The 144,179-nt window shown below is 41.7% G+C and overlaps 1 long non-coding RNA gene across 1 annotated transcript; it reads left to right on the top strand.

The window, feature by feature from the left end:
• Nucleotides 1–11,348: 11,348 nt before the first annotated feature.
• Nucleotides 11,349–117,704, top strand: LOC135982899 (uncharacterized). Its single transcript, XR_010600378.1, has 5 exons — nucleotides 11,349–11,724; nucleotides 23,144–23,249; nucleotides 72,635–72,734; nucleotides 80,361–80,456; nucleotides 113,341–117,704. It is a non-coding gene; the product is annotated as an uncharacterized LOC135982899 (long non-coding RNA).
• Nucleotides 117,705–144,179: the final 26,475 nt, after the last annotated feature.

Consider the following 144,179-nt stretch of genomic DNA (forward strand, 5'->3'; position numbering starts at 1 on the left):
ACCATCATCAAGAGAGAAGGAGGATGGTCTGATGGCTAAGGTATTGGGCTCGGATGCAGAAGAGAGAGATTCTGTTCCCTGCTCTGCAAGACATTTATTCTGAGATTTCAAAAATTGGGATGCTGATAATACTTCTGTAGTGCACAGGAGTGTTAGGAGGATGATTGCATTTGTGGGATACTTACATATTTGTGAGCTGCAATGGTGGGAAATTTAAAAAAAAAAAAAAACAAACCCAAGGTCAAGTGTAGGCAAAACTGTAGGTAAAAGCAAAGAGTAGCAAAAGGAAAATTCTCTCTGACTGAGCTACAGTTGGACGAACCCTCGACAATAGAATATAAACTGAGTCAGAGAACCAAAGATAAAAATACCGACCCAAATCTGTATTTAGCTAACAATGCATTCTCTTCCCTGGACAAAGCTATAGGCTGTTGAGAAGTAAATAACTTTAGTCTTGGTTCAAGTCTAAACAAACACAGTTTGCACATCTTTTCCTATGATTTTTCTCAGATTCTTTCAATAGGTATAGGATTAATTAATTCTTAAAACAGATGTCCTCAAAGCTTGTGAAGTGGCCCTGAATCCACTTGCAAGCTACATCTATCTATCTATCACAACCAGTCAGTGTGATGATTTCTTAGCAGTTTGGCATACCCATGACCTTCCTACCAGTGAGATTGCTTGGTCTGGTGCTCCCCCACATGGATGCATGAGAAATTTCAACCCAGTTGTAATTCTGAAAGGAGTTTATTTTGAGAAATATAAAAGATTAGAGCCTAATCCACACATCCCTTTGAATATGGAGTTTACACAGAAGAATATTTCAGCCCAGAGACTAGTTCTGTCAGCTTCTTCTACAATTCAGCAGGAAAATTACAAATCAGCAGTCTACAGACCACAGAATGTCCCCAACATATGTTCTATTTCAAAAGGAATTATCTTTTAAAAAAACCCATCCAATATTGATTTAAAAATTGCCAGTGATGGAGAATCCACCACGACCCTTGATAAATTGTTCCAGTGGTTAATTGCCATCTCCGTTAAAAATCTACACCTTATTCCTATGTTGCAATTATAACTATTTTTACATTTATATGTAGTCTTGGAAGGATTTGATTTTTTAATTGGTAAATGCTGTTAAACATAATTTCACAACAAACAGATATTTCCATTGATAGTTACTGAAATTTACAGAGAGGCAAAGTAAGAAAAATGCTGTTTATGAACTTATTATACTTGGTTTAAGAATATTAACTTGGTATATTTTGACATGTAGTGGTGACAATTTATGTTTTAATGGTTATAAAGCTTTAATTTTTTGAATCTCAACATCTACTCTCATTAAATAATGGCACTACCCCCTCTATTGTCTGATCCCACCTCATAATTTCCGGCAACTCTGAACATTTAAATAGATAAAAATCAGAAAAAAGTTTAAACATAACCATTGATATTATCCATCTAAATTATAAAAATTTAATAACAATTTAATTCTTCCAAGCCAATTTATATGGCATCCTACATTCCAAGGGAGCTTAAAGTACCTTTAAGCACCACATATGCCAACATGGCAGAAGCACCTTGCTTGCTACTGAAATGCAGCCACCTCTGGGGCAGGTCACAGCAGCTGCTTAAGAATGCACAGCAACACTGCGATAGAGTTTAGGAAAGGAAGTGATGAATAACATAATAAGTTTAAATACAAGGAATTTAAAAGGAGATAGAAAATATTTAGCCAACTTGGAATTTTGGCAGGACCCAGGAGTTAAAACCATTAACACTTGTGAGATCAAGGAAAGGTCTTTGTTTTTTAGCTTGTTTGTTTAGGGATCACAAGTAAACAAGTTCTCTGTTTTATATCAGCTATGGAAGACTTCTATCATTCACTGTAAGTAGACAAAACCAATAGGTGGTGAGACAACTCACCTGATGAGTTAGTTAGTTTGTTTTTTCAGTGGCTTGCTGAAAACTAGAAGATACATGACAAAACATTTCATAAGCAACTACAAAGTCCATCAGTCAGCATGTGCGATTGCGAATGAAACCCAGTTCTGCCTGTAATTACAAACTGCACATTAATACCCTGGACTTGAAGCTCTGGGAACATTATCGTTGCATCTAGTTGACCATCAGCTCTTGCGAGTCCTTCACTTTATTTGGCTCCCAGATGAGCCAAGAACATAGACATATAGGAATATTTTCCAAGGTAGCATCACACAATATTCATTGCTCAGTTTTGGGGCTCAGATAATTCTTTGTCTCCATAGTTATTAGAGCAGGGGTGGGCAAACTTTTTGGCCCAAGGGCCACATCTGGGTGGGGAAATTGCATGCAGGGCCATGAATGTAGGGTTGGGCAGGGGGGCTGGGGTGCAGGAAGGGGCTCAGGCCAAGGGGTTGGGGCAAAGGAGGAGTATGGGGTGTACAAGGGGGCTCAGGGCAGGGGGTGGTGGTGCGGGCTCTGGCCCGGCACCACTTACCTGGAGCAGAGGGCTCCATGCGCTGCCCTCGCCTGTGGGTACCTCCCCCGAAGCTCCCATTGGCTGCGGTTCCCTGTTCCCGGCCAATGGGAGCTGTGGGGGGTGGAGCCTGCAGACGAGGGCGGTGCACAGAACCTTCTGCCCTTCCCCAGGGGCTGCAGGGATGTGGTGCCGACCGCTTCTGGGAGCAGCGCAGGCCATAGTTTGCCTGCCCCTGTATTAGAGAGACAAGGTGGGTGAGGTTATATCTTTTATTGGACCAACTTCTGTTGGTCACCAACCTTGTCTCTGTAATATCTCTAATATCTAATACTGTATCCTGGGACCAACATGGCAACATCAATACTGCATATATCCATAGTTATTGATAGATGTAAGGAATAATTCAGAATCTCTCTTCTCTAACTATTTGGGGATTGTTATATTGCACTTGCTGGCAGTTAATACATCTGCTAGAGCTTAAGGAGTACATCACAGTGTTTAAATTATCTTTTCAAAATACTGTTTAAATAGAATGTTATTATCCTTAGGAGCAGTGAGTCAGCTTTAGACAAACTATACAGTTACTTATAGCATCCTTAAATCAACACCTCTTACTTTCCTGCAGTAAGCTTCCTTCCTATAAAATTTGACAACATACAAGACAGATAATAACTGTACACGTTAAGGTGACCTGACAGTCCCTTAAATTACATTGTGTAAGTGGAAAATGGAGACTGACATCTTAAATATTTCTTTCCCTTTGAAAACGCAGGCTTTGTAAGCAGCTTAGAAAATATGGATAGAATAACTGAATGTGGGCAGGAGAAATTATAAAAGCAGGTGCTGAATGTCACTGGGATTTCTATATGCAGGGAAGCGAAACATCAGAACTTAATGTTGTTGGCTAAAGAATATAAACCACAATGCACAAGAGCATTGCAGTACAATGAAAAGAGAGTTAATTTAAATGATGGATTTCAGCTGTTATTTATAATAGTTAAAGGAGGAAACCGGTTGTAAGTTGCTTTTCATTGTGGCTAAAGATGCTGCAACAGACAAGATCCACTTAGGAATTTAATGGTGGTATCTGTGTTGCCTGTGAACTCACAGCAACACTGAGGACAGAGTGCAGATTGTCTTGCTTTTCTAACAGCACAGGATCCTGTCACTTGAGCTCAAGGGAGAATCTCCATTAGTTTTCAGCAGTATAAAGCTTCTGACACACAGCTGATCAGTTAGAGGACAATAGTACTCCGCCATCCCCACTAGCCAATAGATTACATCTATATAGATGCAGTTTCTTAAGTTCTTGCAGTTTCAGGATCGTGTGGCGTTCACAAGAGTTCAGTTCCATTTTCACATCAGTGTAACAAATCCATGGACTATCTAGAACTTTTCCATGGTCACTTTGCTGCACAAACCCTGGGCAAATGGGGCTGCAGATTGGCAGCAAATTCTCTCCTGCTGCTGCTAAAAGCTCAGACCCCTTCGTCCTGTGCTTAAGGAGAATCCCTATGACACACAGCTGAACAATTCTGAATCTAGAGGGCAGTAGCAGAGGACACAAAGCTCACAAACTATATGCAATAGGAGCAAGAACAATGCTTTTGGAATCTGGAACTCACTCAGTTTACCAATCGGGTGTACAAAGGCGGCTTGAGGTTTAGTTCTAAAACTAGGCAGGCGCTCCCACTGATGAAGTGGGCATGGAGATATTTCAGAACCAGTTTTCCACTCCCCAGTATCCTGAGGTTTACTAGAATTTTCTTTTGGCAAGGCTGGTAGTAAGCGCGCTACGCCACCTTTAATTTAATTTACAAGTATGAAAATAAAAACAAGAGTTAGGGCGGTTCACGGAAGTTCATAAATCCATCCTCCTTCCTGCGACTTTTCACGATCAAGCCCTGAGTTACAACAAGGCCTGCTAATGGCATTGCCAAGTGCTATAACTTCTGAGATTTATACGGATAGGTTTCCTAAGAGGGCCACCTCTTTCCTCATAAAAAGCTGCACATCAGCTTTGAGATGCCAGCCAAGAGACCACCTGCCTTATTCTGATTTATTATTTGAGTCATCTGTTGCCATTGAATTCCACCCAGAATAAAATCCGTTTATTATTTATATTGCAAAGGTATAGGGATCGCTTTCAAGTGTCCATTCTGAGAAGGTTGGCATTGGGGAAGGGAGGCAATGTATGCGGAGCCTCCTTATCAAGGTACAAGATACAAAAGAGAGGGACCGTCTGTGATGCCACCTTAGAGGGAGAAAATTCAGAAGCTGATGCATTATTTATAGCCAAGAAGTTGCTTAGGATTCTAATCTTTGTGGATGGAATAATAAAAAGCCAGGGATGTACCAGATTTACAGCAAATCACTGCTAGTATTCTCAATATAAAGAGTTCTTAGAAAGTAGTGAAAAATTTAGTGTATATATTTTTGGTAATATTAAAGTCAGTTTCTATGTTTTGAGTTCCACAAGTTGCAACAGGTTCATACTACTCACACAACTAAAAGCAAAACGAGGCCGAAACCACCATCTCTTACTCGGATTTGTTCTAAAATCATGCAGAAGTACAAATTGTGCCCAAGTCTGATCCAAACCATAACATGACTTAGGTTCAAACAACCTGGAGCCAAATTTAATTGAAAGGTTCACGAACCTTGGCCAACTGGGCCGGAGTGTTTGTGCAAGTGAATCGCTTGTGGTTTTAATGTGAACATTTTGCACCGCGCCAACCCATTTATTTATTTATTTTTATGACTCAAGCCTCTCCTTTTGGGGTATATTGTAAAAATAGACCTTGATAGAGACTCAGAGATTATTGTAACTGGAGATAGGCATGGGATTCAGGGCTTTATAAAGCAGAAGACTCTGGTTGGGTCTGTTGGGTAAAGGTAGTATAGAATGGAAAAGGAAGGCCTCTGAAGGGTTAACTTGATATGAGCTAATGAATTTTAGAGAGGATACTTCATGTAACATATTCACATTTTATTTCAATAAACAATCATGAATAGTCAAGAACAGAATGACAAACACAACATACTGGAGAGACTCTGACATTTCAGACTCTACCTTTACTTGTGAGTTTCTCCTTTCATATTACTTGTCTATCCTTGTTATATATTTAAAAAAAAATCCACAACCCACAAAGCAAAAAACCCACAGCCAGTATAATAATCCAAACAAACAACATTCAGACATATTTCACATTGACAAGGAAGATGGCAGGCTACCTACTGGGTGAGCAAATGAGGATCAGCTCCTACAGATGTACCTTTCGAGACTTCCGCAAATGAACTTTCCACATATCTCACTAGGCTGAAATCTCTTTCCCAATCACATTATTAGTTTACCCTCTGGCTCTAACACTTCCTATTTATTTTTTTCTAATAAAATAAATTTATGTTTTATTGAGTTGAGTTTTAGAACATTTTTCATCACCTCTGCTTAAATTATTTACCGGATATTCTTCCTCATCATCTGCAGGGAGTTGTAGAATTTTAGATTCTAATAAATAAAGAGTTCATTATTTATTACATATAATTTGCCCATTCTTCATAAAGCTGAGATTGGCTAAGGCATTAGTCATACTTAACATACAAACTTGGGCAGATGCATCATTTATGCAAAAGAATATTTTCTCCTACCACTATGATTAGTTAACCTTGCTAGAAGTAGTGTACATCAGATTATAAAATCCGTTGATATGAAAGATGGTTTTTAATATGTTCTTGTTAAGGGAATGACACATGAAATGGCATGTCACTAATCAAAGTGCTCTAATGGGATGGAGTTCAGGCTGTCTAGGGTGTCAAAGTGAATAGACTTGTGGTATGCTTTGTGGTTATTGCTGTATTATAATGTTATACCAAATGACAGCTTGTGCTGTGATCAGTGTTCGGGCCGGATACAAAAACCCATTTGCAGTGGATGGAAAGATTCTCTTTAATTTCAGTGAGGTTTGGCTCAGACCCTAAGCTCTTAAATAAATTAAGCAGGATCAGACTAGGTCAATACTTGAATCAAAGACCTTTAAAGGAGTGTTTAAATGAAAAAGGAAGTGCTCTGTGTACACTAGATGGTATTCTTTCCTCTGATTCAGTACTAGATCTATAACCTTGCAAGGTGTTAAGGAGCACTATGTTTCCGAAGACAACATCCTTCAGGTGATGCATCATCCTTGAAAGATTTATTGATACTGTATATTAGTTGGAGTTTGGCCGGGGCATTGACTCAGGTGATTATCTTCTGCCTACCAAAACTGTCTTCTCCACTTCTACAGCAAAGACAAACCTGTGGCTGGCCCATGCCAGCTGACTTGGGCTTGCGGGGCTCAGGCTGTGGGGCTGCTTCAATGTAGTGTAGACTGCAACCTGAGCTTTGGGACCCTCCCACTTCAGAGGGTCCTACAGCTCGGGTTCAAGCCCAAGCCTGGAAGTCTACACCACAATTAAATAGCCCCACAGCCCAAGCCCAACAAGCCTGCGTTAGCTGGCCCAGGCCGGCTACGGGTGTCTAGTTGCTGTGTAGGCCTATCCTGTGTGGGAAAGGGGACTATTCTTCACTTCCTGTCCCAAACGAATGTGTAATCTTGTTGTGCTCTGCTAAATAGTTGCTGGATTTCACTTGAGAAGTGGCTGCATATCAGTGCATTAATCGCCATTATCAGGCTAGCACCTTTTAGCTGGGCCTAAATTAATTACTCTTCTGTTTACTTTTGTTATTTCAGATGCAACTTCAGCAGAGACATCTGGCAGGTGCCAGCGGGTTATTTTTGCCTGAAATCTAGTGAAACTCTAACCACATTCTTCACTACCTATTCCCCATATAAATCGAACTTCCACGGGTACTGTATATTTTCTGGAGCAATCTTTTACATTAGACTTCATTAAAATTTTGTTGAGTTACTAAATATGTACTCCCTGGGCAAACAGTTTGCCTTAGAACTGCTACTACGGGCAGAAAAGAAAGAATAAAGGGTGGAGGTTCTCACTTTGCTATGGGAATATGATTGATACATGGCACCAGCTATGCCCCCTGATGTATTCCCTCTGCCTATATAACCAGCTAGTCTGGCTTGCAAGTTATTCAGATCAGACTCTCACTAGTATTTAACATTCAAGTAACACCAAGTTTATCTGCTGTAGCTCATTTGTAAATTATTAATGTTTCAAGATTCAATATTTGTTCTTTGCCTTCCCACACCATGAAGAATGCTCTCCTAGGAAAAAGTCTTTTTATGTCACGTGGTGGAAAAGACCAAACCCCCCCCCCCCAAAAAAAAAACAAACCAGACCCCTTTTCCCATGCCCCAGAATTTGTAGGATATCCATTTCTAGGTGTTTGTTACTGACCTTTCATTCCTTCTCCTGAATGTTCCTTTCCCAGCAACAGATGAGATACCATTTATTTTTAGCATTTTGCTTGTTTTAACTGAGCCCTAAAGCAAGTGTCCTGCATTTAAGCTCTGTGACTACCTTGGAGGCTAAGAAGTTAGGCTCAGAGCTCTCTGCACAAGCCTTTTCATGAGTGAGTGAGTAAATAAGTAAGTGTGTGTTGGGTAGCGAGAGAGTAACAATAAATGTCCTTGGCAAAGTGCAATTGAGGAAGACTACTCCTGGTCCTTAGCAGTAGTTGTATCATACTGCTGCTATTCTGCACTTCTATAGCACCTCCCTCTAGGAATCTGAAATGTTAACTGACATCCCTGTGAATTAGTTATTATCTTGTTTTACAAGAGGGAAAACAACAACAACGAGGGGAAGTGACTTGACTCATATCACAAAGTGACTCACTGAGGAAGCCTGAAGGCCTGACTTCTGGTCCAGAAGTCTAACTGCTAGGCAACACTCCTTCCCACTAACAAGCGGAAAATGACAACTCGTGGGAACTGGAAAAGGATGCATTTTCTGTGCATAAATGGAATGTTGTGGTAAAGTTCCCTCAAGTCACAAGTTCCCTACAGCTTGTGGGTATTCAGACCCAGGCTTTGTGTTCAGACTAACGTCAAGGTAAAATAAAATTCTTCCTGAACTAAACAAGAACCTTGAGTTGCTCTTGTTAATTTGAACAGGACACCCAGAAATGATTTTGGGTAACAAGTCTGTCTGCCATCATGGTAGTGTCCTGAGACTCAGTTTTTAGTTGGGAAAGCAGTTTGCACATGGTGACAGTTCTTTAGTCTGAAACACTGACCCCCTGTGGAGCTTCCACAAGTCAGCTGTCAAACACACACTTGTGCAAATGGAAAATAAAGTTCAATTAACTTTCATTTTAAATTCTCACTCAACTCTTCACTTCCTGCTTTGCCCTCTCAGATTCCGGTTTGTTTGTATGGGGATGATACACATGCTAGTAGCTATTTAGACACTCGGCTAGGCCTACCCTAACAAACCTGTATTTTCCCCTTGCTCCTTCCTGATGAAAAACGTTGCTTTCATGATTAGCGCCCTTTTGAAACCCAGCTGTGAATCTGTCTGATCTCTCACTTATTATGACTGAGCTATCCAGATTCATTCAGGTTTTGGCTTTAACGCAAAGGTACCAAATAGGAAACATTAATTTGCATCACATTTAGAACACCCCACTGTGCATGGTCCTATTAAATATTTGGAAAGTGTTGTTCTTGTTAAGATATTAAGATATGAAAATAGAAGAAATGTTCTCTTCTGCTTTATGCCATCCATGGAAGGCCTAGGGCAAGGCAGGGCTGTGCTAAGGGAAGAGGTTGTGATAACTAAGAGTCTACATTTTACAAACACTTCACATGAAACAAAAAACCTTTCCCAGTATTTGGTATTATATTTCTAACATATCTGGCTTACAATAACTAAGACTAAAGCAGCAAAAACAGGTCAAACTCTTTACTATACACTATTATGAGTACTAAACAGGAAAGCTTTCCCCAGAAAGAAAAGTGTGCACATGAATTCCTTCTTCATTCACAGGAGTCCTTTTATTCTTCCCTAAAGTGACTCAACAGGGATCACCTGTGCTGATCAGCTACAAGCCTGCACTTCCACTTTCACCTATGCTAAACAGGGTGTCTTTTAGCCATTCCACCTTAAAATATCCAGTGAAGTTCTACCCACCTTTTATTTTTTATTCAGTTTTGAGCATGACTGTATTCCATTTTAACAATAAAGGGAACAAAACCTCTGGGTTAGAGGGACTGGCTAGTAACCGAGGCTAGAGTCATAAGGGGGTTTTAGTGTAACTTTTCTACTTTACATAGATACTTAAATAGTCACTGGGCCAGAGAATGTGTGAGATTGACCTTATAGCTTGGTGGTTAGGAAGGGTGACCAGACAGCAAGTGTGAAAAATTGGGACACCTTTTGTTTGTAGGGGCAGGGAAGAGTATAGTTGCATATACAGTATAAGACAAAGTCCCTAGTATTGGGACCTTCCCAATAATATTGAGATGTTTGGTCACCCTATGACTAGAGCACTCACATGAAAAGTGGAAGGTTTGGATGCCTGCCCAAGTAATGGTTAATGAATTGTACATAGTGGGGCAGCTTCAACAGGAGAGACTGAGAAATACCCCTCCAGAACACCTTATAGCCCAGTGGTTAGGGAACTTGCATAGGAAATAGGAGGCCTGGTCCCACCTCCATTGGGTCAGAGAGGAAAGAGAGCATCTGAGAATGACTTTGTAGTCTAAAAGTTTGAGCACCCATCTGGGGGCTGGGAGACCCAGGGTCCAGCCCCATGGCTCTTTCATTACGTAGCCACAGAGGAACACTTTCAACAGGAGAAACTGTGGGAGTCTCGCATGAGACTATCCCAGAGCTCAGTGGTTAACATACTCTGCTGAAATTCTTTCTCGCCACCAGTGAAAGGGAGGAATTGAAGCTGGATCTCCTAACACTGCAGGTAAGGGATCCAACCATTGGCTTTAAAGCTATAAGATAGGCTCCTCCTCCAGTTGTTTTGTATGGAGTGAGGCGGGACCTAACTCATTCCCCTAAAAAGTGGCTTAGGCACCAAGGCCACCTGACTCCAGGAGATGAGCTTCCATTGGTGGCTGGCTAAGCACAACTAGGTGTCTCCCTGCAGTCAGCCTATCTGTAAGAGAGGGATAGGACTTAGCAACCACCCCTATAGCTGGTGTCTCCCATTGGCTAGCTTAGGTATCTTGCATTGTTAGGCATCTATCTTTCCCTATTCATCATACAGAGAGCCTCGTCCTGGAACATGGCTCTGTGGATAGCACTGTTGTTCCTGTGATTTTCTAGGTACCTAGAAGGTAGGTGTTGTGACACGCAGCATTGTAATGCCTAAGTCCCCTTTGTGAATGTCAGGAAAGCCTAAATGTTAGACTTGGGGAATAAAATGGCAGTGAGGTGTCTAAGTCCTGCCTGTGAATCTAGCCCTGAGTCACCTTTTTCAGTCTGTTATAGTAATAATATTTCCCGCTCCAGTTCTCTTTTATCTATGTAGCCTGTTCCGTTCTATGTCAGAATGGTGCTTTGGAGACCTAACCAGCTCTTTGTGGCACATTAGTCAGCACACAAAAGCTTTTTCCTCTTTAATGGCTTTTAATAATTAATCTAATGGAGACGTTTTGATTGGATTCCTCACTCAGAGGGTTAATTAGGTATTTCTAAATAAGTTACAAAATTGGGTTTTTTGGACTCAGTTTTTTTTTTCTCTTTACCCCAACTATAATACTCAGTTCTCTGGAAAGCTCTTGTTTGAGAATTGACTAGAGGTAATTATTCCAGACAATTAAGAGCACTAAGCAAAGTAATTTAATTTTCTTTCCCTCCCATCCCTTCTCCCCCCCTCCAAGAAATGTGAAAGTCTATGTACCACACTATCAATAAAACCCCCCTTTTAAAAGGTTAAGTTGGTGAAGTATTCTATTAAATTAGGAGTGCCGAGAATCAAGTGAAATCCAGTAAAGATATCTAGCAGAGTAATGAAGTCACCCAGTGAATGAATGGCTCTTTGTTCCAAAAGCTTCCTTGTATTCTGCATACTTAACAAGGAGAGAAGCAGAGACAGCAAGTACAAAGACATAAACCCACTGAGCCAAATTCATCCTGTTGAAATCAGTGTTGCTATAATAGGGTTGTGCTTGGCTACCGCTAAGCAGGTGCACAAGATGTAAACTCAGCAGGACTAAATTCAACTCCATTCAAGTCATTGGGGCTGCACCTGTGACATATTTGGCTAACGTTGTTTAACAAGGAAGCCTGCATGTGCCTGGAGAAAAGAAAAAGCATGAAACCAGTTGGAGCTTTGAGATATTAAAGTAAGAGACTATGATTTATGTTTTGATAGCTGATTCCTAGTTTCCCTAACATCCTTTTGGGGGGTAGCAAAGGGGTAGAGCATTAACAGAAATATCTGTAGTTTATACATAGCAATGGGCCAGGCTCAGAAGTTCTGTGTGGTTCAGGAATTTACCTTATCTGCTAGAAACCCTTGGGTCTGATCAAACAGGATTTGAAATTCTAAGAGAACAATGTGGCTTGCAGCATTTCAGTATTTTTGCTGCCAGTCCTTGCCAGACTCAGGGAGCCAGTAGGAAATGAAAAATAAAGTGGGTTGAACCTTCTTTTTGACCCTCACATCATTCTTGGGCTGGCTCTTATTTTGTCAGGATCCAGGGTTCTTGCCCTCTAGCAATAGACCGGGGCTCAAGCAAACAAAGCTCCAAACTTCTTCAGGGCCCTCAGGTTTGACCCATTGTAACAGAGAAAGGACACTCTTGGAGTTTAAAACTAGATTGCAATCCAGGCCTCAACTTTCCTAGTGTTCAAGGGTGTTTTGGGAATTAAGGGCCAGATTTTTAAAAGCATCTAACGGCCAAGTGGTATTTTCAAATGGGAGTTAGGCACCGACCTGTGTTTAAATACTTTTTAAGATTCAAGCCTCTGATTCAATGCCCCTTTTGTGTGTAAGACCTGCAAAGAGTGGCAGGCAACTCCCCAGCTCATTGTAGCTCCCACCCACTCAGACAGGGATAATCTAGTAGAGCTTTTTGCCTAGAAAATAGTAGGGCTCAAGTTTCAGGTGCCCTTCGCGCGCACACAGCCAACTATTGGGACAGCTTCAGTGAATATCCACTAGTGATAGAGAACTTGAGTATCTCCTGGGTCTTTATGCTCACATTTCATACCACAAACCATTTTGTGGGACAGACTAAGGAAATGCCATATGAGACAGTCTGGGAAATATGTAGTATTTAGGAGTTCCCATGGTTTTCTACCAGAACTCCTTCAAGCCAGTACAGCTATTCCTTTACTCTGAAACTGTGAATTACACCATAGGAAGTGTCTTTTACTGATCTAATCTTTGCTACCTCAAGGAAGCCCAGGAGGTTAGTGTTGTTTTGCTCAGTGTGGTTGAGCAATTCTGTTCATTCATTCATTCATTCTCTATGGTATAAATTAAGGTGGATTAACTCTCTAGATAGTTTTTTGTTGAAAAAGGATAACCTAAGAGAATAAACAGAACATAAATGTCCACTGCTAATTTGAAAGCTTCTGGACTTTTTATCTTTGTAGAGTTTTAGTGCTAGTTGGGAAATATTTGCAGGTTTTTCCCCAGTAAAAAACAAATGTTCACGAAAACAAATTTTGCTTTGTTTGCTTGTTTTGGTCAAAATTTTTCTTTTACATTTGTCAGGTATTTATCAAAAAAAGTTTGTTTTGTTTTAGGTTTTCATTTTTTTTTAATGAAAACCTGAAAAAAATGATGAAAATAGATAGGTCCTGTGGAGATTTCCATTTTGACCGAAAAGCCATTTGTCACTGAAAAGTGTATTTGATAGAAAATTCTGACCAGCACCAGGAAAGTAGAACCTCCTGCTCACACTCAGTTTTGGTAAGAGGGTTTTCCCAGCCCCAAACCCATGGTGACCATTTTGGGTCCAATTCAGATGCAAAGCTTAAAGGGACTTTTTTTTTTTTTTTTTTTTTTTTGCCAGATTTGGTTCCTGTGTGGTTCAAGATGGCAGTAATCTCACAATGACCCAGCTTCCACTTTTCAAGGAGATTCTGGACTTCTGGTCCAAATCTCCCATGTTGTCCCCACCTCTAGTCAATCAACATTCCCACTTTCTCCTGTTTGTTGGTTTCTCACAGAATTTCCTCTGTGCCTTCTTCTGTTTGGCTCTCTGGCTAACTAGACTTCTCTCAACACACCTACAAGGCTTCTGCCCTATCTACTTTTTTCATCCCTGCTTTGCTGCCTATAACAATTCTAGTTGATTTGTATAAAACAACAGTTTTTACTGTTCTCTTTCCCTGACCTCTGTCTACGTGTCTGAGTTCTTAAACTGTGAGGTCCTCAGACTAGTGACCATACCTTCTCGTATGTCTGGAAAGTACTTAGCATGTTATGGCCCTACTGCAAACAAGTAGTAAATAGCAATAATAAAGCTGAAGCAGCTTTCAAGATTTGGATGTCACTCAATTCCATGCCCTTGCCTGGATTAAGCCTTGAGCCCAAACCTAATCCATATCTGGATCAAAGCTCTGTGACCCGGTTAGAGAGCAGTCTGAACCAAAACACTAGCTCGTGTTGGGAAAATGTGGATTCAGATTAGAACCTTTTATATTAGTCCCTTTTCTATGTATAAAAGCAAATGGAGCCACAGAAGCAGCAGAGCAAACCATGCTGCTGAGAGAGACAAATCTTACACGATTACAAAAAGTCTTGGCTGAACTCACTATGCAATGAGTAGACAGTAAAAATGAGAGGGATTTGTCATAGCTGGACCTTCAGAATGCCACAAAGCACATTAAAAATCTTTAATTATTTGAGCTCAGAAAGGGGACAGGCTCACAGCTCGCACATTAGTTTTAAAACAAACTGCTTTGGCTTTGCTTTTGAGAGTCTATTGGAAGCCACTGTGGTTTTAGGGAACATTTATAATCTGATGCATGTCGTGTTCCTCCAGAGGAGCAATAGATCTTGGACAGTTGTAAATGTGGTTTCCCGAGGGAGGGTAGGCCAAGCAAAGACAAAATGATCTTGGAACACTTTCCCACCTCAAGGCTTGCAGAGCAGCCTACAGGTGGGTGGCAAGCTACTAATGCAGAAATCAGATCCATATTCCACAACTGGTGAGAGCACTGGAAAAGCCAATACTGGGAGGCAACATGCTGTGCTATTCATTTCACCCAGTTGACTAGCAGGAGTCTTGGATTGCATTCCCAGCCCTCCTTGTTACGGTTGAGGGACTTCCAAGAGCCTCAGTTTCCCCATCTGCAAAACGGGTGTGTGTGTGTGTGATTGTCCCTAATCATCTTCGTATGCACTTGGGCATGATTCAAAACACACTGAAGTCAAAGGAAAGACTCCAACTGACTTCAGTGGGTTTTGGATCCAGCTGTCTGAGACTTCTGAATTGTAACTGCTCAGAGATATTACTTATGTAACCCTTCTGCCCATCTAAGTTGGCAGCAACAAGGGCCGGGTTCTGTATCTAGGGGTTCTGTTTCAACAACGCAATGCAAAACCGGCTCGAGCCCCCACCCAGTGACCTGGGACAATTACATCCCATCCCCTGGGTGCCTCTAAGAGGCAATACTTCCCCTCTTGCAAGCACGGAGTCTGAGTATAGCAGAAATGTTTAATAACATGAGGTAAACAACATCAGCATTAAATTGGAAAAACACCACAAACAGGATTCATAACACAAACCATGAGCAAAAAAACCCACCCCAGCAAATTGGGCCGTGTCCTTTCCCTTTGGTTCTTGAATCCAGCAACCCAAAAATCATCCAGAGTCCCCAAAGTCCAACACCCCCAAAGTCTCTTGGGTTCAGCAACCACGCAAAGTCCCAAAAGTCCAACAACCCCCAAAGTCTCTGTCCCTGGTCAGTGCAGCCGCAGAGTAAAAGGGGGGCACGCAGGGTGGTAAGGGGCACCTTACGTGATCCAAGGCCGGCTGGCCATCTCTCCGTGGGGTTCCGCCGCAACCTTCACCACGAGGCAGTCCACTTCCTGCCGTCCCACGAACCGCTCCGCTCTACAAGCTGCTCCACTCCACTCACCGACCTGTGAGCCGCTCCAGCCATCCCTGCAAACAGCTCTGCTCACTGTTCCTTGGGCCGCTCCAACTGGCCCTGCAAGGCTCCGCGCCACTCGCTGCTCCTCCAGTCGTCCCCGCAAATTGCTCCGCCAGCTGCTTAGCAATATAGCTTCAGGTTCCCCCACTAGTTAACACAGCACTTTATAACTTTAACTCTTTTGTGATTTCTTTTGTGATTTCAATTCTCAGTGATTTCAACTCAGAGTAGGGGAGCCCCAGTGCTGGTGCACCATTAACCCACAGTGAATTCAGCTCAGCAGCCTGTAACTAGACTCCTAATGGAATCAAAGTTAGCTCTGACATTCAACAGTGGAGAGAGAGAGAGAAGGTGGTACAAGTGGTGTTTCAAGCCCTCAGAGGGGGGGGCATACTCTCAGGTACAAATACCTATCCCCATCCTCTCTCAATTCACTGGGTTTTGTAACCCATGCCCCCTTGTCAAGCAAGTGCTACTTAGGTAATGGTGAAGGACTCACTCAGTCCTTCTGTCATACAACAGTTCCACTGGCCTTGATTCACAGAATCAGGGTAACAAAACTTTATTCTTTCTGCCCCAATAACAGAGAAACTGGGGATCCCACACCAGCCGAAGTAACCACTTTCAGTTGCTGATGTTTCATGCCAGGCGAGTGGGTGTGCCTATGCAAACAAGATCAGCCCCTGGAGTTCTCTTCCACACTCGACATAATTCACCACCAGATGTCAGGGTAGAGCTCATCCTCACTCTACTTACACTTATTGTTGAAATTTTGTTTCCTTAGTCTGATTTATGCTCATTACTCCTGTAAAAAGAAGCAAATCTAAAAACCTCTAAGTAGCACTGCATGTATTATTCACAGGACACATGACCCAGACAGTGTACACTAAACACAATCCATTAAATAGTCTACCTCTCAGTTAAACATAGCACAATGTTTAGAAATGGTGGAGTTCACTTTCCACAACAACTAATACACCCTCCCTTCAATGTTCACAGTTTTGGCCATATAATAACTTCCTATGTCTCTTTGAAAATTTTCCCCATATGTTCATTATTCTTTTTCCTTTGCAAAGGTGGCTCATCTCTCCCTCTCTCTCTCTAGCAAACTGTCAGTGTTAGGCTTGAAACCAGTGCAGAGGAGAATAAACCTAGATCTACTATCTGAATTAGAAAGAGTAGATACGGAGATGTTAGAACTTAATCTTTACAACGCTCCCTCCCATGAGAAAAGATTGTGGGATCAGGCCCTTGAGTAATAGAATGTTTGTCTGCACTAGAGTTTTTTAACTCGGGTTAACAGATTAGCCTTCAGTCAAGTGGCAAGACATTTGTTCATGCTGGTCTGGGCATTCAACAAACATTTGTTCCAGGGCTCAAACATTCATGGTTTACCTCAGGGTTGAAACTGGAGGGGAGCCTCTCCATTCCTTTGGCATAGGGTTCTGATGGTACAATGATTTTATTGGGAGCTATTTGAAATAGTTGCTAGAACCTAACAGATGCGAGTTATGACTTTTCATATATTTTTTCCCAATTAGCCTTTCTATTGATGTTTGAATTAAGAAGTGCTGTGCCATACGTAACTGCATCCACACAGTCTAGTCTGCAATATTAGACTGTGTGCACTGCATAAAAATTCCGCTAGATGGCGGCTAAAACAAATTTTGTTTCCATTTTATAATAAACTTTTAGATATAAGGCCGCACATTTGGTTAGAAGGAAAAACCCTTAAAAGCTACTGCTTTTTCTTCTACTACCAAAGCTCAAAGTGATGTGGATCAGACTGGAGCACCATTTCAATATTTCTTAGGGGCCTGATAAATTTCTGCACAATATACACTTTGAGAAAACATAGTTGTAGCCCCAATAATTACTCATATAAGTAGCCTTACTCACACAAGTGGTCTTTATTTTTGCAAGTGATCTCTTTGTGATTAATACGAGTACTTGTATGAATAGAGATTGAAGGATCAGGTCTAAATTTTATAACCATTGGAAAAGTAACCTTCTGAGCCACTACAATGGCTAATTCTACTGCACACGGTGAACATGAGGTAACAGCCCTCAGAACACACTTCCTTCATTCATCTCAGCTGTGATGCCTGTTGATCCTGAAGCCTACTGAGAACAGTTTGAGTCAGTTTTGTTAACAACTTACTGCAATTATGCTTATCTCTTGTGCTCAGGTCAAAACGTAGCAAAATTTAAAAGGCATTGGACATTTATATGGCTAACAAGAATAACCAGAGTTATAATAGTTAATGCTAACAATTTTTGGAAGAGATATTCAGACTCTTTCTTCAGGCCGTAAGTCAGTCTCTGACTGCTAGGAACAAGGAGTTTTCTTTTTCCTTCTTCTGAATTATCTGATGCTGGCGATTGTTAGAGACCATGGGTCTGATCCAGTGTGGTACGTCCTATGTTCTTGTGCATGGAGTATCGTAGATGTCAGAGAAAAAGAAGACACATTAGGTCAAATCTAATCTATACATAGGCCAGTTCTGGAGTGCTCCCAACATTATATTCTGCAGTGTTTTGTCCAGTCCACTTTTAAATGGCTCATGGTACAAAGCTCCCAACACATCCCTTGGGAGACTACTACAGAGTCTCATAGTTCTTATTGACTCTGCCTTCCTTGATTGTTCCAACCTAAACTTCAGTTTCTTACTTTTACCCTGTGACTCCCAGTTATATCCCATCACCCAAAATGAGTCACAGAGAAGCGGGGGGAGGAAAGAGAGAAGTAGCCATGGGAGGAGAAGGAAGTAGAGGTTGGGTGAAGAGAGGGTGTTGAAGCAGAGGTGCCCTCAAAGCAGGGGCCTGGTAATGGAGACCCGCCACCTTCTCTTCACGTTGACCCCCTAACACATTTCATTGACCGTAGCCAACTCATTTAGAACAAGCCCTGCCAAATTGCCAAGCTAAAAACAAATAGCAGCACCTTTAAGCAGTGCTGTATCATTTGTCATTCTATGCACCCTGTTTGCTTCCAGCTTTTTCAATGTCAATGAGCAGCAAATGAGGCAAGAGGGGCACATTGGCTACACTGCCCATCAGCATGTATCCGCTGTTCGCTGTGGTTGTATGGCTTTCCTCTGCCAGGGCTTCTGATGCTGCTTTCTGTGTTTTAAAGAGAAGGAATCCACAGGAGTTTTGTAATATCCATAAGTAGTAGCATGCATAATTATTGTTAATTAATTCTGATTTGTATTACGGTAGCACCTAGAGGCCCTAATTAGAACCCCGTAGTATTAGGTGCTGTACAGAGATCAAATAATAATAATAATAATACCTAGTTCTTTTCATTCATAGATCTCAAAGCACTTTTAAAAGGAGATAAATGTTGTTATCCTTATTTTGCAAGTAGGGAAACAGTCTCTAAGAAGTAAAATGACTTGCCCAAGGTCACCCAGCAGGCCTGTGCCAGAGCCAGGAATAGATTCCAGGTCTCCCAACTCGCAGTACAGTGCCTGGGTCACACTGTCTCAATACAGAGACAGTCCCTGCACTGAAAAGTTTACAATCGTGGGCCCTGATCCTGGAATAAGCTCTTCGTGGGCAGGCCCTTGTTCCCACACAGAGCCCGAGTGAATACAGCAGAGTCTGGGCAGGTGTAGCGGTGAGTTCTGTCTTCACGGAGTAAGTTGGGGTTTAAGCTAGTAATCAGATGCAATGGGTGCATGAAATAAATAGGTGCAGGTGGGGAGAGGTGGAGGTAGTAGAAATATGAGCGTATTTTCACACACATTAGTTATCTGAACAATGTAACTCACCACCTGTCTAGCTTCTGTCAATTGGCAGCATTCTGTAGGCACGCTGGCAGAAGGAAGTCTTAAGGAGGGATTTGAATGAGGCTGAATTAGTGGCTGTGTGGATTTCTTCCAGGGAGTTTGTGCAACTCATCAAGTCAGGTACTGCTCAATGTGTGTAAGGGTGGCAAAACTGAGCCTTAATTAATTATTTGTGTTTTCTTTTTTTATTGTGGTGTTTGGTGAGCCTTCTTGGCAGCAAGGGATCTCATCTCTTTGATCCAGAAGTGGTAATTTATTGGTCAATTATTCATCCAGGCACCATCAGTCACACTGGAAAGGGGCATTGTGATCTCATCAGTCTAAGTAAAAGTGACATGGAAGGATTTTATCAAGTGAAAGGGGAGCTGATGGATGGCGATCTTTACTAAGTCAGGGAAATATTGATTCAAGCCAATATATTATCTCCTCCATTAATATTGCGCCGGCTATAGCACGTAGAGACGCTGCAGTATTGTTAGTGTTTTTTACATGATGAAGAATTGCCTTTCTGTGCAGCACCATTTCAATAAGGAGTGATGCACTGGGACATTAACTGGTTTCTTATGGACATGTTAGTATGCTCTCCCTCTCATGGTAATAAGAAACAGGCAAAATTAACAATTATATTCCTAACTTTTCCAAGAGAGAAATGGAATGAGATTGCTTCTCCTATAAAGAGAAACCCTACAATGCAGGATAAAGGTATATATGTATTTTTTTGAGACATACAGTAGTATTCTCTCATGGGCAGATCTTATCAGAAGGGGACACACTGATTCCATCTGAGTTTGCAAAAACAACATCAACACATGGTATTTTAAGATATCACAAGAACAAGATGCTGGAGGAGATGTAGTATGTCACCTTGTGTTAATTCTGCATTATAAATGGATCCCACTGAGTAAAGGAACTGTTTGCACGAGTAATATCAGCAGATACTGATGGTATAATCAACAGCATAGCTTCTTTAAATACACAGGAGAAGCAGCACTGGCATTCCTAATAGTGGAAGTGCTCATTCATAGAGGTGATGGGTAAGTTAATCTAATTCAGAGGTTCCCCCTTCTCTGAACTAAGTCCCAATGCCTAACCAAACTGGAGTCTGCAATGGACACTGGATAAAAGATTTCAGTGGTGTTTGGATCAGGTGCTATCTGAACTTGTGGGATGCACAAATCTCACAGGAACAGGATCTCTTCTGATATTTTGGACCCTCCGCTTCTGGTCCTGGGAGGACCCCAGAAGTGCAGAGAAAACAATGATGGAAAAATGATGATGGGGTGGCAGCAACTGCAACCTAGAGCTATTGGAGTGGCTGCGTTTTATAAATGTGAGACAGTCAAAAAAATTCTACATTTTCCAAAAATCATACAAGGTTCTGGTTTCATTTTGGAGACCATTCAGTGGTTACAGAAAGCCATTTATTTAATCCAAAATAGTTCATCTACCACTAAATTGTTTTATAGTACTATCATTTCACTTCTAAGGCTTCCATCACCATAATAGCTATCTCCATCTGTCTAACTGTATTTCAAGTTCTTTCCCCAATTATGCCCATCCAGAGCTGTAAGCCATAACATTTCAGACTCTTAACATAATATATACCTAGGCACCAGCAGCACAAGCAAGCAAAATGAGAGCTGAGGAAAGTACGTAGAGTTGCCTAACTCTGATCTAACAAATAACTTGTCATTACCTGCTGGATGCTATAGAGAGGTCTCTTTTGCCCTTGGGACATGCTCCCATTAGAATTAATGGGAGAATGGTGCACACTCTCAGAGGCAAATACATCTCTCTAAGTCTAAGACCTCAGTTATCAGAAACTTCTGCACAGGCTTTTCCCACAGCCCCCAGACATTGACTTCAGTGGGGCTTTGTGGTGGTGCAAAGTTCCCTTTGCCTGAATATCATTGCAGAAGTGGGGCCTAAGTGTTGAATCAAGGGAGAGGCCCTGGTTCAGGAAAGCATTTAAACACGTGCTTAACTTTAAGCACGTGCTGAAGTCTCACTGACTTCCCAAAGGGGAATTTTTCCTCAATTGGGGCCAGAGCGTGCATTACGTGACCAAACTTCTTCCCTTCTGTTACTGTTTGTCTTTTTAATTTGAAGGTCATTCCTGTGCATTTAGCTGAAGCTTTTGTGTTAATGACTGATGCATCTTTCCTGCTATCTAACATCCTTTCTAGCACCAACATTATTAATGTGTCAACAAAGTTCTTCTCATATTCATCAGCAGCAGATGGTGTTAGTGGAGGCACTTCTGATTTTAAAATTATCTACCTTCCATAAAGAAAAGAAAGTGAGAAGATTAATCTTAGGCCAACAATGCCTCAAAGTCAACGCCTGTCTCCAAAAGTCATTAATAAGATGACAACCAAATAACAAGGCCAGTGTAAAAGACCTTGATTTGTGTTGACAGAAGGCAGAGAACCACCATGCCATGTTTTTATTTTATCAGGAATTAGGCTGCCTTGTGCAGGGTACAGCACAGCCTTTGAATTGCGAATGCTGACTGAAAAGCCTTCAGTGTAGTAGACCACACATGTAAATGTAACTTTGCTACAAGTAATCAAATATAGCTGAAAGATCAAGGGGGTGGCCTCTTTTTTTGAAACCATCTCAGAGTCTGAGAAATAAGAACGTTAGAATCTATGGATACATCTCATACCCCTGCTGTCAAACAGGTGCAACATTTTGCCCAGAATCAGGGCTGGATTTATGGGTAGGCAACTCAGGTGCCTGCCTCGGGTGCCAGGGTTGGGGTACTGTTTTTGTTGTTAGTGTCAAAATGGAAAATTGAATGTTTGAAGTAAAATAGGTTTACCTTTGTTTCAGGTATTCCATATGTGGATTCATTTTTCACTAACTTCCTAGAATGTTCTGGACCTCTGTAGAATCTCATGGAACCTTCCTGACTTTCTGAGAACTACATTCTCCTCAAAACCTCCTAGAATGTTGTCAGCCATGCCCTTGGTTGAATATATGGGGCAGGGTGTTGCCAGTCAGTTTGATATGACAGGGATAAATCACGTATGCAAATTTTGCATCAAAGTCGTGAAATGGGCTACAAATGTAATAAAAAATAAGGTATTCAAAAGTTTAACAAATGGATGGGGAGTGGGGTGGTGGTAATGAAGACACTCCTCGCCTGAGGCGCCATTTGATCTAGGGCTGGCCCTGCCCAGAATAGTCTGTATTTCAGTGGTGGTTGGAGTAAACCCTAGCACTTTCAGGTCACCTGAGATAGTAAGTACTATACATATGATGTCTTAGCTCTGTTGCCCTATTAATGCATCATCAGTTACAACAACTGAAGGGAAATTAAAAAAAATAATAATGAAAATAGCTGACTGAAAAAAGAATTCTTAGACAATTATTCAATTTTCATTCACCCTATACCCAGTCAAAATCCTAGAGACTTCACTGGGAATTTGCCTGAGTAAGGACTAAATGAAAACTTTGAGGACTTCAGGATATCTTCCTCTGAGTTTGTTTCCAGGAAATGGGCCAGATATCCATAGCCTGGAACTCTCCCTAGCTGGACTAGACATTTCTGAACTGCCACGTGTCCACCCATGCCTACAAATGCACAATGTTGCTGAATTTTCTTAACATGGGCACAAAGGCAAGACAAGAGATGTCATTGTATCAAAGACCTTGTCTATCTTAGAGCAGCAGCAGCCTCAGTGCTCCCATCCGTCATAGAAATGTCTTGTGCAAACAGCCTCCTGGATTCTGTTTGTGTTCTTGCTGTCATTGCTGTAGAAGGTAATGGCCTGAGATCATTCACACCATTAGTTTAAATATATTATAACAGCATCATCTAAGCTAATCACAGGTGTAACTTCATTTGCAGAGCTCACATATGCTGAAATATCGTTGCTCCATGTTACTGGGACCAAAAAGCTCTCCATTACCTTAAGGAACGGGATGGATGTAGTCCCTGCATGTCTCCACTGGAGGTCAGTGCTACATTGTTTACTTTTGTCTTTTAGAACAAAGGAATTGCAAAACTGTGACATTTTAAGGATGATGAATGTTTATATTTTCAAAGATTTTATCAGTTTTACGTATAAAAATAAATCTCCAAATTACCCCAAATCCCTAGGTATAAAGGTCATCCTTAAAAACATTTCTGTTGCTGTAGGTGACATTACCTCAGTATTTATTTAATTATGTATTTAGAGACTGATAGAAATGCTAAGAAAAATGCATTGGGTGCCCTTGCCATAGCTTAACAAATGTATACGAAGTGCAGCAATGCACTTTAAGATACCACCATCGCCAGTAAGGAACCAGAAAACTCAAATCTCTCTGCAACTTTGTAATGTGCCTTGAAGGTCATCAGCATCGGGCTGTTTCAGGCAGTGGGGAGTGAATTCCAGCAAGACAAGGCCCTGTCAGCAGTGCCTCCCATTACTAATTTAAACTTAATGGGGCTCCAGCTCGAACACCCCTACTGATCCCAGCTGTGTATCTCCTAGCACATGCTAGGAATTCCCTATATTTAGTGTAGGGAGCATGGCAAATATTGAGATGACATGACCTAATGATCAACAGGAAGGCAAGTTTGTATAAATGCATTAAGCACAAATATTGTAACCGCGATATAGCCTAAACTGGTCTATACTATAATCCTGTTCACTCATTCTAAGTATCCCGTAACTCCTTGTTTATGCTAAAGTAAGCATTTGGCATGAGCAAATAAATCAAAATACATTTGTTCAGTGTCTTAGCACAAACTAGAAAAGTACCTTCATGGACCAGTACCTGAAATGAGAGTATCCAAAACAAAAATAAAAAAACCTTCTCCAAAACAACAAGTTCAAAAACTAAAACTAATGGGTTAAATTTTAGTAACATGTAAAAATGTGTAACCTGTAAAATCATATTAATAATACCAGTTAAAATGTGTAACTTAAAAAGCACATCTTCTGAGTAAGGTAAATGTAACATCGCTTCACGAAACTGCTCTTCAAAAACTAGCATTATATAAAACCTTTTTTCCTGTACTATATTAACAAACCTAACTAGCATTGGTTATTTGGTCTCTTAAATAAATATATTTCATAGTGAACCAAAGTGGGGTCAAGCAATTAACTATACAATTTATCAACAGTCCCCTCCCACTTAAAAACTTACTAATAAGAAAATTATGCATAGAACAGATTTTGCTGCCAGTTAGATCAAGTAAATGTGGAGTGATTCCATTTGAGTCAGTGGACTTACTCCAGATTTACACTAGTGTAAACTGAGAGCAGAATGTGGTCCAGAATGTTTAGAGTGTGTAGGGAAGGGACCTCTTGCAGATGATTAAGCACTTGATGGATTTCAAAGGACGGGACATGTTGTGCGTTTGTCATTATTATTGTTATTATCTAATGAAGAACTCTATTATTTCAGCTAAATTATTCCCAGCATCACTGGTAATTCTAGTGCCCCATTTATTAGCTCTTTGATTTGAGATGCTTTATTATATTTCAGTGATTTGAGTAAGTTCTGGTCTTCCTCCTTGGTCATCTGAGTAATCACACTGACTGGAGTGGGCACCCAATTTTAGTGGGTCTTTTTACCTGAGTTAGGGCTGCCCCATTGGGCCTGTTGCTATGAAAGACTAAACAGAGACGATTTAGAAAAAGAGCATCAGGAAATGCACTATTCTCGCATGCCCTGAAAGATAGGCACAGGGCTCTGTCCTGAACTTTTACCATTGAGTTCTTCGGCAGCAGGAGCAGGGATCATACAGTCCAGTGCACTGTTATGAGTATCATGTTGGTCTATGGCACCGTTGGAATGAATTAGTACATAATAATGATGTTAAGAGGTTCTGTGCTCACTCACTCATGCATGGCTCAATCCTGGTAGGTGCTGAGCACTTTGGCTCCATGACTTCAGTGGGACTATTCATGTGTTTCAAGTTTAATACGTGTTGAAGTGATTTGCTGCATGAGTACCAGAGCACTTGGAGCTGGGGTGTGCAACTTTCTCTTATGAAGGGTGCAGGTTTTAGCGGAATTTGTGGCTTTCCACTGAATGTCAGATTGTTTTTTGCCATATGATGTGTCCAATAACCAGCAACAAAGTATGTTTAGAGAAGATGTAAGATCCAGATCCGTGGGAGCGAGAATGCCAACAATGTTCTCTCCCTTTATCCCATCTGTTACCCTCACATGCCCCAAGAGACTTTACTGATAATTTGTGGCCTTGAACCTGCAAATCCTGGCGCAGTGCACAGAAAGTTACGTTAGTCTGTAGCATGCTCGCACTAGTCGGTGGAGCTCATGCATGGGTGCATGTAAGGTTAAATGGTAGCCATACACTTTTGCACTGACTAGAAGTAGGCTTCATGTCCCTGCATACTCACTGCCTTGCTCTCACAGGGTAAGGAAGAGGTAGTGTGTGGATGGAGAAAGGGAATGTTTGGGGAATTTCCCATTGACTTTGATAATGGGGCCAAGATTTTACCCTTGATCTTATATGATCCTCCTGCTGCTAATGAGTTGCTTAGTCACATGCCTTAGGTTTTGTCCATAGGGGAAAAGTTGCTCCAGTTTAACCAAATAAATTTTAAAGCGATCTAGCTTTATCAATGCAACACTCTAATATCGAGTTGGTAATTTTACCAATGAAAACTAAAACCAATTTAAGCAACAATTAACCTGGCTTAAGTGTGTCTATATTAGGGGCCTGGATTGGTTTAAACACTTTGATTTAAAATTGATTTACTTAAACCAGTGCAACTTTTCCACTCTAGACAAAGCCTTAGCAGTGGATCTTATTAATGCATTATTCTTAATGCTCATCTCCAGGGTAAGCACGCTCATTAATGCAGAACTGGGATCAACTTTGCTTTATGTCATTTCTTTATACACACAATATTCCACACCCACACTGTGCAGCTTCCATTCTCGTATGGTGATCAGATGGAGGGGGCCAGATCCCACAGAAGTGAATAGAACACCTACTGCTCTGCTCCTCTTAATGAAAATGTTAGCGTGGCAAAGAACTTTGGGAAAAAGAACTCTTGATTATGCTCGGTGGATAATTTTCTGAACCTAAATAATATGTTCATCTCGAATTGCTGATGAAATGCAGGAACCTTAGTCTAATCCTGAACCATGGAGATTAGATCAATGCATTAAAATAATGAGACACACGATCAGAATAAGAATGTATTTGCCTTTTGAGTTCTCTGTAATATTCTATGCTCAAGGAACAGTCAGACAGCAGTTCTGCGAGCACAATGCTCCTTTACTGACCTTTAGAGGTACATGCTGAATCATGGGGGTGGGTGACATCTGTTCCAGACATCTTACCATAAAGATTTAAACTACAATAGGAAGGATATTCTGTTCTTGGTTGCACATTTTAGCAACAGGGGGAATGAAGACTCCTTCTCTGGATGAAAGCAATTACTCCCGCCCCCCCCCCCACAGGAACTACCAAAATTATTGGTCTTCTAATAGAAAGCCTGCTTCAAGGATGTGAAATATTATGATGCACCTTTGTGCCAATATGCTTTGTTTAAGTATCGCTAACCATGATTCTTATGTTTATTTAGAATTAAACTTTTCTGGTCAAATATAGTTCCTATGTTGCAAAGATCAAAAGGCGGGGAAGAGGAGGGGAAAGGTAGATGTTCCAATAGCTTCAAGCAACTATTGGAGTAAATGGTTGTAAAGTCAGTTCAGGAGAATAAAACAATGTAACATTTTAACTAGCGCACTACTGTATATAACACACGCTGTCTTAATGGGCTTGAACCCTAAAAAAACATGAAATGCTACCTATCTAGCCACTATTTCCATAGTATTTTAGTGCTTTACAATCATTAATGGAAAGGTAAGGTAAAATATTATTCCCTTTTACACATGGGGAGCTGAGGCACAGGGTAGATTAATGGACTTGCCAAAGGTTGTGTAGAAAGTCTGTGGCAGAGGCAGGAATTGAACCCAGAACACTTGAGTGCCAACACAGTGCCCTACTGTCTAGACATCCTTCCTACCCTATTGCCTCTATTGTGGATAAAGTATCTAACATTTAATTTGCAGGTAGGGAAGATCGCGTAGGTAGTGAGGGAGTCCAGCCTAACCATTACAGGAAGGGGCTGGACAGTCAGAGACCAATCTGAAATGGAGTCCTCTGTCCTCTTGCCAGTGACTGGACCTATGTACTTCATTTCTCAGTGCCTCAGTTTTCCTATCTGTAAGATGGGTATATTGATACTTTCCCCACAAGTGTGTTGGGCAAGGTTTGGCCTAGTGATTTTGAAGACCTCTGTTTTTGGGTACCCATATTGAGGCATCTGAAAAGAGCACTCTCTGAAAAAACAGGCTCCTTTAGGGTGTCTCAGGTTGAGTGCCCAAAATCACTGGTCACTTTTGAAAATCTTGGTCATCGTGTCTCTTAATTAATTGTTGCAAGGTTCCAGGGGATCCCTGAAGAGCCAAGTACTATTATTTATTTAACTGCTTTCTAGTCCAGTCACTCTGAGAATCCATGTTAAATACCCCTTGAACACACACAACTATACAGAGAATGGTATGGAGAATTTTTGCTGTAGATTAAGAATGTTCAATAAAATATACCTCCTGTCCACCACTAACCTTCAATAAGAACACACGCCATTACAGTTAATTGATCATTTCCATGGAGCAGAACATTATCAGGATTATCTCATTTATTCACATTTTTCTCTGACTTTTTAAAAAGAGTAACATCTATCAAAGGAAATTTCTTTATACAGTTTGATTTCTTTTCTTCCATTTAAAATGATCTCCCCATCTACAGTGCATTTATTTGAAGGAAATACAAAGTAAGTTCTAACATCCGCTCCGTCCTAATCTGCACCATTATCAAACAAGTCACATTTTGCCAATTAAAAGTCAAACTGTTATCAAGGTCAGCTTGTTCTCATACATGACTTTTTTTTATAGAAGGCATAATGTTATTAAAATCATGTTCTTTCTCTGAAACATGTTTAAGGTGAAGACTCTGCATGGGCTTCAGTAAGAGAATTCTTTCAGTCAGGTGTGAACTTTATTTGTAATGATGGTGATGAGAGCAGCATAAGAACCTGAAGAGAACAGAAGGGGATAGAACTGTGATACCTTCGCTCATATGCGTGGTGTAATGGTGTAATGCAGTATTCATCAGGAATAAGGGTAACTCAATCTGGCCCTTTTAAAATCATTCAAGTGCTGGTAAATGTAAACCGTGCCTGCAACTCTGCAGTTTCTTGATTTAGAACTAAGGCTGTGCAAGAAAGGTGCAGTAAAATTGGGAAACTTGCAACATTACATATATTATTTTGCTTGAAAATATACATATTTTGTAGTGAGCTTCCAACATGGAGGAGAGTCTATTGCTGAAACTGCTGGTTACCTACCACAGATATCCTATCCATGGTCTTGAAATATGCTTCAAATGATAGAGATCTTGAAATGTACCCTTCGAGTGATGTTAAAAGAGGTGACTAGCTTTCCTGCATGCAAGTATCTTACCTCATCCACTTAGAAATATATTAGGGTGACCAAATAGCAAGTGTGAAAAATCAGGACAGGGGGTGGGGGGAGGCAATAGGCCATTATATAAGAAAGCCCCAAATATCAGGACTGTCCCTATAAAATAGGGACATCTGCTCACCCTAAAATATATTCATGTGTTCTGTGTGTGTGAGAGCGAGCGAGCACAAAACATTAATTTGGATTGAAATTCTGTAAAATTCCCTCTTTCTTCTTCCACCCCCTTTAAAAAGGATCCTTAAATGTTTGCCGTGATGCCCTGGAGTTCTAGGAAAGAAAATGCAAATAATGTGACTGTTTTCCCAAGAAAGCAATTAAGAAACTGGGTTAATAAGAAATCAAGTTGTTTGTAAATTGTTACTATTTAAAATGTGCTCCAGGGAAATCACAATCAAATAGGACATTGGATTTCATGCAGACCTTTGCTAGCTGATCAGCTCCACCTATGATGTAAATTAGATCAATTAAAAGTTATCTGGAGAAAATGACACCTTTTTTAATTTGCCATGTTTAGCCAGAGAGATTTTTGTAATGTAACGATTAGCGGTGTCAAGGAGAATATGCTTTGTTTGAAAAGATGCATTATGCTTTCTTGTGTTTCTATATCTTACTAGATAGATTTAAAGCAAAATCAGTGAGACGGTATATGGTGGAGGTGAAAGTTGCACTACACGGGGTGGTCAGAAAATGGATGTGATTGAGTGCAAGTGGCAAAATAAAGTAATTTGGTTTGATTGGACAATGAGGACTTGTCTACACTGTGGATTTGCACCCATTTTAGCCATTGGTAGCCAGCCAGCAGGGTAACTTCACCAGTCAAAGCACCAAGTGTACCCAATCAAAGACATTATTTGCACTTGTGAAATTTACCACTTCCTGAAACCAAGATGTGTTTCACTGGTGAAAACCACGGCTTAGGGCAATGGGGTTTGAAATACTAAAACTGCACTGGTGGGTCGCCATTTAAGGCTAAAAACAGCACAAATCTTCAGTATAGACAAATCCTCAGTGCGGGCCTGATTCTCTTCTTGCTTACACTGTTTTCACAAGACTGTAATTCCATGGAGTTATTCCTGATTTACTCCATGTACTGGAAAGGAGAAAGTCGCTGAATGTGATTTTGAGGGATCCCTGGGCGTGATGCAGCATATTAAAAAATAGTGGGGTCTGCTTTATTAACACTTACCTGTTCGTTGGTTTTGTCCCGGGACGTATTCCTCCCTGTTCACCTCCTTGGTGTGTAAGTTGCAGTCTTTTGCGCAAACACTGAATACCAAACAGGTGCAAATTAGAGGCTTGGGCTGGAGTTTCTGGGTTCAGTCCCTGCTGATGCTTTGTAACAGTTACCTATCACTAGAGGGGGATGCGGCACACTTAACCAGTGTGTTACCGACTTTGCTGTGTGCCAGCTCTTATGCTATGTGGCGTTTTTTTCTTAAGCCCCGGCTTCTGGAGACATAAGATTATGTGAGAATTTCAGACTCTATATTCATTTAAAAATAGAATAAATTTCTAGTCATCATGGTTGTGGAGAATTATTTGAAAATTTGCCCCCTAAAGGCTCAAAAATATTTTTTTTAAGTTTCATGATTTTAAAGCCAGTTTCATGATTTCAGGGGAGCCTGACTCGTGATTTTTTTTGAACAGTTGGGCTTGGCAATACGTTCTATTGACTACTGGGCCTGTTCTTTTGATAAGCTCATGCAAATATGTACTTGAAGCCTGTAAAGAAAAAACCAAACATCCAAGTGGTGCAGAACATTCATAACAAAAGGTGCCTGGGCTGAGATGTTGTTACAAACTAGATGGTTGAGGGAAGTCAGGGCAGAACGGGGACAGAGAACGGTGGGGCTTGAACAGGGCCGGCTCCAGGCACCAGCCGACCAAGCTTGTGCTTGGGGCGGCACCTGGAGGGGGGCGGCGCGGCGCTCCAGCTTCGGCCGCTGGGGAGAGCGGAGCTGCAGTGGGCTCGCCGCCCTCCCCCGGCGCTCTGGCCGCCGGGGAGAGCGGAGCCCCGGCCGGGCTCTCCACCCTCCCTCTGGCGCTCCGGCCGGTCGGGGATTGCGGGCCCACGGCGGGGCTCAGCGCCCTCCCCTGCAGCGCTGGGGGGGGAGGGGCGGCGGGAGGCGTTTTTGTCCTTGGGCGGCAAAAAAGCCAGAGCCGGCCCTGAGCTTGAAGTAGTAGAGTAATTTCATGGGAAGCAGATAGGTAGAAAACAATGAGTTAGTTGAGTAGGTGACAAATTTTGTATTGTTACTACAGTATGTGGTGTGTGTATATATAGAGATAGCTATGGTACAGTGAGGTGTGTGTGTAACATTATATATGTGTGTGTGTGTGTGTGTGTTTGTGTGTGTGCAGAGTTGCATTAATCCTAACATATAAAAGGTTCATGGAGCCACACTTTTTTATATATTAAAAAAGTCTCTCTCTTACTTACTTACACACACACACACACACACACACACACACACACACACACACACACAAATCAACAGAATATTATATTATTGCCAGAACACATTCCTTTCTCGTTGCTCTCTCCTATAATTATTACAATTTGTTTCCTCTGAAATCTCCGTAAAGCTTGACAAACACTGAAGTTATGGTGAGCTACGCAAAGGCCTCCTTTGCATACTAAAGACATTGTATTATCACTTGACTAAATTTGGGAAAACATCTACCACTGTGAATGTCATTAGAGGTGAATTTCACTGCTTATTGCTAGGGGATGGTGACAAATAGATGCACAAAGGGCTATACAACTACTGCAAGCTTCCTCCCAAGTCTTGTCTATGTTCATTTTACTCCTCCTTGTCTCCTTTTACCTGTCTTGATCTTTTGATAATCAATCCAGCCAAGCACACGAGTCACTCCCAGGTTGATTTCTCTCCCCTGGAAGAAGTGATTCTTAAAATTAGATTTTCAATGTATTCATTGTTGAAAATTTTAAAGACTCATAGACTTTAAGGTCAGAAGGGACCATTATGATCATCTAATCTGACCTCCTGCACAATACAGGCCACAGAATCTCACCCACCCACTCCTGTAACAAACCCCTGACCTATGTCTGAGCTATTGAAGTCCTCAACTTGTGGTTTAACGACTTCAAGGTGCAGAGAATCCACCAGCAAGTGACCCGTGCCCCATGCTGCAGGGGAAGGCAAAAAACCCACAGGGCCTCTGCCATTCTGCCCTGGAGGAAAATTCCTTCCCGACCAATATGGTGATCAGCTAAATCCTGAGGATGTGGGCAAGACTCACCAGCCAGAGACCCAGGAAAGAATTCTCTGGAGTAACTCAGATCCCACCCCAGCTAACATCCCATCACAGGCCATTGGGCATATTTACCACTAACAGTCAAAGACCAATTAATTGCCAAAATTAGGCTATCCCATCGTATCCAGAAAAGCTGCTGGTTTAGAGACATTGGCTTTTATCTCAATATCGCCTCATTTTTCTCTTTGTTCAGTGGTTACAGCAGGGGAGTAGGGGACGGGTTCTATGTTGTGATAAAACTCCTGTATGTGGTTCCAGTGGCATAAAGGAGCCTCAAAAGAGCAGGAACAGCCCAGAGGGAACATGATTCAGTAGTTAGAGAGCTAGCCTGGGTCTCTGTAGACCTGGGTTCAAGTTCTTGCTCTGTCTCAGACTTCCTGTATGACCTTGGTCAAGGCACTCACTCTCTCTGTGGTTCAGTTTCCTATCCGCAAAATGGGGAGAATGGCACTTCCCTACTTGACCAGGAGCGTTGTGAGGATAAATATATTAACTATACTATGGTAATGGGGGCCACATGAGTACCATATCTAGACCCAGAGGTGCTCCATGTAAACCGGTTACAAGTGTACTACAGAGCCAGCTCATAGTCTCCTGAAGGCAGGAAGGGGGTAGGGCTGGAATGTTCTGTACTTTAGCTCTTCCCTGAGTCCCAAAGCTCAACAGAAACAATCCGTGTTCAAAATGATCCTTCCTGTGGGATTTTCAAAGTGGCACTGAAATCCATCACCCCATTTCCATCAGGTGCAGTGGTCTGTGTCACTTGCAGAGGTAAAAATAATGAGACAAGGAATAAAGAGAGAAAGATAACTTAGAACTTGAATCTGTTCTCTTTTGAATACTAAACACTGCCTTGATTTCCCCATGCGTCCGAAAAGCTTTATATTATGGGTCTGTTGGTGGCAGCAACAGGAGAAACCTTGAAGGCCTTAAGTTAAATATCATTGGAGTTTACAGCCGAGTAAAGGGAGGATGATTAATAGGGTTGTCTTTCAGCAAGCAATAAATCTGAAACTCTGGTGCTGGCTTTGATGGTAAATTTCAGGTAGAGGATTCCTAGTTTGTGCTCTAAATATACCAGTTGGCATTACAAGGCTGGCACAAATAACTCTCACTACTAAAAATCTCAACAGTGGTCTGCTGAGATAACCATCATCATCTCACTCTGACCTTGTGCTCCCCACTTCTGTCTGTCTGTCTCTGTCTCCACCTCTTCTCTCTTATACGTAGTCCCTGTCCTGAAGTTCTCGCTCGTTTTGTCATGTGTACCTGGTGTTTAGCAGCATGGGGCTCTGATCCCTGAATGGGGTCCCTAGGTACAACCACAACACCAATAATAACCATTTATGCCAGTATCTATATGGAAGGAACTCAAGGATTAACCATAGACATAGGCTTTGCCTACAGTGAGGATTCTTTGCCAGTTGCTGGTGTAGATGCACCATGCAGACCCCTACTGTAGACAGGCAAGGCTGCTATTTGCACCACTGCAGATTGCTCCAGTTTCAAGCAAGGGTTGGTTCCACCAGTGCAAATGATGGCTTTGCCCATGAACGCTAGGGGTTATGCACTGGTGTAGTGACACCCATGGCTGGTCACTGCTGTCTGAAATCAGGGCAATTCCCCACTGCAGCCAAAGCCATAGGCCCTGATTTTGGTCTCTGTTATCCTGGTGTTGAACCAGTGTATCTCCATTGAATAATGTGGATTCACCCTGTATTAATCGAAAGGGGAATTGTGGCACAGAGACTTGGTCAAGTGCTTTGTCCACGGTCAGCTACTGAATCAGGTAGCAGGCAGGAGCAGAACTAGGGTGACCAGATGTCCCGATTTTATAGGGACAGTCCCACTATTCAGGGTTTTGTCTTATATAGGCACCTATTACCCCCTACCCCTGTCCCAATTTTTCACACTTGCTATCTTCTACCCTAAGCAGAACCCAGAATTCCTGAATCCCTGCACAGACATTTTCCCTCTTCTGTTTGTATACAGAACTATTCAAATCATGTATATTTACGGCAACATTTTCAGAAGTGGCTAGTGATTTTGGGGTACCATGTTTGAGACACCTGAAGGGGGGCTAATTTTTCAGAAAGTGTTGAGTACCCATTTTTTGATGACCAGGCTCCTTTAAAGCATCTCCAGTTGCACTCCAGAAACCACTAGTAACTTTTGAAAAACTTTGCCAAAATAATGAAGAAATCTTCCCAGCAACCCAAGATGCTGCTATTTTGGCCCTTTGAAGCAGTTATTGAGTTGTCTTACACACCTTTTTTCCCCATCCATTTCAGAACACCACTCTTGGGGGTGGAAGTAAAACGCCTGTCATATTTCATATTTGTATGTAATTGTGTCTGATTCCAAGAAGCCATGAAGATACAGGGGCAGTTTAATTCAGATTAATCCCTAACCATTCCTTCACGCTGGTTCGAGGAAAGATGTTGACAATGTAATTATCATAGCATTTTGTGTTTCAATGCTTCCAGCTTCTTCCTTGAGGGAATTGAAGCAGTTGGCAGAATGCAAGAGACAAGATGGCAAACAGGTGCAGAATGACTAAGCCAAAACATGTGAAACTCCTAAAGAAATGGAGAGTGGAAATCCCTATTTGGGGCACAAATACCCCGATTTTCTCCATTCTGAGCACACATCAAGGGGCGGAGAAGGTAAACTTTTTGGAGTCATTAGACATTACAGTGGTTTAAAATACAATGTTTCAAACTAGGGGACACAGACCAGAAGTGCTTATTCACCTCCTTGCCCATCAATCTCCAGAAGTTCCAGAATCTCTAATTAAAGCAGAAGATGTGTTCAAGGAAGAAGCAGATGCTATTAGGAACCAGGAAGTGTGAATAAACTGCTGCTGGGGTTTGAACTTGTTACACACAGTGATGGGGCCTGTGATATCAGAGGGCGGTCCCATAGCTGTGCCTTCTTCTCTGAGGACGGTCACTGCCAGAGTCAAAAGAGGAGAAGAAAGAAGTACCACGAAGAAAACAAAAAGCCCAAGGTTGGGCTCAGCACCGTGAAAAAGCTCTCACGTTATTTCAGAGTAATTCGCTTCCATATGTGGAAGGATACAAAGAAACATATAACACAAACACAAAAGCCTGTGAGATCAGTGGAAGCTGCCGGTGTCGGGTATCTGTAGGAATCTGAAACCTGTTTGCTTTCTGTCCTCTGCCTGGATCTAAACACCGCTGAACTCGGAAGTTTGAACCCAGATCCAAATTTCATTGACTGTCCCTGTAATAAGCCGAACTAAAACCCTGGGTTCAAACACTCCAAATCATTCTGTTCAATGGGAAAGGAATAAAGATGCTCTAAAATAGCTTTGCCATGTCAAATTATCCAGGGAGACCTTGGCACAGATAGTACAAAAATGAGAGAATTGGATGAGAGGATAGGAGTCCCAGGCTCTATTCCTGGCTTCACTACTGACTTGCTGTGTGACCTTGGCAAATCACCTCTCTTCTCTGCACCTCAGTTTATCCATTTGTAAAATGATTCTATTCTCCTTAGTAAAAGACTTTGGGACTTTTGGGTGAAAAGTGCCATATAACAACTTTCTCACACAATGCACACTTTGCCTGGAACTCATTCCCACAACATATCATTGTGGCTCAGAGCAGAGCAGGGTTCAGAAAAGGATTGGACGTGAATCTCCAGAATCACAATAGTAAGGTTTAAAAAAACCGCAAGGAGACAGGATACTGGACTAGAAGGAACATTTGGTCAGATCCGGTATCGGCATTTCCCGTGTACCTAACAATTACTATGATTATTACTGCCAGCTTAAGCTTTTCCTGTATACATTTTCCATTGTAAACGAACGTAAATTCAATGACCCATTGGGGGGCGGGAGGGAGCAGAATTGAATGAACTTTAAATTTGTTTTATAAGTAGCTGCAACAAGCCAGGTAATTTACACAGAAATTGGTCGATTGTGCTCTCTCATTCACAGTTTTCTAGCAAGTGCCTCTACCTTCTGCCACATATGATTTGTTTCTCCAGCAAGAGATATTTCCCAGAGGTATGTGAGCATGTGTAGCTACATTTCATCCCCTTAGTTAATTCTAACAAAGAGGATACTGTAAGGCTAAGTATCAGAAAACAGTCTCTCTGCATTCAGAAAGTAAAAACGCACGATCAGACCCCACCATCAATTCAGAAGCATTTAATAACTTCATACTTCACCAGTCAGAATAATTAAATAGGCTTGTTATTTTAAATATTCATTGCATCCAGATTCCGTGTTTGGCTTTTTTGGTCAGTTTATCCAATGGTTCTTGCTAATCTGGGCAAGGCAAAAGTGTTCTCTAGTGGTTCATTTGCATTGAAAAACACTATAATTTGTAAGTAAATTGGAAAGCTTTTAAGTGAAAAGGGAACATCAGTGACTTGACAAAGCTCTCCTTTGTTTTTCAAGCATAATGTTCCAGAAAGATGCGCTCCCTTCCTTTGAATTATACTGCAATATGAACATAGCCCTGTAATTTTTCAGTAAACCACAGCTATTAAGAGTCCGGGGAAAAACCAAAGCAGGTAATATCTTGTCTGTAATATCTTTATTGGGAAATTGACTTTAAATAGCTTAAGCTGTGTAAAGAGTTGAGATTTACTGGCAGGATGGAGCAAATGAGTCTGGATAAATATAAACCACTCCAAAGTGGCTAATGAACGAGAGGCAATTGGCCCAGCAGGCAAGGCACTGGACTGGGAATCAGAAGCCCTGGATTCTAGGCCTGACTCAGCCAGTGGCTGCTACATGAACTTGGACAAGCCAGTTCCTGTGTTAGTTCTTCCATCTGTAACAATGATACTTATCTTCTTTGTGCTTTGAGATCTATAGAGAAAAACTGCTACATAACAGCTAGGTCTTATTATTGTTAATGGCCCCTGAATCGGACTGTAGAGTCTGTTGCAGCTAGAAGTCTAAAGTAATGGCTATGGAGTGATTATGTCAGAGTGAGAATTTCTTCCCTGTCTGCTCCTCACTCCCAGCCCAGTCCAGCACCTCAGCCTGCAGGCTGGGGAGAGAATTTTGGACCCTAATGGTGCAAACCTTCCTCATGCTGCTGAGCGGATGGGAATTCTCATACCCAAGTCAGTGCTTGCTGGTGGCAGTAATGGCTCACTGATGGGTAAATTCCCATGGCTCCATTAAAGTCTATATGGTTAACTTGATTTACACCAGACGAGGATCTGGCCCAGGGAGAGTGATTTTGGTGTGTTAGGGGGTTTTTAATCATGACCACTCAGCAGAGTTTCTGCTTCATCCTCAGATTGGCAAAGTATTATGGGGTTCTTCCTTTGTTTCCTTGCTTGATACAATATCTGGCTTCATGGACATTTCTTGAAAATCGTAGTCTCTAGTTTATTAATGATGTTATTTTCTTTGCCTCCCCAACTCTTCATTTGAAAGGAGGAGGGGAGAGGAGTGCGAAATGTAGCAGAGGATCTTATTTCAATGCAAATCTATTGTTGATAATTGCAGTTTAAAAATCTTCACAACCTTCAGCTGAACAATGATGAAAGAATAATAGCTGTGAATTATTAGCTATTTCACTTACCTTGGAAATAGCTCTTGCATTGTTGTGATATTCTAATATATTTATTTTTGTAGGTCTTCTTTTGTTTCTTTAATACATGTGTGACTCCCATTATTTCTATTATAGTCTACCCTGCTGAGAGCAGTGTGGGCATAGTCACTTCTTTTTGTATACTTTTTTGGAGGCTAAAATCAATAACAATGTTTTTTTAAAAACCACATACACACACAGCAGGTTTTGTTCCCCACTGCATTAGTTCAGTTTTTTTTTTGCCAGTGTAACTCTAGTGATTGCAGTGGAAATACACAGGCATAAAATTGGAGCAATGCTGTGGTGACTCAAGCACAAGGGGCCTGAATCACCACTACCATGAACTTTATGTATTCGTTTACACCTGGGCTAAGTAGGCCAGATCCTCAGCTGGTGTGAAGTTACATAGTTCCATTAAAGTCCAAATTTACACCAGCTGAGGCGTTGGCCTAGCAAGTTCCAAGTAGGTACAAAACACAATCAGATCAAATTGGTTGCCTTTCACTCTCAGTATGCACAGTCTTTGCTCTACGTGAATGATGATACAAGTTGCAAGTCAGTGGAGAATCAGCCCCAGGGGGAGTTTTGCCATTGACTTCAGTGAAGACAGGATTTCTCCCAACTTGGGAAGTCTGAAATGTCCTGTAGAGCTGTGAGTACCATTATTATATATCTTTTGGGTGGAATATTTCTTAAATGTTTACAGACATCAGAGGCTAGGCTGATCCTTGGGGGGAAAGGCCCAGGAAGAGATCTCTTGCATAACAAAGAAATAATAATCGCAAGAGTTAAGGCCACTGAATGCAAATTTCTAACTAACTCATGCTGTTACAGTTTTTTTGCGTTTTTCCACAATTTGTGTTAATGCCTTCTCCCTCCCAGTTCTGATCATAAAGCGTGCCATGTAGCAAGCAAGCACCGTAACTGATGGTTGTATTTATTTACCATGGCAAAGGCATGGCAAATCAAGATGGATACGTTTCCACCCGTCTGAACTGACAATTTATCACCCTGACTCCTAACGGATTGAGCATCTGCTAAAAGTGGGTAATTGTTTGAATGTGAAGCTTGGTTTTCTGATGTGAGGGATTTATGATGTGTCACATTGCAGACATAAACTATAACATCATATTATGCTAAGTCAAGTCATGCTCACGTATGTGATGTGACACGAGATAATGCAAAACGACTAGCTAACATTTAAAGGGAACAAGTGTCTTTGGCGTGGGTATGCCCACTGTTAATTCATATAGTGATTATCAGATGAAGCCAACACACTGATAAAGGTTGGCATCCTGGTAAACACTGCCACTGGCCAGTACCAGCTGTTATTAGGGATGGAAAAGAAGTAAATGCCCCTTTTGTGCCAACTGTATGCATGGCACTGGAATGCCCACTCTTGACAGGTGACTCCACTTGGGTTTATATGAACAGCTTCTGAATTAAGTGACTGGAAGGAGAGCAACAGAGACAGAAATAGGGTGAGTGCTATTGCCCTGGAGTCTCTAAAAGCCCAGCTCCCTTGCAGGTAGAGAGTGCCTTTTTATACAGTTACCCAATGTCACCCTCCCCTCCACAACCGGTGAAACTTTTGGAGGGGAGGGTGAAATGTATTTTTATCAGAATCATCATACTGTTGAACTGGCCGGGGAGACAACTGGCCAGGGAAAAGGAGGAAAAACAATAAAATGCCAGCTGCCCATTTAGAATACAGACTTTTAGTGGCAAACCCAAGGACTTTGGGTGCAGTCCTGAAATCAATGGAAGTTTTGGCATTGACTTCTGCGGGGACATGATTTCACCCACAATGTATGGCCTCTCAGAGCTGTCTGGAAAATAGAAATCCCTTTCATGAGAATTGATGTGTTTTAGGCAGAAAAAATCATCCCAGCACAAAATCTTTTGCAGGAAGGGATTGTCAGAAAAATTCGGTTTTGGGAGAACATGATCAGTGATAAAAATCTGAGAACTCTCTTCCACACTGTGGCCAAAAGGGCTAATGCAACTCTTGGATACATAAACAGGGGAATCTTGAGTAGAAGTAGAGATGTTATTTGACCTCTGTATTTGGCACTAGTGCAATTGCTTCTGGAATAGTGTATCGAATTTTGGTGTCCACAATTCAAGAAGTATGTTGAAAAATTGGAGTGGGTTCAGAGAAGAGCCACAAGAATGATGAAAGGATTAGAAAACATGCCTTACAGAAGTTTGATCTATTTAGCTGAACAAAGAGAAGGTTAAGGGGTGATTTGATCACAGTCTATAAGTACCTAAATGGGGAATAAATATTTAGTAATGGGTGCAATCTAGTAGAGAAAGGTATAACATGAACAAATGACTGGAAGTTGAAGCTAGACATATTCAGACTGGAAATGAGACATACATTTTTAACAGTGAGTGTAATTAACTATTGGAACAATTTACCAAGGGCTGTGATGGACTCTTCATCACTTACCATTTTTTAATCAAGATAGGTTGTTTTTCTAAACCATTTGCTCTACAAATTATTTTGGGGAAGTTCTCTTGCCTGTTATACAGGAGGTCAGACTAGATGATCATAATGGTCCCTTCTGGATTTTCAATCTATGAATCTGTGAAACATCCAGAGAAATATCACTTGCTCATCAGAAAGAGAAAAATATCCTTGTTCAGAAACAAGGCAATGTGTATTTTTCAGATACTACCTGACACACATGAGTACAAGGAGGCATTATTCTTAGCAGGAGGTGCTTGAGAGAGGAACATCAAAGACCCTAATGACTTGATGGGAATGACACTTGGGGTAAGACTAATAATAACAAGCAGATGAAGGGGAGCTCATCCTCGGTAGAGTACCTTTCACAGCTTGCCAGAATAGCAAAGAGATGTCTGATCTCCATCTATCTACATGGTAGGACCACAGCCTGTAAGTGCATACAGAGAAAGAGATTAATTATTAACACATGTGGCTGGATCATCATCTAAAATCCTGGAGTTTAACATGCTATCCTTGTTAATATGCTTTTTTAACTATCACCTAAAATGTGCAGACTGCTTTCTGAGAGAGACAGAGAGAGTGGGTGGCATATTGGGGGGAATTGTACCCACACAAAATTCAAAAGCCTCTGGTTTGAAGTTGCAGCCGGCATATATTATCCATATTATATTACATATAATTCAGGCAAAGGACAAACATCAAGGTATCAAGGATCTGATTGTTTTTTCTCAGCTGAAGGAGGAGTGTTAGGCCATCTTGTTTTTGACACTGTGCCTCAATTAAGCCTTAAAAATAAAATTGGTAGTACAGGTACATGCTTCGTGAAATTGGAGACGCCGTGGTAGATTCCTGGGAGAATTGAGCTGCTTGGTTTAGGCTTGAGAGTGAAGTTTCTCCACAAGGGAGCCACCAGTCACAATAATTATACTGCTGTCTTCTCATAATATGATTTATTTAGATGTTGCCTTATGAATTAATTCCCTCTAATTGCTCCTCCTCTCACTGTAAATCAGGGTTTCCTGCTTTCTGGAGAGCAGCGAACATGCTCCTACGCTGCAGTAATTAGTCCAATTAGAAAGGAAGGCAGATGTGGAAAACCAATTACTTTCAGGAATATGTCTGCTCCTATGTATTCCAATTGCTAGTCAATTGAAATTTAATAGTAACTTAATAAAACATTGTTTTATTCATAAACCCACTCCAACATTCAGGTTCCCTGTAGGTTATTTATTTGCTTTTTTGAGAAGCCAGTTCCAAGGAATTTTATGGCTGGTGAGTTTGGGTCTATTTTTCCTCTGGCTTACTGGAGGGTGTGAATCAGGAGTAACTCCACTGAAGTCTATGGCATTACACCAGTGGATAACTTGTATAAAGGAGAGCAGAATCAGGCCCTTTGTTTTCAGTAACATTTGTTATTCTCCCTGCATTGAGAGTGAAACGAACTTCTGCCATAAGAACCAGTACATTTCTCAAGGAAATATCCAGCAGTGGCCCCTTTTTTCTGTGGTGAATTTCACCTAAAGCCTTGCCTTAGGCTAAACCTAGATCGAACAGACCAAATCAAAATAAACACAGAGCCACCTGTCCAGGTCTGTAAACATTTCCCAAAGCCTTGAGTCAGCTATCTCCGCAAGCTTGATTCATTTGTGACCGAATATAAACCCATCAGCAGAAAGACAAGCTTCGAGCAACGCTGTGCAAAGTTGTCCTGGCCCAGGTTCTTGAAGAGCTCATCCTAACAAAGCAAACAAAAATGAATAATTAACAATAATTGTTATTTCGAGATGTGAGCGTTCCCAACCACAGCCAGTTTGTTACTCTCTCTAATCAGGCTCAACATGCTATACCCACTGTAGAATATCAAAAAATAGAGGCCACCTCCCCATGCTGGGTACCAGGCAGGAAAAAGGGTACTGCCTACGGTTTGAAAGTGGATATATTTATAATCCTATATGACAAATGTCCTTGTCAAGTTTGTTTTATTTTAACCAGGATGATGATGTTGAAGGGGACAGTTTGCTTTTCGTCCTAAATAATGTGGCAGGTAGAATGTCCCATTAACTGGAGATCCCTATTCATGACTGCCTCACACCTGCTAGGCACTGTGGTGGACTTGTGCTTGATGTCACTCATTATAACGGCCCAGCATAGTTTCAGTGATTCGCTTCATTTGTCAGCTCTGCCATCATGAGGTCACTTCCTCCTGAAAAACAAGATTTAGTAAGTAGCTGACAAATGTATCATTGGGCCAGATTCTGCTCTTTGCTTCATGGGTGTAAATCCAGAGTCACTCCACTTGCTTCAGTCATGTTCCTCCAGGCTTATACTGAAGGCACAATTCACTCATCCACAGTTTGGCTTTCCAGTTGCTAGACATATGTAGCAAAGCTCCAGTAGGAGAGTAGAGCGCCTATAATCTATTCCCTTTATAATAATTGACACTTAATGGGATAATTTGAATGGGGCCGCAATGGAGGACACAGGTAAGGGGATCATGAAGCCAGAGCAATATAAGTGCTCAAGTGTCTGCTATACTCCCACCCAGGAATTGGCCAATGTGGCATGTGTTAGTATATGTTACACATCTAGTTTACTTCTCCCTTGTTAGGTGGACAGCAGACTGCAGTATTGCACCCAACCATTGGATTCTACTAGCTTCCAGGCCAACTGTGTCTAAGCAGCATCCAGACTTGCTTACTTAATCCCACCTCTCATGCACGCTCCCATAGTGTAGTTTCCCTGTCTCATATCCCTTCTTGGGAACTGCTGAACCCCCAAGTCTCTCCAGCAGCTTAAGTGTGCCCTCCCCAGAGGTCCACCTGCGTGGGCACTCTGGGTTATAATTTAACTCTTTGGGGACCATGTGCTACTTAAAGAAAGGAATAGGCTGGCTTTGCAAAGACATTTCTTAACCATACACACTTTACTTATAGAAAAGCACAAATATTACAGAGCTAGACAAAAACAACTAACAGCTACAGGTAGCTCCCTCCCTCAGTTTCCTCACCATGCCTGACAGCCATCTGGGTTTTGATCAGTGTCCTTCAGGGGTTCAAGGCCCCACTCCTTCTGCTCAGTCTTCTCTTCCTTGGAATGGTCATCTTTGCTACGGTGCACGTCTCCTTTAAAAGCAGTTTTTAGCACCTTGCTTCTCCCTGTCCTTCCCCTGAAGGTTTTCAATTTTCCAATATTATATGGGCTGCTGGGCATAGAGATTTGTTAACAGTTTACATTTCTGTTGCTATGCTGGTTTGTCCTTCCAGGATCAGGCTAGTGGGCCATTCAATTGTTGATGGCCTTCTCTTTCAGGGTCAGACACCCAGGCTCTAAGTCCCCTCTAGCTCAAGAGCGATGGTGCAATGTAACATGATGGTTACAGGATCCAGTTAAGCACATAATACAGGTGACACCCAGTGAAGTCAATGGCTAAGCTCCATTGACTTCAATGGTGCAGTAATGGGTTGTAAATATTGGGCAAGGTGCAATGAGGTTGGTGGGCAGAACTAATTCAGGGAAAAATAGGAAAGATAAGATGGATCCCTTAAGGAGCAGGCAGAACACAGCACACAATGCAGAACTGAAGAAATAAAACCTAAGCACAATGCAATCATCAGTCCCTTCCCTGACTGCTTGTGGGGACCAGGGAAGGCAGTAAAGAGAAGTTGCAGTAGGTGCACAGCCGAGTCTGGACCTGATTACCCCTGGGTAACTCACTTAATTAGAGTTACTCCTAATTTACACAAGTGTGAGAACAGAATTAGGCCCATTAAATTAAAGGTTTCTTGAGTATTCTTGGTTGTGGTGGTATATATTGGGCCTGATTCTGGTCTCTCTCTCTGGGTTTTATGCTTGTGTACATTCACGACATCTCTCCTGGTTTGTACCAATTAGAACAGAATTGGGCTCAATAACATAAAAGTGTCTTTATTATTATTAGTAGTAGTTTATTACTATATATTGGGCCTGATTGTGGTCTGTGTCACACTGCTTTAACATCAGAAAAAGCCCATTCATTCAATTGAAGTTACTCCTGAGCTATTCCAGTGTAAAGTAAGGAGCAGGTCATTTGTGTCTACTTGGGAATAGCATACAAAGTTACCGGCCCATCTGTGGGACTGCAGAGCAATCAGACTGCAACCAACATCCACAGTCAGATTTGATCAAGGTTATTTGGAAAAGATTTTATTCTCTCAAACGTTTCTATTAGAGAGGCAGCAGCTTGTGTGTTTGCAAATAATGGTTCTTTTCCCATTTATACGCCCATCATGCGGCTCCAGTTTGGAGATGGGATTTATTTTACAAAGAATGCACTTTGTTTGTTTAGTATACAAAAGTAATCGATAAAACGTTAAGTGCAAGAAATGGAGAGAAGCAAATGCTCAGCGCTTTTCCCTGTAATTAATTTAACAATGCAGTGCTCACAATGCTAGTCGTTACTGTGTCTCGTGGAGAGAGGCACCTCCACAGGAGAAACAAACACAACACATTTTATAATTTGAGCAAAACACAAAATTGGAATTGCTTGTTTTGGAGTTGTTGTTTTGTTTTAAACTCTCCATTAAAAGAGGGAGAGGAGAGGAGTTTTGCACTGGAACTTTGCCCATCTATTTTCTCCTATCTAGTGCACATGAGACAAGCCTTCTCCTAATTGGGCCATTAAAAGAGGTGTTGAAATATTACTAATTGTCAAAGGCAATTAAGTGTAGCAACATGTCACAGGTAAATTAACGACACTCCAGGTGTTTAGAGCAAATTGCTTTTATGTGGATGTAAAGCAATTTCTATTGAATCTGCAAGTTGGTTGGGTTTTTTTTTTCTTTATAGCATGAAATTATGCACCAGCCTTTTGTACTGATTACATTTATGGGGCCACCTCCATCAAACAACACATACTATAAAGCCTGAATTTTAGAGGTGCTGAAGACCCACAACTACAACTGAATTCAGTGGGAGCTGCGGATTTTTGGCACCTTTGACAATCCGGTTATAGATCACTTGGCTGCAGAAGTTTTCTGGCAAGTCTTGGTTGGAGGACACAGAGAAACTGAACCTTTCATTTTCCTTATCACACCCTACGCTGCCATTTGTGCAATAAGTAAGGGAGTCAAAAGGAAACTCCTTTTGCCTATACTTGCCTAGCAGCAATAAATGGCACTGAAGAAAATCAATGCATCAAACTTACTGGCTCACATTTTCAAAAGTGTCCTCAAAACCCCACCTTAGGTCTCCTATTTACATGTGCATACAAACCAGATAATGCCTTGCCCAATTGCACAGTGGCGTATACAATGGGGGGCTTTTTATGAACACTGTGACAGATAAGGCAATTTCCTGCAATATCCTTGAAAGGCTTTATGATATAAAGTGTATGCATTATTTTTGGCTTGGATTATGTGTAATTTCTTTATGGGGGAGGTGTGACTAAGATTGAAAACCCATGCAGTATCTTTTGGGATCCAGGTTTTTTAATGAATGGTTGATGTATGATTGTATTCTCCTTCAGGGGGAAGGCTATCATGGCACCTCCAGGAAATAAAAACAGCAGGTGATGGTTTAGGCAAATCAGCCAATGTTTAACCCACTCAGAGAGGTACCACTACCTGGCTTGCATATACTAGTTCAAACTGGGTTTTACAGAGACCAAAAGTCAAAGAAAGGACCTTTGTAGGGCCTTCTTTCTGACCCAGCAAGTGGACAGGACCTTCTGTCTGGGAGGGGCCTAATCCTTGTGAAAGGGCTGAAAGAACTTGACCTCATAAGACTCTGGCTAGGTCAGGTGGCCTCTGGAAAGCTTATTAGTATGTTTGTAGGTTCTTTTATTGTTTTTAACATGTCTTCTCTGTAATGTTTTCACCTTAAGAATAAACATGCTTGCTTATAAAGAGCTGTTTAGTAACTTGTGACTTGGACAATTACAGCTGTTCATAGCTCAGATGCTGGCCTGTTTTAATGGTCTGGCTTGCTGGGATATCCCAGTGTAAACAGGGAACCGTGCAGCGTGGAAATAACCCAGTTAGGAGGGAGAGAAATGCAGGTTTCTACCCAAGAGAGGTGACAGCTGAGGACCCTGGAGCCTAGAGTGGGTGCCTTCAAGGTACCACAGAGGGGGAATATAAGTGTAGTTTCCCTGGACTGTGACAGACACAGCACAAGTGCAGTTGCTTGGGGGTGCAACTCTTGTATCACCCTCTGGAGATTTCCCTACCTATTGTTTGAAGCCCATGCTAGCTTCCACCCTAATTGTAACTGCTTCTCTTTCTCTTTTCAATCAGTTGTCTTAGGACAATTTTTAAAATAAAGAAAAAATAGGCTTGTTACAAGCATCTTGTTAACAGTAAAAACTAGGTATAAAGGGAGAAATGCATTCGGAGAAGCTCACTGATCGGATCTTGCATCTCAGGAGGAGTATTTCATAGTCTCTGTGTTTGCGGTGGAAGCAACTAAAATGGTGCCTTCATGGAGATGTCTTCTTCTCTCTACATTGGCCTTGCCTTGCACCCTCTGGTTTGTCAGCTCTCTCTGTTGAGTTATGCTGTGAAACACAGATGGACCTTCATTCATTTCTTTTGCCGTTTTCATTTCTGGATCCTCTTGTAAAAATGTATGTATTTGTACAGCACCTAGTGCAAGAGGGCCCTGATTCATTACTGGATGCTACTGCGATACAAATAATAAAGAATCATTTTTAAAATGTACATTTAATAAGTGTACAAGTTAAATGTAGAGTGGGTCAGACAACAAAATATGTTTATTGAGGAATATTTATGTGACAAAAGTTGCTGAGATTTGCAATGAATAATATCTCCAATAAATTATTTGAGTGGCTCAGGTACAGAGTAACATAATGAAGAGGTTTTTTTCACGTTTGGAGCGAGCGAAAGTTCAAGATGGTTCTTGTTTTATTCAAACCGTTTCAGTCATCCCTGAATGTAACCTTAGCTAATTGTAGCTATCTGAAGCTGAAGTAAGATATTGTGAGGAGAGGAACTGAACAGTGACTGCACTTATTTCATTTTTGCTGTTTACTCACATTAGGTCAAGTTCATCCTGGTACCAGCTCAAGACCCAAGTTTCCATGAGTCTCATTTAAGCCTATGGGCCAGTGTTAGCCATTTTACCACTTATCTGTAAGCGTGCACACACATTAGCACTCCTTCCAAGCTATAATGGGCCAAATTCTGCTTTCATTTTCACTTGTGCAAAGCTAGAGCAATGACTTGCAAATCACTGCCGTTACTCCAGATTCACACCCGGGTAGCAGGGAGCAGAATTTGGCCATGTCTGTTAAGCACGCAGTATTTGTTCCCAAGTCTGGTAGATTGTTGATACTTCTTGGCATGATGTATTATTCATTTTCCTAGGTATAAAAGGCAGCCCTTTTGGATGGCTGCCTGTAGCAATAACAATTTGTCTTTGCCAAAATGTTTGTTTGACTTTTAAAGCTGAAGATGTAAAAATATATCATTTAAAGATGGTTACATAAAGGTGGGGGGGGGGGGGGAGGGGAGAGATTATGGGCCAGACCCTCAGTTGGTGTAAATTTGCATAGCTGTATAGACTTCAAAACTGGAGTATCCCTAACTTCTCCAAACCTCTCTCTGACTCCTTTAACTTACAATGACTGTCAACAGAACAGGATTTGAGAATGCACTATATGTCCTATTGTCCTCTCTCTGAGAGTTCAGGATGCTTCAGAGGTAGGTATAAAACCTCCATGATGCATGGAAAGACCTGTGGCAGTCATGTTCCATTAATTGCATTCAGGTGCAGCACTTTGGACAATAGCTGGATTAGATGGCTTGTTTGATTAGATCTAGACACATTACTAAAAGTCTGTTAGCAGTGCGAAACGTTTCCAGCACATTAGCAAAATAATCACACTGTGTTGTTCTTTCCTATCATCTTACAGTTATTCTCATTCACATGATATGACTGGAAGATTCCCTATTATGTACATTTATATTGTTGACTAATACATGGTATTAGGGAGAAAGTCAGATGTTTTACTGGTTTATTATGTTCCTCCATGGTTTTATTCATTTCAAGATTCTTGTATTTTTATATTTTCCAAATGATTAGGCAGCTCTGGAGGAGAGAGAAAAATGACTCACAAGATGAATTAAGAAAAAAAATACTGATTGATGTAATTTATTACATTAAGTGTGAATGCCTTTTTCTAAAGACACTTGATAATTCATTAGTAATCCAGGCTAAAACATTTTCAGAAATGTTGGAGCTTAATTGTTTGACTTTGGTTTCAGATGTTGACATGCTCCCTCTACATTCTTTACACCTTGTGCGCCTGGCTTATAATCAGGGAATGTGTAGGGTGTTTGTCACCATCATTATGGTGGTGCTGAAATTTCTGCTTCTTGCAAACTTCTAATTACCCACAAGAATTTGGCTTTTGTTAGGGCTGGTCCACACTAAGCCCCCAGTTCGAACTAAGATACGCAACTTCAGCTACGTGAATAACGTAACTGAAGTCGAAGTATCTTAGTTCGAACTTAAAGGTACTTACCGCGGGTCCACTCGCGGCAGGCAGGCTCCCCCGACGACTCTGCCTACTCCTCTCACGGAGCAGGATTACCAGCGTCGAGGGTGAGCACTTCCGGGATCGATTTATCGCGTCTAGACAAGACGTGATAAATCAATCCCAGAAGATCGATTGCTTGCCGCCGAACCAGCAGGTAAGTATAGACGTACCCTTAGTTTATTTATAGTATGTAATAAATGCGTAAAAGTAGTTGTGGTTGTTTGTTGCATTATGACAATTTCTCTGCATCGAATTGTTCATCTAACACGAGCCTGTCAAGGACATGAGCGGAGCAGGTACTTTAGGCCAGAATTGCAAAAATGCTTAGCATCCACAAGTGGGACCAGATTGCAGATCGCAATCCGACTGTGTGCCTGTTGCTTGCTTCTGAGCGCCTTTGAAAATCTGTCCATCACTATCGTCATGGGAGCTGCTGGGTGATGGTCAAAACATTTTGGTTTGAAAACAAACAAACAAACAAACAAACACCACAACAATTTAAATAAAAAACTTTCTTTCAGGGGATTGCGGGTTGGTAAATAAGCTAGAAAATTACTACAAAAACGTAAGGGAGGAAAACAAATTTTCTTTTGAAAATACTTTCCATTTTCAGATCACCACTAGTGTTGTGCACTAGAAGACCAACCCCCACAACGTTTCATAGTTATTCAGGCCTACTGGCATATCAGGTGACATTCCTGATTCATAGCACTCTGTTGGATTGCTTTATGACTTATTGCTTTTAAATGCCCTAAAAAGTGTGCTTGGCTCTTCACAGAAACAAGCAAAGACAGTCCCTGCCCCTGAAGCGCTAACAATTTGCACTATATATTTAGAGAAACGGACAACAACAAAAACTGCTAGTTTTGCAAGCTCCAGTCAGCAGGAGACCATCTTAGTAAGGTAAACATGTCTTAGGATATGCTCGGTTTTAACATTTTTGCACAGAGGCCTCTATTCTCCCACAATAAGGTACGAATAGCTCCCCTTACTGTCAGTGGGGTTTACATACATCCTGTCCTCTAATTTACATTCGTGTAAACCTGAAACCAAAAGGCCAGATTTTCTTGTAAGTTCCTTCCCTCTTGCATTGCTCTGCTCCAGTAGTGCAGAGACCTGAAGAAGGCAGATGTGGCCTTCTGAGAATTCTCCTAGCAGGGAGAATGATGTAAATTGTGATTTGATGTAAATTCAGCAAACCCTACTTAGAGCTGGCTAAATAACTGATTTTTTTCAGTTTGGTGGTAATTCTGAAAAATAAGGAAAAAATATCAGGTAATGTTGAACCAAATCTGAAAATTTTCATAATTTTTAATGAATTGAAAAAAAATCTGTCAGGCCTGTTCCAGAGCAGGGTTTCGAACCTGGGTCTCCCACATCAAAGGCCTAAACACTGGTCTAGCGATTAACAGAAGAGGGAAGAGGTTGGTGGCTCCAGACATTTTCTCAATGGCCAAAAGTATTTGTGTCAAATTCACAAACAGTTTTGGATCAAGTTAAGTGAACATAGTCCAAAACATTTCACCCAGCTCTAGCCCTATTCCTTCACCACTCCCAGCCGTGGTATAGCAGGTTTGTCAAGGGCCTGGCCGGAGCACACTGCACACTAGCAGTTCTCAGCTGGTGACACTTTATGATTGTTGGCAGCTGGAGTAGGATAGAGCTGCTAACAGACTGCTCTGATTTATGCTAGGGTGAAGGATGGCTATATTCAACTTTGGGGCAGCATTACCAGTCACTTCCTGATTGAATTTGGGTGCAGAAGGACCAAACGAGTGCCCCTCAGAGGTGGTTTTAAAAAAAAACAAAACACACCAAAAACAAGAAAACCAAACACACTTTGAAAAAAGGGACACATTTTTCATGTAAACTTTCACCAAAGGGCCGGTCTCATAATTTTTCTGACCCAGCCAAAACAGGGATCTTGTAAGTTCTTGTGACATTCCCGGACCCAAAAGACCCGGTGTTCAGAGCAGTTTTTGAGAAACATCCATGCTTTCAAGGCAGTAATATCCATATGGAGTCCTAACAAGTTGATCGCAGCTCCATCCTTGCTTTGTTTTGAGGTTGGCAGTCGTTAATTCATACAGATTTTTTTGGTGTCTGTTTAACAAGGCCGTTAACGAGAAGGGCAAACAGCTGCTATGAGCGCCTCTGCATGTGAAGAGTGAATTCAGAGAGCATAAACCATATCACTGCAATTTCTGTCCCGTGCTTTGCAAATGGCATCTTCTCCTCATTTCAGCCCATTTGCTGTCATTCGGTTTCCCTTTGATCCCAGCATTTTTATATGTTGTTGCCTTTCAGTGGGAGCTCAGCTGCAGCATTTTCACTTCATAACTCAAACACAGCAGCCTTCTTGCGGCTTTGGGTAGCATGACCCCTCTTGTGAAGTACGTGCCATTAAGACTGAATTTGTGATTCAGTAGCTCTGGCTGACCTGCAGCTTCGGTCTTCCTTTCATACTCCAGTATACAAGGCACACAGAGCGAGGTTTGTTTGGCACATATATCTGCAAGCATCAGAGCTTTACAAGGGAAGAATATAAATTGTTTCAATGTATGTCAAGAGCAGGTCCTTGTGTGTACTGTAGCATGAAGGTAGGTGGTTGGGGGGCTGGAGAAAGCTCTAGGCAGAAGCTTTGTGTTAAATCACCGAGAAAGAGAATAACGTTAGGGATAATCGTGCTTTTCCTTTAGGTGGAAGGATGGTACAGTGGTTAGGCATGTGAATTTCAAGCACATGAGTTGTTCGGTTGACTGCTGTGGGTCCACTTGTCCTTTGTTAGGTAAGTGCTTACTACCTTCCGAATTGGGGCCTTAGGTCTTGACCCCACAAACACACAGACTTAGCTTTATTCCTTAGTTCCACTGATATCAAAGCATCTGTGTTTGCAAGATTGGGCATTCATGACCTAAAATCCCTATTGACCATATCATGGGCTTGACCTTTGAGCCAGCACATTGGGCAATCTCTGTTCTTACCCCTTTAATACAAAAGAGCTGTTGGATTCAGGGTGCTATAATCGGCCCAGCAGCTGTATCTTTACATCCAGAAACGTCCTCCACTGGCTCCCCCTAGTTTATAATACTGCAGATATAGAGAAAGATCCCAAAGGGATTTAACTGTCACATCCCCACAATTAGCACCCTTTGTTTCTTCTCTGTTCTTGATGTTAGATCCCCTCCCTGCAAAGGGGCTTGTGATTTTGTGTGTGCATGTGTTTGGGGGTGTGTGTGTGAAACTCTAATGATATATTATTAAAATATTATGATTTTTCCTCTTACAAACGGCAAGCAATGCTCAGTACCTCCCTGATATCTAGTGCAGCTGGGTTTGACTGGCACTTGTAAGGTTGTCCTCCAGGTGCTGCATCAGAAATCTTTTGACACAGTGTCAGTAATTAAGTGTACAATTAAGAGAATGTCTGCAATTAAGTTGAATCAGTCTGTCAATCAAATCTATATTTCTAAAGGGCTTTTCATCCAAGGCTCCTCCATTGCTCTAGAGCTCTGCGAAAAGTTAACACCAGGCACAATGTAACATTTCATTTAGAGATAAATCAAAGAAAAGGCTATCAGTTTATCCTGGGAAAAGGAAAGGAGTTTGAGGGGTTACAGTAGAACAAAACTGTTTTACTGTAGTGAACTTGAATACAGCAATAAACTAATAGTTAAAAGGCCTTTTCCTCTAGGTGTGTGTAGTTGCAAGCATTCTTCCTAATTCTATATTGATTATTATTTATTAGGATCTGAGGATTATCTTTTACATGGAGTCTCTGTGGTGTAGGACCAGATCGGCAGATGGTGTAAATTGGCATAGCTCCATTCACTTCAGTGCAGCTACATCAATTTATGCTAGCTGAGGTTGTAGCCCATAATGTGCAACGGCTCAATGACTGAATCCCATCAATGGAAAGGGAGGCCGAGTTGTTTCAAGTCATATGTATCAAAATATCTGTCTGCTGCTTGTACATTTAACCCTCCAACAAGGAATGTAGCACTGTAAAGCACTCTTCCTTTAACAGAGATACATACATTTTCAAACTCTAGGGATTGACTGGCAGAGAAAGCTGATGAGGATACCATTTCTAATCCCTGAACCTGCTACATTGTACGCTTCCTCTGAAGGATCTGGTTTTTCAAAGTGTTCTTTATTTGCTTTGTCCTCACATTTGTTTGGCTGATATTCTGCAGACAGAGAGATTCGATCTGGGGATGTCAGTAATCAACACTTCAACAAAATACACTCAAGATCAGCCAGTGCTGAGTGTCAAGACCTCTTCTCCTCCCCCCGCCCCAACTTCCTCCATGAGCTGCAGTGACAGATGCTGTTGAGGGCTGGATTCCACCAAGCAGCAGCAGGGGCTGGTGCCAGAGTCCATGGTCTGCTATGCACTTAATTAAAATTCAAGTGACATCCTTAATGAGCCTGAAAACACAAATGTGCGGGTTTCCTTTGAGAAGCAGGGGGACATGTTTCTTTGTGCGGCTGTATGCTGGGTAAAATAAAAAGGCTCTTTACTGGCTTGTTTAAAGTAACAGCTCTAAGCAGCAACTCTGACAGCACAGAACAGATTCTCTGAAGCTGGGCAAACTCCTTGAACCAATGGTGTGTGCTTTGATTAACAGACTTGCTTATGTCTGATTCCATTCAGTGGGAAGCCAGTTTGACAGGTCTCAGCAGCAGCAACAAATACAAATGCTGTAACAATAATACTAGTAATCCAACCCTTTTACTGATGTACAAACATGTGGCACTAAGAACATAAGAACAGCCATATAGCCCATGTAGTCCGGTATCCTGTCTTATGACAGTGGCTGGTGCCAGATGCTTCAGAGGGAGTGAACAGAACAGGGCAATTTCAATTTCTGGCAGTGAGGTCAGTGTGAGCTCTGTAAAAGAACAATGGGAGAATCAGGTCCCCAAAAGGGTAAGCTTACATTCTCTCAGAGCACTGGCTTATCAGACACACAAGAAAGCAAAGACTGAAATCCTGGACCCCCCTGAAGTCACTGGGAGCTTTGCCGTTTTCTTCAATGGGGGCCAGGATTTCATCCCAGGACTTTGGTGTATAAGCCACTGAATCTGAATGCTGCCTGCAATCTTTTCCTCTTGGTTTATATCAACAAGGTCAAATCGCCATAGGTCTGTACGTATAAAATCCATAGGCAGGCACATAATCTTTTGCAGAAGAAGTTGGGGTTCTTTTCTCTTGTCTTTAGAGCCGCATCAATGTGAGCAGCAAACCATGTGCTCTTTGATAATGATCTTGCATTTATATAGCAGCTTTCATCTATATTAAAGGAGCTTTACTAACTACACAGGTAAATTGACAAAGAGTCACCCATAAGGATGGATGTCTCTATTGGTTTATGTCAGCTGTCTCATTATAGTCATGGCTTTAATATATGGAAAGCCATTTGCCAGTGTGTCTATCCTCATGTGTGGGGAGAACAAACTGATCTGTGATATATTATGGATAATACTGTGATTATTCCCTGACTGCTGCTATTTAACTCGCAGAGAGTGCTTTTCATCCATGCTTCTCAAAATGTTTTACAAAGGAAGGCCAGTAGCCTTATCTCCATTTTACACATGGAAAATTGAGACTTCGGGGGTGTGAGTGTGTGAGTGAGAGAGTGAAGTGACTGGCCCCGGAATAGAATTGCTGGGAATAGAATCAAGATTTCCGTCCTCACTCCTAGCACAGCATCCTGCCCACTGGAACTCATTGCTCCCTCACGTAGGCAGATGATAACTTCGTTATCACATATTGGTAAGTCACTGGCAGCTCTACATCTTTCATCTGCTTATGTTTGGTCTGTAATACTTACCCTTATGTTTTGCCTCTTTGTCTCAATAAAAAGATAATGGGGCAGGAGAGGGAAAGGAATGTATTGCCTGATATATATTTGTTAACTCCCTCATTAATCATCATCAAACTCTATTCTAAGAATGTTTCCTTGAGATCTCAGCCTCGCTGTGATGCCCTGAAGAAAAATGCTTTCTCCTGGATAATGCAAATGTCGAATATTTTCTTTTTAAAATGATCAGGAATTACGTGTGCGGAAAGGGACTGTTGATTAAAGAAAACCGCAGCAGGACTTTTGTAATATTTATACTTACCAACAAAATACAAAAGTTGTGCTTTTAAAGGAAACTACTTCTAGGAGTATGTAATAAAAAAGGGTAAATCATATTCAGAGATTTTTAACCAGCCAATAGGATTTAATAGAGAACTAGAGAAGCAGTGTTGCCTAGTGGATAGAACACAGGACTGAGACTCAGGAGGCCTGTGTTTTATTTCTGCCTTTGCCACTAGCCTGGGGTGTGACCAATAGCAAGTCATGGCCCATCTCTGTAGCTCAGTCTGTAAAATGGGGATAATGAGCCTGTCCTCTTTTCTAAGGTACTTTGAGATCTGTCTACTGATGAAAAGAGCTATGCACTATTGTTATTATTTATGTCCCTGTTATAGACTTCAGCAGGATAATTAAAAACTATAGAAAGGATTACATTATTAATTTATGTAGAGTTTTAGAATAATTTCCATGGAACCTAAAGAGCTTTTTGATTTAATCCATATTGAATTCTATAGGATTTTTCTGTAAAGGATAAAATAGCTATCATAACAGACCTCATCATCATCCAACAGGAACTGATGTAAAATCTTACTGATATAACAGGTAGAATTAATAATGTTTTGTTTTTATTACTAGCTCCCAGGAAACAACCATAGGTCCCACTCCAGCAAAGCAGTTAAGCATGTGCTTAATTGCAAACATGTGAGAAGTCCCATTGATTTCAATGGGATTGTTCCTATGTTTAAGATTAAGCATGCCCTTAATTGTTTTGCTGAATCAGAGCCTTAATTTGATGCAGATTGCACACCTTGGACGGCAGCAAGCTTGGGAGACCTCACAAGAGTTTCCTGGTAGTCTCCCTGACTCATTATGTTGGGGGAGATGTGGGATGTACAAAGTTTCTGCCCCTGTGCCTCCCAAGCCCTGCTGATGGCAAGGGATTTGCGTGAATAGGCTGGGACCCTCTGTCTCCTGTTGGCTCCAGATTCCCTTGTTGCTTCTCCCAGATTTCCTGATGGTGCAGCTCCAGTATGGCTGTGCTCCCAGGGTTTTCCCAGGCTGTATTGAGTCTTGGAGAGCTTTTCTTAGGGGCTGGCAATGGAGACAATAGATAGCCTCACAGCTGTGTCCCTCCCTGGCCATGAATATAGATAATGCTGTGAAGGTTGCTCCACAGAGTTGGAAGGGGAGGGGGTTAGGTATATTGTGAGGATAAATGCATTACAGACTGTGGGGTGCTCAGATATTTTGGAGTGGGGGGATAAGTACCTAAGAGACTGAGTATATTGGTTCTAAGTGCTCTTAAATTTAAGACTATTTTGAACTTACTTTATCTAAAGGAAACCATGACAACATAATACTTAATGAATAAGGCAATGTAGAAAATCAGGCCTTGGCTACACTTACCCGCTAGTTCGACGGCTGGAAATCGAACTTCTGGGTTCGACTTATCGCGTCTAGTCTGGACACGATAAGTCGAACCCGGAAGTGCTCGCCGTCGACTGCGGTACTCCAGCTCGGCGAGAGGAGTACCGCGGAGTCGACGGGGGAGCCTGCCTGCCGAGTGTGGACCAAGGTAAGTTCGAACTAAGGTACTTCGACTTCAGCTACGTTATTCACGTAGCTGAAGTTGCGTACCTTAGTTCGAATTAGGGGGGTAGTGTAGACCAAGCCTCAGTAGAAAAATACATAGGAAAATTTATAGCTTGAAAATATGTTGCAAGCAATGTAGTTTAGAGCTGTTGTGACTTTAATAATAATAATTAGCATTAAGGGTGAGATTCAGGTTTTGTGAGCTGTCCCAGGACAGGGTAGAAGTTTTGCTTAACAGCCAGCCTTCTTGCAAGTAATGCAAGGCTCCTGGAGCATTGTCACACGTGTTTTGACGATGAGAACCCAACATTGTGGTACTGTAGTAATGGATGTTAGCTTGCTGAATAACAAAACCCTTGTAGTGTTCGGGATTATTAAGGAGTGCCACCTCCAAGCAGGTTTTAGAAGGTTTTTAAAATCACAGGGGGAAAAAATTAGGCAAATAGCAGAGAGACATAATAGAGAACGATCAATTCTTGGAAACCAACACTAAATCTAACAACGCAAATAATACGTCCCAATGGTGGAGGGACATTGTTTGTTTTTTGTTTTAAATTTGCCAGACCTCTTTTTCTGAGCATACATCTCAGGGAAAGGAGGACTATGAAAAGGCAATTACAATTGGTGAATGATTAGTGGTAGATGTGACATTTTTATGTGTCAGATATGTTTAACTGCATTAACCTTTGCGGAATTTACACTGACATCATAAAAGATATATTTCACACACAGCCTGAAAAATCTGAAACCTACTTCAACTTAAATCTTATTTACATTCATTTTATTACAAAATAAATGGGCCTAAAATTTTAATAGAGTGTTGCCAGATTCTGAAGGTCCTGCTGCAGGGAAATCAGATGGAAGCAGGTGTTGCATGTAGATTGCAAAGGGAAAGAACTTTTAGAAAAATGCAAAGCATTGTGCATCAAAGAAAGTCGCATTCCAGTTTCTCTAGTATGTATGTGCCACCATGGCAGATGGAAGATCACTGAAAGAAACAGGGTTATACATCTAATTTGTCTACATAATAATTTCCTGTTAATAAGTCATTTCAGCTTTCAAGAAAGCAGCTTGTGGTCTTTTGTAGGCTTTTTAATCTTTACATATTATGTGGACTGTAAATACACTTTCAAAATCATTTTTTGGAGACTTTCAAAGAAATAAACAGGCCATTAAGATGCTTGGTTCAATGCTCCTCTCATTGTCAGTTTCCCTGTGTGTTCGATATTTGTTTGCTTATCGAATTTTCCTTGGGCAGTGTTTCCTCCTTTTGAGTCAGTGTAGTAGTTCCTCTGGTTGCTGATTCAGCTCCATGTCTCTTGTGCTTCACTCCACTGAAATCTGATTAGTTATGAGACAGACTCCGGTGGAATGAAGGACAACAGAATTCATGGATCATTCTTAACTCACTCTGAAAACTGGGGCAAACATATAACATTGTTAAAAAGAAACAGCAGGTGCAGTTAAGATGTTCAGGTGACATACATGAACATAACGGTAGACATGAAACTTTACAACCAGTTCCTGTGTAGGTTGCTATGACTTGAGCTCAGTGATTTCCCATTCCACCAGTCTGGTGTTTTCTTTCTAGCATATAACCATTGTGTCCATGTAACCATTGGATATAACTTGTAATATTAAGCCCTGGAACAACTTACCAAGGGATGTGGTAGATTTTCCATCACTTGAAGATCTTTAAATCAAGACGGGATGCATTTCTAAAAGATATTTTCTAGCTCAACCAGAAGTCAAGGCCTTGATGCAGGAATCACTGGGTAAAATTATCTGGCCAGTATTATGCAAGATGTCAAACTAGATGATCGTAATGGTCCCTTTTAATCTTAACATCTATGAATCTCTAAAAACAGTAATGTGTGCAGGTGTCATTTTCTTCTGTACATTCACCCTTGTTATAAGATCTTTATCAGCAGGAAAAACCACTAAATTCCTAATGCCAAATCCTTCCTTTTAATCTTGATAGGGGAAAAAATGCATTTGTAAACCGCCTGATACAGGAATTGAAGTCTGATTGCTTGAGATTTGTTGTCAAGTACAGACTGATAGCACAGAAAGAAAAGCATGTCTTGTTCAGAGGTTGATATACTATCAGCCTTCCACTGTTTTTTTGATGATATCTTAGTACAGCTGTGAAATGTATTATTTATATTACAGAGGTGCTCGAAGGCCCCAATCAGGATTGAGGTTCCCTTTGTGTTTAAGTGTTATACAAACCCATTGGAAGACATACATCCTGCCCCGAAAAGCTAGAATCGATATGAAAAAATCAGAGGGTGTTAGAAGTGTCATTTTGATTAAGTTGAAGAAAGGTCTGTCTCTCTACAATTAAGGTTTTTCAAAGAGTCTTTCAAAGAGAGGAACTGATCACAAATTGACATTTTTTAGTCTATTTTGGAGGGTGTTCTGATTTTCTCTTCTTCCAGAATTAATATTGGAAGCTTTAATATAATACATATACATAGCACCTTTCACCCCAGGAACTAAAAACACTGGGGGGAAAGATATCCTGTACATTAAATTAACCCTCAGATCATCCGGATGAGATAGGCATGTATTATTATTTCCATTTCACAGATTGAGAAAGTGAGGTACAGAGAGGGTAAATCACTTACCCAAGGTCACAACAGTGAGCCGGTGGCAGAAGTAGGAACCAAGCCTAGAACTCCCATCTCCCCACCCCAACATCAGAAAAATTACTCTCCTTTGAAGGCATTTACAATGACATTATGGCTGAGCTTTTCAAAGTTGCCAAAGGGAATTAGATGCCTAATTGCCATTTAAAAATAAAGCTACTCCTAGGCAGCACTGAAAAATCTTGGCCCAGAGCTTTCTTAAAGTGTGGGATTCAGCAATAGACAGGTTGGAATGTGAAGATTTAACCTGGAGTTTAACTGAATGTTTTGTTAGGTTGGGGAAAAACAAAAACGACTGACAGAGATTGTTATTCCCACATTTATGAAACCACATAGATGCTGATACAGGGATTTAAAGAGCAAACCGCTTGGGGGCTTCTTTTTTTAAATACAAACCTGCTGTCACATTGAAGCCTCTCCCTTAGGTCTGTCAAGACATGTTAAAAGCTTTTAGGTAAGTCCCATTCAAGGTGGCCTAAACAAGAACTTATCGGCTGAAATTCCTCCATGCAATCCTGACTTGTTTGAACTGTCTTTGTGTCAGGCATGTTCTGGCAGGCTATGGTACAGCAAACACCTCATGCACAACTTTTAGAGTATTAACGCTTTGTTGGGGATGGGTGTCTGGAACTAGCAAAAACAAACTCTAAGAAAGAGAATGCCTCGCTCCAATACTTCCTTCAGGAACAGTTGAAAAGATAAAAGTGAAGGTGGTTATGGAAAGAAACTTGCATTTAAAAAATAGTAATAAAAACTTGATTTACCTGCTCACCTCCAACAGATCTTAAACAGCCAATTTAAAGTATATTAAAGGCTATTGTATCATTTTAAAAAAATCTTTAATTAAAGACACACCTCTGGGTTTTGCTGGTCCCTGGAAAAAAACATTTTGAGATTTAAGGTTTAGGTTGAAATCTGTCTTACGAACCCCCCCTAGGGAACAGCAAAGATCCACTGTCTGCTTACAAGTGATGGGCCTTTAACTAAAGGTCAGACAAGACTGTACGGCGTACCTTGGGTGAACTTTAAAGTGAGTGAAAGTTTCTATAGTTGTTTGCCCAGAGGGGGATGGAGAGAGAAAGATACAGGGTCTGATCCAAAGCCCATTGACTTTCTGTTGCCTTCAAAGAGTGTTGGATCAGGCCCATAGACAGGCAGTCATTGAAAAGTTCAGAGTTTCCCGGGAGATTCTGTATGTTCTCTGAGATGTCAGTAACAGAGGCCTCACTTCAGGGACCTACTTAAGCAAGTAGACGTCAGTGAAACTTAAGCACGTGCTTAAAGTTAAGTGTGTGCTGAATTGCTTTTATGAATTGGGATCCTAGTGAGGCTGATTTTTCAGAAGTGCTAAACATCTGCAACGCTTAATAAATGTTCTGGGGTCCATTTGGAACCACTGACATACCTAATGCACATTCCCTTGCTTGCCTGATCTCAGCCTACTGCCTGCAGTCAATTTCCGCTTCTCAGCTGCTTCCCCTCCAGCGCCCTTTCATGGTACGCTGACTACATTTACACCAATCTAGCCACTGGAAAGAAGCAAATGGCTGCCGGTGGCTTTAAAGGAAAGGTTCCTTATCATCCGAATTTATTCTGAGTTATTTGCACCAACACATGAATGACTTGGATTGTGCCAACCCAGGATGATCACTTGAGTTATCGCTGGAAGCTCTCTGATTTTAAAGAGATGGGCCGAAAGCAATTCACAGAGCTCAAGACCCAAAGCTTTTAAAAGCCTTTGAAAAGGTCTGCCTACTTTCCTCTCCATGCTGGTGCGTAGCAGCCAGTAGTTCTGGTGGGAATAAGATACATAGATCCAGGGGAGAAGTGACTCTGAAATGCACGGTCCATTGGCTCCACAAAATCAAACAGCAAACCCCATAGTTCAACAAATGATCCAGATTACTCTTCTATCTAATATTTCAGTATCAATGGTCATACATAGCATTTTTCAACTTTAAAGAATGTTGCAAACATTATCAAATCAAGACTGGTTTTAAATCTTTTCCCCCTTTAAGAAATGATAAATTGATACACTGATATTCTTGAGGGCTGGTATTTTCATAAATCTTTGACTTTTTTCAAGCTAATATTATACCATGACATCTCTAGTAATATAAGGAAATATTTTTTAAAACACTTTAATTAAAAATGTATATTAAATATGTTAAAAATATTCTTAAAATACAAATAAGGGAAAAAATCAACCCATTTGAGAATTTGAAGTTTAAAACTCTATACATAGTAGTTCAAGCTATAGGCCAAATTTGGCATTAATTTGCACTGGTATGACTCCGTTGATTTTAACTGAGTTACACTGCCCCAAAGGTCAAATGCTACTGCACATCATTCTTAACTGCTGGGAACTAATTTGGTTACTGGAGATCTACATATATCAGTTGCTGTTATATATAATCCAGTTGTTATATCTGATTTAAAATACCCATTATAAATGTTTAAAAACTGACATGTGACATCAGTTTGTCAAACAGCAAAATGGCAACTTTTGTGCTGTTTGGAATAGCTAAATAAGTAGTATTCCTGGTATGTGGATTTACGACCAATTTCCTTCTCCATAAAGTACCCTTTCTAAAACTCTGTATGTAGGAAAAATGACACCCTCGCCACTAAACTCTCACAATTTACAACAGTTTTATATGATACATCAGAACACATTGTAGCACTGTTCACTCACCTGCCCTTTGATAAACTAGGTAGAGTGTCAGTCTTGAAACAGCTTTACTTAACTTTAAACCAAAATAAAATAATACTGTGAGAATGAAAGAGACAGAAAAGCAAAATAAAAGGGTGAATAAATTATTTTTTTAAAAAATTCAAACTATGATTTTCTTCCTCTTCTTGTTCTTCTTCTTCGAAATAGCACCTCAGAGAAAGTGAAACAAATAAATAGAAGAAAATGAATAGTCCTTTAGTAAGCCTGTGCTATGCCTTCAGTTATCTCGTCCACATAGATAGACTAAAAGCAAAGGAGAAGGTTTGGAGAGAGAAGTTTTGGTGGGGGGGGGAAAGAAGTAAGAAGAGGAACAGATATGAATGTTTTCTTAAAAAAAAATAAAGAGGACACTTTTTTGTAAAGTAGTAGAGATGGAGCAGAAAAGTTCTGCCCATTTTTAAGGTGGTGTCCCTCAGATTCAGACTTTATTTACGCTACTGTAAAAGAGGGCTCCGGTTACCTGTCAGACCCAGCCAATGAAGAACATAACCGCTTTACCTGACTCCACCTCTCAGAACCCTCACCCTCCAGGGCATAAATGCAGCTCTCCCTATCTGACAGCAGACACCACCCCCCGCCCCCGCTCCCCTTTCAAAGAGAGCCAGACCAACTTTGGAGTTGCTTTTTAATCAAATCCTTTGAAAGACTAAAGGAAGCCGTGTGAATCCAACCCGCCTCCTGCTCACTGAAGGTCGGGTCTTTGATTCCAATCAAGCCTGAGTTCTGATGTGAGCAGAGGAAGAGAGGGAGAGAGAGGTTTCATAACCTTATAAATGGGTCTCTGATCCATTTATTGATTGCACCTTGTACAATACTCATTGATTGACTTGTGTGGCAGGCATTTCTCACCCCCCATTCTTGGGCTCCTTCACAGAACCCTTGTCAGCTTCCTCGTCACCAGCAAGCACTCAATTGCAGGATTGGGGCTGTAGATTAAGCTCTCCAAAAGGCTAGTTAACTCAGAAAGAACCAACATGCAGTGGCACCGTCGCACCTGCTTATGAGAACTTGGACAAAGTGAAGCTTTGTGAAGTGGAGAGAGATTGTTTCAATGCATGGCAATGTGCAAATTTTAATTCCAGTGCAAATGGGAATCTGCTTAGAGAGAGCTTGTCTGGAACAAAATTGTTTTGTGTTGTTGATGTGACTCTCCTGAGCTCATCTGCAAGACCCTATCATGTCCACATTTAGGTCCCTATTAAAGTCTCCCCCCTGCCTTGCAGTTTACAGTGAATCTAATTCATTCATGCATAAATTCCCAGTTGTTGTTCTCTTACTCTAGTAACCTCTCTCGTCTTGTCTTGTCAGTCTTTAGCTTATGAACGCCTCAGAGCAGGGGCCATCTTTCTTGAGCATTTGTAAAGTATGTGGCACGTGGGGTCAGATTTTCCATAAAGCACAGGATCAGATTTTCAGGTGGTTGACACCCACAAATCAGGGCCAGATTTTCAGAAGAGTTCCGCTCCCAATTAGGCATCATCATGAGGGCAAGATTTTCAAAGGTGTCCTGCAGTCAGAAGCTCCCATTGTAACACTTAGGGCCACATTTTCAGAAGAGCGCAGCATCTTACAAAATGAGCTGCTTTGTAAATCTGGACACTTGTTTTGGTGCCCAAATGGGAACTGAGCAGTGTTTTGGGGGTAGGAGGGAAGAAGGTCTAAGTAGGTGCTACCAGAATTGTATGACGACAACAATATGCAATTGAAGGTTCTTTGGGGCAGGGAACAAAGTCATCTTCTTTGTATGGAAATTTTGTAGCAGATTTTGGGCCGTACTGCAATGTAAATAGCAATACCTATGAAATTATTGCATTCCCATCCAAGGACAACTGATAGGTGAGAGTCACCTTCAGGCCAAGCTTCCCATTCCCACATGTTACAACTGGAAAAATATATTGGAAGCAAGTTTACTTACTTTTTAAAAGCTCATTTGTCTACATTAGGCAAATCAGCTCAATAAATGCATATTCTCCATACAGCAGGTATGGATAATTCATAATGGTGTATGGCCTGTGTTATACAGGAGGTCAATTTAGAGGATCACTATTGGCTCCTCTGGCCTTATAATCTATGAATTATTTCAATGCATTTCACCTCTTTTTCTCTTTATCAATTGTCCTCTCACAGACTGTGATTTGTTTGGAATTTACCCATTATTCAAAATTATTCACCAAATAATTCCTGTCAGTTATTCTTGGTCTTTATTTTGTTCACTGTGAGTATTGGATATTCAAGATGTAAGCTGTTTTGATTGGGCGCACAGGTCACATGGCATGTTTCTCTTTCCTGATTGCATGGACATAATTCTCAGCAGCAGGGTATTCAGTGTGACCACCCATGATTACAAATTCAAAATATGGAGGATCTGCAACATTCTCTTAAAATGTGCCATGTCTATGAACATTTCTTACAAGTAAATTCATCAGCTGGAATATTCATGACAGATGAAAAAGGAGAGGTATAAATACCATCTCTATGAATTCAATTACAAATTTGAATACATATTTGTGGAAGGCTTTTTGCAATATTCACCCAGCTGGAATTTTGTCTTGTCCAGCTTTAACCGACGTTAAGCAATGAAGTTTCCACGACGTCTCTTGTGAGAGATTTTCACTGTCTAATAGACTTTCACTATTACGATAGTTTTATTGATATTCATCTTCATTTTTTTCCATTGCTCTCTTTTATACTTGTTACAGCTGTCTGAACCAATAAAGGGCAAATTCCCCACTGAATTAAACGACTGCATGGGATATAAGTCAGCACAGAATTTAGTTCTTGGATACAAAATTAGATCCCTGTATTATTACTGTAAAATAAACAGCAAATAAATATTACACTTTACCAGAACCACTGCCAAATACAGACATTTTGGTGATGGGTGCAGAATGAAAAAGTAGACCGAGCACAGTCCCACTCTGTAACCCCAATCCTTTTAAGCATCAATCCTGTAAAGCTTTCAATGCACATAGTTTAAGTGGAATGAGCTGCCAACACATCATAAAACCGCTGGGCTTACAAAATTTGCTGATAGAAGTATGTCAGAGAAGAAAAGTTCTTCTCCGGTTCTATCTCCCAGGCACATTCCACAATTCACCTGGGGAGTAAAAAACCTGTGTGGTCTTGAAGGGTTGTCAGTTTTGACCTCTAAATTTGTCCAATAAATGGAATCAAATTATTTACTTCTTCTGCAGGCTTGAGACATCAAACAGAGCAGAGGAAAGCTCAGGGCCACATCTCCTGAAATTGCCCACTGTAAATTCAGTCCACAAGCAGGTGGAGAGTAATTACTTGAGGCTTTTTTCCCCCCTGTCCCCTCAGATTTATTTATGCTTGGTGAAAAACTATGCTATAAAGTGGCCGACTATTCAGGAACAGGAATATAGCTGGGGCCATCACACTTTGCATTCTTAATGTGTCCCATCTCAGGAAAATGAACAGTAGATGGATGTTCTAGTTATTTCATTTTTAGTTCACACAACGTGTATGTCTTTACTGTTCTGCAATGTAGTCAAGCCCCCTGTCCTCTTTGCGCATGTAGGGGGTGTTGTAGGGTAAAGGGAGAATTGTGTAGCCCTCCTAGATGTGAAAGAATGGAGAAGCCTTATTTGGCCATATGCTGTCTACCTCTTTGCCACTGCAGGATTGTCCCCTACATTCTAGTATATTTTCCTAAAACTTTAGTTGCTATGAGAATATTCTTTTGTAGGGCTGGCATGCATGGTATCTGCTTTTGAGCAGATCCATTGCTGAGAGCACAGCTCAAGGAGTCCCTGGCTCAAAATTATAATGAGCATGTCGACCGCTCGAACCTTCAGAACATTTCCCTGCATGCTTGTGTTTTCTATGAAGATGGGCATGTGCTGAATCCCAAAGCAGCGAGGGAGAGAAAAAGAAAATAATTGCAAACTGAAGGGCAAAGCCTTGGCAGTATAATCCGGATGTTCTCTGCACTGCCCAGACATAAATAAATACACAAATAAGTGAAAGGAAATAACCAGAGAGCAGAAATAATTGTAAAATAAGGTAACATTATAGATAAGGATATCTGGAGTGTTTCAAATGATTGGATGTCAGTGGTATAATTAAACGATAGTACAGTATTAATATTGGGCTGGGGTTTTCAAACAATCCAAAGGAAGTCTTTATCTTCAACTTTTGTATATGCTCCTCGATTCTAAAGTGCTTCAAAGCCATGAATAACTGATACACAAGGATCACTCCACTTGCCACTGAAATGCAGCCACCTCTTGGGAGGAAGGTGGCAAATCTAACAACACTATATAGCTGTTTAGGACTGTATCCATTGGAAACTGCAGGGGGGGGGAATTAAAGAGTCAAAATACAACTCGTCACACTGGAATTTTTCCAGGACATCAGTTCTGATACCTCCACTCATATAATAAAAGAAATTAGATATTTAATTACTACAAATAGCCAGGATCTTAGTTTTACTCTTCATCCCAAAGATGTCTGTATAGAGGTCAGTCAACTACTGTTTGCATTCCAATATATTCTTTTAAAATGCTTTCCCCATAATTGCTCATTTGCAAAATTCAGAGAACTCTCCCTCTCCAGATCATACCAACTTTCTTTTACCACCCTCACCCCATCCCGAGTCTCCACAGAAGCTTTTACTTCCTCCCTCACCTCCACATTTAAAAGCAAATATCTTGGGAGTTTGCATTAGTTAACAGAGCTGGTTCTGCAGCTTAGAAATAACGAATTTTGCTTCTTCATGCTAACGTGTTTGGCTATTTTGTTCCTTTGGGGGAATCAGATTTAACAGCAGTCATCATTTTTGACAATCCTTGCATCTTTTCTGAAAGTCCATTGTTAGTCATACTGCAGAAGAATAGAGAGGTATCAATCTGTTCAGCATGACAATGTATTGCAATCCTGATTTTTGAAGCTGTGAATCTACATTGGGGCAATCAAATCTTTGGTTTGGGTCCCCATTCGGGCATATCAGAGCTCCAGCTATAAGATTTAGAAATTGACATTTAAAAATTAGGCCCATTGTATTTATTACTCAAAACAGTGTGAAATTTGCAATGGAATAATCACCAACATGAAAACTGATTCAGAATATTCTGAGGGTAAAAGTATTGGGCACTGGTTCATTATGTATGCAAAAAAAAATCGATCAAATTTTTTTGAGTTTTTTTTTTTTTAAATGGTCCCAAACAAGTTCATCTCAAGCTTGGGATGCAGGTCTGACAGTGGAGAATGTGCTTTATACGAACCCCTTAATTTATCTGTAATATTTGCTCTTTAAGGCTTGTGCCTAACTTCTGCACTATTAATGCTAACAGGAATTCTGTGTGTGTTTGATGGGGAGGGTAGTGATTTGTGCACTTTTCTTATCAGTGTGAGCTATTCTTAGGGCTGGTCCACACTAACCCCCAGTTCGAACTAAGATACGCAACTTCAGCTACGTAAATAACGTAGCTGAAGTCGAAGTATCTTAGTTCGAATTACAAGGTACTTACCGCAGGTCCGCACGCGGCAGGCAGGCTCCCCCGTCGACTCCGCCTACTCCTCTCACGGAGCAGGAGTACCGGTGTCGACGGCGAGCACTTCCGGGATCAATTTATCGCGTCTAGACAAGATGCGATAAATCGATCCCAGAAGATCGATTGCTTACCGCCAAACCTGGAGGTAAGTATAGACGTACCCTTAGGCTTTGTCTACATACACAATTGTCTACATACACACACTTTAGTTGAACAGGTTCAAACCCCTGTGTGAATACTATGAAGGTTTGGGGTTTTCAGCTTTTCATCTCCCCCCTCCCTCCCCACTCTTGGATCCCATTTTCCAGTTACCAAATGATAAAATGAGAAAAGGGTAGTGAAGGAGGGAAATGACCCCCTAAAATTGTCTTTTTTTTTTCAATTTTATTACCAAACAATCAGAAAGTATTGAAAAAGAGCAATATTCCATCAAAAGGTTTGGGTTTTTTGGGGGTGGTGGTGGTGATTTTTTGTTAAAAACAGATTTTGGATCAAAAATTTTGACTAGTTCCATTATTACCTCCTTCTAAGGCGTCATTCATCTAAGATGCTACTGAAATGGGCAGCAAGCTATAACCTGCACGTTTTGCACCCTTCCTTCTAGGTGTCATGTCCTTGTTTCAACAGAGCCCTCTGGGTTTGTTAAATGATGCTGGTGACACATCATATTAGCAGTCTATTTCCCACCAATGTATGTAGGATGGCAAACCAAAACTGAGTTTAATAGCATGCCTGGGGGATGGTGAGACACTTGAAAAGATCTTTTTGCTTTTGCAGTAAAGTGGAAAATTGGAAACTTTGCTATTCCCTCCACAATATCGTTAAGTCTGGCTGCCACAGGTTCCAAGCACATCCTGCGAAGCATGAAATACTAGCTAGCTGGTTCAAGACCTGCTAAAGGGTATTCCCCGTCATTTGCTTCCTGCTTTAACAAATAGAAGGGATGGTCTTTTTGTTGTTGTTGTTTCTATACATACAGAAACAACTAAAAAATAATGTTTCTGTGACCCAAGGCCTTTGAAAAAGGACCGATGTTAAATGGGCGCAATTGAAAATGACATATGTTTGAATGAATTAAAAATTGAAAGCCTAAAATTGCTTCTGCCTTGTCCATATCCAACAGGTGTAATGCTTTGACTTTATCCGTATTGCTAAAGTGGTACAGCCCTGCTAGCAGGGATGCTGTTATACCAACGTAAAAGTGCTTATACTGGCATAGCTAATTCCTGTAAAGGAAGGGTATACGCTATACTGGTATAACACGGCTTTATACAGGTATAACTGCATCCATGCTAGAGGTTGTACCAGAGTAAATATTTTGATTTAAAAACCGCACCCTTAGCCCACATAATTGGGCCAGAACAGATCCTGTGAGTAGACCAAAGTTCTAAGCCTAGTGTGTCAGCCCGCTCTGCAATCCCAAACCCCTCCAGGGGAAAAGAGGCAATATGGGTAACAATTGAATTGACTGGGTTAAGGAGCTCAGAAGGGACTGTCATGAAGGAAAGAGATAAACAATCTTCAAGCAAAACAATTAGGGATCAGTTGTAACTTAATTGTAGGACAGTGCCCTGGGCTCAAAAGATGCTGGGCATTTTTCCTTTTCTGTAACTGAAAATAAGTCAGAACGACCATGTTCAATTATTTACAGATTCCTTGTATTTTCTGTCTCTACAAGAAGATGATGATTGAAGTTTATGATAATGATCCAATTGCCCTTTTAGGGAGGAACTCTGTCATTTACTGTGGTGTTTTTAAGACTGCAACTGAATAAAATGATTAAAATGCAAAATTAAATGTTGCTTCTCACATTCCTGTAATAACAATCACTGTACATAGCTCAGCATTTTGAGCAACCCTACAAAAACAAACTCATGATGTGTTATGCAACAAACTCCCATCCATAGCCCAACATTCATGAGCGACCCTCAAATAAGCAATCAGACTAATAAGCAATCCTGAAATGCTAATTCCTTTAGGCATAGCTCAGACTCCATACCATGAGTAAGTTACACCAGTAAACCAGTGCGGCCAGCTCAGTCCTTAATCGATGAACCTAGAATGTCAAGAGACATGTTCATTCAGACCAACATTCATAAGAAACCTGACCATAACAAACCAGCCCCAATGCTCATGACTTACTTCCCAATAAAAATCCATCATACACACTTTGGTCTTCATGCTTTACCCACTAACAAGAATTCAGTGTGCACAATCCTGCAGACAAGACCAACTAACCAATAATTTAAAAACAAAACCTTAAAGCTGACACCAGTGGACTGGAGACACCCAAATACTGGTAAGATTAAACACAGATTTCAGTTTTGAGCTTGCAAAGGGAGTTGTTAAGTACAACAGTGAAGAGAAAAATCCTGATATCCACCCTGACAGCAAGTGTTCTTTTAAGCAGAAAAGATGAGATTTCTGGCTTGATGGTGATTTTTTTTCCTTCCAAATGCTACTCAAGGTTACCCTGACGAAGTTGCATGCCTGAGTAAACCAATCCCACTTGCCAACTTTTGCAGCTTGCTACAAACTAGGAATTGGAATTTTAATGCCTAAGCTATGTCCCTGAAAATAGCATTTGGAATTGTATGAGCTTCCATTCTGGGGAGTCCTGTATCGCTCTGGTATGCAGCTGGGATAGTTTAAGAGCACTGCCTGCTTTTTCCAAAACACAAACAGGCTAGTCTGCAATATACTCCCAATCAAATATAACCAGGGAAATACTGAGCTGAAGAAAGAATATTTCAGGAACTTGATATAACTGAAGCAAATATATATATATCTTGGCGTTATTCTATTTACTTTATAAAAACAGAGAGAGAGAGAAAAAAATTCTTCACATATTGAAGAATTAGATTATTTAGAAAGACATTACCTGCAATATGTGGAGGCAATATTACATTTTCCAATCTGCTCTTTAGAGCAACACTGATGAAGTTAGATACCACAATAATAGGCACCTTAGACATCTGATAGCTACTTTAGGTTAAGGAGACAGCCAGATAGCTAGATTGTCAAATAGTCTGTAGACTGAAGGCACAATTTTGTTTACAGGGAGAGTCATGTGCTCCACTTAGGAAGGAAAAATCAGTTTCACACATACAGAATGGGAAGAGACAGTCTAGGAAGGAGTACGGCAGAAAGGGATCTAGGGGTTATAGTGGACCACAAACTAAATATGAGTCAACAGTGTGATGCTGTTGCAAAAAAAGCAAACATGATTCTGGGATGCATTAACAGGTGTGTTGCGAGCAAGACACGAGAAGTCATTCTTCCGCTCTACTCTGCGCTGGTTAAGCCTCAACTGGAGTTTTGTGTCCAGTTCTGGGCACCGCATTTCAAGAAAGATGTGGAGAAATTGGAGAGGGTCCAGAGAAGAGCAACAAGAATGATTAAAGGTCTTGAGATCGTGACCTGTGAAGGAAGGCTGAAAGAATTGGGTTTGTTTAGTTTGGAAAAGAGAAGACCGAGAGGGGACATGATAGCAGTTTTCAGGTATCTAAAAGGGTGTCATAAGGAGGAGGGAGAAAACTTGTTCACCCTCTAAGGATAGAACAAGAAGCAATGGGCTTAAACTGCAGCAAGGGAGGTTTAGGTTGGACATTAGGAAAAAGTTCTTAACTGTCAGGGTGGTTAAAACACCGGAATAAATTGACTAGGGAGGTTGTGGAATCTCCATCTCTTGAGATGTTTAAGAGTAGGTTAGATAAATGTCTATCAGGGATGGTCTAGACAGTATTTGGTCCTGCCATGAGGGCAGGGGACTGGACTCGATGATCTCTCGAGGTCCCTTCCAGTCCTAGAATCTATGAGTAATAAACCTGTGTGCCTTTCAAAACAATAGGGGCCTGATTCTGAACTCATGCTGGCTATAAATCAGAAGTATCTCTACTGAAAGCAACTGAGTTACCCTGGTGTGAATCTGTGGTGAAGGGTGAAGTTATCCTAGACTATGCATAGAGGTCTGATTTTTTTCACATATGTGTGCCTAAAGATAGGCAGCAAGGAGTGGAAAGAGATATAGGCACCCAGCTCCCATTGATTTTTAATCATTTTCATCGGTGTTATTGAAAATCCCACCTCTAAATCCATATTCAGGTGCCTAAGGTAAGTGTTCTGATTTCCAAGGTTGCCTGAACACCCTCAAGACAATAAGAGATTCAGATGCTCAGCACCTCTGAACGTCAAGCTATGTATTTAGGAACAGGTCTATGGATGTAGGAGCCTAACTTTGGGCTACTCCCCTTGAACATTATAGTCACAGTGTTCCTGTTAATATTGTGTATGCAGCTAGACCTCACGCCCCATTGTACGAGGTGCTGTAAAAACATATACAAGTGAACACACATTTTCAGTCCAAGAAATGTATATTTGATTTTTACAAACAAACAAAAGATTGAAAGCAAGAGCTTCCCTGTTTAAATGTTTGCACTGTGCTCCCTGTACTAAAATTAAACATTTGAAAAAGTTGTTGGATTCCAGTTTCCTTCCTGTTACCACACCAAAAAGAAAAAAAAAAAAAAAAGAAGGAAAAAAGAGGCCACTCTTGTTCAGTCCTGCTCAGTGTGTGAATACAACAGTATGGACTATTTGATTTCACAATTAAACCTACCGCCCTCCCCCAAACCAACTTTGCAGACAGCGAGCTAATGTACAAACATAATGGCAATTAGTAAGCTGGGTGTTGCAATCTGAGGGGTTGATTTTACAGTTTCAGAAGCAGCTAAGTCTAATGAATCTTGTCCTGTTCATGCTTAGGGCACTGGTTCTCAACCAGGGGTACATGTTCCTCTGGGGGTACGCAGAGGTCTTCCAGGGGGTACATCAACTCATCTAGATATTTGCCTAGTTTTACAACAGGTGACAAAAAGCACTAGCAAAGTCAGTAAAAAAACCTACAATTTCATACAGACAATGACTTGTTCACACTGCTCTATATACTGGAATGTAAGCACAATGTTTATATTCCAATTGATTTATTTTATAGTTATATGATGAAAATGAGAAAGGAAGCAATTTTCAGTAGCAGTGTGCTGTGACACTTTTGTATTCTTATGTCTGATTTTGTAAGCAAGCCGTTTTTAAGTTAGATGATACTTGGGGGGTACGCAAGACAAATCAGACTCCTGAAAAGGGCACAATATTCTGGAAAGGTTGAGAGCCACTGGCTTAGGGTAAGGAAGGCAACATCACTAATATCTCTGACATTATTTGCAGACAGAGCTCTCCCCCAGTTTTTGTAATTAATCTACTTGCAATTTCACATGCAGTCGGCTTCATTTCCTACAGCAACACTTTTGCTACCTCTGACATGTGCCAGCACATTCCTTCTTAAAAATAAACTTGTATTTGTTGTCATTTTAGGCAGGGACTCTTCCTCCGGCAACAACCCTTGGACATCCCAAATGGAGGGGATGTGGCATCATGTGTATGAAGAGACACTACAGCTGGGATGGGCTGGCAGGTACCAATAAGGGTTTTATAAAACGGTTAAAAATAGGTATGCATCATGTCTTGGTACTATTCCCTTCTTATGCCTATGGGGCCTTTGGAACAGCCAAAGGAGGGCATGGTCCCTGTTGGGTAAGGAGGAGAAGGATAGTCCCACGGGGTGGTGGAGTCCCCCTTGCATTTGTGGTGGGTCTCACTTGTGTGGGAACAGGAATTTGGGAGTTTAGTATGAGCTGTGTGAATTGCCAGCGGTGCGGACATATTCAGTAATGCTTGGAGACATGCACCTTCCTATAATCTCTCTGTGATCTGATTTAAGGAACTCCCAGTGCCTAAGGGCCCAAAGGTGTGCATGTGTGTCCCTCTCTCCTAAAACAGATGTTAGCTATTTCTTTTAGCACTCCCCATGCTGGTGATGGGAAACTTCTTCTGGGAAAATGGATGGAAGGAAGAATCTGCTGGTGGACTTCAACCTCCCAAAGTTTATAGTCTAATATATGTACATACCACCATCAGGATGCTCAGAAAAATTCAAGCTGACCAAATGCAGTGCCAAATATTTGGCAATGAGATGTACTAAAATAGTTGCATGCACATTTATGCACGAATTCAGCCCTGGTATAAGCGGGCACCTCTCCACTGATGCTAAATTTTCTCCACAGAGTAATAACCTAACATTGAAGTAATGAACCTAATAACTTTTGCCCTTTCTTTGCTGGGCTGGATTCCTACTGGTGAATCCAGCCATTAAGCATCTCCTGAACCATCCAGTCCCCTTACATCAGAGCTGCTCTTTTGGGTGGAATTTATCCCTGTGCAGAAAGCACAAGGCCTATGCACCACCCAGTACTCAATAAAGGGCTTAAGTTAGGCACAAGTAGAGTATAAGAATTGTGCTGGCCCATCCTTCAGTCAAGAGCAACCATTTAGGATCTTACAACAGTGACAAGTTGCTTACTCAATTGCGGGGTGATAAAACAGTAGCACTGGCATGAGTAAATGTACCCATGATATTGTTTCCTAGGGAATGTGTACTTTTCCGTGAAGTAATGTACATCATCATATGGGGACTGTGCAATCACTCTGTGTGTGCATGTGTCCCTGCTTCTAAGACATTCTAATAATCACCCTGAATTATGTCCTTTTAAAACCACAATGCTGACAAAGTTTAATTTCATGCCTTTTGTACAATCTCATGCCGGGTCATGGCATCAGCAGTTCTTTTCAGACGATTGTTATTCCACAGTGCATGTCCATAGTAAGAACTTGTCATTAGTGAGGGAGAAAGGTGAAAAAGTTCCATTAAGTGTGGTTAAGAATCCTCAGTTTCATAGGCTTATCTGAAACTTTTCTGAATTCCTTTGGATCCTGGAAAATGGACTGGAAATCTCAAGAAATCAAGTTTCCTTGTGAGGATTTTTTGTACTTGGTTTGAGCTGAGCTGGGCAAACTAAAAATGGTCTTTCTGCCAGGATTTATTTTGTATTTTTGCTTCTTGCACTAACTAAAACCAGGGAGCATAGAGGTGTGTGAAGATTTAAAAGTGGAAGCAACATTTTCTGGAGCCTTCTCAGGGCAGGTCTTCACTACGGGGGGGAGGGGAGGGGGTCGATTTAAGATATGCAAATTCAGCTACGCGAATAGCGTAGCTGAATTCGACCTATCGGAGCCGACTTACCCCGCTGTGAGGACAGCGGCAAAATCGACTTCCGTGGCGCCTGTCGACTGCGCTTACTCCCACCTCCGCTGGTGGAGTAAGAGTGTCAATTCGGGGATCGATTGTCGCGTCTCGATGAGACGCGATAATTCAATCCCCGAGAGATCGATTTCTACCCGCCGATTCAGGCGGGTAGTGTAGACCTAGCCTCAGTCACTAATTGCATTGCTGCCTAACATTCTCCGTGCATGGAGCATTAATACCCTTCTAACACTGGATGCAGTAGAGCATATCCTTGCTGAAGTGACCAGGTTGACTATGTTGTGTTCAGCTGGGAAGCAGATAATAAAAATTAATAATAATTATTAATAAAAAATCCAGATTCAATTCAGTTTCTTTCCAAACCAGATGCAGACTGATCTTCCCTCTCCCTTGGGACGTTATTTCCCGTCAGTGGCACCCCCCTCACCATTCTGAGTTATTTTTTGTGGGGGAGCCTATGTTCCATGTGTCCATTTCCTGTCCATCAAACAGTGACAAATCTTCCTGTAAGCCTGCTCCCTGTATCTGTCCTAGCATGCCGAGCAGCAAATCTTCAGCTAACTCTTGGCTGCCTATCTGCAACATGAAGTGTTATTGTGGGTAAGCCAAGCCCTTCCCTTTAGCAGACATGAAGACACATGCTGGCTTATCTGAGCAGCACTTCCAAAGACACGCCTTTGGGAACGCTCCTTTCTTTTGCTTCATTCAGCTTTGCATTGTCTCAACTTGTTCTGTAGTTTTCCCTAGAATAATGAAAATACACCTTTGTGTGGAAAAAAAAAGCAGCACATTCAAGCACAGAGCAAATAAAGCTGCATTGGTTGTAGCCAGGGACCTTCAGAGCCCTTTCTGTTTGCTGGATACATCTGCTTATGAAAACCTAAGAAAGGCGGTGAAAATCTAAGTTAGGAAAAGCACTCTATACTGTGTATTCGTGTGTAGAAGCGTGTGTGTTACAGGGAACACCCAGATTATCTCATGTGATGTCTAAATAAATAATTCCGTCTGAGGATTCATTCTTCTCTTGTGACTAAGCATCCTGTAGCCAAAGTTTGGGTGCATACAAATGGGAGTGGTGACTGATAACCACATTTCTGAGGTACCGTGGAAGTTTAGAGCTTGCTGGTGTCTTGTGGGAAAAATAATGCTTTTCTATTGTAGTGGGTCAACAAGAGACAGCTCCAGTGGCAAGGGAACTGACCTGGTTTGCAGGAAGCCCCCAGGGCCCACCCATCTCTTGGTTATTACCTTCAGGAAAAACGCAACCACCAATACATATGCCTTGGAGGGGCAGGGGTGTCAGCCACCATTGGGATGGCTTATGGCAGCCAGTACAATGGTGCTGACAGTAGTATACAACGTACTGAAAGTGAAGAAGAAAATTGTCTGACGTAAGTGTAGGTAGGCAAACTGTAATTAGCTAGTTGACATAAGGTAACACACTCCTGCTCTTATGAACATAGCCATGTTATCTTCAGTGACCACGAGTGATCACTGTGGGGGATGTGGAGGTGCCTGTAGCATTTTGTGAATATTATATATTCCATCTCTCTGATTATTATTGTGTGACTGGCTACAGGATTACCAGGGGGATCATTCCAGCAGGAGCTGACCTGCACATAGGCAGCAAGGCAGACAAACGTTTACTAATACTTAAAAGATAATGCAGGAAACCAATTGCTTTGAAGTCTATCACGGACCAGAGCTGTGCAAATAACTGGTTTCTTGGTCTGGTGATTGAACCAAAATATTGGTGAGAAAAATGTTTCAGGCCATCCCAGAATGAATTTTATTTCAAACTTTTTAGCGAACCAACATTTTTTTTTTTTTAAATTGAGGGTTGTTTTTTTTTAACCTTTTAAAAAACAAAATTGAAGTGAAATTCAAATTGAAACGTCATTCTGAATTAAAAAATCAAAAATGTTTCATTATGAAAATGTCAAAACAGCTCAGGTGGATTTTTTCTGAAGTTTTTTTTTTTTTTTAATCAAACAATTTGGCAAATTTTACAGAAATTTGCAAAAATGTTTCAGTCAACCCAAATGTGCATTTCTCAGCCAAAAAATATAAAATTTTGCCCAGCTCTGACTTCACTCCCTCCATATGGACTGTATAAACCAGTTTGATCAAGTTCAAGAGACCCAGGGCAGACAACTTTGAGACTGATAAAAGGCCCTGAAGCACAGGGGGAAGGCGACAAAGGGACTGCAGGGAAGCAGACTGAAACCCGGTCCCAGAAGTGGGGGTGCAAGGCCTCCCTAAGCTATAGGTAAGACAGTTATGTGTGCAGGCTGTTTGTTGTATTAATCCCTTTGCTTTTCTTATGCTTTGCTCCTACTGTTGTGATGAAACAATAACTTGCTTTGAAAACAGAGTTTTGGCTCACTGTACACTGGTCACATCTCCCAAAGGGAAGACTTTCAGGGTTTGAACCCAGTTGCGCCTGCTGACGAATTACAATTGACTCACAGGGTGGTGTGCTGAGACCCATGCTAAGAGCGAGAGAATCCCAGGATTCCACCCAGAGAGAGGTGATGGTACAGGGCCTGTCACCTTGGTGGGGTCACACTTGCAGAGACCAGAGAGGGTCAAAGGTACAAATAAATCTGAACTGTGACAGTCAGGACCTTGCTATTCATCACTTCTGAAAGATGGACCCTCTAGCAGCGCAGTACCCCCTTGGAACACTGGTATTGTACTGATTAAGAGAAAAACACTACACACCACATCACCAATAACCTGGATTTTCTCCTTTACATTCACCAGCTGGCACCTGGATTCCCCTTGGCTGTCTCCCATCCCAGTACTGACCAGACCTGACCTTATTTACCATGCTTGTACCTGCATAAATACCCAGTGCATGTTAAGACATAACACCATGGGCCATCTTTATTATGCACCTTCAACATTTTGGCCAAACATATACCAATTGGTTTTGGCATAGATTTTTTTTTTCCTTTTAAAGATTGGTGTCAAATCGTCAACTAAGGTAAATAAGAGACTAGGGCTCTCATTCAGCACAGAACATAAGCACATGTTTCTTTCTCCCATGATACCCCTCACACTTGGGAGGAGCTCCCTGTAAACATCCACCATGTTACTTCATTATCCACCTTCAGATCCATTCTTAAAACTCTCCTTTGCCATGAGGCCTACAAAAAGCTTGACAGCGGGTAGACGGCCAGTGTGCAATGACCACAGCTTGTCACGCTAATCAGTATGGTCTCATTGTTGACTTGTGCTCTGTCCACATCTGTATGTTGTCTCTTGTCTTATAATAAATTGTCAACTCTTCGGGACAGGGGCCGTCATTTCATTCTTTGTACAGCGTCTAGTGCAATGTAGTTCTGATTCGCGACTAGTGCTTCTAGGTACTGTGGTCATACCAATCATAAATAATAAGTCAGGACACTGAGGCCTGGTCTACACACAGGTTTTGTACTGATTTAACTATTTTGGTTAGAGGTATGCTTTATTTTACGAAAATTAAATCGGTACAGCCCCTAGGATGGATGCATTCATATTATTATAAAAGTGCCTTCTACCAGCATAGCCTATTCCCCTAAATTTACAAAAATAGATATTCCTGTATAAATACCATTGCCTTGATATAACTGCATCCACACTGGGTTGTATTGCTTTAATGATACTGGTTTCAAACTGATAAGGTGGCACAAAACTGTGTAGAGAAGCGCTGAAGCACAGCCTTAAAGTTAAGCGCATGTTAAAGCGCTTTGCTGAATCACTCTCAAATGTGCCACACCTATTAACAGTAACCAAATGGGTGGCTGGTGCCTTCTGTCTCTGTATGGTGTTTCAGCTCCATTTTTCTTCCCCCCCCTCATCTGATACTGCACCCTCTGTGGGATGCATAGGTTTAGGGGATATACACTCAACGCATACTGACTGCATATGTAACTTTGGCCACACCCTGGGAAAAAAACATTTAAGAACTGCAAGCTACTCTGTTTGCAAATGCCAGGATGAATCCTCCCCCCACAAGGATTCCTCAAGGCTGAACTTATTCTGCATTTTTTAAATGTTTTTTTCCCTTACTGTCCTTTGTAAGGTGACATCCCAGTGCTGGATTTTAGTGGTGAGAATTATAATGAGATAAAGGTTGAGACGAGACTTAGGTTTGATTAGGATCTTTTTTGCCTTTTTTAAAAATTGAAGACTTCTAACTCTCAGCAAAATCCCCACCTCATGAGATTGTGCTTTACAAGTTGCCAGTTTGCAAACCCATTCTGTCTTGATATAAAGGGGTTTTATTTGTAATCCCAGCTTGCCAATGTTCTATTAATGATTTAGAATCAGATGTTAGCTTGCATTGCCTGACAGATTATCGTGTATTTCATGTTCTAACTTAGAAGTAATTTATTTATTTTTTATGTGTAAGGGACCAAAATTAAATATAAATATACATACTGCTTCACGGAGCCTGTCTCATTGCTGTTCTGCACCAGACTGCAAATGGAGATATTTCACAATTAAAAGCCTTTCATTTCATTTCATTTTTTTTTAAATTGACTTTTGTTCATGCAAGTTGGGAAATGCTGCATTGATAGCTCTGAGCAACGGAGTCCTTCATTTGGACCAGAACATGCAGGGGAAGGTTTTCAAAAGTTCCCAATACTCAGCAACTCCCACAGAAAACAATGGAGAATTTCTCCTCTCCCGCATTGAGAGCAATGGAGATTTTTCTTCTTCCCTGTGATAATTCTCCTCTTCCCCCATTTGAGAACAATGGTGAATCCCGTCATTGAGAACAATAGAGAATTCTTCCCTCCCCTCATTGAGAACAAGAGAATTCCCCACTGCCCCAGTGAGAACAACTGTGAAACGTGAGCTGCCTAATGTTGAGTTCTGTAGGCCTGTAGAACACAGACAGAAGCAAGGGAATTTACCCCTGCTGGCCTGCAGCCCCCTTGTAATGGCTAGACCAGGGCAGAGGGGCTGCAGAGGTTATACCCTGGCACAGGAGGCTCCTGTAGGGGCCATGGAGGCAGCTCCACCAGCTCTATGTCCTTCTATGAAATCCATAGAGGCTGTTGCAGCAGGGTTAGGGTAAGTCACCTCCCTTTTGTCCCTGGGCCAGTGCCAGCACTGGATCTGACCTGATTCTGACCTCATTAACAACTGGTGTAAATCCTTTCCCCTCTCTGGGGCTATTGCCAGTTTAAACCAGTATAAGCAAGAGAAGAATCAGGCCCAAACAATACAAACATTCTGGCACCAACACTGCCTTGCAAGGGTGAGAGGGGAAGTCAGGCACCAGAGGCCTGATTCTGATCTCTCTTATGTTGGTGTAACTCAGCAGTGATTCCACTAAAGCCTTTGGTGCTACATTGTGTAAATCAGAGTTAGATCCGAATGAGGCCCTGGATTTTCTCTGGAAGCTGTCAGCAAGATGTGATCCTGGATTTTGTCTCTATTGGGAATTGGATTCAGACACCCTTCCAAATCTTTTCACATATGTCACAACAAACCCATCAGGTGGTAGCACTAATTTCCAATTACTGCTGAGCTTACCTGATTTGAACCAGGGATCTAGTGGTGGCAGGATTTGTCTGTCTGTCTCTGTCTGTCCAGTTTTTTATAGGGTATCTGAGCACCTTCCATGGAAATGTAAACACCCTCCCACAAAGTTGCCTGTTTATTTTCTGAGCCAAATCAGTTATTAAAGAAGAGGGTATGCAAATAAAAATGTCTAAATTCATGTGCAAATCCCTTCATCTGTAATTGCCATGAGGTCTCCCTTCAGTTTATTTCATCTTCAGAGTATTTGCCACCCATTGTGCAAGAGTTTCCCCTCCCCGAAAACGCCTTTGAATCCAGCCAACTCATGGTGCCACTATTCATACTTTGCAGCAGCTGCCCATCCCTAACATCCAGCACAGAAATAAAACAGCCTTTGAATTAATTCCCCTCTTTGTCTAGGCAGTGAACATGAAAGGACACGCTTTGCCCTGGAATTACTGTAGAGAAGGCAGAAGGCACAGCCTGGGGAAGCTGACATCACTCACTGTCTTAAAGGTATATTCAGTTTCACAATCTCACGCAAACCATTCTCTGTCTGTACTTGCAAAACCTTACAAGGTCACAGGATTTGGGACGCTGTTCTGTGAAGGTAAATGAAATCCGGCTCCTAGGAATCCACATTTAGGTGATTTACAGCATTGTCACTCTCTGGGTGGAATACTGTATCTGCCCATTGGTGTGCAAAACTAGTTTACTTGTGAGGGGGGGCTCATTATCACTCTTGGTAGCCAAACTGCTGAAGAAAGAGCATGTAAGGACTGCAATGTTCCCTGCACAGATGGGAGGTGATGGAAGAATGTTTGGTAATAGCTGCTGGGCTCACATGACTGAGTTGGAAGACACGAACAGGGCAGCTCCTGCACTTGGCATTCTTGCTGACATCAGTGGTTCACGCGTGCCACATGTGCAGAACACACAGCAAAGCCTTTAGCAACTGTTACTCTCTGCTTAGAATAAACAGGAGATGCTTTAGGTCAGTGATACCTTGGCCACATGTACTGAGGGGTGAGCCAGGTGAACCCATTTATTATTTATGTATCTGAGTTTCTACTTCTGAGGAAAACCTGGATAGGGAATAATACACCCCTTTTATTTCTCCACTGTTTGTATAATGTATGTTAGAGGCATCTGGAGCCTTGGGACCCAGTTGAGAAAAGCACTTAAACATGTGCTTGCTTAACATACAGCCCATTCTAAAGTGCCCTTGAAGTCAAAGGGATATAGCCCATTTCTGGAGTTAAGCGCACACTTAAGTACTTTGCTGGTTAGAGATGGCCTGCTGAATCAGAACCTTCAATAGAGCCTCCTTTTCATTTTTGAGTTTATCCAAACAAATATATAAACTATTTGTCCAAGAGAAAACTCTTCAGAACTAATTCTAATGAATGATTTTTTTTTAAAAGAAACTACTGGCAGCCTCTAGTTTTGCTAAATATTAACAAAAAATATTAAGAGATGCATATAATTTTCCATTGCACAGAACACAGCAGTCTGGTGTTATGCAGTATAGTTGCTATAACATTGTTCTATAGCTGTTTTTATTTTCCTTGAGTGCTGGGAGTGGGTAATGTTTTTTAAGGGATTCAGTTTCATTTGTATTTTTACTTTGCAGTCTGAGGCCTTGGCTACACTTACCCGCTAGTTCGACGGCTGGAAATCGAACTTCTGGGTTTGACTTATCGCGTCTAGTCTGGACGCGATAAGTCGAACCTGGAAGTGCTCGCCGTCGACTGCGGTACTCCAGCTCGGCGAGAGGAGTACCGCGGAGTCGACGGGGGAGCCTGCCTGCCGAGTGTGGACCAAGGTAAGTTCGAACTAAGGTACTTCGACTTCAGCTACGTTATTCACGTAGTTGAAGTTGCGTACCTTAGTTCGAATTAGGGTGGTAGTGTAGACCAAGCCTGAGACTAGGGCCTGGCTCCACAGCTGGTGTAAATCCGCCTACTTCCATTGAAGTAAACTGATTTTCACCAGCTGAGGGTCTAGCCCTTGATGTGGGGAAGGGAAGCAGGTGGATGCAATTTCTCTAAATTTCCACTCAGGCTGTACATGCCTGGAGCACCAGAAATTGAACAGCACTTTCCCTAAGAGTAAAAAAAGATATTAGCTTCATATTTGTGTGAGTGCTTCACTGCTCTCCCTTTTGACTTGATCATCTCATCTAGCCACAGGCTGTCTCTGGCAATGACTTTGTCTCCCTGATAAAATTAAAAATCATTTTTGTTTCGTATCTTTTTAATAAAGGCCTCTCCTCTTTAAGGGGTGATGTGGTGATGAGCAGCCTGGCTTGGAGATTATTGAGTTTCCTTGATTTGAATTTCTCTTTCTACATTCCTGTTGTAACTATAAAACATAGTGAAACTTTTAGAACTGGCTGCAATTTCAGTACAAAGCCATCTGGATGGAAGATTTGCTACAAACTTTGGGTTGAATTTGAGGCCCAATTCCAAGTGAGACGAGGCTAGATGTGGCAGTTCTGCAGATTAATTTGAGTAATACATTTTATTCTTGAAGTTTTAATGTAGGAAAGGGGGGAGGAGTTGATTGAGAAACACATGGGGCGAGATCCACTGTTGGTTGAAAATTAGCATAACTTCATTGCAGTCAATGTTGCAATGATATTTGAAGATCTAGGCCTTGTCTCAAACACTAGATGTCTTCAAGATAACAGTATATAAATGAAGGAAGGGAGCAGGACAGGCAGCAGTGAGATGGAGGAAAGAAGGAGTGATTCAATATATCAGACTAAACACATACATACACGCACCCCCACCTTTCCCTCCCATTTTATTTTCTTGGCTTAGGTGAAGTGCTTACCTAGTTTTTGTTTGCAATGCAATAGAAAATTCCAATCCTGCAGCAAAATTGGAGAGAAGCCCCCGAGAATGACTGTGGCACCATTTAGGCTGTTACTCCGTAGTTAATGTTTTGTCAGCTATTATAACCTCCTATAGTATTTATAGCGCTTTATATCTCACTGCAGAACGACGCTTCAGGCTGCAGACAGGTGGGAAAAGTCTCAGACTAGAAGCATAATATATTTTAAACCAGAAATATGAAGAAACTCCACTGGGACGTGTTTAATCTATAATGTCTGGGTTGCAATCCTGGCCAGTCCCAGGCTCTTACTATGGGGTAGAACAGTGATCCAGGGAGTGAAAAATACCCTTTGTTTCCAAACAATTACTTATAAACCTGACTGAAGGTAGAAAATGAGGATCATTTGACAAACTTTTCAGCAAACTTTTCTGGTAAGAAAGGCTGAATAAACTGAAGAGTTCTTAACAATGTGAAAGCAATGAATACACTTCTACCCCGATATAACGCTGTCCTCGGGAGCCAAAAAATCGTACTGCGTTATAGGTGAAACCGCGTTATATCAAACTTGCTTTGATCTGACAGAGGGCGCAGCCCTGCCCCCCTGTAGCGCTGCTTTACCCTGTTATATCCGAATTCATATTATTTCGGGTCGCGTTATATCGGGGTAGAGGTGTGCTATCTGCGCCCAGAAGGATTTTGACTTGGGGCCACTTTCTCAGCACCTGATGCCTGAGCTGCATCCACAAATTATTAGAGACAGGCCACAAAATTCATATCTAAGTTGCCCTCAGGTTCAGAGGGTGCATGGATTCCGGATTCCAATTCAGATCTGTTACAGAGGGACACTAGAACAGGGGTTCTCAAACTTCATTGCACCGTGACCCCTTTCTCACACCAAAAATTACTACACAACCCCAGGAGTGTCCTGTTGAGAATTCCCCAAGCTGGTGTAAAGCTGGCATAACCCTCTCCTATAGCAACTGCCCTGATAGAAGGCATGTGAGCGGGGAACAGAGTTGCACTGCAGCCGTTCTTAGTATTACCTGGGGACCACAGCCAGCTGGCATAAGTTAGAGAAGTCCCCAGGCTGCTCTAACTCATGCCGAGGCTGGCACAGACTAGACCACGCAATCAGAGAGATGCAACTAGTTTCCTGATGCCCCCACTCTCTTACACTAAGTGGGCCTTAGTATAGGAGACGAGGTGAATTCTAAGAAGATAGGAAAGGAATCCAAGACTTTAGTATTCTGGTACCACCATTGGGTGAATAATTATAAATATATAGTCAATTCATTTATTCTAAAAACATTGTGACGTTTCCGATGAATGTTATTTGACCATCTCTATTTAGAATTCAGAAGCCTGATTGCCAGCACAGATGGAAAGAGAACTGGGATAGGAAGCTTCAGTATGCATGCAGGAGGATGTAACTCCTCAAAGAACTTTTGACTGGTCAAATTCATAAAACATTACTTCATCACTTAAAGTTAGTTCTTCTCCCTGAATTTACTTGTAGGGAAAAGGCTGATCTTTCAAACAGTGTGGGCAGCTACTTTGTTTTATTCTTGAGAGATTGATAGGAGGTGGGAGAAGAATCCTTTTTGTTCTTAAATTACTTACTTAACTTACTTCAGCACTTATAGGATTTATAATGCATGCCACTGGAAAGGAGTCTGGCCCCAGGTGAGATTACATCTGCTTCCTTGCTGGGAGCCTGGCACTCTTTCCCCAGATCTCCTATTCAATGGAGACAGAGCACAGGATTTCTAATAATGACGAGCTGCAGCAAGGAGGTAACCTGAGATCCAAACTCCAGCACTCCATTTGCTTCATTAGCTCTGTGTCTATTCAGCTCTCAGCTGAATCTTTCTATTGGGGTATGAGACTGAGGTCCTGAATACCTGTGGCCATTGAAGGTCTCACTAGCAAAAGCACTAGTGATAATCTAGGATCCTAACCAAATCTCATTTGGGGTAATTATATGCTGCCTCCTTAATGCCTCTCTCTCCTGAAGTCCCAGCTTCTTCACTTGCTACCTAAACTGTGCCGTACAAATGCACGACTTCCAGAACTACTGTGGGCAAAACTGCTTCATATGGGAGAACATCCTCAGTTGTTGTGCTTCAGTATTGCCACTTTCAGCAGAAGCAGCAAATGGATCCACAGAACAATGTTTATCAAAATTCTATTTCCAGCCTTAAAACAAAACAAACAAACAAAAACTCCACACACACGTGCACACGGGTTGGATTCTAGGGATGAGCTGCAGGTCAGTTGAGTTCTAATTTAACCAAATAAGAATAATTCATAATCTGTATATCTAGGTTTACTGTATCTAAGTTAAAAGAACAGGAGTACTTGTGGCACCTTAGAGACTAACAAATTTATTAGAGCATAAGCTTTCGTGGACTACAGCCCACTTCTTCGGATGTATCTAAGTTGTTCCCAGGTCGAAAAACAAAACCAAAGAAAACTGTGTTTTGTTTAACTTAGTTACAGTGGCTCATCCATTTGTGTATAACTAAGAAACACAAACCAAAGGTGATTTTAAGTACCAGCATTTTAAAAAGGGAACTAGTCCTACACTTATCTACAGTTTTGAAACTTACTCTGCTTTGAATCACATATGTTTATTGCCTAAATGTAACGCCTATAGGCTGGATTTTCAAAGGAGCTCAAGACCAGAGGTTTTTGGATGAAACTCTTTTTCACCAAAAAATGCATATTTGGTCAACCCAAACATTTCACTAATTTGTATTGAATTCCTCAAATTGTTTCAGCCAAAAATAAACAAAGAGTTACAAAAAAGTCCAAATGTTAAAATTTGAAAGAATGCTTTGTTTTGAATTTTACTTCCATTTTATTAAAAAACATGTTTTAAAAGACTTTACAAAACGTTCTGTTCAGCCCAAAATAATTCTTCTTCATTCTGCCAAAACATTTGAAAAATGTTAGTGTCAGTGATCCCCAAGATCGGGTAGTCACAAGGCTCTACTCAAGAGGAAATATTCAGGTGCTCAGCACCCATATAATTGGGGCTAGAAATTCATAAGCTTCTAAATGAGGGCCATATTTTCCAAAGCACTCTGTGTCCATCAGCTCCAGCTGTGGCACTAACGGCCAGAATTTTCAACAGAGCTCAGTATGCAATGTGCACCAATTGTTCTGACCTTTCTTGAAAATTCTGGCCTGTGTGTCTGCTTTGATAAATAATTTCAGTTCCATGTGAGCTCCCATGACATAGATGAATGAAATGGAGTTTACACTGTTGACTGCGCAGACTTAAATTAGAAGTTGCAATAAAAGCTTCAGGCCAAAAATGGGGCTGAAAAAACCCCCCAGACGTTGGGTTGGGGAGGGAGTTCAGAATCGGAGTCTGGTTCTGAATTTCGCAAGTGAATTTTATCTCTGTAGTGGCTGGATCCCCCACAAACTTCAGGGTGTTTTAAATCTGGATCCAGAATTTTTAGATGTTGCTCCATACAGATTATCATATCAATATTAACAGAAATATATAATCATCAAATTGTTCAGCCTAAGGAGGAGTCTCTCTGAAATATACATGAAATGCTATACTTTAGAATGCAGTAGTTCTCGGCTTGTTTTTCCAAGAAAGCGTTCTTGTGGTTAGAGCTGGTAAACTGAAAGTAATGACTTTTGGGTCCTCAGGGGAAGTAGTTCACACCTCCCATGTCTAAATTTGCAATATGCAGGATGAGTATAACTACTTCATTGGGCTTGGGTTAATGAACTCAAATGCTTATACAATTCTGTGAGAGCTGCAGATGCAAAGTGCTACAGGAGGGCAAATACAGGAGGTGATCTGTTCTTGGTGGTTTTTCATGAGCAAAGGAACGGACTCCACATACCCACAACAGAACCTGCTTTGTGAGCTCTTCTCAGTCTGTATGCCGAGTGACTCAGAGCAGTGAAGCATGTAACCCTTTCTGTCCATCAGAAGAGAGTCAAAGAAGCCGCAAGATGATCAGAAACACTCGGAATGGAAGAAGGAAACATCTACTCTAGCAGGTTTTGTTTCCTTAGTTCCGCTTCAAGTGAAAGTAAAGCATAAAGAACAGCTGCCTTAACCATGGTTTGGGTTCACATTGACTGGGTATACCATTACTGTCACTACACCTTTTCTCCTTTCATTTCTTTAGAGGGAGTGAGGCTGTGGGTACGTCTACACTGCAATGTAAACCCAGGGGTAGTAGAACCTGATTTAGCAGACCTGGGTTTGTTAAACTAGGGCTTGAGCGTCAACTCTAGTTTGTAACCCCGAGTTAGGAATTGTTAAACCCCGGGTCCCAACCTGCAGCTCCAGTGTCTACACTGCATTATGTGGCCTGAGTCCAACCATTCATATCCCAGACTTCCCAGCACCCTCCTAAAATGTGGCCACTCTAGCCCTTTGTTCATGGCGCACTGTGAGAAAACTTGACTGTCCACCAAACTCGACTATCCAGAAGACAAAGAAAGTCCGTCTATGAGATTGTGGGATACTTTTGGCAGACCGCAAGAGTATGAGTCCAGTGGGGCTGGGTCTACACGGCAAAGCAATAAGGTTTGAACCCTGGATCCCAGCTTGACTCAGGCTTTGACACTCCACCCTGGGTCCAAGCCCTGGATTAGCATGGTTTGTGTGTAGAGGGAAGGGAGGATTGGCTTGAGCCTGAGTACAAACCCTGGGCTTACATTGCAATGTAGACATACCCCAACATATCTCAGTAGATGAGAGAAATATTTATGAGGGGGTTATATTTCCGCATCTTCTCTCTTGTAAATGACACCCCATTTTATTTAGACTTTAAAGAGAAAATAAAACTTGGCCTCTCTCACCAGAAATGTAGGCACAAGGAAATATATATGGGATTAATAAGACTAAGGATGTGATTGCCCTTCTTTCTTTAATGCATTATGCTTTTTGGCATTTTGAATCATAACTTAAAACTTAACATTCAGCTGACTTTCCTAACAGCCTGTTGAATTATTTCTCCTTACGAACCCTTTGCCATCTTCAGTCTTTGATTGATGAAAGCCGTTCCTTTGCTCTTCCATACTTTGGTTCAGGAAGTGCTTGAACTTTTTCAGGTGAGCATTCAGTTTCGACGCTGTTCTCAGAGCTCCCGAAAGGTGATAAAAACTTTCTTTAATTAAACCAGAGTTTTTAGCTCTAGTTATTACACATGTGCTGTGTTTCCTGGGTTTTCTAGTCCAGAAAAAAATAACTTTGGGCAAGGTCTTCAGCTGTGGACAAGGGAAGCGGACATAAAGGTGGAATACCTTTCATCCTAGGGCTTCTCTGTGCTGGCTCTGTACCTGATGCTGGTTAGAGCACTGCTATGCTACCTGATGATCACCATACAGAATGGAGATCTGGCAAGAGCCAAATCTACTGAGCCTAGGGTAGATTTGTACTGCCAGAGCAGAGCAAAGAGGCCAGAGCATGGCACAGAATTGGGGCATTTATGGGTTATAGGCCTGATTCATAAAGGTATTTAGGCATCTAAAGATGTAGGTTGGAGCCTGTGTAGTGCAATTTGCAAAAGCATGTAAGCAGGTTAGGTGCTTAACTCTGTTTGAATTCAATAAATAATTTATCCTTTGTAAATCTGACCCTATAAAGAGGATCAGGCAATGGAGCAATTATGCCAGGAGGTAACCAGCCTTTGAAGTGATTTAACAGGAGGCTACACAGGACACATTCACTTTTGACATACCAGAACCGTATTACCTCATTTCTGAATGAACATACCAACCCCAAATCTCAGATATAATGACCCTTAACACTGTGGGGAGTTTTAAATCCAGGTCCAGATCTAAACTTTGCAGCTTAAACTCATTCCTGCTCAAAACAAGGCACCTCAACTTTATTCAGAAACAGATGGAACTCAGCTGTTTGGCTGCTGCACTCTCTTTGAACCCAGAAAGGGAAAGTAAGACTGTGAGGGAGCAAAGGAGAATGTTGGAATGGCCCCCTGAAAAATAGAAATGCTACATTTTTCTCAGATGTAATCAAAATGCTCCTAAACATCTCTTGCAATTACCAAATTCTGAACCAAAACAGATTGGGCCAGATTATCAAAATTTCTCAGTGTTAGATTTCCATTTGCTTGGCACCCATAATTGGAGCCAGGTTCTCAAAAGTGTTCAGCTCCCAGCTGTTCCCATCATGACACTTAAGGACAGAATTTTCAAAACAGCATTCCATGTGCTGTGGTGTTCTGAAAATAATGGTCATAGTGTATTGCCTGGACCATCCTCCTAATTGAGTGCTACCATGTTTCAAATGCTATTGGAATCTTTTACTATAAAGAACAAGTGTTAAGGTGATCTGAAGGAAAATTAATTTTAAATAACTCTAAAGGTTTAAAATATTGCTGACACTTGTCTTCCTGCTTAGCCTACAGCCTCTTCTCATCTTTGTTTTGCATGTTTTTTCTTTTCTTTTCTTTTCTTTTCTTTTCTTTTCTTTTCTTTTCTTTTCTCTCCAAGCAGTGACTGAGAGGTATAGATTCCAGGTGCATGAGCCACGAGAATTTTCCTGGTTGAGATTCAGAAATTTATAGCCTGCGGCAGAGGGGAAAAAAAACATGAGAGAGAAATGAAAAAATAAAGTGGTCTCCACCACCTGCCATTTAATGATCACTTCCACAGATAAGGCTGTTTTAAGGTGCATTCCAGACATATGGGACCTGCCCAGACTTAGCTCAAAAGTAAAGGGGGACTTAAAATTAACCAAAAAAAAAAAAAAAAACAGGAGGGAGGCAGAAAATATCCAACCTTATTGTAAAGCTCTTTCCTTGCTGTATTTTCTTACCGTTCCAATTCTAAACACCTTTTAAACACATAAGCACACCCGCACACACAGACACACACCCTAATCTAGCTGACAGCTGTCACTGGAGGTTAAATGTACATGATCCAAGACAAATCAAAAACTAACAAAAGAAGCTGTTGGCAAGAGGCACATGAAGTCTGGAGGATGTCACACCCCATTAGTGGTAGTTGCAGGTAAATTTGGCTTGTATATCAAAAGCTAAATTAATAACAGTTACACCCACACACTCTCTTGGGGTGGGAATGCTCCCTATAGCAGCTTCCCCCCACCCCAGGAAAAAAAAACTTTAGCATTATACCTGGTAGAGCAATAATGAACACATGGGATCTGGTCCTAATCTCACACCAGTTTGACAAGGATGTGACTTCACTGACTTCAGTGGAGTTACTCTGGATTTGACACCATTGTAACAACAAGCAAAGTCACAACCTTCAGAGATGCCAGCCTGGCTAGAGTGGAAGGATGGGTACTTCTCAAGGGGGTGCTAGACTTTTTACAATTGGGTTTTCCCTATTTTCTCATGAGTGTGAGCCTCCTTCAAAAGTGGTAGGAGTGATGCTTTTAAAGTTTCTGTGAGATGCTGATGATGGCACAATAAATTTTAGTCTCTGGGGCCTGGGGTATGTTTCTCTTCTTGACAGATACAGTATAAAGCTTCTAATTCATTTGGATTTGCCCCACTGAAAACTGAAGATAGAACGATGGGCAATTGTTACAGCACCTTAGGAAAATGTTGGTTCAATAAAATGGAATTGCGCAGTAAAAATGCATCATAAAGCTCCTAAATTTCAGCCCCCACTTGTCATGAAAACTCCAAGCAAATTTGGTCTCTGTTGGATTGTAAAAATCAAGTGGTAGGCACCAGCTTCTGATGCAAAAATCAGAACATATCTCTGCAGGACAGAAATATTAGTTTGAATCTTAGAGAGATGCTTCCCCCCCACTCAAGGATAGTTAATTTCAATAATTTACCAGAGATTTTCTGCTTTAATTCCTGCCTCCCAAAACTTCCTAAAATGAGTATTGCGGAGACGGTTAATAAGAGCAATAATATCTGCTTGTCAGATCATGTACGGTGCTTGTATGAATGCTAAATCAAACTGGAGGAAAGAATTTAAACAGTAGCTACAATCCTATTTCTAATACCTCCTCTGCAGTTATGATAAATGTGCTCTGTTTAATTAAATAAAAACCCCACCTTCTAATTTATTTTAATCAAAATTTGTTTTTGCTCCTAAGGACCTTATTAAAGTTTGACTGTGTTTAGATCTGTATAACACACTGTAATCAAACAATGAAGACAAGCAATTCAGTGTGAATATGAATAACAGAGAGTGAGGGCTGTCTCTGTGCTGCTTCTGCGTGCATGCACATTGTCTTCTAGACAGGCAATGGGTCCTTATGGAGCTCAGTGGTAGGCAGTAGATACTACCAATATCATTGACAATAACTCAGATTTCTTTACCTGGGTCTGTTGCATACACACTCTAACAACGGAAGCCATAGAAATCTCTATAAATAAATCAATTCCTATCATAGTTCCCTCCCACAAACTTTGCAATTACTTTATTCCATTCTTCATGCCCAACGTTGCAACCACCTGGACTTGCTACCTAAAGCCCTTATCTTGCAGCTGGCTTCTGGGCAGAGAGTTGGTTGCAAGATCAGGGTCTGGGAAAGCAGAGGGGACTCCTTTTGGAAGTGAAAACTACAAGGGTCCCTTAATTGACGGCAAGGCTTGCTGGTGAATAATATGAGGCACTCCCTTTGTTCAGCTCAAGTGCTGAATACACACAGGCCCTGATTCAGGCCAGGTGTACAATAAAAAATTTAATTGACCTAGCTATGTCTCCCAGGGCTGTGAAAATATTCACACCTTGTGTGATGTCGTTAGGTCAACCTAACGGGTGGAAGAATTCTTCTGTCAACCTAGCTATCGCCTCTTGGAGAGATGGATTGGTGGAAAAGCCCCTTCCATCGATGTAGGAAGCGTCTGTGCTACCACGTGACAGCGTCAGAGCTACAGTGCTGTAGCAGCTGTAGTGTAGACATATCCTCAGCAAAGCATATACAGAGTGCTTAACTTCCAGCACTTAATCTCATCCCTATTCAGCAAAGCACTTAAGTATGGGCTTAATAATAAATATGTGCCTAAGTGCTTTGCTGAATTGGGTCCTTGTCTCACAGGGCTCTCAAATAGACTCTGGGCCAAGGAGTGAGGCTGGGAACGAAAGATAGGTCCCTGTGTGGCAATATAGAACATTTGTGACAATCGCCATTGTGTTTGACAGCGGGGATATCTACAGCTTGTGCTAAAGAGCCAGGCTCACAGGCTGCAAGCTGTAATTCACTGTGGGTCAGGCCCAGAGGGGCACATGTAGCATAAACTGACCAGAGCATTAGGGCAGGCCTAAGAATGTGGCTGGTTTTCTTAATTTTATGAGTCTTTAATTCTACCCTCAGACTTGTCAGTGCAATTTCCATTGACCTGAATATAAAAATTCCAGGGGTCAGAGAAAGATTTAGATGTCATGCTGAGGTTCTTTATAGAAAATTTAGGCCCAACTATTTCATGATTCAGTCCTTTTAAAATACCCTACAACAATGAGAAGATACAGGCAGCCACAGCCACTAATGCTATATTACTGCCTCAATATTCAACATGGAAAGTAATGAAATTGCAGAATTTACAAAGCATATAAATCTCTGATGCCATTTAGTGCTCTCCTCCCGGCATGTTACCCTCAATAATAGATGATCTCCCCTTACAAATAACTTGCTTTAAAATTAAACCCTTGTAAGTTTTCTTCTGCCCTCGAGTGAAAGAACTTTATTTCGGCTGCGTCTGTTGAAGCCTGCAGTGAAGGGAACTAAAAAAATCCATCATCCTCTACTGCGGCTTTGAACAATTGTAAATGCTCATTTGGGCGAAACTCACCGCTGTGCAAGGCCAATGAACCAATTAAGTCCCATGTAAGCCCTCGAAATAGGGGCTAAATAGGGCTAAAGTGCTGTATAGGCCTTGGGTTGGACCTTTGCAGGGGTGTGAATTTCATCCCTTAAAACACTGTATTCATGTCTTAGTTGCCTCTCCTTAAGAAAAATATAACTGAGATTTCAAATTCCCTTCAGGACAGAATTTCTTTCATAGGCAGTGCGGTCTACTGGGTAGAGCACTGGAGTGGTACTCAGGACATGTGTTGTATTTCTGACTCTGCTGTTGGCCTGCCAGGTGACTTAGGGCAAGGCACTGTCTAGCTCTGTGCCTCAGTTTCCCCATTTGTTGAGAGAACGATACTGATCTCTTCAGTAAAGTGCTTTGAGATCTATTAATGAATAGTGAATGAAGAGCTAGGCATTATTTATTTATTTATTTATTTATTTAATGTATTACAATTCATGTTCATTAAAGTAGGAATGCCTTTGTATGAAGCACCAGGTAATAACCACTTTCAGAGGCCGAGCATCAGACTTCATGACAGTCCGATCCTCTTTGGCAACGTCTGTGTTCCCTAGATAAAAATCCCATATCTACACTATTAATTTTGGAACCTCAGCCAGACCATGAGAATCTGGGGAGGGTTACTGTTGATTAAAAACATAGGATGGGATTTTCAAAAGTGCCTAGTGTTGGCCTAACTGTTGGCCTAACTGTTTCCTTTGGTGCTAAACTCCAATAGGCTTCAAAGGAAGCAGAGGAAGGTGTGAAGGAGCACATTTTAAAACCTCACCTTATTTTTAAAATGTTTTTAGAGTCTCTTGAATTGCACTTTGTGTTACAGACTTAGACTCAGCTGAGATTGCCATCTGAAACCATAAACTGGCCCAGGCTCACTTGAAACTTAACCTCAATTTTAATCAAAATTCAGGCCCAACTTCTCAAACATTTGCAAATAGGTTTCATTGGGCGTGGGCTGCTTTGGCAATGCAAAGTAGCCTTAAGTAGTTTTAAGTTAATGTGTGTCACAGAGCAGACAGAGAACATCACTGAATGGTGACTGGACTGAGTGTGTAGAAAAAGTTGTGTTTTGCCTAGTTTGAGGTTGCATCATAGAACACAGCTCTCAGCATGTCTGGGAACTGAAATTCCCTGAGAATGGAGTAAATCTGTGTAGGAAAACAGTGCGTCTTTTTTTCTTTTTTTTTGCACATCCCCAAATCCAGTCCAAATCATGTGATATTATTTTTTCATTTATCTTTGGTGAGTGTTTTCCAATTCCCTTGGGGGGCATCTTCCATTGCCAATTCCTCCTCTTTTTGTGGTTATATAAATAATTGCAACATAACACCGTCATTGGAAGGAGGAGGTGTTCCAGCCTGGGAGGAGCTAGTGAAAGCAATTGGGTAACATGGGCAGCTCTGTGTGAGATCCCCCTGTTGGGCCATCAGGTCCATAGTTTTGTCTGTGATGTTGGTAATATTTGCACTGATAGATCTACTATTTGCACCCATCCCAATACATCATGAGGATACAGGCATCTCTCCTGAGTCACGTCTGCATCCACTTCCCCTTCATCCACTATCACACATTAACGAGCACCTTTCAAAGAAGCAAGAATAACTTTCATGCTGAGACCCCAACAAGCCTCCGCCTGCACAGAACCTTCTGCAATAAAATAATAATAAAAAGCCATTGCCTCATTTTGATGTGGAGATGGATGATCTTTCATTGCATTTGCCTGTAGGGCCCAGCTTCTATCTCTTTTCAAATAAGAAGAAAGAATCTTCTTTCTCTCTCTCTTTCTCTCTATATATATAAAGTGACAATTTGTAATAAACTCCTATATGAACTGCTGAGGGGAACTGCCCTCATACCTATAGGTGATGACTTTTCAGATAGCTGTAGCCATAACATTTTAGCTTTATCCTTTTCCTGGTGCCAGGTTCTGATTTCTGTTCACTTGGCGAATGTAAAGCAGGAGTAACTGAAGTCAGTAGAGTTGCTCTACATTTACACCAGTGTAATGGAGATCAGAATCTGGCCCTTGATCCCTCTCAAGGTGCAGTAGTGCTTTAGCCAATTGGTAGAGATTCTAGGTGTTTGTTATTGTTCATTATTATTTCTATTAGAGTAGCATCTAGCAGCCCCAGCCAAGATCAGGCACCGTGCAGTAGATGCTGTACAAAGACACAACTCCTGCCCTGAAGAGCTTATCGTTTATATTGACATGACAGACAAAGGAAGGGAGAAAGGTGCATTACCATTCTCCATTTTATAGAAGGGCAACTGAGGCATAGATCTGAAATCAATGTGAGTGTGATTTTCTGAGGTCACCCAGGACAGAGCAGAGCTGGAACTCAAACCTGGATTCTAGTTTAGATGCATAATCACAAGAGAAGCGTTCCTTTTCTAGATGCTGTGTTTCTTTATTTCCTTGTCACGCTCTCCTTGAACACTCACTCCACTTACACATTCTGGCTCTGAATCTCCTTTTAAATTATTGCTATTCCAAAAGCTCACATTCTGACAGATGATAGTTTGGTGCCTGTTGGGTCCATGGGCATAAGGCAGCCGTGCCCTCTTATTCCAGAGCTGAGTATGTTTCTGTTTCTCTGTTCAACTTTTAATACAACATCAAAATGCATCTTGATTCTGAATGTCAATGCTTATCTCAATGTGATTCCCTCCCATCTCCTTGAGTCTTTCAGTGGATGTGGCCGGCAATGGAGAGGTCTGAATTTTATTACAAATGAATGTGGAATTCAAATAAGGATCCAAATGGAAAATATAAATAGATTAGAAGACCTGAGCTGAGGCAAGTTTCTTCCCCTAAGGGCCAAAGGAAATGTTGATTTACAAAGGTGTCCTATCACTTTGGAGCTGACAGTTTTAAACACAATCTTTTATTTTAGAGAAATATCCAAATCAATTCAAAATGAGCTGCAGCCCAGATAATGGTCAGGCTCTCTCTTTTAGCCATTTCCCTATCTCAGTGCATTGTACGGCTTTCTGCCTATTTAGTCCATTCCTATTCGACTCATGGAAGTCTCCCGGTAATTACTTAGCCCCATCTAATTCCCCCAGGTCTCAAAATGCAAAACAATTCTTTGTGAGACAAAGATTATTTTTTACCACGAGCTTTAACAGGAATAAGAAAAGTATTAAAATGATGTGATAGAAGATAGAATTTTTGTGCTGAGCCATTTTTTCTGCAGACTTCAGCATGCGCTGTATAAGTAGAGAGCTGGGTTCTGCATGCACTTATAACAGGTGGAAATGGAGAGTAACTGTACTGAAGTCAAGGGCCAGATCCTCAACTGGTGTATATCAGCATAGCTGCACTGAACTCAACAGTTATGTTAATTTACACGATCTGAGGAGCTAGCCCAGGGAGAAGTATCAAGCCCGGGAAGTTTAAGAACCCAGGGATGCTAGGAAGCCTATGTATTTCATCTCCTCATTTGAACCATCTGTTTCTCTTTCTTATTCTTTTCTTTTTCCTTCCTTCCTGAGGTGCATAGGGCATCCACCCGTCTCCACCATTTATTTCAGTCTTGTGCTGTCTTATGTTGATGGATTTGTCTTCTTTATTGTTCTGCATAATGTTTGTCTAGACTGCCCTCTTTTTGTCTTCCCAAGGGTGTCCGTATTATCACCTGCAGGGGAAATTGTGTTGGTGTCATATTTAAAGTCAGTCCTAAATATGCCCATCCTCCTCCTCTTACCACGTTTGATGCTTTAGGTTGGTTTGCTTATCTTAGACTTTATGAGGTTGCAAGAAACTCTGTCCAATGGACTCTCAAGATCTTCCACAGGCATTTACTTTGAAATAAGCTGATCTTCTTATCAATGTTCATGGTAGATTTCCATGACTCTACTCCATAATGGAGGACAGACATGATGCTGGTGTTAAACATGTGTATTTTTGTATCAGGGCCAATCATGCTACTTTTCCAAATATTTTTAAGTTTATGAAAGTTATTTGTGCCTTTTGATATTTGTTGCTTTACATCTAGCATGGTCTCACCATCATTACACATCTCATTCCCTGGAGAGGTAAAATGACTTACTACTAGTAGTATTTCACTGTCTACTCTGAGGGTTATTTTGGGATAGGGATAGTGATAGCCATATATTTTATCTTCCCTTTGATGATGAACAAACCGACTTGTTTTGCTGTCTGCCAAAACTTGGGTCTTTTCTTCCATTAAGTGATGTGTTGAATTCAGCAGGACACTCTCATCAGCAAAAATGAGGTCATCCGATTGTACTTAATCATTCATCCATAAAATTCCTTAGTTGCCTTCTGTGGTTACTTTCCTTAAGACATAGTCAATGACCAGTGCAAATAATAGTGGGGACATGATACACTCTTGCCCTTTCTCCAGTTATCACTGCAAACCATTGGCTGATGTTGTCACCATCATTGACTCCACATTCAGCATTATCATCCAGATGCTTGATTATTCTAATGATGTTGGCTGTTATTCCATAATATTCCAAAGATTGTCTCTGTGTAGGCAGTCAGAAACATTCTGGAAATCTACAACATTTAACACATGAGGTGATTGCCACTCCACACTTTGTTCTGTAATATGTTTGAGACCAACAATATGGTCTGCATAGGAACTCAGTGGTTTGAAATCTGTTTATTCCTGCTTAAGTGGAGATCTATTTTCATCTGTTTACCCTGTGCAAATTTTCCTCTTTAACCTGAGCAAGGATTTGAAACTCACTGTCTTTCAGTGAAAGGCAAGTGCACAATTCCATTACCCCAAACCTTTTAGATTCCCCGCATCTTCATTGTCGCATGGACCAGTCTTCTATGTGAAAAATCTTCTGAAGTTCCATTAAGGTGACGTTCACCCCTATGCAGAAGGCCAGCATAGCCTGGGAATCAGTTAAGACCTATTATGAGGGCATAAATAATGCACAATGGTGGATTTCACAAAATGAATAAAACATCACATAACTGAATGTGGTCACCAACATATAAGCTATGACTACCAATGATGATAATACGTAGCTCTCATATAGCTCTGCGTTTAAACTGATAAATTACTTTCCATGCATTATGTCATTCTATCATGCTAAGTCTAATATCTGAACAACCCAGTCAAGATCAGGGCCCCATTGTGCTGTGCCTTGTATCTATACATGTCTCTATCCTGAAGAGCTCTACTGTGTGTTAGACAAAGAGCAGGAGGGGCCACAGAGAGGGGAAGTGATTTGTCAAAGGTCACATAACAAATCAGTGGCTGAGTTGTGACTAAATCCCAGGTCATCTGACTCCCAATCCTTTGGCCTATCCACTAGACCAGTGGTCTCCAAAGTGGGGTGCGTGCACCCCAGGAGGTGCGCAAGAGGATCCTTGGGGGTGCACGGCAGGAGGAGCGCTTTATTTTTTTTTTTTTTGCTTCGTCCGAGCAGCTTTTTTTTATTTTATTTTTTGTTTCAGCAGCTCGGGCGGGAGTCCGAGGTAGAGCTGGCGCGGCAGGGGGTGCGTGCTCAAAATTTTTTTACTCATAGGGGTGCGCGATCAAAAAAGTTTGGAGACCACTGCACTAGACCAGTGTTTCCCAACCTTTTTGATACCAGGGACCAGTTTGCTGCCTTCCTAAACTGTTTCAGGAAGAGCTCAAGGACCGGTGCCAGTCCATGGACCCATCATTGAGAAACATTGCACTAGACTGTGCTATCTTGCATTGCTGTGATGATCACTCATATGTCCCTGTAGGTGTGCATGAGCCTCTATAATCAGTCAAAAGTGGCAGACAGAGAACAGGGTCTCTGCCTGGAATGGGGGTACTACAAGATACAAATGTGAACGAAGGCATGTGGAGAAGGGGGATTGCCGATATTTTTAACAGGATGACAGGGATGGTACATCAACAGAGAAGCTGTCTCAGGCATGAGAGATGGGAGATGAACAGGGGCGGCTCCAGGCACCAGAGCAGCACGCGCGTGCCTGGGGCGGCAAGCCGTGGGGGGCAGCCTGCCGGTCCCTGTGAGGGCGGCAGTCAGTCTGCCTTCGGCGGCATGCCTGCAGGAGGTCCGCCAGTCCCGTGGATTCGGTGGCAATTTGGTGGCGGGTACGCCGAAGCCGCGGGACCGGCAGGCCTCCCACAGAAACGCCGCCGAATCGTCGTGACCAGCGGACTGCCCATAGGCGCACCGCCAAAAGCTGCCTGACTGCCGTGCGTGGGGCGGCAAAACACATAGAGCCGCCCCTGGAGATGAACAAAGGTGAAAAGTCACAAGGAAGCTGTCAGGGCAGGAGAGAGAGTCCTGGACAGACCAGAGAGGAGCGTGGGTGGAGAGGAGGGCTGAAGTGTAGGTGGGATTTGGAAATGTGGAGTGCCTGCAAAGTAAAGGCAAAAGCTTGACTTTTCTATGGAAGGAAGGGAACCCAGTGCCAAGGATTCAGGGAATGGAGGAGCCAGGGCAATCTGAAAGGAAGAGCTATGGATCTCCACATTAGTCAAGTGCTCAGAATTATGGGAGATGGCGGGGAGGACATAACCTAGGAAGCTTGAACCTAAGATGTAGAGGAGAGTACAGTTGACTCCTGATCCTACCCTAAGGACTGATCCCTCCAGAAAAGGGTTTTCATGTATGATCAGACAGCACTTTGAAGGGGCAGGGCGCTGTCTTATTCATGCAATGAAAAACAGGGCTCCTGTCCAATGTCTTCACTGCTTTTGGCTTGCAGGAGCCTTCATTTGTCACCGAAGAAAGGAATTTCAATATTTTATGAAAAGCATTTTAATGTGAGGAAAGCTTTTGGTGAATGCCAGTCTAATTTAACCGTGATTTAATGTCCTTTTTCATTGACTTGTTAAATTACGCCTCTCCATCACCTGCCCTATGGATCTCCCTGCTTTTCATCTCACAAGTCCCATCACTTATTAATTCTCACATAATACATGGTACAGGCAGAAAAGCATAAAGCATCCTGTTCAGAAATGATTTACTAGCCTCTTGGTTTTGAAGCAACATAAGAATGAGCAGACACTTTATGAGCTTCCACTGTGTGTGTTTTCTTTGTAAAGAAATATAAAGCAATGAGTCTGAACGTATGGCTTTTTCAGGCAGCATGCTGTCAGAACAGTGCCATGCTGTAGCAGTGCTCTGGTGTTGCTGCTCTACAGATGCCATATGATGAAGGTTAGAGAAGCACAGTAAGGCAGAGCTAGCACTGAAATTGTGAGCAAGAATGGCCACATGTTCTTTATGATAATAGACATCACATCCATGGGAATGCTGGTGGGGTTTGCTTAGAGAGGAAGGACTACAAAAAAGCAAGGACAAAGACCATGTTTTTTTGTTTTACCAATAGGCCCAATCAGGAACTTTACGGGATTGTTAGTCTCTCTATAGACTGGCCATGAGGAACATTAGATTCCCATGGTGTTAGCACACGCCAGGCATCAGAGGCCTTCATGTGGGAACAAGGAAACCATTATTCATTCCACTCTGGAATGAATGAGCATCTGGTGGCACATTTTAAATTTCTGTGAAGGCCAAAGGGGAAAACAAAATCCCAGCTCCAATTCATCTCTTGTCAGCTCAGCATGTGAAGATTGGAAGGAGATCTGAAGAGAGATCTGTGGAACTGAACCATTTTATGCTTACTCTCTGCATCCATCTATCTACTGCTCCCAGCATTCTTCCCTACCAACCCCAGGTTTGCGATGAAATATGCAAAGATGAGTTCACCCTGTTAATGGAGAGACTCTGTACCGGATTCCGCATGGACATTGTGTTCTTGAAATTCACTCACTGGAGAACTTCAGAGGAAAGCCATGTTGCAGTTAGCTGGCATGCATGATCTCCTTGAGTAATGGCTAATACATTATTACACCCAGATTTATGTGTGTGTGTTAATTACATATATAGTAATATAGTTAATATACTATAAATCCACCCTTCTTGACTTACATTGACTTACACTCACTGTTTATGATTATCTTGGGGCCCATCAGTTATGAAAGGCTAGGGGAAGAGGTTGTCTGTAGTAACAAAGGATTACAATTGTTTGGTAGAGAAGGAGCGGCATTATCTGTACCTCAAAATTATTGCTTTATCTAAGAATGAGAGATGGGCAAACCAGTTTGGAGAAAATAAGAGCCCTCTGAGCTTCTGTCTGCCCATTTTTAGAACTGAATTTGAGCCAGACTTTATTTTTACTCCCATCCCCTCCTCCTTCTGCAAGTTGAAATATTCATTTCTTGTTTTACTTTTTCAGCCCTTCTGGCTTCCAGCAGAGTCTGGATGGGGAAACAGATATACTACCAAAAATGCATTCTAGCTTTATCATTACCTTTGGAAGAAGTGAAAATGCCAGAAATCTGATGGAAAGTCTTTCATCATGAGCTTTTTAGCTGGCTTTTTAAAGCTTACTGAATTTTGGATAGTTCAGATAAGCATCCTAACTTTTGGGTGCTTGATGGAACTAAACCGAAATGGATATTGTGTGTTTTTTCCCTATCGTTGTCTGTCTTTCTGTTCTTCGGTTACTATTACAAGGCACCTATCCCCATAATATCTAGGTGCTATGCTAATAAACCTGATGGAAAAAGGGGAGTGAAAATTCATAAAATTTGAAATTTCAAAGTTAAATAAAATGTAACCACTTCTCTAACTGGTCAAAAATGGTGAAAATTTTGTATAATAATTTCTTTTAATTTCAATTAAAAAAAAGATAGTACCACTGTTACTATCATCATTAGTAAAGTGGTACTCAGTCTGACGGTTTGTTACTACTGTACAGCTACAGTCAACCGTTCAGCGAAGTTCTGAGCCCTGAAAACGCTTTCCCTCAAAATCTTTGTTTACTGCAGTTCACCGAGTAGTGTTGGTGTTCTGCGCCAGCACACCAGTGAAATGTTTTGCAGCAAGATAGCTGTAATCTGAATGGACAAATTGACCAATGGTGCAGCTCCACGGTAGTACACCAACCTGGAAATGTGGCCTCCAAGCTGGAGCAAATGCACATTCTCTGAATTTAGAAGCCAAGAGAGCTGTGGAAATGAAAAGTAACTCTCTCCATGTCACCTCTGTGATGGGATCACATTCCCGTATTTGTTTATAACCAGCCAGTTAGTGCTGGTGAAAAGCCCTGTTGAATACAGCCCTGGAGATGGCGATCCTCTCTTTATCCAGTGGGAAGGTGCTATATGGACATGACCCATCACACAGCCCCACTAATGTGTTCCAACCACAGTCTGCACAAAGTACTACAGTGTCCATGGCCTGCATAATGAGACTACCATTAACGAGCCCAGTTTGTACTATGTATACACCTCTCCCCTAGGAACTGAACTGGCACCCAGGGAATTGTTACTCATGGGCCACCCAACAGCCAGCAGATGGTAACGCTGCCAACCTGCAGCACATTTGGATAGATCACCCTATGGCGGGAGGCACTGCGGCACGTTACCAGACCTCATTCTTAATGCTGCTTGATTGTATGTGTACAAGGGAAGCCACTGGGCCTTACAGGCAGAAAAAGAGATGGGGACGGGAGGAAAAGACACAGGCACTGAGTAGGAAGCACCACAACAATGGGGCCCTGGCTCAGTCCCGACTTAGTCTTTAGTGAGATAATACTCTCATTCAAGGTAATGCTTGAGTAAGGATCAGGCAAACTCTGAGTGGGAGCTGAAAAGAGACATTAACATGTATTTATTTTTCACAGCAGAGAAGTAAAGAGCAAAAGGGTCTGTAAAGAATCATATGGCGAACACTGCAACTAGACGTAATGGCGAGTCTCATCGTTTATTGTCCTCAGATTTTCATGGGCATTTGCAAACAGTCCCCATTCTCCTCTCCCGCTGACTTTCTTTACATACACCCAGAGGCTAGGAGGAGCTGAGAGTGAGCAAACCTTTGCTCATTTACCTAGTCCTTATTCACACTAATGGCTCCATTGAAGTCAATGGAACCACTCATGGAAATAGGAATTACTCATGGGAGAAGGATTGGGCCCCAGCTTGCTTTGCTATCAGAGGTCTGGCTTACCTCATCACCGTTCCAACTTTTATCCAGACCTAAAAGGTGCCACAGCATTACTCAGAGCCTTCTAAAGGGTGCCAGAGTAATTACAAGGCAAAAGGGAAGAGGCCACATTAGCAACACCTGTATATAATTTTATTTTATTTTATTTTAAACAGCAAAGTCAGAGACAGCCAAGCATGGGGAGGTAAGGTTTGCAAGAGGATGGAATTTTCCCGGGGTTGTTCGGGCTTGTCTCTGCCACAGGAATGCTCACAAGAAGCAACACGCTTCCTCAGCTATTGTCTGGGCCCATTCAGCCTCCGGGCGGAGGCAGCAGCAGCTGCTGCTGCTCTGAAATTTTAATGTGACATTTTTCTCCTTATTATTATTTCTCCCTGGCCCTCCATTTCGTTTGCAATGTTTTTCATTTTGTTTCTGTCCCCCATCACTTTCCTATAACCACCTGCCTAGACAGCACATGGCTAGACTGATGTCTTCCAAAAAATAGAGGCATTGCTAAAGGTGAAAACAACTGTCAAGGGAAAACAATTCTGTTTGTGCCTTTTCTTTGCTTCTTTATGATGGTGGGGGGCAAGGGGGAGGAAAGGCTTGAACTGAAAGACTTATTTTCCAGGAAAAATGTTTCTCTCTCTTTCTGTCTCTTTTTCTGAATGACAAATATTAAACTAGACTCTTCTCTCATTTACATCAAGGTAAATCAGGAACAATGTATCCGATACTAATTTGTTTAAATTAGCATAAGTAGGAGAATCAAATCCAGCAAAACTTGACTTCCATTTTTTGCTGGAGGACTAAAGAACCAGAAAGAGTACGACACCAGAAGACACTGAAACTTGAAAAAACCAAGAGAGAGTCCTGTGGCACCTTTAAGACTAACAGATGTATTGGAGCATAAGCTTTCGTGGGTGAATGCCCACTTTGTCGGATGCAGGCATTCACCCACGAAAGCTTATGCTCCAATACATCTGTTAGTCTTAAAGGTGCCACAGGACTCTCTGTTGCTTTTTACAGATCCAGACTAACATGGCTACCCCTCTGATACTGAAACTTGAGCAACTGAACTCCTCGTTGTTTTTGAAATCAGGGAGGAATTTTTATTTAGATGGTTTAAAACTCTACTTTTTCACCCTTTTAACTTCCGAGGCCTAACACATGTGGAATAAAGGTTCTCTTTGTGCAAGTGTCTTTAGCTGGGAGCAGGGCTGGCGCTTCCCTGAGGCGGTCGCCTAGGGCACCAGGATTTGGGGGGGCGGCATTTTGCCGCCCTCGGCGGCAATTCGGTGGTGGGGGGGTCCTTCCGCGCTCCGGGTCTTTGGCGGCAATTCTGCGGTGGGTCCTTCACTCGCTCCGGGACCCACCGCCAAAGTGTCCCAAAGACCGGGAGCACGGAAGGACACCCCCCCCCCCCCCGCCACAGAATTGCCAACGACGACCGGGAGCGCGGAAGGACCCCCGCCTAGGGCACCAAAAAACCCTGGCGCCGCTCCTGGCTGGGAGATAATAGGTCTACCATCTAGCCCTCCGAGGAGTTCTCCCACAAAAGCAAGGGAAACAAGAGTTAATAGGCTTTACAAGCAAGCAGCAAAAAATCCAAAGTTACCCCAAGTTAACAAACAAAGGCCGGAATCCTACAAATTGTTGAAATCAATGGGTTGCCTTATAGGAGATACCAGAATTTTGGAGGGCTGTGTCTGAAGGATTTAAGTCATGCTGAATTGTTTAAAGAATTCCAAGATCAGAATGATCAAATGCTATTAAACAGAATCATGCTTTATTAGTGGGAGGCAAAGCCACAGAAATCCTCACCCACACCTCCCTACACACAACATAAGCCCAATCTCTCTTCTGGGGCATCTAGGAGTAGACAGCTGTGTCCCTCTCAAATATGTATATATCTGTGTTTGGTTTGATCATTTTACTGAACAGCTGCACTGTTTACCTTTGTATGCACCCTCTGGAGCTTTGTTTAGCTTCCTCTCTCTAGGAATTTCAAACAGATAACCAGATCAGAGTCACTCTTTTAAAATTGATGGTTTCTGCACTGCTCATCTGTGTTCCCTCAGCTTTGCATGACTCGTTTCAAGTGGTTCTGTCCTTTGAAATACAAAGATTCAAGTCAAAAACTGTCAGCCAGAAAACTTCTCGACTGAGTATGAACATGTGGCATTACGGTATTAAGAAGCTTTCTTCTCTCAAGAGACCATCATAAACATGCTGCCCTCTGTCTTTGGGAGGAGTTCCCTGTAAAAATCCACAAAGCCACGGCATTGTCCTCTTTCAAATCCCTCCTCAAAAATCACCTCTGCCATGATGGCTACAAATCAATCGACAAAGGCTAGGGAGGGTCTGGAAAATGCTACTTGATGAGCTATTTATTATGGTTTCACTGTTTACCTTGCCGTCTTCCCCTGACTCTTTGTTTGAGCTGCCTGTTGCTGTCTCGATAAATGAATAAGTTGTAAGATCTTTGGGACAGGGACTGCCTTTTTATTATATTTCTGTCCAGGGCCTAGCACACTGGGGGCCTGATCCTTGGTCAGGGGCTGTAGGGTTCTACCGTAATAATGTTTTTAGGCTTTAACAACATCTTAGACAGGGCAACAACAGAAAGCAATAAAGTAAATTTTGATTCCAAAGTAGACACCTTAGTTCTAGTTTTAACGCTCAAGTATGTTTTTGATTCAATTATTTGGAATTAGATTTTTTTTTAAAAAAAACCTGACAACGTATCATTACAATTGAACCTTTTGTTAAGTGTAAATCTAGTAGTAATTAAGTCATTTCAGAAGTTTTTAATTCACTGGGTAATTAAAAAGAAAAATGTTAGATGTTAAGGCGGTGAACAATGCCATTGAGTGTTCAGGGTCTTAAGTTATCAATGGAACTTTTAGCAGAATGATTTTTCCATTGATTCTCGTGGTTTTAAGAGGTAATCCTTTTAGCGCACAATCGTTACCGGTACTTAATGACTTCTCTCGTAAGCCATCAATAGAAACAAGCTGACCGGAGGGCTCCTGGCAGCATCTAGGTGAGACAGGTCAGTGTGCAGAATCTCTAGTTACTAATGTCTAAACAAAAACCACAGAAAAGTGCCACAGAAAAGAACCTTATAAATACATTCAAGGAGGGGTCAAATCCTGCAATCCCCATCAAGAGCTTAATCCTGAACACCTGAAGTGGCCCTGATGCACTAACGCAGTGAGAGTGGCTCCTGTTGGCTGAGGCCGTAGGGATTGGACAGGACGTCTTCTCAGGTGGAGGTGCTCTTCCAGGCATCACTAATAACTCTAGCATTGGTGAGTTATATACAGAGCCCAATCCTCCTGCCTTCGAAGTCAATGGGAGCTTTGGTATTGACTAATGGGCCTTTCTGCACCCAGACTGCAGCTATTGCATCTAGGTGCATGAGTGCAAGCTCTTACTGTAGACAGGGCAAATTGCCTTAAATGATCATTTCTGCCCATTTGCATTTGAGCCCTGCTTAAAGCTGAGCTTAACTGCACAAATGAAAATTATGACTCGGAACGATTTATCCTGACTGTGTTAGGGGTTTGCACTGGTGTAATCATACCACTGCTTGTATCACACAACCTGCCAAGAATGCCATAAGATGCTAGTCAGTGTCATAAAACCTTTTCCATACCTCAATAACCCATAGAGCAAGGAAAGAAATTACCTGGAAAATGGAACTCAACTAAGTCTCCTTTGGAAAAAAAAGCACGTAGGATGTATTTATTGAAGATTATTAGAAAATATTTAGTTATTGTTGCATCATGCACTTCTAAGCAGTTTACAAACCATAATGAATTCAGAGCACATTTATAAACTCAATTAAGGTAGCTCACCATGAAGTGTATTCAATGTTATTTAGAGTCACATTGTAAATACACTTCAGTAGCTGGATCTCGTGGTTAAATCAAACATATTAATAAAACCTCATTATCAAACAAAGCAGTTTAAAACTAAATTAGCATGACTAAAAAGAACAACCTGGATTTTTCTTATACCATAATGTTGCTCTGTAATGTAACACTTGGAATTTAAAAAAAAACATTTAAAAACACATTAGAAAATTCTGTTTCCTCTAGTGTAAGATCTGAACTAAAGATAGAGTATTTTTTCCTCTTATCCCGATGATTATGTACTAAAAGTTATGATTTCATGTAAGAAGCTTCCATATCACTAAATTACAATAGTGTCTGGGAAACCCACTGTTCACTCAGTGTAGTGAAGCTGTGAGATGTTGAAGAGTTGTGTTCTAATCCAGATTGGGACACATTCCAGGCTTGGGCACAAGGACATGTATATATGTTGCTTGTAGCTTGCTTTAGGACATCTCAGAAAATTACCGGTGTAGTTAACTGCCTATTGGTATTTTTATTTTACTTGTTAACTTTTTAGTAAGAAGCTATTCTTTGCTGATCACTGTCCCACTCATATTTGTGTGTGGAATATTACACAATTGTTCAGATTCTCATTGTTATCAACTGAAATGTCCAGATGCTGAGATGAAGGGCCTGATCCTTTTGTAGCTTTTGTAAATTGATGTAGCTCTGTTGACTTCAGTGGATTTACACCATCTGAGGATTGGCCCCACAATATTAAATTAATCCCTACTGTAACTCTGTTGAAGTCAGTAGTTCTACATTGCTGATGATGAACCTGGCCCGTTGTCTTACATACAATGTGGAAAGCTGGTTTTAATTCTTGATGTGCTTTCTCAGATGAAGCAATGAGAATCGTGTGCACTCTGAATTACTGAGACACTACTCTGCATTTGCAGACTTGGTTCCGGTTAAAGCTTCCTATTTATTTCCGACACATAGTGTCTCTTGTGTCTACCTTAAACTTGCTGCTACTAATGGATCACTGGCTGCTGTTCTTAGGTCTGGTCCCTTCCACTTCTTAGCAACAGAAGTTTTAGTTTCACTGCTGGCTCTGGGAATCACCAGCAGCAGTCCCAGTAGAGGTTCAGCTGGATGAACAGCTCCTTGTGAAACTCACAAGAGATGTTTCTAACTTTCCACTGGTCTTCTGTAGAACTCCCATGGCCAATACAGTTATTTGACCCGCAGTTATGAATGTAAGAGGTGGTGCTTTAGCAGGCAGTATTCTCAGTGTCTACGTGTGCTAATGAAGAATTGAGAGGCTATGATCAAGATTCTAATCAATAAGATGTATTATATATTGCCATACTGGATTATGTGGCATATATTTATACTATTACCTTGTGCAACATTTTAGTGGTGAAGCCTAGTGAGAAGAGGAGGAATGAAGAATAGAGTTGATCAGAACATGTTAAAGAAAATCTAATTCTGATGAAAAACAGACATGAAATTTTATGAAAACGTTCACAATTTTACCACTAGCACTACCACCACCTTTTTTGATCAATTCTGATCAAAAAGCCTGGAACAAAGTCAATTTGAAATCAGTCCAGACCTTCATTACAACTCATTAAAGATAATTATTTCAGTTGAAAGGCAGTCATTTCAACAGTGGTGTCAAGCAATGTAAGTTAAAAGAGTTGAAAGTCTGCTGGTGGTTTCAGTTTGTCTGGTTTGTGTGAACATTAGCTTTGTTTTCATTCTGTCTGTGCTTAGGTACCCTTGCAAACCCAAGTTTGGGGGTTGAATGAACCTCAAAATTCAAAGCAAAACTCAAAAGTTATTCTATAATACCAGGCATTCTTTCATTATTTCAGTACAAAACCATTAAATTGGGGAGAAAGGAAAGTTGCAAAGGTAATTTGAGTTTGGAAAACTTTCTCTGCTGTAATTTAATCTCATGATTTATTTTCCCCCTCAAGGGTGAGTCAACTTAAAAAAAAAAAAAAAACCTGCTTTCTTTTCAATAGTGCTGCCTGTGCTGTATATTAGGCCAGAAGACCCTCCCTCTCTCCAAGTTCAGTTGCTCAAGTAGGGCACTTCATGCGCAGTATATGCTGTATTTATTATTTCATTAGACTTTTCCACTCCCTGTCGTTGTCCCCTTTTTTTACCCCCCTTTCCGAAACAGAACACAAACCTGATAACATTTGAGCACATAGGTGCTGGAACTAGGGGTGGTGGGGGTGCTGCCACACCCCCGGCTTGAAATAGTAATAACAACCCAAATACATGATTTCTGTCTTCAGTATCTCCACTGTAAAAATTGTTACAGCTCCACTTTTTGAGCATGAAATGAACTTTCAAACCCTCTGTGTTTGAGTGGGTTTGGTATAGAGCAGAATGAGTTTGCTCCTCTCTAGTACTATTTTACCAAAACCTACACATAGATTCATAGATTCTAGGGCTGGAAGGGACCTCGAGAGGTCATTGAGTCCAGTCCCCTGCCCTCATGGCAGGGCCAACTCTAGACCACCCCTGATAGACATTTATCTAACCAAGCTTCCAAGCTTTTTTGTCTCCAAGTTTGCCAGTGTAAGTAGCCCGAATGCACACAACTCTATGAGATATAGCCCAGATCCAAGCAGCCCTAAAATCTGGGAGTGGTTTGAAAGCCAAACTCTATCTAGATCTTCTTTTTGCTCTTTAACCCATCTCTATAATGAGTTGAATGCAGGGGTCGGCACCACCATGTTGCGCGACGACACGTGACAAAATTACTGTACTTAGTGACGGACACGGTGTGTGTGTGGGGGGTGTTATGTCATTCAGTCATTCAATTTTTTTAAAAATTACCACGGACCTCAAAAATTTTCACCATGGACACTTGTGTCCATGTATGGACATGTTGCTGACCCCTGGTTGAATGAAAATGCCAGATCTAAACACACCCCAAACTTTTTGGAAGTTGGAAGCAAGCATGGGGCTTTTGAAATATTCAGATCTTGAATTTTGTAGCTTTAATTTATTCACTTCCTGGGCATTTACTTTATTTTCTCTTAGTGCTCATTGATCTCTGATACAGAACTGTATGATGTCCTCCCCAATGTGAAATCCATTATGGTGATCAACAGCTGCAGTTAGTTGTAGTTGCGTAGGTTCATATGGTTTTTTTGTTTTTGTTTTTGTTTTTTGTTAGAGGTTGCTACCATCTGGAACATGGGTCAATTCCATTTGGTTCCATGACCTAGGAAGTTACATCACACTATCTATCCTTGTGGTTATGCACACCTCATATATATATTTTGGGGTCATGATACACCTGATTTTCAAAGTAGGCCTCCATTTTGCACCCACAAGTAATGTCTGAGGAAAATCCTAGCTAAATTTCATGCCCAAAATTGTGGATATGAAATTGTGTCCAGAAATGGAGGTCTGCTTTGAAAATCAGTTCCCCATACATGAAATAATTACCTGTCTATTAAACAGAGAAGATGGGTGAGGTAATTTTACTGGATCAACTACTGTTTGTGAACGAGACAAGCTTTCAAGCTTACACAGAGCTCTTCTTTGGGTCTGGGAAAGGTCCTCCGAGTATCACAGCTAAATACAAGGTAGAACAGATTGTTAAGCATAAAGTGTTCAAGAGACCATTCAAGGTGAAGTGAGCAGTTAACACCTCTGCAGTCATAGGACAAAGGAGGGTTAGTGGGTTACAGATTATTGTAATACCCAGTGTCTTTATTGAGTCCATGATTTTTAGTTTCTAGCAAAGTTCTGATTTTTTAAGCTCCCAGGCTCGTCTTTTGAAGATGTTGTGCAGGTTTCCTTTGAGGATAAGGACTGAGAGGACAGGTATGGAGTGACTATTTTGTGAAAAGTGTTCACCCACAGGTGATATGGTGTTTACATCTATTAAATGTACTGTAGAATACTACACCAAGATCAGTGAGACACTGAATCAGTTCCAATTCCACAAGGCTCTCCAAGATCTTTATGAACCCTTGTCAGCTTCAGAGATGACAACATGGCATGATATTTCTGAAGAATCTCATGACTGAGAAGGAAGAGTGAATGTTTGCAAGATCTGCTCAAGCATCAGGGTTAGTGCTGTTTACTCTCTGACGGAAGTACACAACATTGTGAGTTTTTGGCTGAGTCAATTATAGTTAGTGTTTGACAAATGCCCCTCAGTGATGAGTATGTGCACGGCCATGCAGAAAAGCTGTAATTCTTCTACTGTGAGATCACTGTGGTTCACCCTTTTGATGACAATGCAACAGTACGGATGTTTCTCTTGAAATTCCAGTGTCATTCAGCGTATGATTTTTTGAATGTGCCTAAGATCACAAAGAATTATTAAAAGAATAAGTTGCCACCTGCCACTGCATGACCTTTTCCGGAATGCGGAACATCGGTGAGCACATAAATATAAAATCATATTGCTTTCTTCCAATTGTGAAAATGACACATTAGAAGCATTTGGAGCCCACAATTTTCACTGGCTTCCAGTGGAGTTTTGCTTCACAGCTGTTCTGAAAACTGGGCCCGTTTTATTCCCTTCTAGTCTTCCCACTGCTGTATAAAATAGATACGTCCTGATTCTGCTTGAGCCGTAAGTACTTTGAGTGGAGCTTTTCTCCAAGTATTTCACCACATCTGATTCTGGTCCCAGTTCTGGCCTCCACCCAGTACTGGAAAGCATCCTACCATTGCAGAACCCCTGTGAAGTTCAGTTCTAGAAATGGGTGAGGGGTTGGGGATTTCTTATTTCGGCCTATTATCTTTTCACTCATTTCCATATCTGGTACTATGGTTTTCTCATGTGCTTTTCATAACTCCTTTTCCCCCTCAGCACAGACAACCACAGATTTTGATCATGGTTTAATCTCCTTCCTTCCTTCCTTTACAAACCTATCTCCTCCCTTGCCTGCAGCAATTTACTCACTGAAATATATCACCAATCAGCTTGACAGTGAAGCTCTCCCTTTGAGCAGCAGCCCTGGGAGTTACACTCCTGCTGATTCTCAGGTAGAAAAGGTGTGGAGCATTTTCCACATAAAACCCCACTCCTGGCAAAATGGAAGCAAAATTCCATTCCAAATTTCCATTCCATTCCTCCCTTTGTTTGGTATTTTTGCTTACAAAAACTGAATCCATAACCTCAGGTGTGAAGAAAGGCACCATATGTGCAATCCTCATAGAAGAGTTGGCATTGGCAATTGTTACATTTTGTTAACTGCATTTATCATCCGTCCATTAACTTATCACTGTCTTCTCTAGTAGCTTCAATCTGCAGATCTCAAAACATTTCAGAAACATGAAATAAGGCTCACAACAGGTAATTATCACTGTCCCCATTACACAGATGTAGAAGATGAGCTAAAAGGAGGTAAAGAAGAATGAATGAGGCTTAGAGGATTAAGAAACCACATAGGTACCTAGTAACCATGTTTACTGATTATACACAATCGTGCAAGGCCTACATACATATTATTGCTTTGTCTGGTTTCTAAAACACAGAACATGGTAAGCATTGCTAAAATGCTTACAACCATTTAAAGGGTTACTGCCCTATTCGCATAACTCAGCAAACTGGACTCCTGTTCTTTTTCTTACTAGACCCACACCATCCTTTTTGTGTATAATATCACCAATATTACAGCTAGTATCTTGGCCTAACCTTTTGTGGTGTTGTTGTTTTGGCTTTTTGAAAGGAAATGCAGGGTTAGATGAGAGTAGAATGGATGCACCCTCAAAAATATGAAAACACTCATTTACTCCATCAAAAAACTGCATCTCTTTGTGCAAACTGGTTAGATGCATGTGCCATGGTATACATAGGAGTGCAGTTACCTGATAAAAATGTATAAACCAAACATGGATTGTTGCTGTCAAAACCATCTCATTCAGGTATGAAACTTTTGCCAACACACAATGAGCTCCCCAAAAGGACAATTACTACAATCCAGAGACTTTAAAAAAAGAAATTGCTCCTGTTTATGTTAGCGAAATAGTGGACTCATTAAAAAAAGAAAGAAAAAGAGGTCACTTCAGAGCAACTTCATTTCTAACACATGATAAAGAACTATGGGTGAATCCTGGTATGTCAAATAGGTTCATCAGACTCTTCAAAGTTCTTTGCTGAGTCAATGATTTTTTAATATATTGACTTCTTTCAAGTGCACTCCTTCTTTTGTGTTTTTGGGAGAAGTTGCACCAAATATTCAGATTTAGCCAGAAGTTGCAATCTATCTATGTGTGATTTATTAGTTTTGTAAAATACAGATGTTTTTAATGTTTAGTGCTCGAATCATGTTGCATTTTTACCTACATTATTACAGCTGTTGAGCAGTGTCTGAATTATCTTCAAAGAGTTGGAGATACTGTGAGCATGTTTTCCCACTGCGACTACCAAGCAAAAGGAAGTGATGTTCTTTCAAGAGAGAAACTTAGGCTACATCTACACTACAGGGGGGGGGGGTCGATTTAAGATACGCAAATTCAGCTACGCGAATAGCGTAGCTGAATTCGACGTATCGCAGCCGACTTACCCCGCTGTAGGGACGGCGGCAAAATCGACCTCTGCGGCTTCCCGTCGACGGCGTTTACTCCCACCTCCGCTGATGGAATAAGAGCGTCGATTCAGGGATAGATTGTCGCGTCCCAACGGGACGCGATAAATTGATCCCCGAGAGGTCGATTTCTACCCGCCGATTGAGGCGGGTAGTGTAGACCCAGCCTTAGTATCGCAGGTCAAATATACATGTGTGTGTATGTTCTGGAAACAAAGTCAGCAGGAGCCCTGGAGAAAATGGGGAGGACTAGCTCCTGTTTCAGAAACATGATTGATAGCATTGGACTATATAACTTCAGAGGCTGTTCAACAGCTTCTTTGACATTAGTTTTTGATCTCTGTCTACCTTCTAGTGGAGAAGTGACCACATCGGAAATGTCCACAGCCTGCCCCTTCGCTGGCAGGGAGACCTAGAATTGAACGGGTCCTGGACATTGGATTCTCCCTCTAACTATGAGTCTCTCCAAGTCGGCTCTGCAATGGTAGTACAACAGAAGAAACTTTTCATTACTGATTTCCCCATTATGCTGCTGCTTGTTCTGCCTTCAGGAACTATTGCAGTGGAATGCTGCCCACCAAAATTAAATGTATTTACTGTCATTTTTAGCAATTGTCTAGGCTCAGCACTCTGTAGCAACGGAGATGGCACAGAATGGATTGAATAATGTTTATGCAAATATAAATGTTGTCGGGGTGTTTTTTTTCTTTCAAGATCCAGCTTGTCAAAGGTTTTTGGGCTGATTGTCAGGATTATAGAGCTAGTGGCTAGTAGGAGCTTGACTTGGAGTGTGCAGCTGCCAGAGATCTGCAGAAACTTTCCTACGTTGCACAAAGCTACACCACTGCCTGCCCCACCATCTCCGAACTTTAATGCTCTGTGAGGCCCCCAGGCCCATCACCCATATAGATTGCTGCTGACTTTCCAGCACTGCCATATTGGAACTCTCAGAGTTCTCTGGTTTACCTCCAGTTCTTCCTTTCCCCCTTTTTTTTTTTTAACCGCTTGGGGTGGCAAAAACCCTGGAGCCAGCCCTGTTTCAGTGGCCTTTGGATAAACAGCTTCTTGCACAGAGAGGAATTGAAAAGGCTTTTAAATAAATTGGGTGATATAAAGAAAGCTTTCAAAAATATTTTAAATGACTTCAGTGCTGCCAAAAGGTGTTGGATTGAGAATCATAGAGGAAATGCTAATAAACTCTATTAGAATCCCTCTAACAACCTCCGATGCTTTCTACTGATCTTTGTTATTTTCAGTATGGTATTGTCTAGGTTTCCTCCCTGTAGGATGATTCCCAATTCCAAAAGTAGCTAGCAAGATTGCCGTTTGAAAAGTCACTTGTGCCAGGACGCCTGGAAATAAACATTTTTCGAAAATATTCACATTGTCTGCCTGAGTATTCATGATTTCTCCCCCAAATACTCTTGAATGCAACAGCTCCGTTGCATCAGTGGTCAGAATGAGTGAACAGAGAGTGTTCTGTATATTAAGCTAATTTGCAGCTTTTGTTCAAACAAATATTTGCAAAAACTGTTCTGCAGCATTCGCAGAACTCTGACCAAGGCTTGATTATTACCCCAAGAGTCTCATCGCTCTGCTTTCATACCTAGTTGGCCAGCTGGAATTACTGAACATTTTCATATGGCATTTTCACTATGGAACCTTGAAGAAAGGCTTCTATTTACAAAGTGGTGATGCATGTTTTCCCCAATGCTGGCCTTTCCCTGGGGTGGAAGAGTTATACAGCACTCCTTATCCAGGGAAGTGTGGAAGGGTGTCTCTCTCTCTATTCTTTCTTTTTCCTAATATCTTCTGTAATTTTACATCCGTGCAAAGTTAGGAAACTATATCAATGGGTTTTTCAAAATTATTTATTCTATTTAAGGGTTCTTATCAGTAATACGATAACCTTGGACAAATGTCAGAAAGTTCCGATGGGCAATTAAAATGTCAAATTATTGCTCCTTTGGAGCATGATTTGTTCTTCTGTGCATCTTGGACAAACGCAAAGCAACCTACTTGGACAAAGAATTCATTAAGGTACAGCTGAAAGAGTTGGCTCTGGGTCCATCATCCTATATCCTCGATGTTCTTATTCCAAGCTGGAGCAGATGGGTGATTCTCCATGTACTTGCTTTTCCTGGCTCACACTTCAGCATGGTTTCAGGTGCCTGCCAGAGATCAGCCACTCATCATGCAGAATGGCCTAGGGCCTGATTGTGGTTGCTCTATTTCTACATGGCAGAAATCCACTGACTTCATCAGTATTACTCTTGGCTTACACTGGTGTGTGTGAGATCAGAATCCTACCCTAAGACTAGAGATGTTTCTGTGTGCATGCGTGTATGGATGTCCTAACCAGTGGTACTCAAAGTAGGTACTTTTGCTAGAATCTAGCATGTCCTGTGTGCCAATAGGAGAGCCAATATCATCCCTACTTGACTTATGCTAGAGATAATGGAAGTCAAAAGATGCCCTTATTCACTCCCCATAAAACTGCACTTCTAGGAACAGTGCTCCAGTAGTGTCAGTAGAAGTTCATCATGGCAGATAGGATCCCAGCTTTCTATAAAATAAAAAGCAAACCTTCAAGTGGAACGTTGAATTAACCCAGTGGTAACAAAAAGGTGGGCGCAATTTTAATTGTCATATGCCTTGGTACTTCTTGGCCTTGGCCAATTCTATATGCAGAAATACCACAGGAAAAAATATTTTTCACATTGTTTTGGCCATATTTGACTTGAAAGCAGAAAATAGGCCCTTTCAGAGTCTGGGAACTAACCTGGAACCTGAAACCCAATGCTTTAATTAAGAGTAGTGAAATATATCAGTTGTTATAAATAGCTTCCAACGACAGTACCCAGCACCTAGCATTCCAGCCCAATAACCTTCCTTAACATATAGTGTGAGAACAACCCCGTTTTAAATTACACTCACTATAGAAGGCAACAAGAACACCCTGAGCTTTGTTTTGAAAGATGCCACTGATATCATAAAGAGAGAAAGGAGAGTCCAGGACTTAGTACTCTCTGAGTGCTGCAGGGAGACGTTGGGATAGATGCCCCTTCTTGGATCTATCTTGTTTCTCTTACAATGTCCCAAGATCACAGCAATCTCAGGGGGATTCACTCAATAATCTACTAGCTCTTTTCCAGGGCTGACTTCGGTGATCCCTTTTCTACTCATCCATGATTTTGGATCAATATAGACACCTAGTGGCCAGAGAGAGCCATCAGTTGCTCTATTCCTTAGGGAAATACTTGCCTGTTTGTGCTATCTGAAATGTTAAAAAAAAAGGAAGAAGAAAGCAAGATCTCACTGCTGATACTTATCTAAATCTTACATTTCCTTTGGTCCTAATTTGCCTTTAGCCTTTATCTCTTCTCGAGCTTTATCTTGTGAGGACTAAGGTCAAAAATTCAGGCTTTTTTGTAACCATATAGATTCCTTTCTGAAAGCTGACATTATCTTTATCTAAAAATTGTCATTGAAACCAATTTGTGCAAACTAACAACTTTATCAGCACTGCAGAAATGAGGTTAAAATTGCTTAAAATAAAACTGATAAAAAGAAAAAAAACCTGCAGAAGAACAGAAGTGGCCAATAAAGTAATAAGATAACAACACAAATGATTAGTGAGTATTATAGTGAGGATGCTTGCAAGGAATTGGCTCAATTGCTCCATAAACAAGTAAGGAGAACTGCAACCTCTTGCACATTTTGTGTGAACCTATGTTTTCTCCACTGGCATGTCTCTCATTAACCGTCTTACTCAAAATATCTCCTCCCTGTGTGCATTCTCAGAGCTTTATCTGCTGCTTTGAGTGGCAAAAATGCTTCCTATACTAATACTGCATTGATTCCTGTTGGCCCAACAGAGCCAATGCAGCCACAGGAGAGTGATCTGGATTTTATTCCGGCTCATGTATTACAGCAGAATTCTTTACTACTTTCAAGTTGCAGGACTAAGTTCTGCCCTTACTGACACCTGTGTAACCACATTATTATTGTCTTTAGCAAAAGGCAACGGGAGAATTTGGCCTGCAGAATCTTTATTACTAATGATGGTGATGATGGGAAATCACTGGTGATGGTTGTTACACCCTGACACCCCAATATTCACCACTGTCATGTAATTTGGATATGTATTATACAAAATATGCCTTGTGAGGTGTCATTCTAAAAGTCTTGATCTGCTAGACAGTAATATTTCATTGGATTGTATGTGCTATTGCTGTGTGTGAAGTTATGAAGTTTGGCTATGTATATGTTGCTGAAGTATGTCCTGAGGTTGAAAACACCCACAACAGCCTTTCAGGTATGACAGTAAAAAGGCCAAACAATGTTAATGGCTTATTGAGTAAATGCACACAAGCACAAGGATTACCCCAGGAACTGTGTACAATAGAAACCTCTCAGAGTTATGAACTGTTTGACCCAGGACACAGCAAAAGAGGTTTCCAGCAAGTGGGGAGAAGATACAAAAGGAGGGAAATGGACATTATGGGGGGACCTCACTCTCCTTACAACAACACACCTGAGGAACAAAGACTGAACTGTGGGAAGTGATGGTCTCAGGCTAGAAGGATTTTTAGCCTGTGTATGAAAACCTGGGAAAGCCAAGGCAACTTGTGTCTTAAGAATCTGCCAGCCTGTTTATCACTCAGGGTGAGAATTTGTTAATTTTGTAGCTTACTTATCTAGTGTGTTAAGCTCAGTTTGCGGTTTTTGTTTATTTACTAAGGTAATCTGCTTTGATCTGTTTGCTATCCTTTATGATCACTTAAATTTACCTTTTGTAGTTAATAAACTTATTTCTTGTTTATAACATAACCCAGTTAATGCAATTCATATCGCGGGGGCAGGGTGGGGGGGGGGGGAGGGGAGAAGCTATGGATATCTCTCTCCAAATTGAGGGAGAGGGTGAATTTTTATGAGCTTGTGCTGTGCAGATCTTTCTATATAGTGCAAGACAATATTACTTTGGATTTACTCCCCAATGGGGTGTGCATGTGAGTGCTGGGTGAATCTCCGAGCTGAACCTTCTCACACAGAACTGACTTCAGTCTGTGTCTGCAGCTGGGTGTGGCCTTATTTGTGTGTGTGTGCTAGTGAAGGCTTGAGGGCCTGGTACAGCATAAACAGGGTGAGGAAGCCCAGGCTGGTGGAATGGGTGGGCTCAGTGAGACCCCAGCACATCAGGTGGGATTCTGGAAGGGGGTGGAGTCCAACCCGTCACAATGGTATCTATTTAATTTGGCAAAGAATACCCCATTGTTAAAACTGGCCAGAGCAAAACTCCAATAGTAACACTTCCAAAGTGTAGGAGCATGCAAAATCTGGATCCAAATGTGACTGATGGTGCACCCTCCATTTGGCAGTCTTCACTCAGGTTATCTCATGGAAGTGACTGGTAAGGGATTAGAAGACCTTTGTTGAGATTTTTCAAGCCCATCACTGCAGATGCAGAATTGCCATTGCCATCAGTTGTACTTTGGTTCAAACTGCTCTCTACAAAAGCAGAGACCTTGACATGCTGCCGGGCTTGATTCTTAGAATTGCTGAGAACTTCAGTTGAAGCCCAGGGGAGCTGACTATGCTCAGAACTCCTGAAAATTGGGGCCTGGGTCAAATATACTCTTGGAATAGCTCCAGCATAGTTTGTGAAGTTACCACCAGGATGAATCTAGCTCTCTCATTTGATATCATGGTCACAATTAAAACACCCAGGTGGCATCAAAATTCTAACCTCAGTACAGTGTTGTCCCAGTTGCAATTCCAGGAAATATATTTCAGGGCTAGTCGTGACTATTTTTTGTGCTTATAAAATGGACATTTTTCTTCAGTCAAGTGAATGACAACTAATGGAGCAGTAATCAGCACAGACCCCAAGTTCAGAAACATATTGCCTTCCTAATGCTTTGTAGAAATTCAGAACCCATTAACTATCTTCAAATGAGATTTTTTTTAATTAGTGGAATCTTAGCAAACTACAACAGGCAGCAGTAGTGCCATCGCACAACACTTTCCCATTTGTTTAGCACTGGGGGAGAGGGGATTTATTTTCAATTAATTCAAGTGCTGTTCGCATTTATGGTTTGTTTTTCACTCCAGAAATAAATATACAGAACTGATGAATCAGAGCTGTCTTTTAAATTCATTCATAATCTTCTTCGCTAGATGTCTCAGAAGTCAAAAAATGGCTGCGCTAACCCCAGCTGATCTATCTCAGAGAACTTGAGGAGCTGGAAGACATTTTATTTTTTTACTCCAGTAAAACCTCCTGAACTATTGTTTTAAAAAGTTTAAATTTAAATTTCCTCCAATAAGAATGCACAGCACTTTACATTTTGCCGAGAATCTGCCTCACCTGCACCCTCCAATATTTCCCCTACCCCAAGCGGAATTTTGAACTTGTAAAGGAAAAAGTACCAGAGATGGCACAAAGTCCACTAGGAGTTTTGCTATTGCTATTGATTTGACATGGAAGGCACCTATACAAATGGGTGATAGTATAGAACCCTCAAATAGAGTGACAGAATATTAAAGCACAATGCAAACATTGTGAATGTTCAAAGAAAGTCCTTGGTAATTTACTCTCATTCATTTTTTAATTACTGCATGTTCTATAGTACTCTTGAAGGTGCTGGATGATTCAGTGGAGTGGTAATGGAGCGCAGAGCCCTTTAGCTCTAGGGCAACGAGCTAGCATGAATTTAATAATAATACCTAGCTCTTATGGAGCACTTCTCATCGGTAGATCTCAAAGTGCTTTACAAAGAAGGTATCATTGTCCCCATTTTCCAGATGGGGAAAGGAAAGTAACTTGCCCAAATTTGCACAGCAGGCCCTTGGCAGATCCAAGAATAGAACCCAGATCTCCTGAGTCCCAATCCAGTGCTCTACCCTACTTAGTCACACTGCGTCTTCTAGCTGAGTTGTAAAGTCCTTTTTAAAAGTGTATCAGTTAGAATGTGTTAGGAAATACATTTTAAACACACCTTATTTTTCTAATCTAGACCATAGTTGAATGCCCTAGTTCAAAACTGATCCTGATGGTGGTTCCTGGCCATCTGATCCAAAAGGTCATTACTATCTGTTGACTAGAGTGTTTGGAAGGTGTTTCCACTTCAGAGGGTTTGAAAAAGACCCTTTTTCTGTGTTTTGATAATTTCTATGATATACGTTTGTATTGAAATTGTTTTCAAAAATTTTCAGTTACCAAAAATTGCATTTTTGTACAGACAATCCAGTTTCTGATGAGAAAAAAAAAGACTAAATGTTGATAAAAATCTTTGTAACAATTTTAGCAAGAATATAGTGGAAAATTTCATGAAAAATGGAAAATTTCAATAATGCCCATAATTTTTTGAGAAAAGTTGTTTTTGAAAAAAGGCCACTTTTCAATTAAAAGTTTTTTCATTTGAAACATTTCTACCCTCTCTGCTGTCAACTGTGCTAAGAGCTGATGTAAAGAGATTCATAGAGGAAGCCATTTACGGTGCGCCACAACCAGTTTTGCAGGTTCTATAAAGCTTCGGCTCTATGCTACATATTCGTCAGCACCATCAACTGGTGCATTATCTATTATCTGAATATTTACATATATACAAATACTGTCTAGTGCATTTTTCCTAACATTGTTTGGCGATCTGTGCCAAAGTAGATATGGTGGTGATAGTTCAGTTTCCTAGCAGAGAAGAGTCTGTTTCACAAAGTCGTCAGCACCAAGGCCTCCAGTTCTTCTCTCTGGGGCCCACAGTCTCTTCTCAGGTTTGGAGCCACATTCTCCCCTGAAAGAGGTTGAGTTTGCAAAGAGGTGGGAGGCGAGGCAGCTCTTTGGGTCCCTTTGGGAGAGGCAGAGCCAGCCCAACCATGTGGGTTTCCAGGATAACCATGCTTCCTGCATTGTTCTCAAAAAACCCCACTTCAACTGTGGAGTGGTTATAGAGTTCCTGGTCCTCCACAGTTACCAGAGAGGACCGGGATGTGTTATAGGGGGAGCTCCATAAAAATAGGAACTGCCCAATCAAGGAGTTCTCTGCTGCTTAAGGCATGGCTCTTTGTGTTTATGTCTTCACTCTATGTCACCTGGCAGTAAAACTCCCTTAGATGGTATACTTCCAGAGGGTTCTCCCCAGCAATTGGATACTGTCGCCCACCCGAGGGGCATTTAAAGCTGCTTTATGGAGTTAATGCTGGGTCCCAAAGGAACATTCTACATAGAAAGGCTGCTTCTTGCACCCACTCCACCTTTACCCACAAACTTCACCTATGCAGAGTTCACACAGAGAGGTGCTGTTCATTGCCTCCTGTGCCCAAACCAATGAAAATATAGAAAATATAGTATGGAACCACGGCTTAGCCACTCTTCCTTCTCCTCCCCTGCTTCAGGTTTGCTCCCCTCAGCTGTAGAGCAAAGGCATGGCAGCGACAGAGGGATGACTAGATATGGAGACCACTGTCCAGGTCGAGGCTGAAAAACACTGGTGGGCTAGACACTATTCACTTGCCCTGTCGTTTCTCACACTCTGTGCTCATCATAAAGCTATGGAAGAGCCATACCCCCAGGGCCATCAAACCAGCACCATTCAGCTTTAAAAAAATATCTCTTTCAATAATTCCTAACGTTTCCCAACTCTATGACTCACATTAGCATTTCCTTAAGGTAACATTAAATTGCCGGGTGTTAGACTATCTGCCAACAAAGGATTATAAGCCCTGCCTTCCCCACAGGCACTTAGTCCTTCACATCCAATCACTATCCAGCATCAGAGCTGCTGGAGGAGATACTTGACTACATCTCCATGGCAACTTAAGAGAGAACACAAGGTAGCCAAAAACTGGGGAGTGGGGAGAGGTGGGAGGGAGTCTCAGCATGAGAAATAAACAAAGTAATGTGGTGGTGCATTATAGAAGAATGGATTTATGGGTTATGACATTCTTAAAATATCTTTATTTAATAATGAAAACTTCATTATCCAGCCCTGTGCAGAAGTGTTGCCATGGGGCCTCCACAAATCCCTGGAAAGATCTTTCATCTTGACAGAAGTTCTAAATTACAACATTAGTGTTCTAACTGAGAGGAAGTTATAGCCTATTTTGTCTGTCCAGGGAAATGAGACATACACAGCTATGGAGCGGGTTATTGAAATCTAATAGCTGAGAATATTAAAAATGGGGTAGGAAAAAAAATCTCTCTGTGAGCACTGGGGATAAATTAAGTGATAAACCTTGAGTGTTTACTGGAATTTCATTATTTTATGAAAAAGTAATTCATCTTTATTACAGTTGAGGCTATTATGTTTCACATCATTAAGAAAACAATGCATGGAGACCCTAAAGCTAATTTTCAGTCCAACTATCAGAACACATTATGTTTTTATATTTATCACTGATATTGCCATATCCTCTGTGGTTGCAAGTTCTGACCTCCAGAAATGTTTGGTTTGGAATGTTTCAGAGACAATTAGGTAGAAACAGCTCATGCTCAGTGACTAATGGTCAGAACTGATAGCACTCAGAATCCTGATTCAGTTTATAGTCCCTATAGTTAGGTGGAGAGAACTTTTGCCTTGGTTAATGCTGTGATCTCAGGTCCAAAGTTGCAGTCTGGGTGGATTACATTCTTTAACCACTTCAGGTCAATATAAATGTGTGACATAACGCTAGCAAACAATCACCCATTTAGGCTTAGGTTTCATGAAGAAGGTCTATCCCCAGGTGCACAATATGGCCCCGTGAGGAATCTAGCATCTTTAATAAAAATTTAGCAATAGAGATTCCCATAATGTGGACCTTTTTACTCACTTGAGTTTGTGTGAATCCTTTTTTTTTTGTCTTGTTTTGTGTAGATTCACACAAATGGGTTTTGCGTTGTGTTTTAAGTTCAGGCAAACCTAAGCTACTGAGTTCCACATAATTTTTAGCCAAAAGCATACATCGCTTCAGGTTATATGGATACTTGACACAACTGACACAAGGAAAATTTCACCTGGCTTTAATTTTTGGAGTGAAAGCTAAATATGGTTCTAATCAGCTCAGAGGCAGACGGTGCTTTCAGCAAAATCACTATCTTAAAGTAGGAGTGGTGCACTTACAGCGCTAGATGAGTACCTCCATGAACATTTATTTCAATTTTTAAACTAGCTGGCTTTGGCTAAGTTAGTGTCCCTGTTTATGTTCATGTTCCAGGAATATCATAGTGACTGTGTTCACTGGCTGAAGCCTTTGCCAAAGAGCAAATTTTCAGTAAATACTGGAAAATATTCCCAGAGAGTGAGTCTCAAATTTCCAATTGCAAGTATTCACATCCAAAACTCTGATTCTAAGAGGTATGTTCATCTTGGTCCAAACGTATTTTGCTGAGCAATAAACACCCAACACCAGGGATGAGACAAACATTCACAGTAGTATTGGTTGGCAAAGCATAAAAGGATCAAACCTTATAGTCCTGGCTTCTATTATTGGTGGGCAAAGCATAAAAGGATCAAACCTTGTAGTCCTGGCTTCTAGTCCTTTGCTCTAACCAATAATCCAAATACTTTTATTTCCATTATGGTGCTGGGTTTGGATTAGTAGGCCGGGGCAATATCTTTCTGAGAAGTTATTTCAGAAGTTGTTTGGTTACTCCTCCCACTCACTTGGACATTCCCTTTGTTGTTTCACCAACATTGGCTTACTTCTCCAGTACTCACGTTAGTCGACAAACTGCTTGCAACTGTAGCCAGTGGCTCCACTACAACACTGATGCTGGGAAAGAGCCAAACTTGATGACCCCAACTGTTAAAAGAATCCCAGAATCCAATGAGACCTGAATACCCTCTCAGCCATCGTACTTGGCAGGAATAGCGAAGGAGCCTGCACTGATCAATCTTTGAATCTTTATTGCTAGTAATCTCTCCCTCTCTCTTTCCACTGCTACCACTGCCCCTGTGTATCAAGGAAACATTTTAAATTGGGTCTCATATTTTAAAATGGAGCTTGTGCCTCTGTTATGACTTTTATTAATATACAGTAAGTTCCGAGAGCTTATCATAATCCTAGTGTGGGTCAGGGTAATTTTGTGCTCCAAAGGGCACCTGCTAGGAAGAAAATAAACAAATGCCATCGTCAGTATAAATGAAACAAAAATACTATTATAATTTATGGGTTTATTTAGTTACAATGGATAAAAATAGAAATTGAAACTGACACTTAGCTGTCGAGCGTTCAGAAACAAGGGAAGACAAAAGGTTTTCTGATGGACCCAGGGGTGGAAATAATATTTATTTATATATGTAAACCTATATGTTCAGGTTGATTACAAACAGAGACTAGAACCTGTTCTCACTTATAATAGTGTAATTCAAAAGTAAATACATTGATCTTAGGACTTGTCTATATACAGATTTGCACTGATTTAGTCAAGCCAGTTTAGTAAACCTGATACAATCTCCCACGTGAATGGCTTATATCAATTTATCTTAAGAAGATTACTTACTGACATAATCTAAATGGATGTAAGCAATTTTAAAACTGATTTAAGAGTGCCCACAGAGGGGTTTGCACCAGTTGAACTAAACTGGTTCAATTGAACTAATCTGCCTACAGACAAGGCCCTGATATAATTCCATTGACTTCCTTCACTTCAGTTGAGTTAGTCAGATATACAAGCAGTCTAAATGAGAACAGAATCCAGCCTGGTGTCATCTAGCAAGGGATGTAAGGTATGCTGCTTGGGTGAGTGTTTCACAGATTTTGGATAGGAAGGACATTCATGGAAAGAAGGACATCATTGCTAATGCTCCCTGGTGCTGCTGGCAGCAAGGGGGCATTGCATGTAGTGGTGGAAGCCCCACCTAGGAATACAGCCAAATTTGTCTTCTTTCTATTAATAATTCATGGTGGAAAACATTGGATTCCATTCACATTCTGCCCTGCATAGGGACCATAGTAAAACACAAGGCATGCAGAAATAGCACCGTGAGATCACCCCTGCAGTACTTACTGCCAGGAAAGAAAAGACAGATTTCCAGAGGGGATTGGATTTTTGAAAGAAAAAAAGAACTGGGGTGGAGAGAGCGCAAGCAAGCGAGTGTAGAGGAAGTGATCATAAGTAACATACTTGTATGATAATAGGAGGGGCATAAAATCATACAAAGTTAAATCTGTTTGAATGTCCTATGTTAGGTTTTTCTAAGGACCTTAGCAACAAATACCGTAGAAAGTGCTCCAAAATGTTCTCATAGTGGGGAATATTTGAACCTGCATCTTTGTGACATGCATATAATACTTACGGTATGTCTATTCTACAACCTCTACCATGGCACAGCTATGGCACTGCAGCTACGGCACTGTAGTGCCATAGTGTAGACACTTCCTACATCAACAGAAGAGGATTTTCCATCATTGTAGTTAATTAGCTAATCCATCTCTCTGAGAGGTTGTAGCTACATCAACAGAAGAATTCTTCTGCCAACTTAGCCACATCTACACCAGGGGATAGGTTGACCTATCTACGTCGCACACGGCATGACATTTGTCACAATCCTGAGCAACGTGGTTAGATTGATTTAATTTTTAAATGTAGACTAGGCCTTAGTGTCTGCCCTACCAAATACCATGTGCATAAGTCATAATAGAATGCTATTCTGTAAGTGGTAAAGAAGATATGCTTATCGCTTAATATAATTAGCTAAAGAGAAATGTATTTCCTGGAACAGGAGTATATATTTTAGGATATTATTATCATTAAGCAATGAAAAAAAACATCAATTGCAGAATTATCTAGAAATGCTAAGAACTCCAAGAAGAAGCAATTGTCAGAAAAAACCTTAATCAGAATCTTTGGACTGAATAGATAATGGTATTGCTACAGTAAAATAAAAATGCAGTAAAGAGAATATACTACTCCTGGCATCTGGTTAATCAATGGACTGTGAAAAGACTGAGGTGATAAACCAAGCAGACTCAGCATTAACTTTATGAGATGTAATATGTTTATAGGATTAAACTACTTAAAAATAATTTTAACGGAACTGTTTTAACCAAATAGCCGTTCTGCACTCATTCAGTTTCAACATATGCCTTAAACAAGACAGGAAATGCAGAAACATATCAATATTAGACACACAAAATTGAAACAGTATCATTGATTTGAATATTGTTTGCTGAATAAGGAGCTTATTACTTAATTGACATCTTTGTTTTCAATACATTTCTGGGAGCTGGTCTGGCACCATTTACGAGAATAAATGTGGGAAAGTCATGCGATATCTTGCCCTTAAATGAATAGTCATGTCTAAAAGAGATGCAAAAACATGCATCAACCTATAGTTTGCTGAAATCAACCACAGAAATAATTGATTCCAGAGAATACTGGGGAAGAGGTTGGTGTGATACTGATATTACAGACAGAGATGGTTTCAAACTGCAAACTTCAGATCCATTTCAGACTCTTCCACATTTCGAGTGTTTTCAGATTTGGCCTCCCAGTGCTACTTATTATAAAGATGTCCCCAAAATGTCCCCTCCAGATTCCTGGTTAGAATTTTGGAACAGGGACCAATGCGCAACAACAGCTCTCCGGTTTTACACTGAGTCCAGATGTTGAGACAGGATTTGCTTTGGAACGTTCAGGCGGTGCTTTGTGGATACCTGTGCTGTACAGATATGATCAACAAAGCACAGAAATATGGATCTCACTATCGTGTCTCACTGATTTGATTAATGACAACATTGGAAAGTTTCCTGTAACCAAGGAAGGGGAAAAAAATCAAAGTCTCTATGAAGTCCAGTAGTGGCCTTGCTTCACTAGTCTAATTCACCGGGGTGGCACTCCGGTACTGGGGTGATTACACAACCAAGAGAAAGGTAGACAGATAGGCAGTTCATTTCTGGAAGGAACACTTTTCAAGCGTCAGGAGTTCATTCATGCTGCAATGAGGATGTGATAGTCAGCCCTGCTATTTGCTGCAAAGGAAGCTGATAATAAAATTAGTGCCCATCATCTGCCCATTACTCTTGGTCTGTAGCTTTAGTAGTTGTGTGGCAATCTGGGATTCTATTCTCCTCTCCTTGTCTATTCATTTTCCAGGCCATATGCTCGGCCGGCAATTACCTTCATTCATCCAGTGCTTTATTTTTATTGCCTTCCCGTTTTCATTCGCTGCATAATGGCCGGTGGCAGCATGCTGACTGCTGACCAGAATGCCATAGTTCCTTTTCTGTGTATATTTCTTCTATTATTCGTATCCAAATTATTAAATGTTGCTGTTGACATTTCCTGTTTTTGACAGCAAGAGAACATCACCACCCAGGTCTTTAGCCAAACACCTGCTTGTGAAATACCTCACCAATTTGCTCACATTGCCTTCCCCCCACGTCTCTGCTTTACCTAGCTAGCTGATCTCTGATGAGCTCTGAGACCTTCTAGAGCTCAGAGATATGCTATGTCCAATCTACATTACTGCCTCTGCTCCATCATGTACTTTGCAGCTGCCTACCTGATGAATGAATATTCAAATAGCAGTTTTATGAATTCTGCAAATAATCACTTAACCTTTATTTCCAAAAGCATCACTCAGTCACTCCTCCCCAGCAATGGGCCCCGACGCTTCCCAATCAGTTACTCGGCATCTGCTGTGCCTCCAACCTGCCTGGTACTTGTTGTGTGGCATGATGGACTCCCTGCGTGCAGCGCAGCTTGGCGTTTTGCTGACTCAGAGTCATTAGGCGTCGCTTCCTGGCTTAGTGCTCTGCAACCCCAGTTGTCTTGAATGTTCTCATCTAAGTTTATCTGTGCATAATTTAGACAATGATGGGATGTCAGTGTCTCTGCTCTGAACTGTGCTGAATACTATAGTAGAAGGGGAGCCCAGTCCAAAGGGGGCAAAATAAATGTAAAGTAGCAGGCAGGCAACCCAGTAAAAAAGCTTTCCGTGTCTGTGTGAGACTAGGAGGAGCCAGTCTCAAAACATAAGGCCATTTGTGCCTCTGGATGTAGAAAGTTCCATGCTTTGCCGAAACAGTGGTGCTTTCATTTTACACTAAGGAAAACATCATTCAGATCCTTCTCCCAACCCTCAGAGGCCCGCAACCCCTAAAGATTTCAGAAGGTGGTCGTTGGTGCTCAGCACTTCCCAGAATTTCCCAGTTTGACACTAGTAATTAGGTCCAATCTCAAAACAGCCAGAAGAGGAGATGCTGCTGCTGCCGCTGCTGCCACTGTCACCATCTGGGATGTGGGAGGCCCAGACTTGAATTCCTGCTCTGGAACAGAGCCAACATGAGCTTTTTCAATTCATCAGAAATTCTGACCATTTCAGATTTGGTTCAAACCTCCCCCCCACCTCCCCACACACACTTTTGATATTTGATTTTTTTGGAATTGCTACCAAACCAGAAAATCAGCTCTTCACCTACTCCTCAACACAGACTGACCCCCAGGCTGAGCTGGGCAAACAAAGTCCACGCACAAGAATTGGAATTGCGCAATTTTAATACGGACAAGCAGAAACGGCAAAAGTCAGGCTTGGATTTCTAATTCTGAACTCCTGTCTCATCCCAGAATTTAGCTTCAGGAGGCTGGGTCAGCCCATCTCTGTTAATTAAAAAACACTCGTCCAGCATCAGGAGTTTATTCCTGCTGCTTCACATGAAGCACGTTTTCAGCACGGTTCAGGGAAAGAGAGCAAAGCTGAAGGAGTCTGGACTGGGACTCTGGCAAGAGAAGTGGAATTGGATTTGAACTTTACAAAAGAATCTGGGTGTCACGGCACAAGTGGGTTGGAGTGGAAGCAGAGGACAGATACCTTACTGGCATTATTTGCAGGATAGAGTAGGAGTTCTCAAACTTCATTGGACCATGACCCCCTTCTGACAACAAAAATTACTACATGACCCCAGGAAGGCGAACGAGGCCTGAGCCCAGCTGCCCCGGACAGGGAGCGGGACAAAGCCAAATCCCAAGCTCTACCACCCTGGGCAGGGGAGGGGGGGAAGCTGAAGCCCAAGGGCTTCAGCCCCGGGTGGGGGACCTGTAACCTGAGTCCTGCCGCCCAGGGCTGAAGCCCTCGGGCTTTGACCTTGGGAGGTGGGGTTTGGGCTTTGGACCCGGGCCCTAGCAAGTCTAATGCCAGCCCTGGCGACCCCATTAAAATGGGGTCATGACCCACTTTGGGGTCCTGACCCACAGTTTGAGAACCAATGGGGTTACAGAATCTAGCTGAGCTGTGCAGGGTGTAGCAAAGGGTCTCTGGCTTTCAAACTCTCTCTCCTCTGAATAGGGTGACCAGACGTCCCGATAAAATTAGGACCGTCCAGTTTTCACACAATTTGTCCTGATATTTTGCTCCACCAGCAGCACTCGGCTTCTGGTCACCCTACCTCTGAAGCAGTCTCATCAGTTAAGTGCTGTGAGCAGATTTTTACCTTCCACATGGAGAAAATCAATCATGTTAGAGACAGGCTTCCTGGTGCCAGAGGGACAGTGCAGTAAGGGCACAAGTGAAGACTCTTCTGGTTGGGTTTGACAGTCGCTCACCTCCCTGATGAATAGAGGGTCTTAGGTTCACTGCCTGGGGTCAGGATTGTTTTCTTTCTTATGACTTATGAAAGCCAACAGCAAGGCATTATTCCACTAGTTGGTTTTGTCATCAGTGTCTTTGTTATGAAGGCCAGGCTTCTGACTCTTCATGACAGGCTATTTGACTGATACTCAGCGATATTAAGGAGCACCTACTGAAATCAGCACTGCCAACTCCAAGGGTTCAAAAAATAATGAGTGCTGAATTAGGCCCATTGATTCCTTGTTTAAGGACTCACTGTCCCTCAGTGAATATGTCTGTGATGTTCCCTTATGGTGTTATCTGGACTGGTGTTTTGCTAGGGCACTCCAATCCTTGACTCTGGGAGCCAGCCTTACCCTGCTCTGCTGTGAGAATCCCCACTCCTGGGCTGTTCACACACAGCCTCTGACATGTAAGCTACTCCTTGGATTGTGGAACTGAATGGCACTAGCCAATTTCTCTGTCCCAGAAACAACCCTAGGAACCTCCGTCTTGCAGTGCCCAGTTATGCCCGCTGGACACTGCAAGCTTATATGAGTTCATCAATTTAACAAATAAATTGATATGTACCAGGCTTGTTATCCCAAGGGGAGCTTCTGACACACTTCAAACCAAACGCACTGCTTCAGGTAGAATAAGCAAACAAATTTATTAATTCTAAAGATAGATTTTAAGTGATTATAAGTCTAAGCATAACAAGTCAGATTTGGTCCAATTAAATAAAAGCAAAATGCATTCTAAGCTGATCTTAACACTTTCAATGCCCTTACAAACTTAGATGCTTCTCACCAAAGGCTGGCTGGTTGCTCTTCAGCTAGGCTCTCCACTTTGATCAGCACTTCAGTCGCTTGGTGTGGTGTCTGTAGATGTAGGTGGAAGAGAGAGAGAGAATGGCAAATGTCCATAGGCGCCAACTCCGTGGGTGCTCCGGGGATGGAGCACCCATGGGGAAAAATTGGTGGGTGCTCTGCATCCACCGGCAGCTCCCAGCCCTACCCCTCCCTGCCCCACCTCACTTCCACTCTGCCTCCTCCCCTGAGCGTGCCATGTTCCCGCTTATCCCCCTAGCTCCCAGTGCTTACTGCCGCGAAACAGCTGGGAGGGAGGAGGGGGAATGTGGCGCGCTCCGGGAAGAGGCGGGGCTGGGGCGGGGATTTGGGGAAAGAGTCCAATGGGGCAGGGAGGGGGCAGAGTTGGGGCGGGAACTTTGGGGAAGGGGCGGGAGGGGGCAGGGCAGGGGCAGGGCAGGGGTGGAGTCGGGCTAGGGGCGGGGCTAGGGGTGAGCACCCACCGGCGCTGGGAAAAGTTGGAGCCTATGCGAATGTCTCTCCCTTTTATCATGTCCGTTCTTGCCTCTTGGCTTTGCCCCCCGCTTCAGAGTCAGGTGAGCATTATCTCATCACAGTTTCAGACTGACCAAAGCAAGGGGGATATCTCCCTGGAGAGTCTAATAGATTATTTTATTGCTGCCTAGGCCAGCATCCTTTGTTCCTGTGAGGCTGGGATGGGTTTGTCCCATACCTGCCCTGATGAGGTGTGAATTGCCCCTCTGCTTCTGGAGAGGTTTTGCCTGGGCTTGCTCTAAACCCCGAGGATACATTTTCAGCCTCATAACTATATACATGAAATTATAACCTATAACATAACCATAACATCATGTAATGTTATACTTACTATAACATCACTATAACAACCATGCTCAGTGCATCATGAGCCTTCCGAAGACACCCAACATGACAAACTTTGTCTTGGATACCACACAATCATTTAACAAGGATGAACAGGGGGCTGCTGGGTGTTCCCCCAAGGTACAGAGCATCACAATGCCATCCATTGCCCACATTTACCTTGTGAGTCAATAAAACTCGATATTACCCTCTCTAGCACCCAAAGGGACAGAGACATTCTCAGCTTGTGTGAATTGGTGTAGCGCCATTGACCTCAGTGGACCTGTGCCAGTTTACACCAGACCATAATTTGGCACTCAGTCTGTTCATTAAATCCAGTTTACTGTTGAGCATACTGAAGCACAGACAGCTTAAGTGACTTATCAAAGGTCACATACAGAATCCACAGGGCAGGGAAACCAGGTATTCTGATTCCCAGTGCCCTGCTGTCATTAGCACAGTGCCCTCCCTTCATCCCTGCTCTGCTCTCTTGCGCTTTATCCAATAGGCCGTCTGAAAGATTCCAGGTTTATTTGTTTTCTTTAACTTCAAGATTGTAATTCTAGCTGACATGGCATGAAGTTCCATTGTTTTCAATTACTGTGTGATTTGTGGTGGAATCAGTTTAAAAGAAACTTCCCTCTTTGTAGTTGTAGACCTACCCAGTTCATTGTTTCCAAGAAAAACTAGCACATCAATATAACAGACAGACTATAACCCTTTGCTGTTGTACCTGGCCAGGCATTTTACAGTTATTTTACATCCTTGCTTCCATCATGGCTTTGATTAATATACATACGTATATATACACACACACACACACACAAATACGGGCCCTTTGGCAGAAAAACTACTCTGTATGTTTGCTGTTTTCCCAACTGATAACTAAAACTGAATCAAACGGGACAGGTAAGAAGTGGCATGATGCATGAAAGGGAAAGCGGGTATGCATTAAATGTGACATCAAATATTACTGCAAATGGGGTAAGTGAACAGGGATGTATTCATGGGCCTGATGCTCATTTCATCCTAGGCCCCTTTACAACACTCAACCAGTGTAAAGGGCTCCTAAAGTGACTGCCAATTACATTTGCACCTACTGTAAGGTAAGTGAGAAGCTGGCCACATATATTTAAAATAAAAAGACGGACAAATAAAAATAATAACCTCCATTATTACAGCAGGATGCAGTGTGAGTGGCAGGGGAATAGCTACAGGAACAAAGCTTGACACCAGAGATAATAAAAGAGGGAACTAAACCAAAGAGATCACCCCAGTCTGCTGGGTTTCAAGCGCTTAATCAAATTTGACTTCTACTACTGCAGCTGCAAAAGAAATATTTCCAGCCTCCCATTAATTTCCATACAATAACCCTCTAATGGGGGAGTTGCTGGGGAGAGGAGGGTGATCAATCTGCTGTAATGACACACTGGAGACAAAGGGAAAATGCAAACTTGGAGCAATTTCATGGCAGGTGCAACCTTGGAAAGTATGGCCATTTTTCCAAGTTAATTTGTTCCCTTGATATGTTTGAAATCCATATTTGTACTTTAAAGGTCTAAAATGCAAGATGATTAAAACATATAACCAGATTTTTGTAAGCTTTTCAACTGTATCAAGTGATGTATTAGTACCCCCTCCATGGCCAGGACAGCTGGATATCTTTTAGCATTTGCTGCCGAAAGACAGGATGGGCTCGTTTAATCTCATGCTAGCCTACTATCTATAGCCTTTCCATTCACTTCTCACTTAGCTGAATCGATCCCCAGTAGCATGGGATATAATAATAACAACATAGTGATGATGATGGCTGGGATTTTGAAAGGCGTTTAAATGAATTAACAGCCCAACTCTTAATGCAGTTTGGGTGCCTAAGCGCTCTCCTGCTAGCATAATTAAACCACCCACAATGAACGGCGGTAGCTATGTCGACAGGAGAGCGTCTCCCGCTGATATAGCACTGCCCACACTGGTGCTTGTGTCGATTACTCTTATTTTGGCCAGGGGTGTGTTTTTTTCACTCCCCTGACTGACAAAAGTGCCAATGTAGACAAAGCCTAATACAAATAAGCACTTATACGTTGCAAGCATGCATCGAGTGTAAGGACCAGATTCTGATACCCTTATTCAGTTTGCTTCTAACGTTACACCTGATTGCATTTAGATGCCGTTTAAAGCAGCTTTAAAGTAGATGTAACTGACTATGATTTAAAGAATTTTTATGCTGCCCAAAGTAGTGTAAAGCAGCTGCTGTGTAAATGAGAATCAGGGCCGGCTCCAGCCCAAGCGGCAAAAAAAAAGAGCTACACTTCGGCAGCAGCTCAATCGCGCCGCTTCTTCTGCGGCAGTTCGGCAGCGGGTCCTCCCTCCCTTCCTCTTCGGCGGCAATTCGGCGGCAGCTCAAAGAGGAAGAGAGGGAATGAGGAACCCGCTGCCGAATTCCTGCCGAAGATCCGGACGTGCCGCCCCGATACCGAACACAGTGCCGCCCCTTTGAATTGGCCGCCCCAAGCACCTGCTTCCTACGCTGGTGCCTGGAGCCGGCCCTGATGAGAATCAAACCCTTTGAGTATTACCTGGTTCTCTCAGTTGTCCCACAGAAGCAGCTATGCCAGTGTAACCCCATTGTGTAGACGCAGCCAACAGTGATGGAAGGGGCTTTTCCATTGCTGTAGCAACACCAGCTCCTTGAGTGATAGTAGCTAGTTTGACAGAAGCATCCTTCCATCCACCTAACTGCATCTCTGCCAGGGTTAGGCTGGCATAGTTATGGCATTCAGGGAGGAGGATTTTTCACACCCTTGAGCACAGTAGCTATGTCAAAGTATAGACCAGGCTTGGGACTACTCACAGAATTAGTCACTACTGAAGGTGAGCAAGGACATTAGAATCCAGCCTGAACTTGGGGCCCGGTCCTGCAGTTGACAGCCTGCGTGCAGACTGCTTGCACATCCTTGGAACCCCACTGAGCTCAGCATGTGTAATCTCAATCCACTTCACTGCAGAAGCAACCCCAGGAGGCACTCTGCCTCAGAGACACCCCTCTGAGTCATAAATCTCACCACTGAGAGATTCCATTGAAGTCATAAGCTCAGGGAGAAAATACGTATAAGCCATTTTCTGTATTATCTAAAAGCAGATCACAGAAATAGGACTAGTTACAGGAGGGAGTGCTACTCAATATCATCATGGGTTGCAATATTGAACTTTCAGTGAGCAAATTATGCTTGCTTTGCCCATCTGCTCCACACTAAATCAATGAAAGTTCTGTTGCCTTACTACTTTGATCCATTTTCTCAGCAGTTTGCAACTGCCTTGTTATGCAAGCTATCTTTTTTGTTTATGTCACAATTAAATTCAGCTCAGAAATTACCCTGGAAGTTATCTTTGCTTACTGCAAACTTATGCAAAGGTGAAATTGGTCCTGAATTTCACTTGAGTTCAGTGGAGTTGCCCTGGAGTTGCTCCTGTAATCTGGAGCAAAATTAAGTTGGGATTTAAAAAAAAAAAAGCCTAGGTGATTTAGAAGCACTGTTGTGCTCCATAATCACTTTGGCCATGTCTACACTATGAGCTGGGGGGTGGGGATTTCCCCTGCTTGTGTACTCATATGGTAGCTCAAAGAGGGTCAGCACACATATAAATAGCAGTAGAGACCCAGTAGCACAAGCTGTGGCTACAGAGGCATGGCCGAGCCCTGCCACATACAAACCCACCTGAAAATTGTGGGTACGCTACTATGTGCGCTCACACTAACTGTCATCAAACAACCATGAGTGTGTGTACACAAGCAGGGGAATAACACCCCTCGCTTCTAGTGTAAACAGAGCTTTAGACCCAGCTTTGTCAAGGTATTTAGGTACCTTTAGTCCTGCTGACACCAAGAAGATTTTGAAATCAATGGTAGTTAGGCACCTAAATATTTTTCAAAATCTGGGCCTTAAACACTTTTGAAAATTCCACCCGTAAGCCCTAAATTAGCCTTCTGGTTATTCTTCACTCTGAAGTACATCTTGATGTCTTTGATTTCACTTACTGTCCATTTTCCTAGTCAACCACATTCCTTTGCGTTGTGTGTATTTTTTTATTTATTTAAAGAATTGTTCTGGTCCCTGGAATAATCCTACCCTTTATCCAAAACAACACTCAGAATTCCACCTTTGAAAGAGGATTCTTTCAGTGATATAAATGTACACATGCTACTCCTCTGTCATGAATCATGTCAATTGCTGACCAATGGGTTTGCCTTGTTTCTCTCAATTTTGAACCCAGAAACAATCTTCGGGGGTCTCCGATGTTCACAAGTTCTGTGTCATGCTGAAGCAAAGTCACTTCCCTGCTCTTTATACTAGATAGCACTAGCAATGTATCCACTCTCTCTGAACTGGAAACACATGGAGCTATCTGCAGCGTATCACCTCCTCTACCTCCTCTTCCACTGCAAGCACAAGATATGAAAAACCTTTGGGTTTTCTCATCTTTTTCTATTGTGATCACAGCACTCAACTAGAAGTGAGAATTCTCTCCAGTAATAGTCCCCTCTGTTGGCTCAGTTCTCAAGTTATTACAAATACCACCAAAGTAGCTGTGTGTTCCATAGTCTTTGAGATGGTCTTCTGAGCGCTTGATTCTGCCAAACTTACACGTGTAGAATAGTACTTTGTTCCTTGAGTAGCCCCTTTGAAAGTTCCATTCTGCCATGCTTACTAAAGGTGAGTAGTACTTTATTCCTCAAAGAGGAGTACTGTCTGAGGAATGAAGTACTTATTCCAAGGAATAAGGCGCTACTCAATGTTAGGAAGAGTGGAAGATTTAGGACTCTCATTAATAAGATAGAAAAAGGCAAAAGTCAGTGTCCGAAAGTTGAAGTTAGAAAAATTCGGATTGAAAATAAGGCACCAGTTGTTAACAATGGGAGCAGTTAACCTTTGAAATAGATTCTCAGGAGACAGGATAGACCCTCCATCACTTGGAATCTTTAAATCGAGATTGGATATCTTTCTAAAATAGTTCCACCACAATGTATTGGGCCGGGCACAGGAATCACTGGATGAAATTATCTTGCCTGTGTTTTGTAGAATGTCAGACTAAATAGTCATAATTGTCCATGCTGGCCTTAAAATCTACTACTCTATTAACGAAACCCTAAGGCTGGGATTTTCAATGGCATAAAGGGCAGCTAAGAGCTCAACTCCCATTGAAAGTCAGTAGGATTTGGATAACCCTAGCAATATATTTAACTCTAACTCCCTTAGGCGTCTTTGAAATTCCCATCCTAAATGTTGATTTTTTTAACTTTGGCCATAGAATCAATTCCATCATATTGAATTAGTTCTCTCATGAAAGCCCCAAATACATCTGAATGAACCAAGTGTGTTATCAGGATCCACTCCTAGAAGTCTCATTCACAGAACAACATGTAGTAAAAAGAGAGAGGACAGATCTAAAGAACCCAGAAGAGATACCGTTGTTTCCAATTTTTTGTAATTTCATCCAAAGCTTTTACTTCCACTGGGTTGTTTCCTTTTTCTGTCCAGTGATTTAGGAAGAGAATACTTCCTCCCATCCATCAAATATTTATGGCTCTGTATTGCTGATGAGCTACAGAGCTGAACATGCTACTGCCTGAATTATAATGCTTCTTGGTCTTCTTCAGTGAGGATCTATATATATTCATATCTATATATAGAGAGATAAAATATATATAAAAGCTAGTGCTGAAATCCAGGCCTCCCTGATTTCATGAAGAATTTGCACCTTTAATCAGGTAGCTGGATCTTTTCTCTTTTCCCAATAGCTTTTATTGTGTGTCTTCCCATAAAATGACAAAACTTCTTGCTGTCCACCCAAAGGTAAAAATCTGTGAAAGGCAATTCAGTTTCACAGGCCACGAAGTTATATGTCCACTTTTTGCATTTCTCTCTTTCTGTTTATTATGTCAGAAAAATCTCTAAGGTTGCAATCTATATTTTGTCTATTGTGATTTTTGTTTTTAACACCAAACACTTTTCTCTCGCTTTCTTCAATGAGCAGTAACTTCTATCTGTGTATGAGTTCTCAGAGGTACATGCTATCTTTCTTTCCTCTGACTCAGTGCCAATCGTGCAAGGACACCACCATAACAAGAGAGAATTAACTATGGATGCTTCTTCCCAACTGTCCCCAAACCACTGGTGTGTTTCTGGCTCCTCTTTGGAATGTTGCCCCATCAATTTAGGTGAATTAGTTAAAAAATGAAATAATTCGGGAAACAGATGGGTACATTTACTTAATTTTTTCTGTTACCACAATTTATTGAGCTTGATGCAGGAATTACTGGGTGAAATTTGATGGCCCAAATTATGCAGATGATCAGAATGGTCCCTTCTGGCCTTGAAATATATGAATCGATGGCTGCGTGTGCTATGTCCCCCTCTAATGACTGTTCCACATACATGATAAAAGCTTACTACTGCTACCAGCTAAGCGATGGCCCATACATAGATTTGAATGGTGGTGGATCTCTAATTCATGAGATGGAAAGCAGCATGTAATCCAGGATTGCTGTCATTCCCCAGGGTGCTAAAATAAGGTGCAGGGAGACAATGATACTGTATCTATGACTGACACCAAATCCAGAGATGCCATAAGGCAGCAAAAGCCCTGTAAATTTAATTTAATAGTGACGAGGATTTCCAGACTAATTCCTCCACTGGTGTAAATGAATGTAGCTCTATTGAACATCAATGAGGCCACGCTGCTGATTTACTTGAGGGGAAGATCTGGCCCTGAGAGTGATCCAATGTCATCACACTAGTGATGGCTTTATAAATGAGGCACATTAAAACAAGGTGTTACTAACTGGCCAATCTTAATTAGAAAGGAAAGTGGGGGTATATACCGGGAATCAGAAACAGTGTCTTTGTCTAATAGTGGTAGCAGACCAGAGTTCTAGTTATATGGATTAATCTCAGGAGAATGACTAATGGATCCAGCAAGGCAAAAGAGACATTACACTGAACAGTTTTGAAAACAAACTGCAGATGCTGTTTCTGGAACCTTTATCATTACATTGTCTGTTCACATATCAAGTATGAAAAGAAAACACCTTGATTTATCCAACTACCATCTGTTGGTTCAACATGCTCAGTTGATCTATGCAGTAGATATGCACCTAATCACCCTCGTGGGGACACTATATCAGAGACATTTAGGACATAATGAGTTAAAGTGGATATATGGGCAAATCTAGATGTGAGTAAGGATAGGAGGGGAATCTCATGGAGTTTTCAGCTCTGCATTCTATTGTAACCTCCTCTGTGGAATCAGCTGTGAGTTCAGTCTGGACCAGAAATGCTATTGAGAGGTATAGAAATGTTATTTTATTTAATTTTATTTATGATGCAAAGTTGGAATCCAGCCATTTGTTCCACTGAAGAATGCTTTAAGAAAAGAGACCCAACTTTGATTGCATTTTGAGTGATGGGTAGTGGTTAAAGCACGACTGGGACTGGGAGTCAAGACTCCTGGGTTTTGTTCCCAGCTCTGGGAGGATAGTGGGGTCTAGTGACAAAAGCAGGGTGGATTATACTCAGGACTTCTGGGTTTTATTCTTATCTCTGCCACAGATTCTACACCATGGTCCAAGAGCAAGTCACTCCCCATCTCTGAGACTTAGTTCTCTCCCTTGTAAAATGGGGATATTAATGCTGACCTACCTCACAGAAATATTGTGAGGGTTTGAAAGTGGTATATGTAGGTGAATGGTGGTGGTGCTGAGGGAATATAGACTGTTATTACTAGGGCTGTTGATTAATCGCAGTTAAGTCACGCGATTAACTCAAAAAAATTAATTGTGATTAATCACAGTTTTAATCACATTGATAAACAATTGAATACCAATTGAAATTTATTAAATATTTTTGGATGTTTTTCTACATTTTCAAATATATTGATTTCAATTACAACACAGAATACAAAGTGTACAGCGCTCACTTTGTATTATTATTTTTATTACAAATATTTGCACTGTAAAAATGATAAACAAAAGCAACACCCTCTGGAATGGTGGTTGAAGCATGAAGGGACATAAGAATCTTTAGTGCATCTGGCATGTAAATATCTTGCGATGCCAGCTACAACAGTGCCGTGAGAACACCTGTTCTCACTTTCAGGCGACATGGTGAACAAGAAGCAGGCAGCATTATCTCCTGCAAATGTAAACAAACTTGTTTGAGCGATTGGCTGAACAATAAATAGGACTGAGCAGACTTGTAGGGTCTAAAGTTTTACATTGTTTTATTTTTGAATGCAGGTTATTTTGGTACATAATTCTACATTTGTAAGTTCAACTTTCAGGATAAAGAGGTTGCACTACAGTACTTGTATTAGGTGAATTGAAAAATACTATTTCTTTTGTTTTTTACAGTGCAAATATTTGTAATAAAAATAAACACATTAAATAAATGGTATTCTGTTATTGTTGAACAGTGCGATTAATCTTGATTAATTTTTTAATTGCTTGACAGCCCTAATGATTACTACTACTCTGTATTTGGGCCGTATTTTTTCCTTTGAGCCCCTTCCACCTCCTCTTGTGTGGATAAGGACATAAACTTTGGATTAAATATAGGAAAATATTGTGACTGATTTTAAAATGACATTGAAAGACGCAAATGAATAACTTCAGTTTAGTCCCCAAGAAGAGTCCTAGTGCTGAAATATACATATTGTGATTTTGTGGATTGTTCATATCTTCGTTCTCTTCACCTTCAGCACACAAACTTCCACCTCGAAAATTATGTCATTTAATTAGAGTTGTGGAATGAGTCTATTGCAGTCACACTCGGTTAAGCTAAATCAGTTTGTAGATTTCATTGTCATTGGGGCTGAAACAAAATATATGTTACACTACCAATCTAATTTTACATGCATATTATGAGAATGATTACAGCTTAAGTCTTTCAGAGCCCCAGAAGTCTGGATTGTCCTAGGATGGCTGCAAAATGCTTTACTTTGCTCATTAGCTGCACGAAAGTAAAACAGAGATCAACAATCACATCCAGCGTGGGGCTAAACTGTTCCTTGCAGTGATAAAAGAAATCCACCAGGTGGCAGGAGTAAATAAACCTCACTGTAAGTGAATATATGGTGCACACCTTTCTCATCGTAGTGGACTGGAACAGGATGGGGGTGGGGAGAGCGAGTCTTGTTAGGGCTCCTAATGAAGCAATTATTTAAAATATTGAAGCCCGTATGGACCGAGTTCCTCATTTGCTGTGTTACTGCATTTCATTCCTTGACCTTGAATTATGAGTCTCCTTCACCACAGCACCATGAGTGCTTTAAACTTGACAAAGCCCTTGATGCTGTGGGTCAGGCATTTGCAAGGGTGTAGTGCATGAGGGAGGGGAAGGGAGAAAACAGAAAGCAATCCTCTCCCCAAGCAAGCTTGTATTCTGAGAGTGGGTTTCAGTGGGAGGCGCAAGCACTCAGCATCTACTAGTGCTGGACCCAGGGCCGGTGCAAGGAAGTTTTGTGCCCTAGGCGAAACTTCCACCTTGCCCCCTCCCCTCCACCCTGAGGCACCCCCCCTGCGGCAGCACCCCCACTCCCCCGGAGGCGCCTCCCCGCGGCAGCTCCCCACCCCAGCTCACCTCTGCTCTGCCTCCTCCCCGAGCATGCCATCCCCAGTCTAATTCTCCTCCCCTCCCAGGCTTGTGGCGCCGAACAGCTGATTGGCACCGCAAGCCTGGGAGGCGGGAGAAGTGGAGCGGCGACCGCGCGCTCAGGGAGGGGGCATAGGAACGCTGTAAAAAAAAATTGGGGGCACCGCTTTTTGGTGCCCCCAAATCTTGGCGCCTTAGGTAACCGCCTAGTTTGCCTTAATGGTAGCACTGGCCCTGGCTGGACCCCACAGGGATATCTATGCACCACTCAAACCTCAGGCACTGCTGGATATGTGCACAGCATTACACTCTCAACACTTTCCCTTAGATGCACACAGAAATGTAGCAGAGTGTTCCACACTGGGATGCTGTGATTTCCATGACAGAGCCATGTTGCTGATGTGTGAGTTCTGGTCTCACTGTCATCAATATCACGGAATCCTGCGCAAGTCGGGAGGGACTCAGGTGTCACACAGCAAGAAGAAAATAGCCTACTTTCCTCTGAAAAGATTAGGCTTCAGTGACAGGTCCAGGAAACTGTCTTCAAGAAAGAATGAGTTTCTATATTCCTCAAATAGTGCAGCTGGATGTTTAAAGGACTGGGTAAATTAATGAGCAATTAAAACATTTGCATTATACATACTATGGGGATATGTGTAATGTTTCTTTACATCTACGGCAGGAAGGAGGGAGCCGTAGGGAAGGTTTAGGCAAACACGCTACAGTGAAATAGAGAGACGGGAAGAGTAGCCTTAGGAATAACACATTTTCCTTATTGTAATAAAGCTCAGTGTTAGAAGAAAGCAGATCTCGCTGTGATTCTTTACTGTTGTCACATGACACATACTCAGGTTAACGGGAATCCAGTATCATGCTTCAGAGCAGATTGCTGTAGTGATCGGAAAGGAGTATTCGCTTCCCCTCCCTCATATGTCCAGAATTGCACATCATCTATAGGCGTTGTGGGCGATTTCACTCTGCCTCTGAAGATGTCGTAAGAGAGAGGATCTCAGGCTAGATGGACTGATGTTCTGATCTGAAAGAGCAACTTCTAGATTCTATAGAAAACGTGCACCTGGTTCCCATCATTTCCATTTCCTTTCTTCCTGTTCACTCTCACAGTGACTTCATTTTTGTGTAGTAAAAACCATATAAAAAAGGGGGGCAGCAACTCTGCCTGGGAAGAGAGAAGAGGATGTTTTCACAGTGACAGCTGGAACACGTCTGGTATGGTTCTTGACCTCCCACAGGGGAAGGCAACTGATTGCTAGGGAGAGAACATTTCACTCTTTGCAATGATGAAAATCACAATTAGCACCCTGTAGCTCCAGAGTGCTGCAAATCCACCCAGATCTATTTGCAGCATTTCACTAGTTACTGAAAGCAACAGGCTATCAACTCATGTAAACTTGCAAGAAGTTCCCTGCTCCCCCCTGTATTTAAGTAGTTGCCTCCTCTTTGCTCCATTGATCCTTAATAGATTCCACATCAGGGAGGTGCAGACCCTCATTCACTACAATCACAGATTCTGCTTCAGGACCTCCCCTAATCTCCCTGAGACTTTGACAACAGTAACCTTAGTTATGGTGCTCAAGGACTGATCAGGGTATGTCTACACTGCAGTTAAACTCCTGTGTCTGACCCATGTCATCTGACTTGGACTCTCGGGGCTTGGGCTGTGGGGTTGTACAATTGTGATGTAGATGTTTGGGCTCGAACTGGAACCCTGACTCTGAGACCCTCCCTCCTCGTGGTCCCACCTTCTCAGGGAAGGGAGCGGCCACAGAACCCAGATATCAGTACTGGGAACACAAAGTAAACACACAGGGAAGGGAGTACAGGTCATGGGTCATAACAAGAGACTAGAACAGATACCCCAGACAGTGTCCACTGCTCCAAGTGGGAGTCCAAGGAGTCAGTGGACACTGCCCAGATGAACTCTGGCTGGAAGCATGAACAGATAGGGGACCGGAAAAAGGCCCCATAGCTGCAGAGAAACGCCCTCCCCCATCCAGCTTCTTCCTGGCCATCTTGTCCGGATTGATAGCCCTGGAGGCTGATGTCCTTTCTTGAGCTACAAACATGGACAGAAGTACATAAGCTTCCTCCCCACTGATCTGGAAGAACCTCCTCTCAGACCATATCCTCAAGTCCATATCCTCTCTGCTGAGAGAGCCAACGAGGGAGTATCTGTGGTGGTGGCTTTTGTGACGGGAACTGGAATGAGTTGTATTTCTTACAGGGCACCAAACAGCCATCCTCTGGTAGTTATTTTGGGGCAGCATCAACCTAGCTGCATTTGCCTTCACACACTTGTGACAAAAGGGGGGGAGGGATAGCTTAGTGGTTTGAGCATTGGCCTGCTAAACCCAGGGTTGTGAGTTCAATCCTTGAGGGGGCCACTTAGGGATCTGGGGCAAAATCAGTGTTTGGTTCTGCTAGTGAAGGCAGGGCGTTGGACTTGATGACTTCTCAGGGTCTCTTCTAGTTCTATGAGATAGGTGTATATCTATATATAACACTCCCTGTCTCATAATTAATTAGTCCCCAAGGCACCCAAATCTTTCTACTCAAAATTGATTTTGTCATTTTTATTTTTCATGGGGGAGTGGTAATAGATCAAACCTCAGCAGCTGTATGTTTCCTTTGCGGCACTCAATGTACATACGGATGATGGTGGCACTTTCACTGATAGCAGCAGGATGGAGCTATCATGTCTAGAGCGGTGCAAAAGCTCAGTATCAAAACCACTTGGAACTCAGCTGGTTGTGGGCATTGTGAGATGCTAGTAACTATGTTGCCATTCACAAAAAGGGTCAGTGAGCAGGTTAGCAATGCAGTGATCCTGTGTCAGGTCTTGAATGGACCTGAGCTGTATTTAAGGTACCATTTCTTCCTCCCTAGGGGTCAAGGGTGGGTTTAGGGTGTCAGGCAGATTCCCCAGGTCTCAAGGTTTCATTACAACTGTGGACTGTGTTTGTGGGAAGGTTTGCCCTGGGTCAGACACTTTTCCATCCATCTGGGCTGAGTGTAATGTGAGCTGAACAGGTTAAAATGTCTGTCAAGCCTGATCACTGCAGTCTCAAAGTATCTGGTTTTGAATGGAAACTATCAAATGCCTGATCAGATACTGGACAAAATGCAGCTTTTTTTTTTTTTGTGCTGACTTGTACCTTGAGCTTTGTGTCCAGGCAAGCCTAAGAGTTCAAGCAAAACTCCTGGCTTGTTCCCCCTTTGAAACAGAGCAATAACAGGTCCCACCAGCACCAGAGAACTGAAACCTTAGCCTTTCACTCAGCTCAGGACATTTTACAATAACAAGCTTGCGCT

Source organism: Chrysemys picta, chromosome 4 (assembly GCF_011386835.1).
Source record: "Chrysemys picta bellii isolate R12L10 chromosome 4, ASM1138683v2, whole genome shotgun sequence".
Lineage (NCBI taxonomy): Eukaryota > Metazoa > Chordata > Testudines > Emydidae > Chrysemys > Chrysemys picta.